Here is a 131680-nt window from a genome sequence, read left to right as displayed (position 1 = left end):
TAATTTACGAAGTAAAACTGAACTCAATTTTCCAAATGGTTTATGGTCTTTAGAATGCAAATGCTGTCTACACAATTAATGAATTAAAATAAATAGAAAATTTTGCCATAAATATATTTACATACATAGATGTTGTCAGTAATAATATAAAATTAATTCGAAATATAAAAACAATAAATAATCAATTCATAGTTTATTCTTATAAAATTTACTTAAAGAGTTGATTAATAAAATATAAACTAAAACAAGAATATTTATTAAAAGGAAATGTACAATACTAAGACTAATTAGAAAATAAAATAGATTTCAAAATTAAAATTCTTAAATATTATTTAAATCTGAATATGACCTCTTAAAGTAAAGCTCGCTCATTAAGCATTAATGTATACAAGCATCAGACTGTAAGCAAAGTTTGTTGAAAGTATGAAGTTTCACCTTAAATGAATTAAAGAATTCCATATTAAATTGTGATATAAATTCAAATTTTTTAACTAATAACTTCATCCTTTTATTTCTAGCTACATATTCACTTTAAGTTTTTTTTTTTCATTTTTAAATTTGACCTTTAAAAATATTTAAAATTTTACAATATTTTCTTTTTAAATCACACTTTTTTATTTTCCTCACAATATTTTGTAAAAAAAAATCAAAAATATTATTTACTAATTGTTGACATTTCTAAACAAAACACATATACTCACTTGTTCATTAAAAAGGTTTATAGAAAAAATCAGTTACAAAAATTTGTTAAATAAAAAATGCATATATACATTCATCCATATGTATTATGAACATTATAATTTTATTTTTTTTTTATGCATATTTTCCCTACTAATATTTTTCTTTTCTATATGCTCTAATTGGTTTTTAAGGGGAAAAATTGAATGATTTTTTTTTGTCTCTTGAACATATGCATTCATTCGTTTATACGTTTAGATGTCAAAAATAATATCAAATGTCAAATGATGTTGCGGTTGTTATTGTTTTTGTAATTCCATGTTGTAATAAGGCAAAATTTTGTAAAAATAACAACAATGACATGTTTGCATTTACCACATATTACATTTAGAAAATTTTCAGAAAATATTGTTTTTACATGTTAAAGTATAAAATTTTTAGAATCTTTTTTCGTAGAATTAATTATAAAACTATTATAGAAATTTGATGAAAAATAAATTAAATTAAATTGAAAATTTGAAATAGTCATATTATGACACTGTCATATTATGACACTGTGATTTTATGACATCTTTTTGGTTTAGGTTCTAACTGTGCATTATTCTGTTCTAGTTCTGTTCTAGTTCTGTTCTAGTTCTGTTCTAGTTCTGTTCTAGTTCTGTTCTAGTTCTGTTCTAGTTCTGTTCTAGTTCTGTTCTAGTTCTGTTCTAGTTCTGTTCTAGTTCTGTTCTAGTTCTGTTCTAGTTCTGTTCTAGTTCTGTTCTAGTTCTGTTCTAGTTCTGTTCTAGTTCTGTTCTAGTTCTGTTCTAGTTCTGTTCTAGTTCTGTTCTAGTTCTGTTCTAGTTCTGTTCTAGTTCTGTTCTAGTTCTGTTCTAGTTCTGTTCTAGTTCTGTTCTAGTTCTGTTCTAGTTCTGTTCTAGTTCTGTTCTAGTTCTGTTCTAGTTTTTCTAGTTTTGTTCTAGTTCTGTTCTAGTTCTGTTCTAGTTCTGTTCTAGTTCTGTTCTAGTTCTGTTCTAGTTCTGTTCTAGTTCTGTTCTAGTTCTGTTCTAGTTCTGTTCTAGTTCTGTTCTAGTTCTGTTCTAGTTCTGTTCTAGTTCTGTTCTAGTTCTGTTCTAGTTCTGTTCTAGTTCTGTTCTAGTTCTGTTCTAGTTCTGTTCTAGTTTTGTTCTAGTTCTGTTCTAGTTCTGTTCTAGTTCTGTTCTAGTTCTGTTCTAGTTCTGTTCTAGTTCTGTTCTAGTTCTGTTCTAGTTCTGTTCTAGTTCTGTTCTAGTTCTGTTCTAGTTCTGTTCTAGTTCTGTTCTAGTTCTGTTCTAGTTCTGTTCTAGTTCTGTTCTAGTTCTGTTCTAGTTCTGTTCTAGTTCTGTTCTAGTTTTCTGTTCTAGTTCTGTTCTAGTTCTGTTCTAGTTCTGTTCTAGTTCTGTTCTAGTTCTGTTCTAGTTCTGTTCTAGTTCTGTTCTAGTTCTGTTCTAGTTCTGTTCTAGTTCCGTTCTAGTTCTGTTCTAGTTCTGTTCTAGTTCTGTTCTAGTTCTGTTCTAGTTCTGTTCTAGTTCTGTTCTAGTTCTGTTCTAGTTCTGTTCTAGTTCTGTTCTAGTTCTGTTCTGGTTCTGTTCTGGTTCTGTTCTAGTTCTGTTCTAGTTCTGTTCTAGTTCTGTTCTAGTTCTGTTCTAGTTCTGTTCTAGTTCTGTTCTACTGTTCTAGTTCTGTTCTAGTTCTGTTCTAGTTCTGTTCTAGTTCTGTTCTAGTTCTGTTCTAGTTTCTGTTCTAGTTCTGTTCTAGTTCTGTTCTAGTTCTGTTCTAGTTCTGTTCTAGTTCTGTTCTAGTTCTGTTCTAGTTCTGTTCTAGTTCTGTTCTAGTTCTGTTCTAGTTCTGTTCTAGTTCTGTTCTAGTTCTGTTCTAGTTCTGTTGTAGTTCGTTCTAGTTCTAGTTCTGTTCTAGTTCTGTTCTAGTTCTGTTCTAGTTCTGTTCTAGTTCTGTTCTAGTTCTGTTCTAGTTCTGTTCTAGTTCTGTTCTAGTTCTGTTCTAGTTCTGTTCTAGTTCTGTTCTAGTTCTGTTCTAGTTCTGTTCTAGTTCTGTTCTAGTTCTGTTCTAGTTCTGTTCTAATTCTGTTCTAGTTCTGTTCTAGTTCTGTTCTAATTCTGTTCTAGTTCTGTTCTAGTTCTGTTCTAATTCTGTTCTAGTTCTGTTCTAGTTCTGTTCTAGTTCTAGTTATGTTCTAGTTCTAGTTATGTTCTAGTTCTGTTCTATTTCTGTTCTATTTTTATTTTACTTCTGTTCTATTTCTGTTTTATATCTGTTCTCGTTCTGTTCTCGTTCTGTTCTAGTTCTATTCTTCATATTTCGCTAGTTGTACTTATTATACTTTAAAATTCCTTAACACTTAAACAATTTTTAATAAATAAATTCTTGAACAAAACTAAATATTAAATTTCCATTTCCTTTAGTTCATATTGTAATTTATATTTGTAACGTATCAATCGTTTCCTTTGTTTCCTTAACACCATTAAGTCATTTGGAAATTTGTGTATATTTTATTGTCCTGATAAATTGCAATTATCATTACAAATTAGTATAATTTGATTGACTTTAAGATAGTTTCTACATACATATATGGTTTACATTTATTGTCTATTGCATTTACAAAAAATACTTCGATTTTAATTAATTGTGCATTTAGTAGCAACAATTACAATATTTTACATATAAAATTAAGGCCTTATTATGGGTGCTAAAGATAATAAGGATTAAAAGGCAAGTGATTTAATAATGTGTTTAATGACATGTAAATGGAGCTTTTGCCGGAAAGCTTATGAATTTTTGATATTAATTGAAAGATTTTCAAACACGTCAATGAGATTCAGGTGTCTTAGTGTGGGCAAATAAAGTGAGATTTACAAAATGTTGGAACGTATGTTTCTTAAAGAATTTGTCCAAATTCGTTGAACTACTTAGGCGTAACCTGCTTTAACATTATCTCAACAAAAAGTTTTAATTCTTATATTTTCTTGGCAGGAAACTCAATTTTTGTTACAAAATTTTACATTAAATGAATACTTACTATCTGAAAATTAACTTTATAACATAAATTTTCATAAAACCACAACACATGAGAGAGATACACATACTCTTATTTAGTTACGTGGCCTCATATTATAATCTGTTATAAAATGTAAATTTAGCCAAAAACCTTAAAATAGAAGTAGAATTCATTTAGAAAAGAAAAGCAGGCTAACCGAAAGTTATCATAAAGTATTGTATAGAAAATACCCAGTACAATTATGTAAATAGTACCACTTTGTTATGCAGACATATTTTTCTAAGGTCCATTATATTTGAAATTTTTGGTGAACCCTATCTTAATGTTATATAATTCACTTAGAAAGTACTTTGTTGTGCATACGCACGCATGTAGATATTTGTGGTTCTAAGAGTGTATGTGTCTATATATATTATTACAGTATTTGTGTTTAGACTATTGCTGCTTTGATTTTGTTGCTCTTAAAAACACATTGAATATACATAAAGCTTTTAAATTAAGCTATATTTACGCTCATTAAATCACCTTTAGCATACTTAAGTATTGGTTTTTCGATACATACATATATACACACATGCATTCGCAGACACTTACTTATACACTCATATAAAACTCTTGCAAAGCTTATAAAATCAAAGTTTTCTTTTTAAACATTATTATCAATAACATGTACGCATATGGAAACACATTTGCTCCACAACGAGGGCGAAAATAAAAGTCGTCTAAAGTCTAGTTGAGTTTAAGAATTTAAAACTTCGCAAGTGCATACACTTTGTAGAAGAATTGCCAAAAATCCAATAGTAAAACTCACAGGTGTATGAGTAATAATTTTTAAAAGTTCTTCAAAACATTTATCATACTACCTGTTGCATTGTATGATGCTTAGTTTAGTTCAGTTCTAGTTCAGTTCTAGTTCAGTTCTAGTTAGTTCTAGTCAGTTCTAGTTCAGTTCTAGTTCAGTTCTAGTTCAGTTTCTAGTTCAGTTCTATTCAGTTCTAGTTCAGTTCTAGTCAGTCTAGATCAGTTCTAGTTAGTTCTAGTTCAGTTCTAGTTCAGTTCTAGTTCAGTTCTAGTTCAGTTCTAGTTCAGTTCTAGTTCAGTTCTAGTTCAGTTCTAGTTCAGTTCTAGTTCAGTTCTAGTTCAGTTCTAGTTCAGTTCTAGTTCAGTTCTAGTTCAGTTCTAGTTCAGTTCTAGTTCAGTTCTAGTTCAGTTCTAGTTCAGTTCTAGTTCAGTTCTAGTTCAGTTCTAGTTCAGTTCTAGTTCAGTTCTAGTTCAGTTCTAGTTCAGTTCTAGTTCAGTTCTAGTTCAGTTCTAGTTCAGTTCTAGTTCAGTTCTAGTTCAGTTCTAGTTCAGTTCTAGTTCAGTTCTAGTTCAGTTCTAGTTCAGTTCTAGTTCAGTTCTAGTTCAGTTCTAGTTCAGTTCTAGTTCAGTTCTAGTTCAGTTCTAGTTCAGTTCTAGTTCAGTTCTAGTTCAGTTCTAGTTCAGTTCTAGTTCAGTTCTAGTTCAGTTCTAGTTCAGTTCTAGTTCAGTTCTAGTTCAGTTCTAGTTCAGTTCTAGTTCAGTTCTAGTTCAGTTCTAGTTCAGTTCTAGTTCAGTTCTAGTTCAGTTCTAGTTCAGTTCTAGTTCAGTTCTAGTTCAGTTCTAGTTCAGTTCTAGTTCAGTTCTAGTTCAGTTCTAGTTCAGTTCTAGTTCAGTTCTAGTTCAGTTCTAGTTCAGTTCTAGTTCAGTTCTAGTTCAGTTCTAGTTCAGTTCTAGTTCAGTTCTAGTTCAGTTCTAGTTCAGTTCTAGTTCAGTTCTAGTTCAGTTCTAGTTCAGTTCTAGTTCAGTTCTAGTTCAGTTCTAGTTCAGTTCTAGTTCAGTTCTAGCTCAGTTCTAGTTCAGTTCTAGTTCAGTTCTAGTTCAGTTCTAGTTCAGTTCTACTTCAGTTCTAGTTCAGTTCTAGTTCAGTTCTAGTTCAGTTCTAGTTCAGTTCTAGTTCAGTTCTAGTTCAGTTCTAGTTCAGTTCTAGTTCAGTTCTAGTTCAGTTCTAGTTCAGTTCTAGTTCAGTTCTAGTTCAGTTCTAGTTCAGTTCTAGTTCAGTTCTAGTTCAGTTCTAGTTCAGTTCTAGTTCAGTTCTAGTTCAGTTCTAGTTCAGTTCTAGTTCAGTTCTAGTTCAGTTCTAGTTCAGTTCTAGTTCAGTTCTAGTTCAGTTCTAGTTCAGTTCTAGTTCAGTTCTAGATCAGTTCTAGTTCAGTTCTAGATCAGTTCTAGTTCAGTTCTAGTTCAGTTCTAGTTCAGTTCTAGTTCAGTTCTAGTTCAGTTCTAGTTCAGTTCTAGTTCAGTTCTAGTTCAGTTCTACTTCAGTTCTAGTTCAGTTCTAGTTCAGTTCTAGTTCAGTTCTAGTTCAGTTCTAGTTCAGTTCTAGTTCAGTTCTAGTTCAGTTCTAGTTCAGTTCTAGTTCAGTTCTAGTTCAGTTCTAGTTCAGTTCTAGTTCAGTTCTAGTTCAGTTCTAGTTCAGTTCTAGTTCAGTTCTAGTTCAGTTCTAGTTCAGTTCTAGTTTCTAGTAGTTCAATTCAAGTTCACTAGATCAGTTCTAGATCTGGTACTAGATTTGTTTCTTTTTTTTCAGTCCTCGTAAGCACTCGTGTATTCTGATATAGACATAAATTCCTGCTTAAATATATTTATGTATACAAAACATGATGTTTGTTTTATGAATATATGTATAAACATGTCCAACATATACACACATACATACATGTGTGTGTGTGTGTGAAATAGTATGTTTGTGTAGGTAAAATTATATTTTAAGTAAAAGTAAATGGACATGGAAAATATTCTATGCTAAATTTTGTTATTGATGTTTAAAAGCCTTTATATGTATTGGTTTTTATAACAACAAAAACAACAAGAAAAGTAGCAACAAAAACTACAACCAAAACTACTTTACTAGTACTTAATAGTTGCATGAGTATGTATAAGTCTAGTGAATAGTGTGCATGTATATGTACCTTCATTTTACATACACATTTATTATGTACATGTCTGTATAAGTGTATTGAAGTTAAATGCATATGAGTCTTTATGACTTTAATTTATTGCTCAAATAATGGTTAGTTGTAGTTGTTTAAACTTTTAGTGCATTTTAGAAAACAAACACACAAACAAACACATCGTCTATGTAATAATTTTTTTTTATTATCAAATGCAAACATTGTTACTTACATCCATATGTACTTATGTGACTGAATGCAAGTGTGCATTTGTGTGTCTTTGACATATTCATTACTTGTTTGTCTTGTTGAAGATGTTTATACAGCTTAGTCCTTTTTAGTTGTTATTGCAGTGTATAAATGTGTGCTTGCTTTTGAATTTCAAACTATTGGAAAAATATACAACAAGAGTACATTTATAAGTCAAGTTGCTAAATTAAGGCAAGAAAGTCGTACAGAGTACAACTACATTGACAAACATGTAACTTGTTTAAAATGTTGTTTACTTGCTGTAATCAATAGTGTGGAGTATATTTTAGGTATACTCAAAAGAAATATAATAAAATTATATACACAAGCAAAAATATAAAATGTTTGGAAACTACGCAAGTACATACATACACAATGTTTCACAAACTGCAAAAAATCCAATAGTAAAACTCACAGGTTGTATGAGTAATATTTTTGAATAGTTTCTCAAAATATTTTTCATACTACTTGTAGCACTATATGATGCTTTGTACTAAGTTAGCAAGGAGGACTACTAGTCGTATGAGTAAAAAATATAATTCCGTTATGCTACACTTAAGACATCAAATCCTATTCTTGATTATGAGGACTGCTAGTCAAGGTCTAGTTCTAGTTCAGTTCTAGTTCAGTTCTAGTTCAGTTCTAGTTCAGTTCTAGTTCAGTTCTAGTTCAGTTCTAGTTCAGTTCTAGTGCAGTTCTAGTTCAGTTCTAGTTCAGTTCTAGTTCAGTTCTAGTTCAGTTCTAGTTCAGTTCTAGTTCAGTTCTAGTTCAGTTCTAGTTCAGTTCTAGTTCAGTTCTAGCTCAGTTCTAGGTCTTAGTTCAGTTCTAGTTCAGTTCTAGTTCAGTTCTAGTTCAGTTCTAGTTCAGGTTCTAGTTCAGTTCTAGTTCAGTTCTAGTTCAGTTCTAGTTCAGTTCTAGTTTCAGTTCTAGTTCAGTTCTAGTCAGTTTCTAGTTCAGTTCTAGTTCAGTTCTAGTTCAGTTCTAGTTCAGTTCTGTTCAGTTCTAGTCATTCTAGTTCAGTTCTAGTCAGTTCTAGTTCAGTTCTAGTCAGTTCTAGTCGTTCTAGTTCAGTTCTAGTCAGTTCTAGTTTCAGTTCTAGTTTCAGTTCTAGTTCAGTTCTAGTTCAGTTTCTAGTTCAGTTCTAGTTCAGTTCTAGTTCAGTTCTAGTTCAGTTCTAGTTCAGTTCTAGTTCAGTTCTAGTTCATTCTGTCTAGTTCTAGTTCCGTTCTAGTTCAGTTCTAGTTCAGTTCTAGTTCAGTTCTAGTCAGTTCTAGTTCAGTTCTAGTTCAGTTCTAGTTCAGTTCTAGTTCAGTTCTAGTTCAGTTCTCGTTCGTTCTAGTTCAGTTCTAGTTCAGTTCTAGTTCAGTCTCGTCAGTTCTAGTTCAGTCTAGTTCAGTTCTAGTTTCAGTTCTAGTTCAGTTCTAGTTCAGTTCTATTTAAGTTTAGTAAGTTCTAGTTTCAGTTTCTAGTTCAGTTCTAGTTCAGTTCTAGTTCATTCTAGTTCATTCTAGTTCAGTTCTAGTTCAGTTCTAGTTTCAGTTCTAGTTCAGTTCAAGTTCAGTTCTAGTTCAGTTCTAGTTCAGTTCTAGTTCAGTTCTAGGTCAGTTCTAGTTCAGTTCTAGTTCAGTTCTACTAGTTCAGTTCTAGTTCAGTTCTAGTTTCAGTTCTAGTTCAGTTCTAGTTCAGTTCTAGTCAGTTCTAGTTCAGTTCTAGTTCAGTTCTAGTTCAGTTCTAGTTCAGTTTTTCAGTTCTAGTTCAGTTCTAGTTCAGTTCTAGTTCAGTTTCGTTCTAGTTCAGTTCTAGTTCAGTTCTAGTTCAGTTCTAGTTCAGTTCTAGTTTCTTTTCAAGGGTTTTCTAGTTTCATTCTAGTTCAGTTTCTAGTTCAGTTCTAGTTCAGTTCTAGTTCAGTTCTAGTTCAGTTCTAGTTCAGTTCTAGTTTAGTTCTAGTTCAGTTCTAGTTTAGTTCTAGTTCAGTTCTAGTTCAGATCTAGGTCAGTTCTAGTTCAGTTCTATTTAGTTTGCTGTTCAGTTCTAGTCCTTTTCTAGTTAGTTTTGAAAAATGACTCTTTAACTATTTTCATTACTGTAAGTTAACATGATAACATATCAACATACTACTTAATATAAACGATTTAAATCAATGAATTTTACAAAGTATGGCTGTTTTACATGCAAGTGTTCTTCTGTATGCTTTGCCAGTTTTCATATATTGTCATATACATATGAACACTCAATCACACTCATTTACATTTGTGTTTAGGTGTGTGCATGTATTTATATGTATTTATTGTAAATCTATATAGAATATTGGTAATTAAATTAAATGAAAGCACTAACACCTTTTGGACTTTAAAGTTGTATGCATATGTTTGTAAACATTTATATGTATAGGTAGATTTCTTTATATGTATGTATATTTATTTATAAAATCTTTTTGCTCCTAAAGGTGTTAAAACTCATACTTTGTTACTTTTAGTTTTTTTTTATGTAAATTTATTTGTAGTATCCTTTCGTGTGCATATGTGTAAACTTTTGCTTTGTGTGTGTGTGTGAGTCTGTTTCTGCCTGCTTGACTTTAACAGCAATTTTACTTCCGTTTATTGGCTTTGAGTGTTGTTTAAACACCGTGTCGTAAACAACAAAACAAACTTTAAATTTAATTAAAGTGCTTGAGTATTGTTGTTGTTAATTATTTTATTTTTATGATATTTTTACTCGTACAAAATTTGTTTAACTGCAAAAGATTTTTTGATATTGGTGTTTGGTTTATTTCGTTAGAAGAGTTTGATTTACAAATATTGTGGTAAATATAAATGAGGTCATGTGTAAGTTTTTTATTCAAAGAGGAATCAATAAATTAATGAGGTTTTTGTGTTTGTTAAAAAATATGTCCTCTTTTGGTTTATATTCAAATATTTTTTTATAATATTTTTAGATATATTTTTACTGCTTATTTAAAAATTATGCATTTTTAATAAATTTAATTTAATTTAAAATTTTCCCCACAATTGCATAAACTATTTCCCAGAGCAAATAAAAAAAAAACTAAAATATTTAATTTTATAAATAATGCATACATAAACATGTATGACAAAAATAACTAAAACTTAATATTAGGAAAAAAATGTTGTTCACATTTTAATATAATAAATTATTCCAAAAAAAAAAATAATAATAAATAAACACAATTTTGCTACAATAAAGTGATTTTTGAAAAGATATGTATATTAACCCAACATAAATTTAGTTTACATAACAAATTGTATGTTATTGTGTTAGCTTAACAAAACTTTTAATCAATAAACAATTTGCATTTAATTAAACTTTTAATTGATTTTACAATTGGCGGTAATAGGAAAACAAAATATTAAAAAAAAAAACTCTACAGCATAAGCAGGAATTGTCAAAAGTTTAAAAGAAAATTTAACAATATTTCTTTCTTTCTCTTTCAGGGTTATAAAGTTTACTATACTACAAATCCTAATCAACCAGAAGCGTCTTGGGATTCTCAAATGGTTGATAACAGTGAACTGACAACAATATCTGACTTAACACCCCATGCCATATACACGGTACGTGTACAGGCATATACCTCCATGGGGGCCGGTCCAATGTCCACGCCAGTACAAGTGAAAACACAACAAGGTATGTAAACCCGTAATTTTATAATATTTTTATATTATTTAAAACCAACAAATAACAATATAAAAGTTTTCTTATATTTATTGCACTTTTAACTCAATGTTTTTCTTCTTAACCATCAAAATATAATCCCGCCTTTGTGGCAGCCAGACACCCAATAGGGAAACTAAAATCCCTTTTTATAAAATCAATAATTTACATCAATAACAATTCATCTTCTTTCTATAACCTTGGTAATACAATTGTTTATCAATAACAAATTTTACAATATAAATCCCTGTGACCTCGTCTTTGCATTACATCGGGTATTACCGGCTTTAATGTCTGCTGATGTTCAGTTCTTCTTTCTTTTAAACTTGACATCTTTAAGACATTTGTGATATAAAAAAAAACCTCGAGCGTACGTACATACTTTGTATGTGTTATTAAGTCAGGCGTTAAATTAAAATGTGTTCAAATCAAATGAAATAAAATGAAAAATAAAACGAAAATTTTAACGGAAAAATTTGCTTAAACACTGAAGAAAAATACAAAACTTTATATAAAGTAAAATTTTTAAAGCATTTGGTACTTTTTGCGGTCCAAATAGCAATAACTGAGTTAATAATTGTTAACTAGAACAGAACTAGAACAGAACTGGAACAGAACTAGAACAGAACTAGAACAGAACTAGAACAGAACTAGAACAGAACTAGAACAGAACTAGAACAGAACTAGAACAGAACTAGAACAGAACTAGAACAGAACTAGAACAGAACTAGAACAGAACTAGAACAGAACTAGAACAGAACTAGAACAGAACTAGAACACAACTAGAACAGAACTAGAACAGATCTAGAACAGAACTAGAACAGAACTAGAACAGAACTAGAACAGAACTAGAACAGAACTAGAACAGAACTAGAACAGAACTAGAACAGAACTAGAACAGAACTAAAACAGAACTAGAACAGAACTAGAACAGAACTAGAACTAGAACAGAACTAGAACAGAACTAGAACAGAACTAGAACAGAACTAGAACAGAACTAGAACAGAACTAGAACAGAACAAGAAGAGAGCTACAACATAACTAGAACAAGAACTAGGACAAGAACTAGAACTAGAACAAGAACTAGAACAAGAACTAGAAGAAGAACTAGAACAAGAACTAGAACAAGAACTAGAACAGAAGTAGTTATTTAGTTAGTGAATTAGTTAGTTAGTTAGTAGTTAGTTAGTTAGTTAGTTAGTAGTTAGTTAGTAGTTAGTTAGTTAGTTAGTTAGTTAGTTAGTTAGTAGTTAGTAGTTAGTTAGTAGTTAGTTAGTTAGTTAGTTAGTAGTTAGTTAGTTAGTTAGTTAGTTAGTTAGTAGTTAGTTAGTTAGTTAGTTAGTTAGTTAGTTAGTTAGTTAGTTAGTTAGTTAGTTAGTTAGTTAGTTAGTTAGTTAGTTAGTTAGTTAGTTAGTTAGTTAGTTAGTTAGTTAGTTAGTTAGTTAGTTAGTTAGTTAGTTAGTTAGTTAGTTAGTTAGTTAGTTAGTTAGTTAGTTAGTAGTTAGTTAGTTAGTTAGTTAGTTAGTTAGTAGTTAGTTAGTTAGTTAGTTAGTTAGTTAGTTAGTTAGTTAGTTAGTTAGTTAGTTAGTTAGTTAGTTAGTTAGTTAGTTAGTTAGTTAGTTAGTTTAGTTAGTTAGTTAGTTAGTTAGTTAGTTAGTTAGTTAGTTAGTTAGTTAGTTAGTTAGTTAGTTAGTTAGTTAGTTAGTTAGTTAGTTAGTTAGTTAGTTAGTTTAGTTAGTTAGTAGTTAGTTAGTTAGTTAGTTAGTTAGTTAGTTAGTTAGTTAGTTAGTTAGTTAGTTAGTTAGTTAGTTAGTTAGTTAGTTAGTTAGTTAGTTAGTTAGTTAGTTAGTTAGTTAGTTAGTTAGTTAGTTAGTTAGTTAGTTAGTAGTTAGTTGTTAGTTAGTTAGTTTAGTAGTTAGTTAGTTAGTTAGTAGTTAGTTAGTTAGTTAGTTAGTTAGTTAGTTAGTTAGTTAGTAGTTAGTTAGTTAGTTAGTTAGTTAGTTAGTTAGTTAGTTAGTTAGTTAGTTAGTTAGTTGTTAGTTAGTTAGTTAGTTAGTTAGTTAGTTAGTAGTTAGTTAGTTAGTTAGTTAGTTAGTTAGTTAGTTAGTTAGTAGTTAGTTAGTTAGTTAGTTAGTTAGTTTAGTATTTAGTTAGTTAGTTAGTTAGTTAGTTAGTTAGTTAGTTAGTTAGTTAGTTAGTTAGTTAGTTAGTTAGTTAGTTAGTTAGTTAGTTAGTTAGTTAGTTAGTTAGTTAGTAGTTAGTTAGTTAGTTAGTTAGTTAGTTAGTTAGTTAGTTAGTTAGTTAGTTAGTTAGTTAGTTAGTTAGTTAGTTAGTTAGTAGTTAGTTAGTTAGTTAGTTAGTTAGTTAGTTAGTTAGTAGTTAGTTAGTTAGTTAGTTAGTTAGTTAGTTAGTTAGTTAGTTAGTTAGTTAGTAGTTAGTTAGTTAGTTAGTTAGTTAGTGTAGTTAGTAGTTAGTTAGTTAGTTAGTTAGTTAGTTAGTTGTTAGTTAGTTAGTTAGTTAGTTAGTTAGTAGTTAGTAGTTAGTCAGTAGTTAGTTAGTTAGTACATGAATTCCAATGACAAGTAATTGTATTTGGTAGTCTTCAATTACAATTACATTACTAGTAATTACTTGTAGTACTTACTTGTATGGAAAACTCCTTTACTTTACATACTTTTGGGTCCCATCCTGCAAAATTTCTTATCCCATACTTTTTAAGCACATTTTGTACATTTTCCCGGATGCCTTCATTCAATCAAATTACTTATTTTAATAGTGTTAATGAGTTTTAAATATAGTACTTTTTCGTCCACATATACATACATTCATACATATTTTCCATTTAAAAAATTAAACAATTACACCAAAAGTCTATATTTATAAGTACATACATACATACATATTTACATAGTTATATTTATTTTAATTAACGCGTTTTATATTTTTGTGTTTGTATTGAGCTCAAATAAACCATGATATTTGTCAATATATACATACTTACATACATACATATGTATAATGTATTTAAATTTTTCACGAAATGTCAACACTGAGGTTTTTCTTTATTAAATATTTTGCCAGTGTAGTTTTTTGTCGGTTAGTGTCCTACAGCGGTAGAACCATTAAAGGCAACTTGAATAAAGATCATCACAGTAAATAAATCCAGAAATTAAATCCCTAAAAAGTGAAAATTTTACCTTTAAATGCCTTTAATAGATTTTTACTATTTTTAAATTAAAAAAAAAGGTCAAATTAAAATTTTAAAAGTAATTTTCATTAATTCATGAACATTTTTTTTATGACAAAATATCTTCCTTATTTTACATTTAGTTCAATCACTTGTTAATCGACACCAATTAAGTGGATTTTTTTTTTGTTCGTGCGCACAATTTCTTTTGTCAACATATTTAAATTGTCCATTTTTGTTGTACAACTTTTTTTTGTTGAAAATCATTAAGGAATAAAACGAAATAAATTATACGGGCAAAGTAAAGAACCATTAAATACAGGATCGCTCTTTTCCCTCTCCCCCTCAATATCTTTTTTTACATTGGATACTGATACATATTTACTGTTATAATGTTAACAACATGTTAAACTGATACAATCACAAATTAAAATAATAAATACGAAAAATCACTCACACATACACAAAAAAGCACGCACTTAAACATGTACAAGTTTTATATCCTTTTTCCGATTTAAATCTACAAAAAAAAAAAACAACAATTTGTTATATTGTATGTATATTGAAATTCTATATAAATATATTTAAGTTGCATTGCCATATTTTGCTGTAGTTTCTCTACTTTTTTTTTAACAGTCATTTTTACAGAAAATTATGACAAACAATAATGACATTGATTGGTGTTGAACGTTGGACGACAATAACGACAAGAAATAACAAAAAATAACAGGAAAAGATAATAAAAGGAATATGTTGTAATTAATATAATTGTTTCGAAATCATGTTTAAAACAGAAGAATAAATGCAGTTGGCTGAGAAGAAATAAATCAATTGTAGTTAAAATTGTTTAAAGAAAGGAAAAGTGAACAACCGGACAAAGAATGCTGTTAACTTGGCAGGATTTAAAGAATTTAAAAGCTTATCATTGTAAATGGAGATGTGATTCCAGAACTTAATTAAAACTGAACTAGAACAGAACAAAAAAAGAACAGAACCGAACTAGAACAGAACTAGAAAAGAACTAGAACAGGACAGAACTAGAACCATAACTAGAACAGAACTTAGAACAGAAATAGAACACAACTTAGAACAAACTAGAACAGAACTAGAACAGAACTAGAACTAGAACAGAACTAGAACAGAACTAGAACAGAACTAGAACCAGAACTTAGAACAGAACTAGAACAGAACTAGCCCCCCCACAGAATAGAACAGAACTTAGAACAGAACCTAGAACAGAACTAGAACAGAACTAGACAGAACTAGAACTAGAACCTAGAACAGAACTAGAACAGACTAGAACGACTAGAACAGAACTAGAACATGAACTCGAACAGAACTATAAGATGAACAGAACTAGAACAGAACTAGACCAGAACAGAACTAGAACAGAACTAGAACAGAAAACAGAACTAGAACAGAACTAGAACAGAACTAGAACAGAACTAGAACAGAACTAGAACAGAACTAGAACAGAACTAGAACAGAACTAGAACAGAACTAGAACAGAACTAGAACAGAACTAGACAGAACTAGAACAGAACTAGAACAGAACTAAGAACAGAACTAGAACAGAACCTAGAACAGAACTAGAACAGAACTAGAACGAACTAGGAACAGAACTAGAACAGAACTAGAAACAGAACTAGAACAGAACTAGCACAGAACTAGAACAGAACTAGAACAGAACTAGAACAGAACTAGAACAGAACTAGAACAGAACTAGAACAGAACTAGAACAGAACTAGAACACGAACTAGAACAGAACTAGAACAGAACTAGAACAGAACTAGAACAGAACTAGAACAGAACTAGAACAGAACTAGGACTAAAAGAACAGAAAACTAGAACCTAGAAACAGGAACTAGAACAGAACTAGAACAGAACTAGACAGACCTAAGAACTAGAACAGAACAGAACTAGAACAGAACTAGACAGAACGAACAGAACTAGAACAGAACTAGAACAGAACTAGAACAGAACTAGAACAGAACTAGAACAGAACTAGAACAGAACTAGAACTTTGACTAAACAAGAACTGAACCTTTAGTTACTCCCTGTTTTGTGTTTAACTTCATTAATCCTTGTTCGGTCTGAACTTTAAATGATTTACAAATTATCTCCTTTAAACTTTACCACTATTTTAATTGTTTTATAAATATCACGTGCCTGACATATAAAATAAAGCAAATTTTTTTGTGTACATTTTTTTTTTACTCACACTAACTTATAATTTGCGTATGTACTATTTGCTATAGTTGTAATTTGTTTAATTACAAAAGTACTCGTACTTACTTTTATACTTTTACTTACGCTTATTATACACGAACACTCGTAATATGTAAAATAATGTCATTTGCAACAAGAGAGAAAAAATGAGGGAGAAAACAAAAACTACAGCAAAAGTTTAAGGATCACGTTTCACATACGCATACGGCGACAAGGAGTGCAAGAAAATAATATGATGTTAATGTTGACTACAGAAGTTGCACAACTGCAATAGTATAGCAATGAAATTCTATAGTTGTAAGGTGTTTTTTTTATTGTGAAAATATTGTCCTTAGCAAATTGTTTTCACGGTGTAGATATATTTAGTACATTATACTTATTGTTGTAAAGGCAAGTTTACTTGCGACAAGTAAATAAATACATACATTCATTAGTGGTTACATGGGTATGTATTTATGTGTGATACTTAAGAGAATAGAGCTTAAAAATAGTAAATTTGTTTATAAAATTAAAGCGTGACTAATTTGCTAGTAAATAGTTTAAAGGGACACATAAATTATATGGTAATTAAATAATGAACGAAAAAACTATTGTTAAGACTACAAAAGTGAGTGCCAAAGATATTAATAAAGAGTAGTAAAGTGTTGTAAATAAGCAAGAGTATAGTATTAAAAGAAGACTGTGTTGAGTAGGAAAATGAGAGACAAACTATTGACTGCATTACTAAGTAAGTTATAGTGGAGCTTCTTGTAATAAAAGTGTCTGTAAATTCCCCAAAAGTGTAAACTGTAAAACTGAATTTGTTATAGTCAATGCCTATAACCAGGTCAACTTTTCAAAATCATACTTTAATTTCTAAAATTTATCATAAAATTGTCCATTTAATATAATATACAATTAATCAGTTTTAAATTTATTTATTTACCTGTGATTGCTATTATTAGGTTTAACTATTGTTTTAAATTTAAATTGTATTGTATTCTGTGTAAACTAATACACACATATGTCCATATATACATACATATTTACATATTAACAACAATAAAGCCATAATAAATTTGACTATAATAGTTTAAATTCAAAACCATAAATCTATATTGGGAAAAAAAACACACACAGACACACAAACGTATGTGGGAGCGTTAAAAATCACAACGGCAAGAGGTTTAAATAAATGGTTGCTAACAGAACACAGAGAGAAAACAACAAATCTATTGTTTTATTAAATTACAAAACAATCAAATATTTATCAAATGGAATAAACATGCAGATGAAGAGTATTGAATGCAATAGCGAGTTAAAATTAAATGTAATGTATACTTAAAGGGATAAAAAGGGTGTTCGCAGAAAAATAATAATTCTGTAGACAATTTGTTAAAAAAAACATTTTGTAAAACATACGTTCACAATATTCCCATTTTCTAATATAAATCCAAATAGTTTTTTTTATTCTACCGGATATTTTTCTTTAGGTTCACCCTAAAAACGCATATGTAACGGATATTTTACTGCTGTTCTATTTGCTTCCCTTATACTTTTTCACATATTTAAATGTTGTTTGTTGTTAAACAATAAAATTGTATGCAAATAAATAATTGTAAAACATTTTAGGTATTTTTAATCGTAACATTATTAAACGATTGATTGGTATTGTCGGTGTAATAGTATAAACATGTTCTATAAATATGACTAAATATATGTAAACATATTCAGAGTATTAGTGTGGGTGTGTCAATTTACACAAATATTTTATTTCATTTAATAAACAATAGCCGCAAATATTATACCTTTGATTTAATTATTTCAATATGTTTCGCCAACAAATAACTGTAATTTTATATGGTTTTAGTTATATGCTGATATTTAATGTTTAAAATCAAACAAATAAAAACTAGATGTTTTATGAATATTGTGCAGTAACCGATATTTGTTTGATGGTAATAAATATTTTCAATTTTTGTTTGTATTTGAAATCACAAAGGGAGAGAATTTGATTCGTCTAATTCCTAGTTCTAGTTCTGTTCTGTTCTAGTTCTGTTCTAGTTCTGTTCTAGTTCTGTTCTGTTCTGTTCTGTTCTAGTTCTGTTCTAGTTCTGTTCTAGTTCTGTTCTAGTTCTGTTCTAGTTCTGTTCTAGTTCTGTTCTAGTTCTGTTCTAGTTCTGTTCTAGTTCTGTTCTAGTTCTGTTCTAGTTCTGTTCTAGTTCTGTTCTAGTTCTGTTCTAGTTCTGTTCTAGTTCTGTTCTAGTTCTGTTCTAGTTCTGTTCTAGTTCTGTTCTAGTTCTGTTCTTGTTCTGTTCTAGTTCTGTTCTAGTTCTGTTCTAGTTCTGTTCTAGTTCTGTTCTAGTTCTGTTCTAGTTCTGTTCTAGTTCTGTTCTAGTTCTGTTCTAGTTCTGTTCTAGTTCTGTTCTAGTTCTGTTCTAGTTCTGTTCTAGTTCTGTTCTAGTTCTGTTCTAGTTCTGTTCTATTTCTGTTCTAGTTCTGTTCTAGTTCTGTTCTAGTTCTGTTCTAGTTCTGTTCTAGTTCTGTTCTAGTTCTGTTCTAGTTCTGTTCTAGTTCTGTTCTAGTTCTGTTCTAGTTCTGTTCTAGTTATGTTCTAGTTATGTTCTTGTTCTGTTCTAGTTCTGTTTTAGTTCTGTTCCAGTTCTGTTTTAGTTCTGTTTTAATTCTGTTAGTTCTGTTCTAGTTCTGTTCTAGTTCTGTTCTAGTTCTGTTCTAGTTCTGTTCTAGTTCTGTTCTAGTTCTGTTCTAGTTCTGTTCTAGTTCTGTTCTAGTTCTGTTCTGTTCTGTTCTAGTTCTGTTCTAGTTCTGTTCTAGTTCTGTTCTAGTTCTGTTCTAGTTCTGTTCTAGTTCTGTTCTAGTTCTGTTCTAGTTCTGTCTAGTTCTGTTCTAGTTCTGTTCTAGTTCTGTTCTAGTTGCTGTTCTAGTTCTGTTCTAGTTCGGTTCTAGTTCTGTTCTAGTTCTGTTCTAGTTCTTTTAGTTCTGTTTAATTCTGTTTTAGTTCTGTTTAGTTCTGTTCTAGTTCTGTTCTAGTTCTGTTCTAGTTCTGTTAGTTCTGTTCTAGTTCTGTTCTAGTTCTGTTCTAGTTTCTGTCTAGTTCTGTTCTAGTTCGTTCTAGTTCTGTTCTAGTTCTGTTCTAGTTCTGTTCTAGTTCTGTTCTAGTTCTGTTCTAGTTCTGTTCTAGTTCTGTTCTAGTTTCTGTTCTAGTTCTGTTCTAGTTCTGTTCTAGTTCTGTTCTAGTTCTGTTCTAGTTCTGTCTAGTTCTGTTCTAGTTCTGTTCTGTTGTCTAGTTCTGTTCTAGTTCTGTTCTAGTTCTGTTCTAGTTCTGTTCAAGTCTGTTCTAGTTCTCTTCTAGTTCTCTTCTAGTTCTGTTCTAGTTCTGTTCTGTCCTAGGTCTGTTCTAGTTCTTTTCGAGTTCTGTTCTAGTTCTGTTCTGTTCTGGTTTAATTTAGTTCAAGTATAGCTCTTTTATTTTTGTATTCAAGTGATAGGTTTTCTCAGTCCATCTGACATCTGCCTATTATTTGTACTCTTTATATTTTAATAACTTTTTTAACGTTGAAATCGTTGAAATTTCCCCCAATTTAAATACATACTTATTTATGTACTTCATAAAATGAATGTGGGCGGAAAGTTCATATTTTGGTGCTACCATTAAAGAACACAATACTTTGGAAAATAAAATTTTAATGCATTTTAACACAAAAACGAATGATAATGAAAATAAAGGAAAATGAAATTTTCTTATTTAAAAAGTTTTTTTTTACAATTGAAAATATACTCCTCAATAACTATTTGTGAGAGCACCGTAAAAAAAGAAAACAAATATGAAAATGGAAATAAAAATTTGGTCAAATATGTGTGTAAAGATTGATGAAGTGCTTCAGCAACAAGGACAGAAGACACACACATTTGAAGTTTTATATTTATATAGAGATAACGCAGGCAAGTCAGGAGACTCTATGGCTTGTTAAGGGGTGGAGGGTAATAAACAAAATTTATAATAGAGCTTTTTATAATTTTGATTTTTTTCTTTTATATTGTTTAAAAGAAGCAATAAATATGAGCAAAAAAGATATCAAGAAAATATTGATAATAATAATAAATATTTATAAATAAAAATTTAATTTAAATGATAACTCAAATAGTTATTGGCCACAACAAAATGTAAAAATACGTCTATAACCTCTGCATATTTTCGTTATTTGTTATGGCCAAGTTAAATAAAATAATAAAAAAAAAGAAAGAACAATTTTTATCTTTTAATATTTCAATTTTATATTGTTATTTGTGTATTTTACAATATTTTATTCCATTTTTTACACTTTTTCAAATATTGATAGTGAAAATTGGAAAAATGTAAAAGTTCTTGTCGGCCGAAATGAAACGGCCCAACAATAACAACGAAAACAAATATTTTATTTAATTTCCGTTTGTGAATTTTTATTAACATTGTCATCATCTCTGTCTCTCCCCTTTCACTCTTTCTCTCTCACACTATTGCTCTCTTTTTAATGCGTGGACATGTACTTTTACATTTTGGCATATAAATCAATATAAACAATTTTACATCATCAACATCCATCTGGTTTTTATCATGAACTCTGAACCGCAAACATCAACAACTCCAACAACAACAATAACTACCCCAACAAAAACAATAAAATAAAAATGGATTGATGGCTGCGTTTTAATGCAGGTGTCCCTTCGCAACCCAGCAATTTCCGGGCCACCGATATCGGCGAGACCGCAGTTACATTGCAATGGTCCAAACCGACACATTCCAGTGAAAATATTGTTCATTATGAATTATACTGGAATGATACATACGCCAAACAGGATCATCACAAGTGAGTACGACAACACCTTTAGCTTCATTATCATCACATTTCGGTGTCATGTTAGTGTAGATGATAATGATGTTCGCAGCTGGTGGCAAGAACAAAATAAATATACAGGAAATTTCATTAAAATAAATAAATTAATGGTTTATTTGAAATTTAATTTTTTTATGTGATTCCATAATGTTTAAGCGGAAATTTAATTTGATAAAAATAATATTTCTATTAAAAATTATAAATGAAAGGTTAACAGAGGATCTAGAAAAGTTATTGCTGCTTTCATATAGTGTGATCTAGTTCGGTTATATTAGAGTTTGAATTCACTTTCAGTTCTAGTTCAGTTCTAGTTCTAGTTCAGTTCTAGTTCAGTTCTAGTTCAGTTCTAGTTCTGTTCTAGTTCAGTTCTAGTTCAGTTCTAGTTCAGTTCTAGTTCAGTTCTAGTTCAGTTCTAGTTCAGTTCTAGTTCAGTTCTAGTTCAGTTCTAGTTCAGTTCTAGTTCAGTTCTAGTTCAGTTCTAGTTCAGTTCTAGTTCAGTTCTAGTTCAGTTCTAGTTCAGTTCTAGTTCAGTTCTAGTTCAGTTCTAGTTCAGTTCTAGTTCTAGTTCAGTTCTAGTTCAGTTCTAGTTCAGTTCTAGTTCAGTTCTAGTTCAGTTCTAGTTCTAGTTCAGTTCTAGTCCAGTTCTAGTTCAGTTCTAGTTCAGTTCTAGTTCAGTTCTAGTTCAGTTCTAGTTCAGTTTTAGTTCAGTTCTAGTTCAGTTCTAGTTCAGTTCTAGTTCAGTTCTAGTTCAGTTCTAGTTCAGTTCTAGTTCAGTTCTAGTTTAGTTCTAGTTTAGTTCTAGTTCAGTTCTAGTTCAGTTCTAGTTCAGTTCTTGTTCAGTTCTAGTTCAGCTCTTGTTCAGTTCTAGTTCTAGTTCAGTTCTAGTTCAGTTCTAGTTCGGTTCTAGTTCAGTTCTAGTTCAGTTCTAGTTCAGTTCTAGTTCAGTTCTAGTTCAGTTCTTGTTCAGTTCTAGTTCAGTTCTTGTTCAGTTCTAGTTCTAGTTCAGTTCTAGTTCAGTTCTAGTTCAGTTCTAGTTCAGTTCTAGTTCAGTTCTAGTTCAGTTCTAGTTCAGTTCTAGTTCAGTTCTAGTTCAGTTCTAGTTCAGTTCTAGTTCAGTTCTAGTTCAGTTCTAGTTCAGTTCTAGTTCAGTTCTAGTTCAGTTCTAGTTCAGTTCTAGTTCAGTTCAAGTTCAAGTTCAGTTCTAGTTCAGTTCTAGTTCAGTTCTAGTTCAGTTCTAGTTCAGTACTAGTTCAGTTCTAGTTCAGTTCTAGTTCAGTTCTAGTTCAGTTCTAGTTCAGGTCTAGTTCAGTTCTAGTAGTTAGTTCTAGTTTAGTTCTAGTTTAGTTCTAGTTTAGTTCTAGTTTAGTTCTAGTTTAGTTCTAGTTCAGTTCTAGTTCAGTTCTAGTTCAGTTCTAGTTCAGTTCTAGTTCAGTTCTAGTTCAGTTCTGTTTTAGTTCCAGTTCATTTCTTAGGCACAGAATTCAGTCCATATTCTAATTCTTGTTTCGATTTTCTTTAACATTCTCAATTTTCTTCCACTTTTTCGCACCCCTAACAGGCGAATTTCCAATACTGAATCCTATACGCTTGATGGTTTGTATCCTGATACTTTATACTACATTTGGCTGGCAGCTCGTTCTCAAAGAGGTGAAGGTGCCACAACACCACCCATACCCGTCCGTACGAAACAATATGGTGAGTAAATATTTCAGTTTTTTTTTATGAATTATAACTATTATTTATATAAAATATTTATCTATATATAAATATATATATTTTAAAAATATACTACTCTACAACTATATCAAAAATATATATTGAAAATAATAAACAATCTTAACATAAGGTGTCAAAAATCCTTATAAAATTAAATATTTTTTTTAATAACAAAGATTTTTTACTTAACCATTAATATAAACAATACAGTATCTAGTAGTTTTTCATAAATAGTTTTAAGTTTTTACTTTCGTTTGATATTATTTTATAATTAATTCAAATTTAAACAATTGAATTTTTAAGTTAATTTTTTTAAAAAGGTGTTGTTTAAATGTAGAAAGTTAATGTTTTATATACATAAATTTAAATATGTAAATTATTTATAAAAACCCCTTAGAGAAATAATGAATATAATATTGAATAATATTTTATTTTTTTATTAAATAATTTGTTCTTTTTATTATTTGTTTAAATAAAACACAAAGAATATTAAGAGATGTCACAGTTTTGTTTAAGCAATAAAACCTAACATGTTATTTAGGATGAGAGAATAACAAAATCTAAAGCCTACTTTTAGGTGTAAGCATTATTTTGTTATAATAGTGAGATCCAAAAGTAGGGCTTTAGGTTTTTCCATTGAAAGGGTTTAAATGTTTAAATAAAACTGTGAAATCCCTATTCGACATAAAATTGTCATGGTTTTGAGTACAATTCGTATATTAATAAAAATGGTGCTAAGATCTTGTTCATTGGAAATTTTTAAGCAGGATTTTAGGGGTTTTTCTGAAATGGACAATTTTTAATGCTTTACCCTTAACTTTAAATGTTTTTGTTATAATTTAAACAACAAACTTTTTACTTTTACCAGAAAATACATATTAATAAATTCCCTTTATACATACATAATATACTATATATACATACCTATACTTAAACATTATATACATCACAATACTAGAAATATCTACTTAATTAACTTAAACATTTAATACATCTTATATACATAATATTTCTTAATACATAGTTTCTTAATTTAAGTTTGGTTTTATGTATTTTTTAATACATCCTATATACATAATATTTCTTAATACATAGTTTCTTAATTTAAGTTTGGTTTTATGTATTTATTTGAAATATTTTTTAATTACAACAATAATTTATTTATAATTTATGTCTATACAACATATACTCTGAATACAATTATAATAACATTATCACATTACACTTTAACATGGTAAAACAACTGCACGAATATTTTAAACACTTTGTTCAAGGATTTGAATGCAAATGAAAGGCTTAACTCAAGATTATTTCTACCTCTATTCAGAATTCTAGGATTCAATAGTTCAGTTCTTGTACAGTTCTAGTTCTGTTTTAGTTCTGTTCTAGTTCTGTTCTAGTTCTGTTCTAGTTCTCTTCTAGTTCTCTTCTAGTTCTGTTCTAGATCTGTTCTAGTTCTGTTCTAGTTCTGTTCTATTTCTGTTCTAGTTCTGTTCTAGTTCTGTTCTAGTTCTGTTCTAGTTCTGTTCTAGTTCTGTTCTAGTTCTGTTCTAGTTCTGTTCTAGTTCTGTTCTAGTTTTCTAGTTCTGTTCTAGTTCTGTTCTAGTTCTGTTCTAGTTCTGTTCTAGTTCTGTTCTAGTTCTGTTCTAGTTCTGTTCTAGTTCTGTTCTAGTTCTGTTCTAGTCCTGTTCTAGTTCTGTTCTAGTTCTGTTCTAGTTCTGTTCTAGTTCTGTACTAGTCTGTTCTAGTTCTGTTCTAGTTCTGTCTGTCTAGTTCTGTTCTAGTTCTGTTCTAGTTCTGTTCTAGTTCTGTTCTAGTTCTGTTCTAGTTCTGTTCTAGTTCTGTTCTAGTTCTGTTCTAGTTCTGTTCTAGTTCTGTTCTAGTTCTGTTCTAGTTCTGTTCTAGTTCTGTCTAGTGCTGTTCTAGTTCTGTTCTAGTTTTGTTCTAGTTCTGTTCTAGTTCTGTTCTAGTTCTGTTCTAGTTCTGTTCTAGTTCTGTTCTGAGTTCTGTTCTATTTCTGTTCTAGTTCTGTTCTAGTTCTGTTCTAGTTCTGTTCTAGTTGTTCTAGTTCTGTTCTAGTTCTGTCTAGTTTCTGTTCTAGTTCTGTTCTAGTTAGATTCTGTTCTAGTTCTGTTCTAGTTCTGTTCTAGTTCTGTTCTAGTTCTGTTCTAGTTCTGTTCTAGTTCTGTTCTAGTTCTGTTCTAGTTCTGTTCTAGTTCTGTTCTAGTTCTGTTCTAGTTCTGTTCTAGTTTCTGTTCTAGTTCTGTTCTAGTTCTGTTCTAGTTCTGTTCTAGTTCTGTTCTAGTTCTGTTTCTAGTTCTGTTCTAGTTCTGTTCTAGTTCTGTTCTAGTTCTGTTCTAGTTCTGTTCTAGTTCTGTTCTAGTTCTGTTCTAGTTCTGTTCTGTTTCTAGTTCTGTTCTAGTTCTGTTCTAGTTCTGTCTAGTTCTGTTCTAGTTCTGTCTAGTTCTGTTTCTAGTTCTGTTCTAGTTCTGTTCTAGTTCTGTTCTAGTTCTGTTCTAGTTCTGTTCTAGTTCGTTCTAGTTCTGTTGCTAGTTCTGTTCTAGTTCTGTTCTAGTTCTGTTCTAGTTCTGTTCTAGTTCTGTTCTAGTTCTGTTCTAGTTCTGTTCTTGTTCTGTTCTAGTTCTGTTCTAGTTCTGTTCTAGTTCTGTTCTAGTTCTGTTCTAGTTCTGTTCTAGTTCTGTTCTAGTTCTGTTCTAGTTCTGTTCTAGTTCTGTTCTAGTTCTGCTCTAGTTCTAGTTCTTTCTAGTTCTGTTCTAGTTCTGTTCTAGTTCTGTTCTAGTTCTGTTCTAGTTCTGTTCTAGTTCTGTTCTATTTCTGTTCTAGTTCTGTTCTAGTTCTGTTCTAGTTCTGTTCTAGTTCTGTTCTAGTTCTGTTCTAGTTCTTTCTAGTTCTGTTCTAGTTCTGTTCTAGTTCTAATTCTGTTCTAGTTCTGTTCTAGTTCTGTTCTAGTCCTGTTCTAGTTCTGTTCTAGTTCTGATCTAGTTCTGTACTAGTTCTGTACTAGTTCTGCTCTAGTTCTGTTCTAGTTCTGTTCTAGTTCTGTTCTAGTTCTGTTCTAGTTCTGTTCTGTCTAGTTCTGTCTAGTTCTGTTCTGTTCTGTTCTAGTTCTGTTCTAGTTCTGTTCTAGTTCTGTTCTGTTCTGTTCTAGTTCTGTTCTAGTTCTGTTTCTAGTTCTGTTCTAGTTCTGTTCTAGTTCTTTTCTAGTTCTGTTCTAGTTCTGTTCTAGTTTCTGTTCTAGTTCTGTTCTAGTTCTGTTCTAGTTCTGTTCTAGTTCTGTTCTAGTTCTGTTCTAGTTCTGTTCTAGTTCTGTTCTAGTTCTGTTCTATTCTGTTCTAGTTCTGTTCTAGTTCTGTTCTAAGTTCTGTTCTAGTTCTGATTCTAGTTCTGTTCTAGTTCGTTCTAGTTCTGTTCTAGTTCTGTTCTAGTTCTGTTTCTAGTTCTGTTCTAGTTCTGTTCTATTCTTCGATTCTTAGTTCTGTTCTAGTTCTGTTCTAGTTCTTTCTAGTTCTGTCTAGTTCTGTTCTAGTTCTGTTCTAGTTCTGTTCTAGTTCTGTTCTAGTTCTGTTCTAGTTCTGTTCTAGTTCTGTTCTAGTTCTGTTCTAGTTCTGTTCTAGTTTCTGTTCTAGTTCTGTTCTAGTTCTGTTCTAGTTCTGTTCTAGTTCTGTCTAGTTCTGTTCTAGTTCTGTTCTAGTTCTGTTCTAGTTCTGTTCTAGTTCTGTTTCTAGTTCTGTTCTAGTTCTGTTCTAGTTCTGTTCTAGTTCTGTTCTAGTTCTGTTCTAGTTCTGTTCTAGTCTGTCTAGTTCTGTTCTAGTTCTGTTCTAGTTCTGTTCTAGTTCTGTTCTAGTTCTGGTCTAGTTCTGTTCTAGTTCTGTTCTAGTTCTGTTCTAGTTCTGTTCTAGTTCTGTTCTAGTTGCTGTTCTAGTTCTGTTCTAGTTCTGTTCTAGTTCTGGTTCTAGTTCTGTTCTAGTTCTTGTTCTAGTTCTGTTCTAGTTCTGTTCTAGTTCTGTTCTAGTTCTGTTCTAGTTCTGTTCTAGTTCTGTTCTAGTTCTGTTCTAGTTCTGTTCTAGTTCTGTTCTAGTTCTGTTCTAGTTCTGTTCTAGTTCTGTTCTAGTTCTGTTCTAGTTCTGTTCTAGTTCTGTCTAGTTCTGTTCTAGTTCTGTTCTAGTTCTGTTCTAGTTCTGTTCTAGTTTGTTCTAGTTCTGTTCTAGTTCTGTTCTAGTTCTGTTCTAGTTCTGTTCTAGTTCTGTTCTAGTTTTGTTCTAGTTCTGTTCTAGTTCTGTTGGATAGTTCTGTTCTAGTTCTGTTCTAGTTCTGTTCTAGTTCTGTTCTAGTTCTGTTCTAGTTCTGTTCTAGTTCTGTTCTAGTTCTGTTCTAGTTCTGTTCTAGTTCTGTTCTAGTTCTGTTCTAGTTCTGTTCTAGTTCTGTTCTAGTTCTGTCTAGTTCTGTTCTAGTTCTGTTCTTGTTCTGTTCTAGTTCTGTTCTAGTTCTGTTCTAGTTCTGTTCTAGTTCTGTTCTAGTTCTGTTTTAGTTCTGTTCTAGTTCTGTTCTAGTCTGTTCTAGTTCTGTTCTAGTTCTGTTCTAATTCGGTTCTAGTTCTGTTCTAGTTCTGTTCTAGTTCTGTTCTAGTTCTGTTCTAGTTCTGTTCTAGTTCTGTTCTAGTTTGTTCTAGTTCTGTTCTAATTCTGTTCTAGTTCTGTTCTAGTTCTGTTCTAGTTCAGTTCTGGTTAAGTTTTAGTTTCAGTTCTAGTTCAGTTCTAGTTCAGTTCTAGTTCAGTTCTAGTTCAGTTCTAGTTCAGTTCTAGTTCAGTTCTAGTTCAGTTCTAGTTCAGTTCTAGTTCTAGTTCAGTCTAGGTCAGTTCTAGTTCAGTTCTAGTTCAGTTCTAGTTCAGTTCTAGTTCAGTTCTAGTTTAGTTCTAGTTCAGTTCTAGTTCAGTTCTAGTTCAGTCTAGTTCAGTTCCAGTTCAGTTCTAGTTCAGTTCTAGTCAGTCTGTTCAGTTCTAGTTCTAGTTCAGTTCTAGTTCAGTTCTAGTTCAGTTCTAGTTCAGTTCTAGTTCAGTTCTAGTTCAGTTCTAGTTCAGGTTCTAGTTCAGTTCTAGTTTAGTTCTAGTTCAGTTCTAGTTCAGTTCTAGTTCAGTTCCGTTCAGTTCTAGTTCATTCTAGTCCAGTTCTAGTTCAGTGCTACGTCAGTTCTAGTTCAGTTCTTGTTCAGTTTCTAGTTCAGTGTAGTTCAGTTCTAGTCAGTTCTAGTTCAGTTCTAGTTCAGTTCTAGTTCAGTTCTAGTTCAGTTCTAGTTCAGTTCTAGTTCAGTTCTAGTTCAGTTCTAGTTCAGTTTAGTTCAGTTTTAGTTCAGTTCTAGTTCAGTTCTAGTTCAGTTCTAGTTCAGTTCTAGTTCAGTTCTAGTTCAGTTCTAGTTCAGTTCTAGTACAGTTCTAGTTCTGTTCTAGTTCTGTTCTAGTTCTGTTCTAGTTCTGTTCTAGTTCTGTTCTAGTTCTGTTCTAGTTCTGTTCTAGTTCTGTTCTAGTTATGTTCTAGTTCTGTTCTAGTTCGTTCTAGTTCTGTTCTAGTTCTGTTCTAGTTCTATTCTAGTTCTGTTCTAGTTCTTTTCTTGTCTAGTTATGTTCTAGTTCAGATTCCGTTAAATTTTTTTTTTAATTATTGAGAATAATTTGTTCTCAAAGTAATTTATCTACATGAAACAAATACATTCTTAACACTATCACTTTACAATAACAAAATAAACACAAACTAAATTTTCCAATTTACTATTATTTTGTTTAAATATTACTAAACTAGTTAAAAAATTGTCCATAAAGCAAAAAAAATTAATTGAATGAGACAAATCGTGATTGGTAAGTTTAGTTACAGTTTAAACTTGGTCATCAGCAGTATTGCTAAACAAGGCAGATTGGTCTTTATAAAAATCCTACTCTTTTAAACTTCGTATAATAGTTCTAGTATGAGCTTAACCTATAAGCTATAATATTTTTTTCCAGAAATTCTAATTGATTATCAAAACAGAATAGGTAAAAAAATTTGTTTGCCTTTCGAATAATTTGCCCCAACCAAAATAAAAGATAAAAAAATATTAGCATGCCACTTAATTAGGAGGGCGTTTGTGTGTGCGCTACCCACGAGTGTGATGAATTTTGCTATTTTCCACTTATAAATAAATATTAAAGCACCAATTAAATTTCCTACAAAAACAAACAAATAAAACGTACGTTTAAATAAATTATGGCACTTGCACAATAAATAATTAAATAAAATGCAAACTAATAAAAGTTAATAAATGGCACCTTGTTGTTCTTTTTTTATTAGCACAAATTATTTTAAAAGCACACAAGTCCAAAAAGTAAATAATAATAATATTAAAGCACCTAAAACTAATATTTTTTTAATAGCAAAAACAACAAAAGCAAACACGTTTTTGTTGTAATATTAAACAGCACTTAAATTATTAAAAACGCACCGTATAATTTAGCACCTGTAATAATAAAAATTATAACAGCAACAACAATATTAATTGGGTATAAAAAAGAAAAATTTAAGTGGATCAATTAACAGTGGAGATTATAAAAAGCGGGACAAACTAGTCCAGTTCTACTTCAGTTCTAGTTCAGTTCTAGTTCTACTTCAGTTCTAGTTCAGTTCTAGTTCTAGTTCAGCTCTAGTTCAGTTCTAGTTCTAGTTCAGTTCTAGTTCAGTTCTAGTTCAGTTCAAGTTCAGTTCTAGTTCAGTTCTAGTTCAGTTCTAGTTCAGTTCTAGTTCAGTTCTAGTTCAGTTCTAGTTCAGTTCTAGTTCAGTTCTAGTTCAGTTCTAGTTCAGTTCTAGTTCAGTTCTAGTTCAGTTCTAGTTCAGTTCTAGTTCAGTTCTAGTTCAGTTCTAGTTCAGTTCTAGTTCAGTTCTAGTTCAGTTCTAGTTCAGTTCTAGTTCAGTTCTAGTTCAGTTCTAGTTCAGTTCTAGTTCAGTTCTAGTTCAGTTCTAGTTCAGTTCTAGTTCAGTTCTAGTTCAGTTGTAGTTCAGTTCTAGTTCAGTTCTAGTTCAGTTCTAGTTCAGTTCTAGTTCAGTTCTAGTTCAGTTCTAGTTCAGTTCTAGTTCAGTTCTAGTTCAGTTCTAGTTCAGTTCTAGTTCAGTTCTAGTTCAGTTCTAGTTCAGTTCTAGTTCAGTTCTAGTTCAGTTCTAGTTCAGTTTAGTTCAGTTCTAATTCAGTTCTATTTCAGTTCCAGTTCAGTTCTAGTTCAGTTCTAGTTCAGTTCTAGTTCAGTTCTAGTTCAATTCTAGTTCGGTTCTAGTTCGGTTCTAGTTCATTTCAGTTCTAGTTCCGTTCCAGTTCTGTTCTAAGTCTGTTCTAGTTCAGTTCTAGTTCAGTTCTAGTTCAGTTCTAGTTCAGTTCTAGTTCAGTTCTAGTTCAGTTCTAGTTCAGTTCTAGTTCAGTTCTAGTTCAGTTCTAGTTCAGTTCTAGTTCAGTTCTAGTTCAGTTCTAGTTCGGTTCTAGTTCATTTCAGTTCTAGTTCTGTTCTGTTCTAGTTCTGTTCTAGTTCAGTTCTAGTTTAGTTCTAGTTCAGTTCTGGTTAAGTTCTAGTTCAGTTCTAGTTCAGTTCTAAGTTCAGTTCTAGTTCAGTTCTAGTTCAGTTCTAGTTCAGTTCTAATTCAGTTCTAGTTCAGTCAGTTCAGTTCTAGTTCAGTTCTAGTTCAGTTCTAGTTCAGTTCTAGTTCAGTTCTAGTTCTAGTTCAGTTCTAGTTCAGTTCTAGTTCAGTTCTAGTTCAGTTCTAGTTCAGTTCTAGTTCAGTTCTAGTTCAGTTCTAGTTCAGTTCTAGTTCAGTTCTAGTTCAGTTCTAGTTCAGTTCTAGTTCAGTTCTAGTTCAGTTCTAGTTCAGTTCTAGTTCAGTTCTAGTTCAGTTCTAGTTCAGTTCTAGTTCAGTTGTAGTCAGTTCTAGTTCAGTTGTAGTTCAGTTCTAGTTCAGTTCTAGTTCAGTTCTAGTTCAGTTCTAGTTCAGTTCTAGTTCAGTTCTAGTTCAGTTCTAGTTCAGTTCTAGTTCAGTTCTAGTTCAGTTCTAGTTCAGTTCTAGTTCAGTTCTAGTTCAGTTCTAGTTCAGTTCTAGTTCAGTTTAGTTCAGTTCTAATTCAGTTCTATTTCAGTTCCAGTTCAGTTCTAGTTCAGTTCTAGTTCAGTTCTAGTTCAGTTCTAGTTCAATTCTAGTTCGGTTCTAGTTCGGTTCTAGTTCATTTCAGTTCTAGTTCCGTTCCAGTTCTGTTCTAAGTCTGTTCTAGTTCAGTTCTAGTTCAGTTCTAGTTCAGTTCTAGTTCAGTTCTAGTTCAGTTCTAGTTCAGTTCTAGTTCAGTTCTAGTTCAGTTCTAGTTCAGTTCTAGTTCGGTTCTAGTTCATTTCAGTTCTAGTTCTGTTCTGTTCTAGTTCTGTTCTAGTTCAGTTCTAGTTTAGTTCTAGTTCAGTTCTGGTTAAGTTCTAGTTCAGTTCTAGTTCAGTTCTAGTTCAGTTTCTAGTTCAGTTCTAGTTCAGTTCTAGTTCAGTTCTAATTCAGTTCTAGTTCAGTTCCAGTTCAGTTCTAGTTCAGTTCTAGTTCAGTTCTAGTTCAGTTCTAGTTCAGTTCTAGTTCTAGTTCAGTTCTGTTCTAGTTCTGTTCTAGTTCTGTTCTAGTTCTGTTCTAGTTCTGTTCTAGTTCTGTTCTAGTTCTGTTCTAGTTCTGTAGTTCTGTTCTAGTTCTGTCTAGTTCTAGTTCTGTTCTAGTTCTGTTCTAGTTTCTTTCTAGTCTGTTCTAGTTCTGTTCTAGTTCTGTTCTAGTTCTGTTCTAGTTTACGTCTGTTCTAGTTCTGTTCTAGTTCTGTTCTAGTTCTGTTCTAGTTCTGTTCTAGTCTGTCAGTTCTGTCCTAGTTTCAGTTCTAGTTCAGTTCTAGTTCATTTCTAGTTCAGTTCTAGTTCAGTTCTAGTTCAGTTCTAGTTCAGTTCTAGTTCAGTTCTAGTTCAGTTCTGTTCTAGTTCTGTTCTAGTTCTGTTCTAGTTCTGTCTAGTTCTGTTCTAGTTCTGTTCTAGTTCTGTTCTAGTTATGTTCTAGTTATGTTCTAGTTCCTGTTCTAGTTCTGTTCTATTTCTGTTCTATTTCTATTCTAGTTCTGTTCTAGTTCTGTTCTAGTTCTGTTCTAGTTCTGTTCTAGTTCTGTTCTAGTTCTGTTTCTAGTTCTGTTCTAGTTCTGTTCTGGTTCAGTGCTAGTTCAGCACTAGTTCAGTTCTAGTTTAGTTCTAGTTCAGTTCTAGTTTAGTTATAGTCCTGTTCTAGTTCTGTTCTGTTCTAGTTTTAATCTCCACTGTTAGTTTATTAAATAAATACAACAAAAACCCAAATTAATTGTTTAAACAAAATGTTTTTACTTATTATAATTTTCTGTTCTGTTTAATTTTACGTTTTATTTATTTTTAAACAAATACCATTTAAATAATTTAATGGTTTTTAAGCATGTTTACAATAAATTTATTATTATTTTTCCCCTTTGTTATGGCAACTTAAAGCACGAATGTAAAATAATTTGCAATAATAAAAATTCCCCAAATTGTAGACAAATATAAAAAGCATGAAAAAAATATAATAAAATCAAAAGGGATTCAAGGACATATTAAAGCATAACAAAAGAGAGTCAACAAATGCCTTAAAATAGGCTATGAATTATTTAAATTAAACATTTTTATATAATAATAAGTATGCTAAACTTTGCAATTTAAGTTAAAGCCGGTACAGTAGACTATTGTTTTGAATATATTTAAAAATTTGTTATTTTGTCTAAAAGTGTTTTCAGTTCTATATCAATTTTTATATATAATTATAAATTAATTAGTTTGTTTTAATCCTTGAATCCCTTTTGCCATTTCATAATTAAAAATGTTATTTAAATGTAGTTTGCTTATTATTTTAAACTCTTTATTTCTGTTATAATAATAATGCCAATATAATATTATTTTTTTCAATTGAAAAATTGCCTGCGAACAATTCTTTAATACAAAATTATTTTTTAATTAACATTAACGTTATTTTTATTTTGCTTGATATATTGCACATATTATTATTTGGTTTTAATTTTTTTGTATTTATTATTATTTTAATATTACAAATTGTATTTTTCCATTTTTGCATAATATTTTTATGATTGTCGTTACAATTTGATTGTTTGTTTGTCACCTCGTTTGGTTTAATTTTTTTTTAAATTTCTTTTCTTCTGTTCTTTTTATATTGCAAATGTTTATTAATTTTATTTTTTTATATGTCATGTGTAAAATTGTTTGCATAATAATTTCAGTTTATATGTTGTTATTAATTCATTATTATTACAATTATGTTGAAGAGCGAGATTTTAATTTATTTATGTGCCATGTTATTTGGTTTTAATCAAAATTTATTTGTAAGAATGTTTTTTCATTTGAATTTTTTAACATTATATATTATAAAGAATGTTTAGAGTTAAAGATAGAATGGATTTAACTGTTTTTTTTTAACAAAATTGATGAAATTTTAAGCAGGAAAATTTTAGCACTAGAATCTGAACTAGAACTGAACTAGAACTGAACTAGAACGGAACTAGAACTGAACTAGAACTGAACTAGAAGAACTAGAACTGAACTAGAACTGAACTAGAACTGAACTAGAACTGAACTAGAACTGAACTAGAACTTAACTAGAACTGAACTAACGAACTAGAACTGAACTAGAACTGAACTAGAACTGAACTAGAACTGAACTAGACTGAACTAGAACTGAACTAGAACTGAACTAGAACTGAACTAGAACTGAACTAGAACCTGAACTAGAACTGAACTAGAACTGAACTAGAACTGAACTAGAACTGAACTAGAACTGAACTAGAACTGAACTAGAACTGACTAGAACTGAACTAGAACTGAACTAGAACTGAACTAGAACTGAACTAGAACTGAACTAGAAACTGAAACTAGAACTGAACTGAACTGAACTAGAACTGAACTAGAACTGAACTAGAACTGAACTAGAACTGAACTAGAACTGAACTAGAACTGAACTAGAACTGAACAGAACTGAACTAGAACTGAACTAGAACTGAACTAGAACGAACTAGAACTGAACTAGAACTGAACTAGAACTGAACTAGAACTGAACTAGAACTGAACTAGAACTGAACTAGAACTGAACTAGAACTGAACTAGAACTGAACTAAACTGAACTAGAACTGAACTAGAACTGAACTAGAAACTGAACTAGAACTGAACTAAACTGAACTGAACTAGAACTGAACTAGAACTGAACTAGAACTGAACTAGAACTGAACTAGAACTGAACTAGAATGAACTAGAACTGAACTAGAACTGAACTAGAACTGAACTAGAACTGAACTAGAACTGAACTAGAAACTGAACTAGAACTGAACTAGAACTGAACTAGAACTGAACTAGAACTGAACTAGAAACTGAACTAGAACTGAACTAGACTGAACTAGAACTGACTAGAACTGAACTAGAACTGAACTAGAACTGAACTAGAACTTGAACTAGAACTGAACTAGAACTGAACTAGAACTGAAACTAGAACTGAACTAGAACTGAACTAGAACTGAACTAGAACTGAACTAATGAACTAGAACTGACTAAACTGAACTAGAACTGAACTAGAACTGAACTAGAACTGAAACTAACGAACTAGAACTGAACTAGAACTGAACTAGAACTGAACTAGAACTGAAACTAGAACTGAACTAGAACGGAACTAGAACTGAACTAGAACTGAAACTAGAACTGAACTAGAACTGAACTAGAACTGAACTAGAACTGAACTAACTGAACTGAACTAGACTGAACTAGAACTGAACTAGAACTGAACTAGAACTGAACTAGAACTGAACTAGAACTGAACTAGAACTGAACTAGAACTGAACTAGAACTGAACTAGAACTGAACTAGAACTGAACTAAACTAGAACTGAACTAAACTAGAACTGAACTAGAACTGAACTAGAACTGAACTAGAACTGAACTAGAACTGAACTAGAACTGAACTAGAACTGAACTAGAACTGAACTAGAACTAAACTGAACTAGAACTGAACTAGAACTGAACTAGAACTGAACTAGAACTGAACTAGAACTGAACTAGAACTGAACTAGAACTGAACTAGAACTGAACTAGAACTGAACTAGAACTGACTAGAACTGAACTAGAACTGAACTAGAACTGAACTAAACTGAACTAGAACTGAACTAGAACTGAACTAGAACTGAACTAGAACTGAACTAGAACTGAACTAGAACTGAACTAGAACTGAACTAGAACTGAACTAGAACTGAACTAGAACTGAACTAGAACTGAACTAGAACTGACTAGAACTGAACTAGAACTGAACTAGAACTGAACTAGAACTGAACTAGAACTGAACTAGAACTGAACTAAACTGACTAGAACTGAACTAGAACTGAACTAGAACTGAACTGAACTGAACTAGAACTGAACTGAACTGAACTAGAACTGAACTAGAACTGAACTAGAACTGAACTAGAACTGAACTAGAACTGAACTAGAACTGAACTAGAACTGAACTAGAACTGAACTAGAACTGAACTAAAACTGAACTAGAACTGAACTAGAATTGAACTAGAACTGAATTGGAACTGAACTAGAACTGAACTAGAATTGAACTAGAACTGAATTGGAACTGAACTAGAACTGAACTAGTACTGAACTAGAACTGAACTAGAACTGAACTAGAACTGAACTAGAACTGAACTAGAACTGAACTAGAACTGAACTAGAACTGAACTAGAACTGACTAGAACTGAACTAGAACTGAACTAGAACTGAAGTAGAACTGAACTAGAACTGAACTAGAACTGAACTAGAACTGAATTGGAACTGAACTAGAACTGAACTAGAACTGAACTAGAACTGAACTAGAACAGAACTAGAACAGAACTAGAACAGAACTAGAACAGAACTAGAACAGAACTAGAACAGAACTAGAACAGAACTAGAACTGAACTAGAACAGAACTAGAACAGAACTAGAACTAGAACAGAACTAGAACAGAACTAGAACAGAACTAAACAGAACTAGAACAGAACTAGAACAGAACTAGAACAGAACTAGAACAGAACTAGAACCAGAACTGAACTAGTTTTCCCTAAAGTTAAATTTTATCAATTTTGTTAATAAAGACAATTAATTTATTAAATTTTAAACTAGATTGCTAGATTATTGTTACTAAATTAAGTTACTAATTTAAGTATTTAGCTAATAAATGTTTGTTATTAAAAGCACCTTTTATTTAAGTTTTTCTATAAAAGTTTTAAATTTTTAAAACTAAATTTTTTAAAACATTTTTAAGTTATTTTTAAATGTTTATTTTTTTTTTTAAACCTTTAATGATTACGGATTTTTATTATTTAATTTTTAATTCTAACAAAAACTAATTTCTCCAAATGGTTTATGCAAAAACAATGTATTTAAAAAAGCACCAGTTTAAATGTCGCCATTTATTTTATAAATAGATTCCAACAAAATGAATGTATATGATTTAAAAAAAATTTATGTTGAAAACTTTATTTAAAAATTTTCTTAATAATTTTATGTAAAAAATCTTATTTAGCACCAAGTTTTTTTCTTTTCTTTTAAATTATTTTATAAAGCATGATTTTTAGGTTGGAAAAAAACTGCACAATTTTCTATTTAAAAAAACATTTTTTTTTTTGTTAATTTTTTAAGTTTAAATAAATAGTTAATAGTAATTAGAATATGAAAAGAACATAGAATATTAAAGCTAAAGGGAAACCCCTGTCCCTTTTGCTAAATTTAAAATTTTAAACAAAATGTTTATAAATATTTATAAAGAAACAAAAAATATGCACTCTAAATTTTATAGAAATTCTTTTTTAAAATTATTAGTAAAAATTGGTTTTAAATTTATATTTTGCATAAACCATTGGTTTTTTTCTGGAAAATTTTTTTTTTTTTTTTATTATTTTTAAAAATAATTTTTTTTATAATTTTTTAAATAATTTGTTAACTAATTTTTGTTATTAATATTTTATTGATTAATTTTTTTAATTTATTTTTTATTTCATTTCATATGATGATTTTGGATATAATTTTGAAAAATTTTGTTTTTGTGTTCCAACTCTAACAAAATTTTGATGTGATGCTGTTTAATTTAACTTAAATTACTAATTAAAAATAATCGAAAAAAAACAAAAATTTATTATCATCTACAAAACAACAAAATCAATCAATCAATCAATCACCCCAATCAAAAAAAAAAAATACGGCTTATATGGTCAACACCAACCAACCAACCACCCACCACCACTAAAACAAATTGACAATTTCATTTCTTACACTTTGTCATCCAAAAAAAATAAACAAAAAAAATTTACCATTAAAATAAAAATTTCTTACAAAATAAAAAAAAAACAAACTCATGGCATTTTGCCGACAAAAATCAAACTCCAACCAACGTTCCAATTTTAAATATATGTATATATAGTACCAGGTGCCCCACCACGCAATATCACAGCTGGTGCCAATAGTCCCACAACAATAGCGGTAAGCTGGTTACCACCACCTTCTGAACGTTCGAATGGTCGCATTATCTACTATAAAGTATTCTTTGTTGAAGTGGGTCGTTCTGATAGTGAGGCCACTATAACGACTCTTAATAAAACCGAAATTATATTGGATGAATTGAAACGTTGGACCGAATATAAGATATGGGTATTAGCTGGCACTTCGGTGGGTGATGGACCACGTTCCCATCCCCTTATAGTGCGTACGCATGAAGATGGTATGTATGTTTTTTAAGCAACAAAAAAAAATATTTTACGTTTTTTATTTAAAAATTTTTAATTTCTTTAATTTTTTTGTGTTAAACTAATTTTTTGTTTTTTTTTCTGTTTGCGTTATTAACAATTATTTAATTAACTACTATAATTAAAACTAATTTTTTTTGAATTTTGATTATTGTTCCGCTCCAAAAAAAGCCAACATGTAAGCAGAATTTAACAAAAAGAAAAAAAAAAACTAATTTTTGTATAAAACATTTTTTTACAAACATAATTTTTTTTCTTCCTACTATTTTTTTGCCAACAGCAGGATTGAATAATAATTATATTAAACAAAACTCTGACTATGAAATTTTTGAAGTCAGCTTTTGTATTTTTGACAAAAAATTATATAAATAAATTTTTTATATTATATTTTTTAACAATTTTTATATTTATTATAATTTTTTAAGTAAATTTATTTGGTTTTTTATTTTTTTTTTTATAAAAAATCTGAAAAAACAAGACATATAAAGATAAAAAGCATTAATAAAGAGTAATAAAATGCTTTAATCTAGATCTGGTATCGACAGAGAGAGAGAGAGCGCTTTCGATTCTTGTTTAGTTCTAGTTCAGTTTTAGTTCAGTTCTAGTTCTGTTCTAGTTCAGTTCTAGTTCAGTTCTAGTTCAGTTCTAGTTCTAGTTCTGTTCTAGTCCTGTTCTAGTTCTGTTCTAGTTCTGTTCTAGTTCTGTTCTAGTTCTGTTCTAGTTCTGTTCTAGTCTGTTCTAGTTCTGTTCTAGTTCTGTTCTAGTTCTGTTCTAGTTCTGTTCTAGTTCTGTTCTAGTTCTGTTCTAGTTCTGTTCTAGTTCTGTTCTAGTTCTGTTCTAGTTCTGTTCTAGTTCTGTTCTAGTTCTGTTCTAGTTCTGTTCTAGTTCTGTTCTAGTTCTGTTCTAGTTCTGTTCTAGTTCTGTTCTAGTTCTGTTCTAGTTCTGTTCTAGTTCTGTTCTAGTTCTGTTCTAGTTCTGTTCTAGTTCTGTTCTAGTTCTGTTCTAGTTCTGTTCTAGTTCAGTTCTAGTTCTGTCTAGTTCTAGTTCTAGTTCAGTTCTAGTTCAGTTCTAGTTCAGTTCTAGTTCTGTTCTAGTTCTGTTCTGTTCTAGTTCTAGTTCTAGTTCTAGTTCTAGTTCTAGTTCTAGTTCTAGTTCTGTTCTAGTTCTGTTCTAGTTCTGTTCTGTTCTGTTCTAGTTCTGTTCTAGTTCTGTTCTAGTTCTGTTCTAGTTCTGTTCTAGTTCTGTTCTAGTTCTGTTCTAGTTCTGTTCTAGTTCTGTTCTAGTTCTGTTCTAGTTCTGTTCTAGTTCTGTTCTAGTTCTGTTCTAGTTCTGTTCTAGTTCTGTTCTAGTTCTGTTCTAGTTCTGTTCTAGTTCTGTTCTAGTTCTGTTCTAGTTCTGTTCTAGTTCTGTTCTAGTTCTGTTCTAGTTCTGTTCTAGTTCTGTTCTAGTTCTGTTCTAGTTCTGTTCTAGTTCTGTTCTGTTCTAGTTCTGTTCTAGTTCTGTTCTAGTTCTGTTCTAGTTCTGTTCTAGTTCTGTTCTAGTTCTGTTCTAGTTCTGTTCTAGTTCTGTTCTAGTTCTGTTCTAGTTCTGTTCTAGTTCTGTTCTAGTTCTGTTCTAGTTCTGTTCTAGTTCTGTTCTAGTTCTGTTCTAGTTCTGTTCTAGTTCTGTTCTAGTTCTGTTCTAGTTCTGTTCTAGTTCTGTTCTAGTTCTGTTCTAGTTCAGTTCTAGTTCAGTTCTAGTTCAGTTCTAGTAAAGTTCTAGTTCAGTTCTAGTTCTGTTCTAGTTCTGTTCTGTTCTGTTCTAGTTCTGTTCTAGTTCTGTTCTAGTTCTGTTCTAGTTCTGTTCTAGTTTTGTTCTAGTTCTGTTCTGTTCTAGTTCTGTTCTACTTCTGTTCTAGTTCTGTTCTAGTTCTGTTCTAGTTCTGTTCTAGTTCTGTTCTAGTTCTGTTCTAGTTCTGTTCTAGTTCTGTTCTAGTTCCGTTCTAGTTCTGTTCTAGTGCTGTTCTAGTTCTGTTCTGTTGTAGTTCTAGTTCTGTTCTAGTTCAGTAGTTTCTAGAAATTTCAAGTTTAAAAGTTATTTTCAGATTTTTTAACTTTTATCAAATGTTAAGTTATTGTTTTAATTATTTCATATATTTTTAAATATTTTTTTATTATGATTTTCAAGAAACTTTTGAAAAAGTTGGCACTCGCACTCTGTATGAATTCTAATAATTTTAAAATTATAATTTCAAATCACCTGCAGTTGTTAACATAATTTTTTGAAGCACTCAAGTGATATTTTTTATTTATTAATTTATACTTTTCACCAAATTGAACTTATTTAGCAATCAAAAAAAAATCGTTAAAATAAAATTGGCACCTGATATTTGCATATTTTTTGGTCAACTATATAGTAATAAATAACCCTTTTAGGGCTTTTAAATTAATTTTTGCACTTTAATTTCTTTTACTGTTATAATTTCAAAAGCACAATTTTTCTCAACAAACCATTTGTATGCTTTAATATTTTTCTATTCAAAAAACTTTTTGTTCCATAAATTTGCACCAAATTTAAACACAAAATTTTTTTGTGCAACTTTTGTATAGCACCAAATTTTTTTTTATTTTTTAATATTTTTCTTAAAACTTTTTTAAATAAGTTAAGTTAAATGTATATTTTTTCTATAATATTTTTTTATATAAAAATATAATTGTTGAAATATTTATTAAAATGCACATTTATTAGATGTATGATGTAAAGATACATTTTACACATTTTAAGTATTTAAAGAAAGTTTTTTTACACACTACTTTTTGAATTTTTTTTTTTTTTTTGTTCAAAACTGAAACAAAATATTATTATTTTTTCTGAGCATGTTTTTCTTATATGAATATAAAACAAAAAGCATGATTTGTTTGAGATTATAAGAAAAATTTTAAGATTTTTATTTACATATAAATATTTAAAACTAAGTATTTTAAGTTTTTTTTTTTTATTTAAAATGCCAAGGATTTTATAGAATTATAAGTTGTAGAAGAAAAGCGTTAGGCATTTCACAGTTTCTGTAAAAAGCAGCAACTCAAAATTTAAAATCGGTTATAAAAAACAAAAAATAACACAATTTAAAAATAAAATTTAATAATGTTCAAACAAAACTAAATTTAAAACTAAAATCATTAAGGCGCCTTACATTTTCCAAATTAATGTGTTGGAAAAGATGAGGAGGTCTGCACGGATTTAAACAATTTTGCTATTTTTTTAAATAATCATGAGATGGTGAAAAGTTATAAAAAAATAATTTATTTATAGCTTCATATACGAGACCCAAAAATGTAAGAACGAGGGCATTAAAAAGTTCTTTTCAAAAAATTTCTAGAACTGAACGAGAACTGAACTAGAACTGAACTAGAACAGAACTAGAACTGAACTAGAAACTGAACTAGAACTGAACTAGAACTGAACTAGAACTGAACTAGAACTGAACTAGGTCTGAACTAGAACTGAACTAGAACTGAACTAGAACTGAACTAGAACTGAACTAGAACTGAACTAGAACTGAACTAGAACTGAACTAGAACTGAACTAGAACTGAACTAGAACTGAACTAGAACTGAACTAGAACTGAACTGGAACTGAACTAGAACTGAACTAGAACTGAACTAGAACTGAACTAGAACTGAACTAGAACTGAACTAGAACTGAACTAGAACTGAACTAGAACTGAACTAGAACTGAACTAGAACTGAACTAGAACTGAACTAGAACTGAGACTAGACTGAAACTAGAACTGAACTAGAAACTGAACTAGAACTGAACTAGAACTGAACTAGAACTGAACTAGAACTGAACTAGAAACTGAACTAGAACTGAACTAGAACTGAACTAGAACTGAACTAGAACTGAACTAGAACTGAACTAGAACTGAACTAGAACTGAACTAGAACTGAACTAGAACTGAACTAGAACTGAACTAGAACTGAACTAGAACTGAACTAGAACTGAACTAGAACTGAACTAGAACTGAACTAGAACTGAACTAGAACTGAACTAGAACTGAACTAGAACTGAACTAGAACTGAACTAGAACTGAACTAGAACTGAACTAGAACTGAACTAGAACTGAACTAGAACTGAACTAGAACTGAACTAGAACTGAACTAGAACTGAACTAGAACTGAACTAGAACTGAACTAGAACTGAACTAGAACTGAACTAGAACTGAACTAGAACTGAACTAGAACTGAACTAGAACTGAACTAGAACTGAACTAGAACTGAACTAGAACTGAACTAGAACTGAACTAGAACTGAACTAGAACTGAACTAGAACTGAACTAGAACTGAACTAGAACTGAACTAGAATGAACTACTGAACTAGAACTGAACTAGAACTGAACTAGAACTGAACTAGAACTGAACTAGAACTGAACTAGAACTGAACTAGAACTGAACTAGAACTGAACTAGAACTGAACTAGAACTGAACTAGAACTGAACTAGAACTGAACTAGAACTGAACTAGAACTGAACTAGAACTGAACTAGAACTGAACTAGAACTGAACTAGAACTGAACTGAGAACTGAACTAGAACTGAACTAGAACTGAACTAGAACTGAACTAGAACTGAACTAGAACTGAACTAGAACTGAACTAGAAACTGAACTAGAACTGAACTAGAACTGAACTAGAACTGAACTAGAACTGAACTAGAACTGAACTAGAACTGAACTAGAACTGAACTAGAACTGAACTAGAACTGAACTAGAACTGAACTAGAACTGAACTAGAACTGAACTAGAACTGAACTAGAACTGAACTAGAACTGAACTAGAACTGAACTAGAACTGAACTAGAACTGAACTAGAACTGAACTAGAACTGAACTAGAACTGAACTAGAACTGAACTAGAACTGAACTAGAACTGAACTAGAACTGAACTAGACTGAACTAGAACTGAACTAGAACTGAACTAGAACTGAACTAGAACTGAACTAGAACTGAACTAGAACTGAACTAGAACTGAACTAGAACTGAACTAGAACTGAACTAGAACTGAACTAGAACTGAACTAGAACTGAACTAGAACTGAACTAGAACTGAACTAGAACTGAACTAGAACTGAACTAGAACTGAACTAAACTGAACTAGAACTGAACTAGAACTGAACTAGAACTGAACTAGAACTGAACTAGAACTGAACTAGAACTGAACTAGAACTGAACTAGAACTGAACTAGAACTGAACTAGAACTGAACTAGAACTGAACTAGAACTGAACTAGAACTGAACTAGAACTGAACTAGAACTGAACTAGAACTGAACTAGAACTGAACTAGAACTGAACTAGAACTGAACTAGAGCTGAACTAGAACTGAACTGAACTAGAACTGAACTGAACTAGAACTGAACTAGAACTGAACTAGAACTGAACTAGAACTGAACTAGAACTGAACTAGAACTGAACTAGAACTGAACTAGAACTGAACTAGAACTGAACTAGAACTGAACTAGAACTGAACTAGAACTGAACTAGAACTGAACTAGAACTGAACTAGAACTGAACTAGAACTGAACTAGAACTGAACTAGAACTGAACTAGAACTGAACTAGAACTGAACTAGAACTGAACTAGAACTGAACTAGAACTGAACTAGAACTGAACTAGAACTGAACTAGAACTGAACTAGAACTGAACTAGAACTGAACTAGAACTGAACTAGAACTGAACTAGAACTGAACTAGAACTGAACTAGAACTGAACTAGAACTGAACTAGAACTGAACTAGAACTGAACTAGAACTGAACTAGAACTGAACTAGAACTGAACTAGAACTGAACTAGAACTGAACTAGAACTGAACTAAAGAACTGAACTAGAACTGAACTAGAACTGAACTAGAACTGAACTAGAACTGAACTAGAACTGAACTAGAACTGAACTAGAACTGAACTAGAACTGAACTAGAACTGAACTAGAACTGAACTAGAACTGAACTGAACTAGAACTGAACTAGAACTGAACTAGAACTGAACTAGAACTGAACTAGAACTGAACTAGAACTAGAACTGAACTAGAACTGAACTAGAACTGAACTAGAACTGAACTAGAACTTAACTAGAACTGAACTAAAACTGAACTAGAGTTGAACCATGAATAATCCTACGTAGACTTTAGCATCCAAAATTTCCGCACTTTTGCTACAACTCTCGTTATCTGTCAAACATAAATAATATATATTTTTTTATTATTTAATTTGTGTATTTTACAAAATTAACTGTAATATTTGTTTATTTTCTCATTTATAAACATAAATCCATTTGAGCACTGATATGTATGTGTGCATGTGTTTTAAAGTACTCATCCATATGTTTTATGTTATTTAAATGGATTTGTTGCAATCATAAACAGGGTGGTCTACTATAATGAAAACTAAAAAAAAAAATCAAACAAAATTGTCATATCAAATTTTCAATGATATATGTATATTTTTTTTTTTTTTTTTTTGCTGAAATAGTTATGAAATATTTTCCTTAATTTCATAAAAAAATATACTTTTTATGTGTTACCCTTTATTGGAAAACATGTTAAAAAAAATAAAATGTTTATAATAAATGTAAATCCTTTGAGATTTAAATTAATAAATGTAAATACATATAAATAAAATAATAAAATAATTGTATTTATTATTTACTTACTGTGTACCGCACACATACATACATACACAGAAATATTTAAACAAATAAAACAATTATAATAAAAAAAATTACCCACATGTGTACGGTGTAGGGATTTAAATAAGTAAATATTAGCAGAAAACTTATTTAAATTTTTAAAATTTTAAATAAATAAAAAAGTTATTTAATATTTTTAAGGGAAGGTGAAAGATTATTTGTTAAAACATGAAAACATGTAACGATTCCTGAAAAATCTCCTTTTTAAGGTCAAATGAATTTTTGTCAATATTTTTCAATTCTAAGAATTCCCATTTGGTGTTTTTAAAGTCCCCGCTTTAAGAATTTGTGTAGATAAGGATATTTTAATTCCCATTTTGGGCATTTAAAATCCCCCCTTTGGGAATTTGTTTAAGAATACAAATTTTAATGCAGAACCTCGTAGAATTTATTTTTTTAATGAATTTTGTCAATAGTTTTCAATTCTAAGAATTCCCATTTTGGGTATTTAAAATCCCCACTTTAGGAATTCCTGTAATTAAGAAAATGTTTAATCAAAACATTGTTATTTTTATTCCTTTAAAAGATTTTAACAAAATTTTCCATTATTAAGAATTCCCATTTTGGGTATTTAAAATCCCCACTTTAGGAATTATTGTAATTAAGAAAATTTTTAATCAAAACATTGTTATTTTTATTCCTTTAAAAGTTTTGAACAAAATTTTCCAATTTCAGGAATTCCCATTTTGGGTATTTAAAATCCCCACTTTAGGTATTCATGTAATTAAACAAATTTTTAATCCAAACATTGTTATTTTCATTCCTTTAAAAGTTTTTAAAAAAATTTTCCAATTTTAGGAATTTCCATTTTGGGTATTAAAAATCCCCACTTTAGGAATTCCTGTAATTAAGAAAATTTTTAATCAAAACAATGTTATTTTTAATCCTTTAAAAGATTTTAACAAAATTTTTCAATTTTAAGAATTCCTATTTTGGGTATTTAAAATCCCCACTTTAGGAATTCCTGTAATTAAGAAAATTTTTAATCAAAACATTGTTATTTTTATTCCTTTAAAAGATTTTAACAAAATTTTTCAATTTTAAGAATTCCTATTTTGGGTATTTAAAATCCCCACTTTAGGAATTCCTGTAATTAAGAAAATTTTTAATCAAAACATTGTTATTTTTATTCCTTTAAAAGTTTTTAACAAAATTTTCCAATTTCAGGAATTCCCATTTTGGGTATTTAAAATCCCCACTTTAGGAATTCCTGTAATTAAAAAAATGTTTAATCAAAACATTGTTATTTTAAATCCTTCAAAAGATTTTAACAAAATTTTCTAATTTTAAGAATTCCCATTTTAGGTATTTAAAATCGCCACTTTAGGAATTCATGTAATTAAGAAAATGTTTAATCAAAACATTGTTATTTTTAATCCTTTAAAAGATTTTAACAAAATTTTCCAGTTTTAAGTATTCCCCTTTTTGGGCATTTAAAAATCCCCACTTTAGGAATTCCTGTAATTAAGGAAATTTTTAATCAAAACATTGTTATTTTTATTCCTTTAAAAGTTTTTAAAAAAATTTTCCAATTTTAGGAATTCCTATTTTGGGTATTTAAAATCCCCACTTTAGGAATTCCTGTAATTAAGAAAATTTTTAATCAAAACATTGTTATTTTTATTCCCTTAAAAGATTTTAGCAAAATTTTCCAATTTTAAGGATTCCCATTTTGAGTATTAAAAATCCCCACTTTAGGAATTCCTGTAATTAAGAAAATTTTTAATCAAAACAATGTTATTTTTAATCCTTTAAAAGATTTTAACAAAATTTTAAAATTTCAGGAATTCCCATTTTAGGTATTTAAAATCCCCACTTTAGGAATTCATGTAATTAGGAAAATTTTTATTCAAAACATTGTTATTTTTAATCCTTTAAAAGTTTTTAACAAAATTTTCCAATTTCAGGAATTCCCATTTTGGGTATTTAAAATCCCCACTTTAGGAATTCCTGTAATTAAGAAAATTTTTAATCAAAACATTGTTATTTTTATTTCTTTGAAAGATTCTAGCAAAATTTTTCAATTTTAAGAACTCCTATTTTGGGTATTTAAAATCCCCACTTTAGGAATTCATGTAATTAAGAAAATTTTTAATCAAAACATTGTTATTTTTATTCCCTTAAAAGATTTTAGCAAAATTTTCCAATTTTAAGAATTCCCATTTTGGGTATTAAAAATCCCACTTTGGGAATTCCTGTAATTAAGAAAATTTTTAATCAAAACATTGTTATTTTTATTCTTTTAAAAGATTTTAACCAAATTTTTCAAATTTAAGAATTCCCATTTTGGGTATTAAAAATCCTCACTTTAGGAATTCATGTAATTAAACAAATTTTTAATCCAAACATTGTTATTTTCATTCCTTTAAAAGATTTTAACAAAATTTTCCAATTTTAAGGATTCCCATTTTGAGTATTAAAAATCCCCAGGAGTTCATGTAATTAAGAAATGTTTTAATCAAAACAATGTTATTTTTATTCCTTTAAAAGTTTTTAACAAAATTTTCCAATTTCAGGAATTCCCATTTTGGGTATTTAAAATCCCCACTTTAGGAATTCATGTAATTAAGAAAATTTTTGATCAAAACATTGTTATTTTTAATCCTTTAAAAGATTTCAACAAAATTTTCCAGTTTTAAGAATTCCCCTTTTTGGGCATTTAAAAATCCCCATTATAGGAATTTAGAATGAAATTTTTTCAAAATTGTGCCCTCATTTTATAGCAAATATTAAACTTTGTTTAATCATTAAAATTAATTGAAAAACATTTACTCGTTTTTTTTTTTAAACAACAAAATTAATTCATATAAATTCTAATGGCATTTTAACTATTTTTTGTTTAATTTTATTAAAAAAACTTTTAACAATTATTTGATGCTTGAGTAAATTTTTATTTTTCACAAAAAAAACTGAAAGCAAATATTTTAATAAACATATTTTATAATAAAAAAAACAAATATGGTTTTTTGATTTTTGCTAATGAAACCTCAATAATTTTTTTTTACAACAACAAAATTAAACATATTTTTTAAAAATTTTTGTAACAAAAAAAGCTGCTAATTTTTTTCTAAAAAAAAACATAATTATTATAATTTAATAACAAATTTAATATAAAATAAACAATTAAGTATTATGTTACATTAACTTCTTAGTTTTTTTTTACAAATTTAAAAAAAATATATATATAAATTTTTTTAATTTATAAAAAAATTCCTAAATAATTTCAACAATTTCCTTTTAAAACTTTTCTTTAAATAGTTTATGTATTGTAATATGTATTTATTATTTTGTATTTATTATGTAAGCACCTTAAACTTTAAGCACAATTAAATCCTTAAGCTCTTATTTTACTTATAAGCCACTCACTCACTCTCTCACCCCTATACATAAGCACTAAGGCACTGTATATATGTATTTGTGTTCAAAGTCTTAAGCACCTTAAAGTATGCTAGTTTTTAAGTTCAACACATTAACACTTCTCTAACTCACTTTCTTACTCATTCTCACTTAGTTATATGTATGTATGTATGTACTCACTCGCACTTAATATAGTCGCCTTTAAACACAATAATAATATTGCATACTTATAGGTTCACACATATAAAATTTGCCACAGAAAGCTGTGTGTAGTAATATGTTTTACAACATAATTTTTGTTTAAACAAATGTTTAAAGCTTGTAAGTGTTAAGTTATAGAAAATATTGAAGATTTTCAACCTTTGATACATTGCTGTAAGTAAAATTTTTTTAAATGCTAAATCCTAAAAAAAAATTTTATTAAAAGCTTTAGGGATTTAAATGGCTGAACATAAGGAAGAATAAAAGCCCTGAAATGTTTGTGAATAATAAACTTTTAAAAGCTTTTAGAAAACATTTTAAATATCTGTAGTATATTTTTAATACTCTGCAAAGCTTTTAGAAAGTTTCAATATACATTTTAAAATATTAAAATAAGCTTTATCTAAAACTGCATGAAACATTTAGGATTTATAAAAAAGCTTTAACGAACTTTACAAGAAGCTTTACTAAAAGGTTTAGGAAACTTTACAATAAGCTTTATAAAATAAGCTTTATCTAAACCTGTATAAAACTTTATAAAATATCTTAAGGAATTTTGATGATAACTTTAGTAAGCTTTAAAAAAGGTGTTACACTAACATTTAGGATTTCTAAAAAAAGCTTTAACGAACATTACAAGAAGCTTTACTAAAAGCATTAGGAAGCTTTACACAAATATTTAGTAGGCTTTACAAGCATCTTTATAAAGCTATTCAAACATAATTTAAAGCCTTAGAAAAACGTTTAAGAAACTTTGCTAAAAGCTTTATGAAGCTTTAAAAAGTTTTTAGAAGTTTTTCGGAAACGTTCAGGCAGATTAAAAAAAACTTTAAGAGGCGTTACAAGAACCTATACGAAGCTTTAGAAAAGTTTTATAAAGCTTTAGAAAAGTTTTAGAAAGCTTTAAAAAAGCTTTAGAAATCTTTACAAAAAGCATTAGGAAATTTTCAGGAATATTAAAAAATCTTCAATAAGCGTTACAAAAAAGCTTTAGAAGCATTAGCAAACTTTACAAAAAGCTTTAAGTAGCTTTACAAAAATCATTAGAAAGCTTGAAAAAAGTTTTGTGAAGCTTAACGAAAAGCTTACGAAACTTTAAAAAAAATTGAAGAAACTTCACAAATAGCTTTAAGTAGCTTTATGAAAATCATTAGAAAGCTTGAAAAGAGTTTAAGAATCTTTACAAAAACCTTAAGGAAGCTTTACAAAAAGCTTTACGAAGTTTTACAAAAAGTTTTATAAAGCTTTATAAAAAACTTCAGGAAGCTTTACAGCAAGCCTTAAGAAGTTTTACAAAAAGCTTTGGAAATCTTTATCACAAACTTTAGAAAACTTTACAGAAAACTTTAGAAAGCTTAAAAAAAGCTTTTATGTTTTAGGCACATTATTCAACAATTTAAATTTTTTACAAGTTTAGAAAAAAACCTTTACCATAAGCTTTTGAAAGTTCTACAAAGTATCTGAAGAGGCTTTTCAAGAATATAAAGCTTTACAAAATACTTTATAAATCTTTGGAAGTCTTATTTAATTTAAAGTTTTTTAAGAGCTTTTCATTAATAGTTTTAAAAAGTTTTACTTGATTTGTGTAAAATATTACAAAAGCTTTATATATGATTTTAAATCTCGAATAAAAGTTTTAATAAGTTCTAATAAAAGCTTTATAAAACTCAAAAAACTTTATTAACTTGCACAAAAGTTTTACAACTTGTCCTTTAAAATCTTATTGTTTACTTTAAAACTCTCTATCTAAAGTTACATTAAAAGTTTTCGAAAACTTTAATACTTACTTAAGAAAGCCTTGGCATTCTTGTCAATTGTTTTTTTAAGCTGTCCCTAATAGTTTTAAATAGATTACACACTGAAAGCTTTAATAACTTCTATTAAAAAGCTTATATTTTCACACATTTCCTCTAGCACTTACTTGTCTTAATATCAAGTCTATTTAATTTGCTTTAAGATAAAAACTTAATAAAGATAATCAACATTTAAAGCTTAAGTAAATGTGCAAGTATAAATTTAAGACACACACTAGTATATAAATTAATGCGTGTGTAAGTGCAGTATAGAATTAAAACCTGTGTGTTGGCAAGTTTATAAAGCAAAATGTATGTACGTATGTGTGTGTCTAGAGCTTTATAACTTTTTTACTATAATTTTATTGCTATTAAAAGCAATATGTCATTTTGTACTCAAAATTTAATAAAGAAAAGATCTTGTTTATTAACATGATAAGATGATTTTATTATAATGAAGAGGATGATGAGGATGATGACGATATTATACAAATACTTGGCTCTTGTTAATAGAAGCTTTTTTTTAGAGATGTCTAAGAGTTATTTTAACAGAAGAAAGGAAAGGATGTTGAAAAAACAACTACGCAAATAAAAATTATCATTTGAAAAAAACATGAGTTAAGAAGGCAGTTGAAAAAGTTGTTTTAGACAACTTTTCGAAAAAGCTTTTTTTATATATTCTAGTAAAATTTAACTACTAACCTACACACGCAAACAAATACGTCATAGCAAATATAAACATAAAACAAAACTTTAGCTAAAACGAGCAAAAAAAAAAATGATTTAAAAAACTGCATGATGCACTTTAAAGTGAGTGTCAACAGTATAGTATGAATAGACAGACATGTACTTTTCAAACAGTATATGATTTGAATGACATTTTAAGATTTATATATGATGTACTTTTGTTTGAATATACAAATAAAATGTTGATGCACTCTTTTTTTTAATTTTTGTTGCTATATTTAGATACACTTCATCACAATAATTGTGTTGAATATATGGCACTTAAAATGTATGAATGAATGAGTGACAGACTGCAACTGCCTTTACAACATATATAACAACAGTGAGTTATATAATTAAAGCCTACTTTTAGGGGCAAAGCTTTTAAAATAATTTTTCTTTTATCTGATATAAAAACAGTGCTATTATTTCGATCTTATCTGTTGCTATAAATGTATACTTGTGTCTAAAAAAAACTAGCTGTTCATCTGACAGTCTGTCTTTTCCGTATATTTGCTCTTTTTTCTATTTTAAGTGTATAACATGTATTGAAGTACATACTTGTTAATTTTATCTAAAGATGTATCTTTTTTTCAGCTTATTGCTACAAAAAAAGGCAAATTATTAAAAGTGTTTATACAGGCAAATATAACTAATATATTAAGCTTAGCTAAAAATGAAAAAGCTTTAAGAAATCTTGTGAAAATTTTCAAGCAAATCAATATTAGAATGTTTTATTTGCAATAGAAATCAATATATAAAAAAGCTTTAAACCCATTATTTACTACTAGAAACATAAAAAGAAACTATTACCTTTGTTGACGACAAAAAGCTCAAATGATAATAATAAATATCATATAAACTTATTATAAGAAGTTTGTAATGAAAGCTTTAAGTAATAGGAAAAGCTTGTGGTAAAAACTCCTTATAATAAAAACTCAAAAAACCGCTTGAATTTAAAGCTTATAATGAAAGCTTATAATGAAAGCTTTTAGTAATAAGAGCTTTTTATAATAAAAGCTACTAATAAAATCTTCCGTAAAGCTTATAATAAAGAAAACTTTATTCGTAACTTATAATTAAAACAAGAGCTTTTATTAAAAGCTTTTAATATTAAGTTATGTTTAACTTAGAAAACATGTAGAGCTTTTGTTTGAATATGAACAACGTCAACATGTTAAACATAAAGCTCTAATAATAAACTTTATAAAAACTTATTATAAAAAGTTTTAAGTAAAAGCTTTTGGTAATAAGAAAAGCTCTTAGTAAAAACTCCCAATAAGGAAAGCTTTAAAAAACGCTTGAATTAAAAGCTACAAACAATAAAAGTTTTATTAAAAGCTTTTAATAATAAAAACAACTAAAAGCTTATAATACTGAAACCTTGATTTGTAGCTTATATATAAAAAAGTTTTTTTTAAGCTTTTATTAAGAGCTTTAAATACAAAAAGCTATTATTAAAAGCTTTTAATATTAAGAGCTATTATTAAAAGCTTTAAAGGCTTTTAATACTAAGAGCTTTTATTACAATCTTTTAACACTTAGAGCTTTTAATACTACGAGCTTTGATTAAAAGCTACTAAAACTAGGCTTTTAATAAAAGCTTCTAACATTTAAAATAAATTTCTGTAGCTTTTCTTTACAATATTAATTAAAATCTTATAACAATAAAAGTTTTTATTACAACTTGTCATACAGAAAGCTTTTATTAGAGCTTATTGTAAAATAAACTTTTGTAGCTTTATTAAAAGCTTTAATTGAAATTTGCTAATAATAAAAGCTTTTATTAAAACTTGTCATACAAAGCGTTTTTATGAGAACTTATCATAAAATAAACTTCTAAAGCTTTATTAAAAGCTTTTGTTAAGAATTTTAATTAAAATCATATAATAATAAAAGCTTTTGTTAAAGCTTTTTATTTAAAAAGTTTTTATTAAAACTTTTTATACAAAAAGCTTTTATTAAAACTAATCATACTAAGAGCTTTTTTTAAAACTTCTCATAATAAAAGCTTTTATTTAAAGCTTCTCATAAATCATATAATAATAAAAGCTTTTGTTAAAGCTTTTTATTTAAAAAGTTTTTATTAAAACTTTTTATACAAAAAGCGTTTATTAAAACTAATCATACTAAGAGCTTTTTTTAAAACTTCTCATAATAAAAGCTTTTATTTAAAGCTTCTCATACTAAAAGCTTTTATTTACAGCTTCTCATACTAAAAGCTTTTATTTAAAGCGTCTCTTACTAAGAGCTTTTATTAAAACTTCTCATACTAAAAGCTTTTATATAAAGCTTCTCATACTAAAAGCTTTTATATAAAGCTTCTCATACTAAAAGCTTTTATATAAAGCTTCTCATACTAAAAGTTTTTATATAAAGTTTCTGATACTAAAAGCTTTTATTAAAAGCTTCTAAATACAATTAAAAACTGCTGTGAAACCAACGAAATTTTATTCATTTCACATATTGGCTTTTGTATGCTAAAAAATAAAAAGCTTTTATATTTTAAAATATAAAAATCCTTAACTATAACAAACTTCTTTGATTTATTTTAAAGTTTTTAAAAAAATCCCTAAAAATTTAAACTTTATCAAACCCCTTCATATAAATATAAATACCCAGAAAATTTGCTTAAGCTTTTACAAATGAAAAATACCTTGTTACTTTTCTTTAACTTTAGATTAATTTCATACTTTTGTTTTGAACAATGTTTTGTCTTAAGTATGTTTTTCATAGTCTGGCCTTCGCCTAAAATTATGCTGCTGTTCTTTTATTTTACTTTCCTTCCTTTCTTTTTTTTTCCTCATAAAACTCAACAAAACAAAAGCTTAACGTGAAACTTTAGCTTAAGTTCTTGATAAAACACAAAACACACAATGTTAAGTGCACTTTACTCTTTTTAAATTGTTATTTACTGTTTATAAATATATATGTATGTATGTATATGTAAATACATATGCATTATATACTTTGTTTATATGCACCTACACTCACCTTTATGTACATTATATACTTGAAAATAAACAATGAAAATAAAGAATTAAATTCTAAAATGCAAGTGTGTGACTCTGTGAAAAATATAAAGTGTGAGTGTGTTGGCATAAGTATGTGTGTAGAAAAACGCCACTTCTTATAATTGTAACATTTATTATAATGAAAAGTTGAAAAATTTTATACTTGTAGTTGCGTTTTTTTTTTAAGGAAGAGAAAAATTAATTTCGAAATTATTTTTGTTTAAGAAGCCGTAGAAGAAGAGAAGCATGCAGGGTTTCAAGTTGTTGATGATAGAGAAAAAAATAAAATCTACTTGAGGTATTATTGGTTGCTTAGAACAAGCTTTTTGTTTATAAATATAAGTATATAATGAGTACTTAGAAAGCTTGATAAATAATAAAAGAAGAAAATTAATTTATCAAGGGTAGAGGCACTAGTTAGTAAAAGAAATTGTTAATTCTTAAAGAAATGTGTTGGAAAATTAAACTTTTTACAAGATTTTTAGTTTACCTAAGCTGTTAAAAACTATAAGGAACAATAGAAAGCTTTTAACATTTGTATTAAGGTCTTCAAATGACATAGACATTTTAAAAGCTTATGTAAATATTTGTAAAATAAACATATTTTGTATTTCAAGCTTTTAAAAGACATTTAATAGGATTTTCAAAGATATTTATATACAAAAACTTTTAAAAGCTTTTCAAATAAAAAGTGACGAATTCAGCTTTCTTAAGTATTGTATAATAAAATTGTTAATAAAAAAGTTATAATAATAAAATTTTGTATTTTTTTTTTTGTATATCTAAATATAGGTATATATTTCTTAAAAGCTTTCATTAAAAGCATCGAATTACTAAAGCTTGTGTTATAAAGCATTCATTTAAAGCTTGTATTACTAAAAGCTTTTATTTAAGGCTTAATAGTAAAAACCAATATAAAAAACTTATAACTATAAAAGCTTTTAATAAGAGTTGAATTTGTAAAATTTTCTACTAAAAGCTTTTATTAAACGCGTGTAAAATAAGAGCTTTCATTAAAAGCATATAATATCGTGTGTTGTGCTTTTAATGCTTTAATGATTTTACTAAAAGCTCCTAATACAAAAAGATGTTTATTAAAAGCTGTTAATAAAAGAGCTTTGATAATTAAAAACTCTTTATAAAAAAGCTTTTTTGTTAAAATCTTTTTTTAAAAGCTTTTATTATTGAAATATTTTTGTAAAAAAGCTTTTATTATTAAAAACTTTTTAAAAAATATAATAAAAAAGCTTTGAAAATTGAAAAATTTAAAAAGTTTTTATTATTAGTCTTTTTTTAAGCTTTAAAAAAAGACTTTAAAAACATTTTTGTAAGAAAGCTTTTATTATTAAAATATTTTTGTAAGAAGCTTTTATTATTAAAATCTTTTTTGTGGAAAAGCTTTTATTATTAATATCTTTTTTGTAAAAAAGCTTTTATTATTAAAATCTTTTTTGTAAAAAAGCTTTTATTATTAAAATCTTTTTTGTAAAAAAGCTTTTTGTAAAGCATCTAAGGTATAATATTCGATTCAAATCTTTTATTAAAAGTTTATAATACTTAAAACTTTTATTAAAAGATTTTAATAATAAAAAGAGATTTTTATAAAAAAGCTTTTATTTTTAAATTTTTTTTATAAAAATAACATTTTATTATTATTATATTTTTTTTATGTGATTAAAATCGTTTTAAAAAAGCTTTTGCTATTAATATAAAAGAAGCTTTTTTAAAGAGCTTCTGATAGTAAAATCTTTTATTTAAAGCTTTTATTTAAAGTTTCTAAAAAACTTCTAAAAATTAAATAGTTTTATAAAAAGCTTTTAATAACAAAAGCTTTTTTAAAAAGCTTTTAATAACAAATGCTTTTATAAAAAGCTTTTAATAAAATGTTAATTTAATCACAATGTATATAAAATTTTAAACGTTTTTAAACTTTAAAATGACTTCTAATTTTAACTTTACATTCGTTTTATTTAAGCTTATTTTTAAAAGCTTAAATAAATTTTAGTTTTTTTAAAGTAATTTTACAAATAAATACAAATAACCCCGTTTTACATAAAAAAACTAATTAAATGATTAAAAGCTTTTAGTGTCAACATATTTGTTATAAAATGTATAACAGTTTTTCTACTAATTAATTAAATATTAATTAGTTTGTCATTAATCAAACAAAAAACTACTACATTTAATTAAAAAAAATGCAAAAACAAAAACAAATGTCAAAAGCTAAATGACATAATTATACATTTTTAGTTTGAAATTTTACACCAAAAAAGTTTACAATATAAACATTATAATTATGAAATCATATAAATTCCGGGGGAAAAACTGACCAGAATTATTTTTGGTAAAAAAAGTATTATTCATCAAATTGAATTTGAAGCTTTTTTGTTTTGTTGCTGTCAAAAAATCTTTATTTTAACATGGTTTTTATGAAAGCATAAAAAAGCATATAAAAAATTCAATATACAATGTATTATATGTATATATATATGAGATTTAATGATGTGCTTTCACAAAATTTTCATGATAATCAGTTTGAACAAAACTGTATGTCAATTGTATATGTCAACCATACAATAGACAATGTGAGAAATAATGACACATGTAGAAAACATACACAAAGCACAGGACCGAAAGCAGCAGGGACGTGGTTTAAAGGTGAAATATGGATAAAGTTTTAAGGATTTGTATAGAAAAGAAAAGCTTTAGTTGGTATTACAACATATAGTTCTTAAGCTACGTAATCATGATAACTAAAAGCTTTTGGAATTGAAAGCTTTTACTTAAGTTTACTATTAAACAGAAAGCTTTTATTTTAAATAAATAAGCTTTAAAGCTTTTATTTTAAATAAATAAGCTTTAAAGCTTTTATTTTAAATAAATAAGCTTTAAAGATTTTATTTTAAATAAATAAGCTTTAAAGCTTTTATTTTAAATAAATAAGCTTTAAAGCTATTACTTTAAATAAGCTTTAAAGCTTTTATTTTAAATAAGCTTTAAAGCTTTTATATTAAATAAGCTTTTATTTTAAATAAGCTTTAAAGCTTTTATTTTAAATAAGCTTTAAAGCTTTTATTTTAAATATATAAGCTTTAAAGCTTTTATTTTAAATAAATAAGCTTTAAAGCTTTTATTTTAAATAAGCTTTAAAGCTTTTATTTTAAATATGCTTTAAAGCTTTTATATTAAATAAGCTTAAAGCTTTTATTTTAAATAAGCTTTAAAGCTTTTATTTTAAATAAGCTTTAAAGCTTTTATTTTAAATAAGCTTTAAAGTTTTATTTTAAATAAGCTTTAAAGCTATTATTTTAAATAAATAAGCTTTTATTTTAAATAACTAAGCTTTAAAGCTTTCTTTACAAAATTATTGAAAGCTTTAAGAGTATAACTTATTATGTTATGTAATTTAATTAAAATTTATTAAAAGCTTTAAAAGTGTCTAACCTAATATAACGAAAGCTTTTATTTTTTTATTTAGACTAACTTAAAAGCTTTATTTTTAATAAAAGCTTTAATAAAATGTCATAACTTTTAACTGTTTCCACATTTTAAAAATAATACTAAAGCTTAATTTTAAACTTTCTTTTGATGCTTTGTAAGCTTTCTTTTTGCTCCTTTTTAAGTAGCGCTCTTTGCTCTTTATATACATTTAAACTTCAAACAAATGTCAATGTTTGCATTATATACAAAATTGTATAAAAAAGAATACATTGAAATTGTATGCTTGTATCTATGAAAATTCAATGACATTCTATAGATAATGAATTGTATGCAGGCATGCATTAGAAGGGAACCAATTTGGAAGAGAAATCCTGAAAGCTTTCAAGCTGTTTTCATTAAAAATATTCCACTTTCTTAACTTCTAACATTGAAGAAATGACAATTAATGATGATACTTTAGAATATTCAAATCGTTTTTCTCTTTATTAAACTGGAACCATTCTAATATAAGTTGTCTATATCTGGTGTGAATTCGTGACATTTTGTTTTACATAATAAAACGGTCATATTTCATAAATGTATTTTTCTGTTTGAATTTTATATACATATATAAAAATGTTATAACCAACAGGTTTTCGTTCTTTATTTTCCACCTTTCAACTCTCAGGGTTATTTTTGTGACAAAATGGAAAGAAAAATAAATTCTGGTGAAAATAAAATACACTGAAAAAAGTGAAAAGAAATGATATTTTTTTAGCTTTTGAGCGACATCTGGGGATATGGATTTTTTAGTAAAAAGCTTTTTAGTGAAACTTTGAATTTTTAAAGAAATTTTTTATTCTTAGTTTAATTTTTGATATTCAGTGAAACTTTGGATTTTTAGTGAAAAATTAAATTTTTAGTGAAATTTTGAATTTTTGATGAAAAATTGAATTTTTGGTGAAAAATTCGATTTTTAGAAAAATTTCTGATTTTTAGTGGAAAATAAAATTTTGAATTTTTGGTGAAAAATTAAATTTTTGGTAAAAAATTGAATTTTTAGTAAAAAATTGAATTTTTGGTGAAAAATTAGATTTTTAGTAAAATTTCGGATTTTTAGTAAAAAATTGAATTTTTAGTGGAAAATAAAATTTTTAATTAAATTATGAATTTTTGGTAAAATTTTTAATTTTTGGTGAAATTTTGAATTTTTGGTGAAAAATTGTATTTTTAGTGAATTTTTAAATTTTAATAAAAATTTGGATTATTACGGAAAATACGGATTTATAGACAAAAATCTTATGAAAATATTACCGATCAGAGTCTAATGAAAAGATCACCGATCAAAGTTGTTAGTTGCTTGCCCAAAACAACAATATATTGATCCCTGATCTTCTCTAATATGATCTAGGCCTCTGCTTTAAAATCCCTGCTCCAAATGATCACAGATTTATTTCAATTTAAGATTCTTCTTTTCTTCTCTAAAAAGATTTTCGTAGTTCTTTAATGATTCGTGGCTAGATGTTGTTCTTCTTTTTGTTTTAAAGGTTTTTGTCTAGACTAATTGTTAGTTATGATATGATCCTATTTCTCTCAGTGTCATGTGATATTAACATTTCCATTTGACAGAATAATTCAGCACGGATTTCTTTTTATTATAATTTACTCTTGTTTTATAAACATACATACATACACATCTTTCGCCTGCTCATCAAAATTATTAAAGAAATCAACGAAAAAATTGTGTGTCGTGTGTGTGAGAGACTTTCTGCTCATTAATTTTTTTCTGTAGCAAAGAGTTATTATTATATAAAGCTATAGAAAAAGTTACTGTTAAAACGAAAAAATGTATTACAGAAGACAAGTTATAGCAAAAAAAAAACTTTTTTCATAACTTATATGTAATGTATAATATAATTGTATAAGTCAGTACTATTCATTATTGTCTTGCATACATTTAGGCAGACAGAATATGTATTTTATTATTACAACAACAGCAGCAAAAAGAAATAATTAAATATGTATAAAGTTGATTATTTGTTGTTGTTAATTATTTACATACTATATATGTATGTACATAGGTGTATATACTTTTATAGTGTAAAGATGTGTGTGTGTATGTGTTAAAATATAATTAAGATGTATATGTTAAGTTAATGTCAAAAAGATGATGAGTAAATGTATGAGAAACAAAAAGTACTAAAAGGATAAGGCTTTTTGGTCATTATTATATGCATAATTAAAAATTCTTTTATTGAAAATATTTTATCATTGTTTTATTATTATTTTGCAAATAAAAGAAGGTTATGGTTTTGTTTTGTTTGTAAATTAATTACAAAAATATAAAGTTTAAACTGAGGGTGAGAGAGATATAATAAAATGGAAATAAAGACAGGAAATACAAATTAAAAAAATGCAATTATTTTTATTAATAAAAGAGTGAGACAAATAAGTTTTAAAAAATAAATTTTTAGAATTGCATATTATAAGCAAAATTCTAAAAATGTAGCCTACTTGTAGGATGTAAGTTTCCCATAAATTACTGCATATTTATTTTAGTAAGTAATATTATAAAAATTATTGCATACTTTCAGGATAATTAAAAAATGGAATATAAAGACTAGACTATAGACTAGACTATAGACTAGACTATAGACTAGACTATAGACTAGACTATAGACTAGACTATAGACTAGACTATAGACTAGACTATAGACTAGACTATAGACTAGACTATAGACTAGACTATAGACTAGACTATAGACTAGACTATAGACTAGACTATAGACTAGACTATACTAGACTATAGACTAGACTATAGACTAGACTATAGACTAGACTATAGACTAGACTATAGACTAGACTATACTAGACTATAGACTAGACTATAGACTAGACTATAGACTAGACTATAGACTAGACTATAGACTAGACTATAGACTAGACTATAGACTAGACTATAGACTAGACTATAGACTAGACTATAGACTAGACTATAGACTAGACTATAGACTAGACTATAGACTAGACTATAGACTAGACTATAGACTAGACTATAGACTAGACTATAGACTAGACTATAGACTAGACTATAGACTAGACTATAGACTAGACTATAGACTAGACTATAGACTAGACTATAGACTAGACTATAGACTAGACTATAGACTAGACTATAGACTAGACTATAGACTAGACTATAGACTAGACTATAGGCTAGACTATAGGCTAGACTATAGACTAGACTGTAGGCTAGACCATAGACTAGACCATAGACTAGACTATAGACTAGACTATAGACTAGACTATAGACTAGACTATAGACTAGACCATAGACTAGACTATAGACTAGACTATAGACTAGACTATAGACTAGACTATAGACTAGACTATAGACTAGACTATAGACTAGACTATAGACTAGACTATAGACTAGACTATAGACTAGACTATAGACTAGACTATAGACTAGACTATAGACTAGACTATAGACTAGACTATAGACTAGACTATAGACTAGACTATAGACTAGACTATAGACTAGACTATAGACTAGACTATAGACTAGACTATAGACTAGACTATAGACTAGACAATAGACTAGACTATAGCCTAGAGTATAGACTAGACTATAGACTAGACTATAGACTGGACTATAGACTAGACTATAGACTAGACTATAGACTAGACTAGACTATAGACTAGACTATAGACTAGACTATAGACTAGACTATATACTAGACTATGGACTAGACTATAGACTAGACTATAGACTAGACTATAGACTAGACTATAGACTAGACTATAGACTAGACTATAGACTAGACTATAGACTAGACTATAGACTAGACTATAGACTAGACTATAGACTAGACTATAGACTAGACTATAGACTAGACTATAGACTAGACTAGACTAGACTATAGACTAGACTATAGACTATACTATAGACTAGACTAAGTTTATCTAAACATAATTTCATATATTAGTTTATAAGCATACTTATTAAAAGTATTGCCTACTTTTAGACTTAAGCTATTTATAATATCCTAAGTTTATGAAAACCTAAGTTAAACTAAGTTTATCTCTTACCCCCTTAAAAACCTTAAGTCTCTAACATAGTTTTCCACAAAAATTTGGTGCTTCATTTAATATTTTCCTTAACATTTGATTAAGAAACCAAAACAGTTGCCAATTTAATTTAAAATTTTTTCTAAAATCCTATTTTTTTGTTTAAAACACCCCTCCAAAACTCTTTTTACAAACCCAGCGAGTGTGCCAACTTGTTCCTTATAATTTGTTTTCTTTTCTTAAACATTAAACTATATTTATAACAAATTTTAATCTCTAAATATTTGTTCTTTTTTATATCTTTTTTGGTCACACTCGCACTCTTTTAACAAACAAAAAAAAATTAAACAAAAAATTGCACACGTTTTTTTGAATTTTGTGTGTGTATGTTTTTGTAAATGTACTTGTAACTGGATGTTTTTTTTAACAAATGAACTCTTTTTAACTAAAACTATAAAATAAACAACAAAATATATAAATTTTTGAACGCAATCCCCAACCCCCCCAAAAAAAACAATATTTAATAACATGGATGAATAATGGTTTTTGAAACAAAAAATTTTACATAATTTTTTGCAAATATAAAAATTTTTTTAAACAAAATAAAAAATATTATAAATGTAGTGAAAAACAGTGAGTATTTTTTGCTAAAAGAATATGAAAATTAGATGTGTTTTTTGAAAAAAGATATATATTTTTAATATATAGCATGATTTTTTAGTTGTTTTTGTTTTTGATTTTAGAAATTTCGTTACAAAAAGTTTTTTTGTGTAAATTAAGAAAAAATCAGCAAAATTTTTAAACACACTACTTCATCATTTACTAAGGACCAGTAAAGTGACAATTGTTAAAAATCACTTCTATTATAACTATTTTTCAGTAGATCTACAAATAATCTCAAATTTCATTCTTTAAAGGATCAATCAATAGTCAATGTATGCCTCTCTAAAAGGTGATCTTCAAGATCTTTGTTGTGTACCAAAAGATCCGCGATCGGTTCATATTTAACTTTTCAGAAGTTCTACTATTCGTCTTCAGTTTCCTTCCCTAAATTACAAATGATTGATCTCAAGTTTAGTATAACATTTTCTTTTTAAAATGATCCACGATCGGTTTTATGTTACCTTCAACAAAAGATCTGTGAATCATGTGTAATATTATCTTTCAAAAGATTTGCGGTTGATCTCAATAACATACACAACTTCTTGCAAATATCTGCAATCGATCTGAAATTTTCTTCAGTAGATATTCGATCGTTCTCAAGTTTGCTTTTTTATCTCAAGTTTCCTTCTCCAAATGATATACAATTCGTTTCAATTTTTCTTTTCCAAAATAACTGCGATCGGTCTGAGGTTTTCATGATCTTTTCGTCCAAAGTTCGTTTCTAAGAGATCGAGCACCGATCGATCTGTAGATTTCTTCTCCAACAGATCTTCATTTACTATCAAGTTTTTTTTCTCTAAAATATCTACAATTTGTTTCATGGGTTCTTCTCCAAATGTTCTACGATCGATCTCATGATTTATTCCCCAAACGATCTAAAATCGGTCTTAAGTTTTCTTCGTCAAAAGTTATTTTATTGGTTTAAAATTTTCTTTTCAATAAAACTTAAAACTACTGCAAGTTTCCTCTTCCAAAAGAATCACGATCTGTTTCACAAAAATTTCTATAACATATACAATGAGTTTCGAGTTTTCTTTTCCAAGAGATCTACGATCGAGGTTCTTCTCTAAAAGATCTACGATCGATCTCAAATTTTCTTCTCCAAAAGATCTATACTTGGTTTCAAATTTCTTACTCCAAAAGATTTGTAAACGATCATAAGTTTACTTCTTGGGAGGATCTATACTTAATCTCAAGTTTTCTTTATTGATCACGAGCTTATTTGTCCAAAGGATCAACGATCAGTTTCAAGTATCCTTTTACAAACGAACAAAATAGATCTGCGATCAGTCTCAATTTTTCTTCTCCAAAAGATCTACTCTCGGTTTCAAATTTCTTTCTCCCAAAAGATCTGTAATCGATCATAAGTTTTCTTCTCCGGAGGATCTATACTTAATCTCAAATTTTCTTCATCTGAAGATATATGATTCTTCTTAAGATTTTACGATTGACGCCGAGCTTATTTGTTCAAAGGATCAGCGTTCAGTTTCAAGTCTTTTTTAACAAACAAACAAAATATTAGTCTCAAATTTTCTTCTTCAATAGATCTGCAATCCGCCTCAAGTTTTCTTCTCCAGAAGATGTATGATCGGTTTCAAGTGTCCTTATTAAAAGGATTTATAATTTGTCTCAAATTTTGTTTTTCGGCTTCAAGTTGCAAAAGATCTTCGATCAGTCTCACATTCAGTTCTTCAAAAGATCTGCGATCGCTTTCTACATTCCATCTCCAAATGATCTACAATGTGTCACAAGTTTCAAGTTTCCATAAAAATCTAAAAGATCCTCGATTTGCCCCAAGTTTACTTCTCCAAAAGATCAACGATCGATCTTAAGTTTTCTTAACTGAAACGTTAAACATTCATCTTCAAAACTCTTTACCAAAAGATCAAAAATTTACTTCCACAATAGATCTGAGATTCCTTTTGTTAAAAAAATTTTGCTGATTTTTAGATTTAAAATAAGTATTTAATTTCTTTTCTTTTATTAATCCTAGTATAACTTTTTTTTATATATATTTTGCATAAATATTTGTCTTAATTTTAAAGAAATATTTATATTATAACAAAGATATTTAAAACTAAGATATATTTTAATATTTTTTAGAAAATTCTTTATATAATTAAGAATTTTTAACTAAACATTTTTTAAAAAATTTTTCTCTTTTTTCCATTCTATAAAAAAACAACAATCCAAGAAAAATCATAACTTTTGATAAATATTTTTTGAAAATTTACTTTGACAAACAAATGATTTTTGCATAAAAAATACCATAATTTTTTAAAAATGATTTTTGAATGCTTTTTTTAATAGACCTTAAACAAACCAGATATTTTTGAATTTTTCTCCCTCCAACAATAAAAAAAAAAAAAAACCAAAATATTTTTTTTAAACTTTTGCCCCCAATTTTTTTATGAAAATTTGCATCAAATCTTATTTTTGTGTGATGTGATAATGTTTTGTTTTGTAATTAAAACTTTTTAAGTTTTATAAACTAGATTTTATAAGTTATTTAAAATCCTATATAAAAAATCTATATCATAAAAAATAATTAAGTATTTCTATGTATGTAGTTTCCCTTTGTCTTAGCTTATTGATATATATTTTGAAATATACTTATTAAGGATTTATTTTTATAAAATTTAGGTATTTTTAAATTAAGTATTTTATGGACTTAAGGCTTTTTTATATTTAATTGTCTTTTCGTTTAGTTATTGTGTAGAAAACTAATAGTTTTTATTTCCCACTTTCATCGTTTAGTGCCTGGAGATCCTCAAGAAGTTAAGGCTACTCCATTAAATTCGACTTCAATTCATGTTACCTGGAAACCTCCGCTAGAAAAAGATCGTAATGGTATTATACGTGGCTATCACATACATGTTCAGGAAGTAAGAGATGAGGTAAGTTTGACATGATCTCCATTACAAGACAAGATTCCTTCTCTATATATCTTGATTCACATATACAACCTGTCTATAGTTGAGACAATCGTCTGGACCCTCGACTAAACTATAGTATGGACTATAGACTAGTCTATAGTATGGACTATCGACTAGTCTTTACTCTGGACTATAGACTAGTGTATAGTATGGACTATCGACTAGTCTATAGTCTGTACTATCGACTAGTCTATAGTCTGGACTATCGAAAGGTCTATAGTCTGGACTATCGAAAGGTCTATAGTCCAGACTATCGACTAGTCTATAGTCTGGACTATCGACTAGTCTATAGTCTGGACTATCGACTAGTCTATAGTCTGGACTATCGACTAGTCTATAGTCTGGACTATCGACTAGTCTATAGTCTGGACTATCGACTAGTCTATAGTCTGGACTATCAACTAGTCTATAGACTGGACTATCGACTAGTCTATAGTCTGGACTATCGATTAGTCTATAGACTGGACTATCGACTAGTCTATAGTCTGGACTATCGACTAGTCTATAGTCTGGACTATCGACTAGTCTATAGTCTGGACTATCGACTAGTCTATAGTCTGGACTATCGACTAGTCTATAGTCTGGACTATCGACTAGTCTATAGTCTGGACTATCGACTAGTCTATAGTCTGCACTATCGACTAGTATATAGTCTGGACTATAGACTAGCCTATAGTCTGCATTATCGACTAGTTTATTGTCGACTTCTGTATAGTCTGGACTATCGATTTGTCTACAGTCTATGCTATCGACCAGTCTATTGTCTAGACAATCGGCTAGAATAGATTCAGGATAATCATTTTGTCTATAATTTGGACTTTCGACCAATTTAATGTCGACCCATCTGGTTTATATATAATCTTGACCATCGATCATTTAACACTACCTCTTTGCTTCCAGGGTAAGGGTTTCTTAAATGAACCTCTGAAATACGATGTGGTAGATGCTCTCGAATACAATGTTTCCGGTCTACAACCCGATACTAAATACTCCATACAAGTCGCCGCTCTTACACGCAAAGGTGATGGTGATCGTAGTCCTGCTGTTATAGTAAAAACTCCTGGTGGTGTACCCGTAAGACCTACAGTCAGTTTGAAAATAATGGAACGTGATCCTACGGTATCAATTGAGCTAGAATGGGAAAGACCGGCACAAACGTATGGAGAACTAAGAGGCTATCGTCTAAGATGGGGTATAAAAGATCAGCCACTCAAGGAAATGTTAATGGGTCCACATGAAACGAAAAAACCCTTTAAGGATCTCGAACGTGGAGTGGAATATGAATTCAGAGTTGCGGGTAGTAATCACATAGGTATTGGTCAGGAAACTGTGAAGAATTTCCAAACACCCGAAGGTGTACCCGGAGGACCACCATCCAATATCACCGTACGCTTCCAGACACCCGATGTAGTGTGTGTTACTTGGGAGCCACCCATACGGGAACATCGTAATGGTATTATCACACGCTATGATGTACAATTCCATAAGAAAATCGATCATGGTTTGGGCTCGGAACGCAATATGACTTTACGCAAGGCTGTGTTTACTAATCTGGAAGAGAACACTGAATACATATTCCGCGTGCGTGCTTATACTAAACAAGGAGCTGGACCTTTTAGTGAAAAGATTTTGGTTGAAACCGAAAGAGATATGGGTCGCGCTCCTATGTCAGTACAAGCCGTAGCTACTTCCGAACAGACGGCGGAAATATGGTGGGAACCAGTGCCTTCAAGGGGTAAATTATTGGGTTATAAGATTTTCTATACCATGACCGCAGTGGAGGATTTAGATGAATGGCAAACAAAGACTGTAGGCTTAACAGAATCAGCCGATTTGGTGAATTTAGAAAAGTTTGCCCAATATGCCGTAGCTATAGCGGCTAGATTTAAAAATGGTTTGGGTCGCTTAAGTGAGAAAGTTACGGTGAAAATCAAGCCCGAAGATGTGCCCTTAAATTTGAGAGCCCATGATGTTACTACACATTCCATGACTTTATCCTGGTCTCCCCCCATAAGATTGAATCCCATTAACTACAAAATTTCCTATGATGCCATGAAGGTGTTTGTCGACTCACAGGGTTTCTCACAAACACAGATTGTACAGAGAAGAGAAATTATTCTGAAGGCTTATGTTAAGACGCACACCATCAATGAACTGAGTCCCTTTACCACCTATAATGTCAATGTAAGTGCTTTACCTTCGGATTATTCCTATAGACCACCCACTAAGATAACGGTTACGACACAAATGGCTGCTCCACAACCTATGGTTAAGCCAGATTTCTATGGTGTTGTAAATGGTGAAGAGATTTTAGTTATTTTACCACAAGCTTCGGAAGAATATGGTCCTATATCACATTATTATTTGGTGGTAGTGCCGGAGGATAAATCCAATTTACACAAGAATCCAGATCAGTTCTTAACGGAGGATCTATTGCCAGGACGCAATAAACCTGAACGGCCTAATGCTCCTTATATAGCCGCCAAATTTCCTCAGAGATCTATACCCTTTACCTTCCATTTGGGTTCGGGAGATGATTATCATAATTTCACCAATCGCAAATTGGAACGTGACAAGCGTTATCGTATTTTTGTTAGAGCTGTTGTCGATACACCTCAGAAGCACTTGTATACCTCATCACCCTTTTCGGAATTTTTATCATTGGACATGCGTGAAGCTCCTCCAGGCGAAAGGCCTCACAGACCTGATCCTAACTGGCCATCAGAACCTGAAGTTTCGGTTAACCGCAATAAGGATGAACCCGGCATGTTATGGGTGGTCTTACCGGCCTTGGCAGCTTTAATACTTGTCACCACTTTTATTATTATCTACATAATCAAGCGTAAGAGACAACCTTGCAAGACACCAGATCAGGCAGCTGTTACTAGACCTTTAATGGCAGCCGATTTAGGTGCTGGACCCACACCTAGCGATCCGGTAGATATGAGACGTTTGAACTTCCAAACCCCCGGCATGATTTCACACCCACCTATACCCATCTCGGAGTTTTCGAATCATGTAGAACGCCTCAAAGCGAATGACAATCAGAAATTCTCTCAGGAATACGAAAGCATTGAACCCGGACAACAATTCACCTGGGATAATTCCAATTATGAATATAACAAACCCAAGAATCGTTATGCCAATGTAACTGCCTATGATCATTCACGTGTTATACTGCCGCTTATGGATGGGGTAGTGGGTTCGGATTATATTAATGCCAATTACTGTGATGGCTATCGCAAGCATAATGCTTATGTAGCTACTCAGGGACCCTTGCAGGAAACTATAGCTGATTTTTGGAGAATGTGTTGGGAACTGAAGACCACAACTATTGTTATGATGACACGTTTAGAGGAGAGAACACGTATTAAATGTGATCAATATTGGCCTACTCGTGGCACCGAAACATATGGACAAATGTTTGTAACCATCACGGAAACCCAGGAACTATCTACTTATAGTATACGAACCTTCCAAGTCGTTAGACAAGGTTTTAATGAACGACGTGAAATTAAGCAATTGCAATTTACTGCCTGGCCCGATCATGGTGTACCCGATCATCCAGCCCCCTTCTTGCAGTTCTTGCGCAGATGTAGAGCTCTTACTCCTCCCGATTCTGGTCCCGTAGTGGTACACTGCTCAGCTGGTGTGGGACGTACCGGTTGCTATATTGTTATAGATTCGATGTTGGAACGAATGAAACATGAAAAGATTGTTGATATTTATGGTCATGTCACTTGTCTTCGAGCTCAACGCAACTATATGGTCCAAACCGAAGATCAATATATCTTTATACACGATGCCATATTGGAAGCCATTATTTGCGGTCATACTGAGGTACCCGCTCGTAATCTTCATACCCATTTGCAGAAACTATTGACCACTGAACCTGGAGAAAATATCACCGGAATGGAAATAGAATTTAAGAAATTATCCAATGTTAAGGTGGACTCTTCCAAATTCGTTACGGCTAATTTACCCTGCAACAAGCATAAAAATCGCTTGGTCCACATTTTACCCTATGAATCGACTCGTGTCTATTTGACTCCCATACACGGCATCGAAGGCAGTGATTATATTAATGCCAGTTTTATTGAAGGTTATCGTTATCGTTCGGCTTATATAGCGGCTCAAGGTCCTTTACAAGATACCGCTGAAGATTTCTGGCGTATGTTGTGGGAACACAACTCAACGATTGTGGTGATGTTGACAAAGCTCAAGGAAATGGGAAGGGTAAGTAGTGGAGAATATTAAATATTTTTCGGTTTGTTAAAACATTTTAAACATAAATTTTTTAATAATTAAATTTTTCATATTTTATCCTTATTTTAGGAAAAATGCTATCAATATTGGCCCCATGAACGTTCTGTACGTTATCAATATTATGTTGTTGATCCCATTGCTGAATACAATATGCCACAATATAAATTACGTGAATTCAAGGTAAGTTAACCAACCAAGTACAATGTCCATTATAAGCATGCATATGCTCATAGTAGGGTGGTGGTTTTTGAAGTGTTTGGAATTTTGGAAATATAAAAGTTGAACCCTGAAATTTTGTGCCGACAAAGTCAACAAATCTATAATTTGGACTATTGTCTAGACTACAGTCTAGACTATCGAGTCTATCGTGTAATATATACTATAGACTATTGACAAGTCTATACTCTCGTATAGTCTATAGTCAAGTCTATAGTTTGGACTAGAGTCTTGTCTATAGTCTGGACTAAAGTCTAATCTATAGTATGGACTATGGTCTGGACTATAGTCTAGGCTATAGACTTGACTATAGTCTAATCTTTAGTCTGGTCATTCGTTTAGGCTTTAAACTAGTCAATAGTGTGGACTATATCGGATCTGTATTCTTATCTATCGTCTGAACTACAATATAGTCTAGACATCGCTAATATCTTTTCAAAAGTATCTATACTATAGATATTTGACAAGTCAATACTCTCTTCTATAGTCTGGACTATAGTCTACTCTATAGTCTGGACTATGAACTAGTCTATAGTCTGGACTATAGTCTAGTCTTTAGTAGGGACTATAGTCTAGTATATAGTCTGGACTATAATCAAGTCTATAGTCTGGACTACAATCTAGTCTATAGTCTAGACTATAATCTAGTCTATAGTCTGGATTATAGTATTGCCTATAGTCTGAACTATAATCAAGTCTACACTATGGACTATAGTATAGTCTACTGTCTAGATTATAGTCTATAGTCTGGAGTATAGTCGAGTCTATAGTCTGAAGTATAGTCAAGTATATAGTCTGTAGTATAGTCCAGTCTATAGTATGGACTATAGTCTAATCTATAGTCTAATCTGTAGTCTGAACTATAGTCTAGCCTATAGTCTGAAATATAGTCAAGTCTATAGTCCAGTCTATAGGCTGGACTATAGCCTGGACTAAAGTCTAATCTATAGTCTGGACAATAATCAAGCATATAGTTTGGACTATAGTCTAGTCTATAGTCTGGACTATAGTCTAGTCTATAGTCTGGACTATAGTCTAGTCTATAGTCTGGACTATAGTCTAGTCTATAGTCTGGACTATAGTCTAGTCTATAGTCTGGACTATAGTCTAGTCTATAGTCTGGACTATAGTCTAGTCTATAGTCTGGACTATAGTCAAGTCTATAGTCTAGACTATAGTCAAGTCTATAGTGTGGACTATAATATAGTATTGGCTATAGACTTGACTATAGTAAAGTCTTTAGTCTGGTCTTTAGTTTAAGCTATAGCATAGTCTATAGTGTGGGCTATAATCTAGTCCATGGCCTGGAATATAGATTAATTTGTAATCTTAAACTTAGACATCTTAGACATCCCTAATATCTTGTTTAAAGACTAAAGTCTGTTAACCATTCAAACACCAAACGAACCATAAGCCCACTTTATGTTTGAGGTACCAAATGTCTACAGCAACCGATAACGAACACAGCAACAACAATAACAACAACAACATTGACAAGGACAATATAATAAATAATATTAATCGTATATGTTAAACAAATTATTTTATATTATTTTCTCTGTGTATTTTTATCCATTTAGGTAACCGATGCACGTGATGGCTCTTCACGTACCGTACGACAATTTCAATTTATCGATTGGCCCGAACAGGGTGTACCCAAATCGGGTGAAGGCTTCATTGATTTCATTGGACAAGTGCATAAGACAAAAGAACAATTTGGTCAAGATGGTCCCATTACAGTGCACTGTAGTGCTGGTGTGGGTCGTACGGGTGTATTCATAACGCTGAGTATTGTTTTGGAACGCATGCAATATGAGGGTGTTTTGGATGTATTCCAAACAGTAAGAATTTTACGTGCTCAACGGCCAGCTATGGTGCAAACAGAGGTAATTATTGTTTTGGGTCATTGAAAACTTTTGAAATTTTTTTTGTATTAAAATGTCTTTTTTTTGTATCTTTTTAGGATCAATATCATTTTTGTTATCGTGCTGCTTTGGAATATTTGGGTTCATTTGATAATTATACCAATTAGTTTAATTTTATAACAACTGTATAACAGTTTGTTCATTAAATGATACATGATTTATAACAAAAGGAAGATATTTTTGGTTTTACGCGAAAAAATGCAGTAATATATTAATTATAGTTTAACAAAGTTGAAGAAATAAAACGCATAAAAATTTGCATTTTGTTTCGTATTAGCAAAGAATATAACAGTTATTAAGCAAGTAGTATAACAGTTATAAAAGTGTTATAAGTATATAAGAAATATTTAAGTGTAAAGCAGTTTAAAAATTTGTGGAAGTTTGAAGTTTATTTGTTTGTATAACAGTTATGAAAACTGTTATAAAATTATGTAGCTGTAATAAGGACGTTTCTGGTATTATATAACAATTTAAAAACTGATTTAAAATGACTTATATCACTGTTATATTTGCTTTAGAATTTATAAATAATTTGTTTCTGAAGAAATGCTAAGTGTTGCTGTTATAACAGTTTTATAAACTGTTATAATTAGTTAAAATGCTTTATAGATTTTAATATTTGAAAGTTTTTTAAAAAAATATTAAAAAATTTTAAAATTTAACGATTTTAAGAGAGATAAACTTTGTATAACAGTTGAGACATTAAAAATTGCAAACTTTTCAAAAATTATGAAAATTTAAAACTTTTATAAATAATGAAAGTTAAATAAATATAAATTATGTTATAAAAGTGTTCATTATGTATGACTCAGTTGTATAACAGTTGAGAAAACTGTTATAATTTTTAAAAATTCTCATGGAAATCTATTAAAAACTTTTGAAACTGAAAAATTAAACTTTTAATGTATGTTTTGCTGGTATAACAGTTTTTCAAACTGTTATAATTAATGAAAATGCTTCGTGAAGTTTAATACTTTTAAAAAATATTTAAAAAGTAGATTATATTTTTAATATCGAACGATTTAAAGCAATAATTGAAAAGTATAACAGTTAAAAAGTAAAATATATAAACATTACAAACATTTTGGCATATAAATGTGTTATACATATTTATTATTAATTATTTTAGTAGTTATTTTTAAAGCCAAATGTTGTTAGAGCAGTGCAGGTGTATAACAGTTAAATAAACTGTTCTAATTTCTAAAAATTCCCTTAAAAATATGTCTAAAACTATAAAACTGAAAAGTGAACACTTTTAAAGCGTTTGTTTGGTTATATAACAGTTTTACTAACTGTTATAATTATCAATAATGCTTAATTGGAGTTTAATGCATTTGAAAATCTTTTAAAAATTTTTGAAAATAGTTTTTAAAATCGACCAATTTAAACAAAAATAAAAAAGTATAACAGTTAAAAAGAAGAAATATAAACATTTTTAAAGCTTTAGTATATAAATGTGTTATACATATATATTGATTAGTAGTTATTTCTAAAGACAAGTATTGGTTGTATAGCTTTGGCTTATAACTGTTAAGAAAACTGTTATAATTTCTTTAAATATTCTTAGTAAAGTGTTATAAGCAATAAATTTGAAAAAGTGCTTATAATTTTATATGGCTAAAACTTTTTAAGTATAATTAGGGTTTATAATAGTTATTAAAACTGTTATAAATATCTTAAATAAACTGCTGACACTGTTTAAAGCATTAAAGTGGAAAAAAAGAAGAAATTTTTTACAAAAATTTAAATTTTTAATATAACTGTTATAATTATCATAAAGAAATGAGCATTTATTTAAGTGTTTTAAAATATAACACTTATAACTATATAAACGTACTTCAAACAAGTTATATAGTAAATTTAAAAAAAAAATCTTAAAATATTTACAAAACTGTTATACAACAAAGTTTTACTAACAAATATTTGAAAATTTTATAATATTTCTGCTTTAATTTCATTAAACAAATAATAAAACTTATAGCTTTTATATTTTATTATTAGAACACTTTTATAACTGTTATAATAGCTTGTGTAACTGTTATAACATTAAGAAAATAATAACAATTTAAAAAGAAAAAAATCAAAAACAAACATTTCAAGCATTTTCTTGCTTCTTTATTATCATTAATTTTTAAGAACTCCCTCCCATTCCACTTCATCTCTAACTTTATAATTTCCCTTAGATTTAATTGAAAAACAAGAAAACAAATAAAAAACTGTTATAATTAAAACTAAAATTTAAATTTATTTTAAATTTTAGCCGTCTTTTAAGTTATTGTGAACTAAAAAAGACTGTTTATGCATTAATTATAATTAAAGTGAACAAAAACCTTAAAAAAAATATATTAAATATTAATAAAACTAATAAAACTTTATATATAAACATTTATTTTATTTTCAAACTTAAAAAAATCCCTTTGAAAAACAAACAAAATTTTAGTTTTAAGTAACAAAAATATATTAATTTTTAAATTAAATCAATATTCAATATACAAACTGATAAAGTTCGCGTAGTATTCGCTAAAATATTCCATTTTTTTTAAACAATTGCTAAGTCAAGTACTTATATTTATAAAAAAAATATATATATATAATTTTATTTACAAAAGAATCTCTTTTAAGGCAGCTATTTAAATTTGTTCTTTTTAAATAAAATTTATTTTTGTTAAATTCCTTTTTATTACTTTCTTTTATATTTATTTTTATTTTTAACTTTTAACGTCCATTTTATTTCATTACAACAAATGTTTTTGCAAATTTTTGTTTCAATTTTCTATTGACAACTTAATTGCGTCCATTTTAACCAAATTTGATTTATAAAATCTTTTATTTAAATTAGTTTTCTTTGTAATTTTCTTTGTAAATTAAACTTTAGTTATAATAAAAACTTAAACTTAAGTTAAACCGAGTTTAAGTCTTAAAAAACTCAATATTATATTCAAACATCAAGTGATTCCATACATATAACTAAAAATCTAGTCTGTATTAACATAATCAATCCAAAACTTAACAAATATAAATTCCATTTTACCCCTTTTCCCACCCCTAAAGTATTTTAAATTACTTTCTTGGTATCGAGTAAGTAACTGCTACATTAAACATTCCTTGTAAATATGTTTATATAACTTAAACTTTGTTTAACTTAAGTTTTATTAAGCGGCCTTATTTTGTTTAAATTAAGTTTATTTTTGTTTAATTACAGACATTTTTTAAAATTATATTTGTCATTAAACTGCCTTATAATTTGTGTTTAATTTAAGTTAATGTTTAATTTTATGTTTGTATTTAATACTTACTTTGTATATTTTTGTAAATTGCTTTCTAACGATTAAAGTTTTAAACGAATTAAATAAATTTCTGTTTTTCTTTTAATATTTTTATTTTTATAACTTTCATAGTACACGGCTTGATTCCAAGCTGAGTTCTATTTCAGTTCTAGTTAATTCTAGTTCTATTCTAGTTCTATTAAAGTTCTTGTTCAGTTCTAGTTAAGATCAAGTTCAGTTCTAGTTCAGTTCTAGCTCAGTTCTAGTTCAGTTCTAGTTCAGTTCTAGTTCAGTTCTAGTTCAGTTCTAGTTCAGTTCTAGTTCAGTTCTAGTTCAGTTCTACTTCAGTTCTACTTCAGTTCTAGTTCAGTTCTAGTTCAGTTCTAGTTCAGTTCTAGTTCAGTTCTAGTTCAGTTCTAGTTCAGTTCTAGTTCAGTTCTAGTCGCAGTTCTAGTTCAGTCTATTCTAGTCTAGTTCTGCTGTTCTAGTTCTGTTCTAGTTTCTAGTTCTGTTCTAGTTCTGTTCTAGTCTAGTTCTGTTCTAGTTCTGTTCTAGTTCTGTTCTAGTTCTGTTCTAGTTCTGTTCTAGTTCTGTTCTAGTTCTGTTCTAGTTCTGTTCTAGTTCTGTTCTAGTTCTGTTCTAGTTCTGTTCTAGTTCTGTTCTAGTTCTGTTCTAGTTCTGTTCTAGTTCTGTTCTAGTTCTATTCTAGTTCTGTTCTAGTTCAGTTCTAGTTCAGTTCTAGTTCTGTTCTAGTTCTGTTCTAGTTCTGTTCTAGTTCTGTTCTAGTTCTGTTCTAGTTCTGTTCTAGTTCTGTTCTAGTTCTGTTCTAGTTCTGTTCTAGTTCTGTTTTAGTTCTGTTCTAGTTCTGTTCTGTTCTAGTTCTGTTCTAGTTCTGTTCTAGTTCTGTTCTAGTTCTGTTCTAGTTCTGTTCTAGTTCTGTTCTAGTTCTGTTCTAGTTCTGTTCTAGTTCTGTTCTAGTTCTGTTCTAGTTCTGTTCTAGTTCTGTTCTAGTTCTGTTCTAGTTCTGTTCTAGTTCTGTTCTAGTTCTGTTCTAGTTCTGTTCTAGTTCTGTTCTAGTTCTGTTCTAGTTCTGTTCTAGTTCTGTTCTAGTTCTGTTCTAGTTGTTCTGTTCTAGTTCTGTTCTAGTTTCTGTTCTAGTTCTGTTCTAGTTCTGTTCTAGTTCTGTTCTAGTTCTGTTCTAGTTCTGTTCTAGTTCTGTTCTAGTTCTGTTCTAGTTCTGTTCTAGTTCTGTTCTAGTTCTGTTCTAGTTCTGTTCTAGTTCTGTTCTAGTTCTGTTCTAGTTCTGTTCTAGTTCTGTTCTAGTTCTGTTCTAGTTCTGTTCTAGTTCTGTTCTAGTTCTGTTCTAGTTCTGTTCTAGTTCTGTTTCTAGTTCTGTTCTAGTTCTGTTCTAGTTCTGTTCTAGTTCTTCTAGTTCTGTTCTAGTTCTGTTCTAGTTCTGTTCTAGTTCTGTTCTAGTTCTGTTCTAGTTCTGTTCTAGTTCTGTTCTAGTTCTGTTCTAGTTCTGTTCTAGTTCTGTTCTAGTTCTGTTCTAGTTCTGTTCTAGTTCTGTTCTAGTTCTGTTCTAGTTCTGTTCTAGTTCTGTTCTAGTTCTGTTCTAGTTCTGTTCTAGTTCTGTTCTAGTTCTGTTCTAGTTCTGTTCTAGTTCTGTTCTAGTTCTGTTCTAGTTCTGTTCTAGTTCTGTTCTAGTTCTGTTCTAGTTCTGTTCTAGTTCTGTTCTAGTTCTGTTCTAGTTCTGTTCTAGTTCTGTTCTAGTTCTGTTCTAGTTCTGTTCTAGTTCTGTTCTAGTTCTGTTCTAGTACTGATCTAGTTCTGTTCTAGTTCTGTTCTAGTACTGTTCTAGTTCTGTTCTAGTTCTGTTCTAGTTCTGTTCTAGTTCTTTTCTAGTTCTTTTCTAGTTCTTTTCTAGTTCTGTTCTAGTTCTGTTCTAGTTCTGTTCTAGTTCTAGTTCTGTTCTAGTTCTGTTCTAGTTCTGTTCTAGTTCTGTTCTAGTTCTGTTCTAGTTCTGTTCTAGTTCTGTTCTAGTTCTGTTCGTTGTTCTAGTTCTGTTCTAGTTCTGTTCTAGTTCTGTTCTAGTTCTGTTCTAGTTCTGTTCTAGTTCTGTTCTAGTTCTGTTCTAGTTCTGTTCTAGTTCTGTTCTAGTTCTGTTCTAGTTCTGTTCTAGTTCTGTTCTAGTTCTGTTCTAGTTCTGTTCTAGTACTGTTCTAGTTCTGTTCTAGTTCTGTTCTAGTTCTGTTCTAGTTCTGTTCTAGTTCTGTTCTAGTTCTGTTCTAGTTCTGTTCTAGTTCTGTTCTAGTTCTGTTCTAGTTCTGTTCTAGTTCTGTTCTAGTTCTGTTCTAGTTCTGTTCTAGTTCTGTTCTAGTTCTGTTCTAGTTCTGTTCTAGTTCTGTTCTAGTTCTGTTCTAGTTCTGTTCTAGTTCTGTTCTAGTTCTGTTCTAGTTCTGTTCTAGTTCTGTTCTAGTTCTGTTCTAGTTCTGTTCTAGTTCTGTTCTAGTTCTGTTCTAGTTCTGTTCTAGTTCTGTTCTAGTTCTGTTCTAGTTCTGTTCTAGTTCAGTTCTAGTTCAGTTCTAGTTCAGTTCTAGTTCAGTTCTAGTTCAGTTCTAGTTCAGTTCTAGTTCAGTTCTAGTTCAGTTCTAGTTAAGTTCTAGTTCAGTTCTAGTTCAGTTCTAGTTCCGTTCCAGTTCAGTTCTAGTTCAGTTCTAGTTCAGTTCTAGTTCAGTTCTAGTTCAGTTCTAGTTCAGTTCTAGTTCAGTTCTAGTTCTGTTCTAATTCTGTTCTAGTTCTGTTCTAGTTCTGTTCTAGTTCAGTTCTAGTTCAGTTCTAGTTCTGTTCTAGTTCTGTTCTAGTTCTGTTCTAGTTCTGTTCTAGTTCTGTTCTAGTTCTGTTCTGTTCTAGTTCTGTTCTAGTTCTGTTCTAGTTCTGTTCTAGTTCTGTTCTAGTTCTGTTCTAGTTCTGTTCTAGTTCGGTTCTAGTTCTGTTGTAGTTCTGTTCTAGTTCTGTTCTAGTTCTGTTCTAGTTCTGTTCTAGTTCTGTTCTAGTTCTGGTCTAGTTCTGTTCTAGTTCTATTCTGTTCTAGTTCTGTTCTAGTTCTGTTCTAGTTCTGTTCTAGTTCTGTTCTAGTTCTGTTCTAGTTCTGTTCTAGTTCTGTTCTAGTTCTGTTCTAGTTCTGTTCTAGTTCTGTTCTAGTTCTGTTCTAGTTCTGTTCTAGTTCTGTTCTAGTTCTGATCTAGTTCTGTTCTAGTTCTGTTCTAGTTCTGTTCTAGTTCTGTTCTAGTTCTGTTTTAGTTCTGTTCTAGTTCTGTTCTAGTTCTGTTCTAGTTCTGTTCTAGTTCTGTTCTAGTTCTGTTCTAGTTCTGTTCTAGTTCTGTTCTAGTGTTGTTCTAGTTCTGTTCTAGTTCTATTCTAGTTCTGTTCTAGTTCTGTTCTAGTTCTGTTCTAGTTCTGTTCTAGTTCTATTCTAGTTCTGTTCTAGTTCTGTTCTAGTTTTGTTCTAGTTCTATTCTAGTTCTGATCTAGTTCTGTTCTAGTTCTGTTCTAATTCTGTTCTAGTTTTGTTCTAGTTCTAGTGCAATTAGTCCTAATTTTACCTCGATAAGATGAGGTTGTCATGTCCTGTTCAGTTCTAGTTCATTTCTAATTCAGTTCTAGTTCTAGTTCAGTTATAGTTCAGTTCTAGTTCTGTTCTTGTTCTGATCTAGTTTTGTTCTAGTTCTGATCTAGTTCTAGTACAGTTTGTCCTAATTTTACCTCGATAAGATGAGGTTTTCATGTCCTGTTTTTTGATCATCAATGCTGTTACTCTGTTGTGGGTGCCTGAGATTTTTCGTAGAAAATGACTCCCTATTAAAACCTATTTAGGAAGAGATCTATATTCCACTTTAAAATTATGAATATTAAACCATATGTATATGTTTGTCTTAGCATTTTTTTATTTTTTTATTACAAAAATTTCATAATTTAGTAATTTTTTCTAAAATTTATATATTTTTTAAGAAAATGTAATAGAATAACACAAGAACTCAACTTAAAATTTATGTTTAAATTGTAATGCTGTGAGATTTCTTGTCAAAAATCATAGAAATCAGATTTAAAAAAATTAAGCTTTCAGATGATATATAAATGTAATGGTTGAAAAAGACTATATAACTCAAATTATGTTTTTTAAGAAAATTTTAAAATTTTATTCCAAAGTTTTTTTTTTTTTTAATACAGTGCGACAATTTAAGCTTAAATTTGAGAAAAAATAAAAAGTATATAAAATGTATATAAACCCAAAGGGTTCAAGAAATCGTTAAAAATAACAGAAAAAAAATATTAGAAAAATATAAAAACCAATAAAAAAAAAACTTAGAAATAAAAAATAATAAAACACTTAAAAAATATTATAAATGTATCATACAAAAAAAAAAAATGTTGTTGGCAAATGAATAGTCTGTAGTATAGAGAAAAAAAAATATATATTATATATAATAAACAATCAATGAAAGATAAATAGATTTTGAATGCTGGAATTAAGGAAAATTTAACAAAAAGAGCAAAAAAAAGTAGGATTTTTTATACAAGAAATCAAGAAAACAAATATAAAACAGTTCCATAAAAATATAAGAATGATAGAGAAAAAAAAAATAAAACAAAAAAAAATATAAAAAAATAAATATTAAAAAGAAAATAGTTTTAAAACAAAAAAAAAATATATAGAATCTATACAATAACTTATGCATTAATATAAAAAAATAAAAAAAATATATATTAAAACTAAATATCATATACATAATATAATTATTAAAAAATAAAAAAAAAACTGTAGCTTTTTAAATGTTAAAACCAGAAATAAAATAAATATAAAAAAACAATTATTTAAATCATAAGTTTAATTATAAATAGTACATTCATTTAGTCTTATATAAAATTATGAAAAAAAAATATAATAAAAATATATTTAAATAAAATATTTATATGAAATATATCTTACATTATTATAAATAATAAATACATATTAATTAATCTTAAGTATTTCTTAATTATAATTATAATTTTTAGCTTATAATATTTACTTTAATTTTAATTTTTTATATAATTTCATATTTTAAGTAAATGAAAAACTTTTTCGGTCTTTGTAAATTTAACAAAATTAGCAGAAATAAATTAAATATTTAATATAATATTAATTAAATAAATTATTTTTATTTTATTTTATAATTATAATAATTAAATGCTAAGTAATCTATAGTGGAAGAAAGTATTAAAAACCATTAATATTAAAAAGAAATGTTTATGTTAAAAGAAAGACAAAAGAAAAATTATTATGGAAAAGTGAAAAAAACAATATAAAATAAATATAAATAAAAATATTAAAATGAATGGGGTTTTATTGGATTAAAAAGGACCAAGGTGAGAAGAAGACAATGGTAATGAAATAATGATTATTTACAGGAACTTTTTACTTTAGTTCGCAGTAACAGTTCTACTTTACATCAAGTTCAGTTTCTCATAAGTTTAAGTTCTGTTCAAGTTCAGTTCTAGTTCAGATATAGTTCAGTTCTAGATCAGTTTTAGTTAAGCTCTAGTTCTGTTCTAGTTCAATCTCTAGTTCTGTTCTAGTTCTGTTCTAGTTCTGTTCTAGTTCTGTTCTAGTTCTGTTCTAGTTCTGTTCTTGTTCTGTTCTTGTTATGTTCTAGTTCTGTTCTAGTTCTGTTCTAGTTCTGTTCTAGTTCTGTTCTAGTTCTGTTCTAGTTCTGTTCTAGTTCTGTTCTAGTTCTGTTCTAGTTCTGTTCTAGTTCTGTTCTAGTTCTGTTCTAGTTCTGTTCTAGTTCTGTTCTAGTTCTGTTCTAGTTCTGTTCTAGTTCTGTTCTAGTTCTGTCCTAGTTGTGTTCTGTTCTAGTTCTAGTTCTATACTAGTTCTAGTTCTGTTCTAGTTCTGTTCTAGTTCTGTTCTAGTTTTGTTCTAGTTCTGTTCTAGTTCTGTTCTAGTTCTGTTCTAGTTCTGTTCTAGTTCTGTTCTAGTTCTGTTCTAGTTCTGTTCTAGTTCTGTTCTAGTTCTGTTCTAGTCCTGTTCTAGTTCTGTTCTAGTTCTGTTCTAGTTCTGTTCAGTTCTGTTCTAGTTCTGTTCTAGTTCTATACTAGTTCTAGTTCTGTTCTAGTTCTGTTCTAGTTCTGTTCTAGTTCTGTTCTAGTTCTGTCCTAGTTCTGTTCTGTTCTAGTTCTAGTTCTATACTAGTTCTAGTTCTGTTCTAGTTCTGTTCTAGTTCTGTTCTAGTTCTGTTCTAGTTCTGTTCTAGTTCTGTTCTAGTTCTGTTCTAGTTCTGTTCTAGTTCTGTTCTAGTTCTGTTCTAGTTCTGTTCTAGTTCTGTTCTAGTTCTGTCTAGTTCTGTTCTAGTTCTGTTCTAGTTCTGTTCTAGTTCTGTTCTAGTTCTGTTCTAGTTCTGTTCTAGTTCTGTTCTAGTCCTGTTCTAGTTCTGTTCTAGTTCTGTTCTAGTTCTGTCCTAGTTCTGTTCTGTTCTAGTTCTAGTTCTATACTAGTTCTAGTTCTGTTCTAGTTCTGTTCTAGTTCTGTTCGAGTTCTGTTCTAGTTCTGTTCTAGTTCTGTTCTAGTTCTGTTCTAGTTCTGTTCTAGTTCTGTTCTAGTTCTGTTCTAGTTCTGTTCTAGTTCTGTTCTAGTTCTGTTCTAGTCCTGTTCTAGTTCTGTTCTAGTTCTGTTCTAGTTTTGTTCTAGTTCTGTTCTAGTTCTGTTCTAGTTCTGTTCTAGTTCTATACGAGTTCTAGTTCTGTTCTAGTTCTGTTCTAGTTCTGTTCTAGTTCTGTTCTAGTTCTGTTCTAGTTCTGTTCTAGTTCTGTTCTAGTTCTGTTCTAGTTCTGTTCTAGTTCTGTTCTAGTTCTGTTCTAGTTCTGTTTCTAGTTCTGTTCTAGTACTGTTCTAGTTCTGTTCTAGTTCTGTTCTAGTTCTGTTCTAGTTCTGTTCGAGTTCTGTTCTAGTTCTGTACTAGTTCTGTTCTAGTTCTGTTTTAGTTCTGCTCTAGTTCTGATCTAGTTCTGTTCTAGTTCTGTTCTAGTTCTGTTCTAGTTCTGTTCTAGTTCTGTTCTAGTTCTGTTCTAGTTCTGTTCTAGTTCTGCTCTAGTTCTGTTCTAGTTCTGTTCTAGTTCTGTTCTAGTTCTGCTCTAGTTCTGTTCTAGTTCTGTTCTTGTTCTGTTCTAGTTCTGTTCTAGTTCTGTTCTAGTTCTGTTCTAGTTCTGTTCTAGTTCTGTTCTAGTTCTGCTCTAGTTCTGTTCTAGTTCTGTTCTAGTTCTGTTGTAGTTCAGTTCAGTTTCAGTTATGCTCTAGTTCTTTTCTAGTTATGTTCTAGTTCTGATCTAGTTCAGTTCTAGTTCTGTTCTACACCATTTCAAGTTTAATTTGAGAAAATCCAAAGTTATATTGTGAAACACCAAAATGAATTTTAGAAATCCAATTTAATATTGAGACATACCAAATTAAATTTAGGAATCAAAATTGATATGAAGAAAAAACAAATTGAAATTTGAATTTTCAACTTAATATTGAGAAAAAACCAATTGATATTGAGAAGTCGAAATTAATATTGAGATAATACGAATTGAAATTGGCAAAATACAAAATGATATTAAAAAAACCTAATTTTGTATTGAAATTTATAATATTTTAAATCCATATCCTATTTAAACATTTTATAAGAAAAATATTTTCATACAAATTTTAAATTTCTCCTTTTCATTTATTAATTTCTCAATTTCAATTTGTAATTTCTTAATATAATGTTGGGATTCCGAATTTCAATTTGTTTTTTCTCGATATGAATTTGCATTTCTTAATTTAATTTTATTATTTCTCAATATTAGTTTGGATTTCTCAATTTCAAATGGGGTTTTCTCAATATTAATTTAAATTTCTCAACTTTAATTTGAATTTTCTAAATTTTAAATTGAAATTCTCAATATGAGTTTGTATTTTCTCAATTTAAACTTGAAATGGTGTAGTTCTGCTCTAGTTCTATTCTAGTTCTGTTCTAGTTCTGTTCTAGTTCTGTTCTAGTTCTGTTCTAGTTCTGCTCTAGTTCTGTTCTAGTTCTGTTCTAGTTCTGTTCTAGTTCTGTTCTAGTTCTAGTTCTGTTCTAGTTCTGTTCTAGTTCTGTTCTAGTTCTGTTCTAGTTCTGCTCTAGTTCTGTTCTAGTTCTGTTGTAGTTCAGTTCCAGTTATGCTCTAGTTCTTTTCTAGTTATGTTCTAGTTCTGATCTAGTTCAGTTCTAGTTCTGTTCTAGTTCTGTTCTAGTTCTGTTCTAGTTCTGTTCTAGTTCTGTTCTAGTTCTGTTGTAGTTCAGTTCAGTTCCAGTTATGCTCTAGTTCTTTTCTAGTTATGTTCTAGTTCTGATCTAGTTCAGTTCTAGTTCTGTTCTAGTTCTGTTCTAGTTCTATTCTAGTTCTGTTCTAGTTCTGTTCTAGTTCTGTTCTAGTTCTGTTCTAGTTCTGTTCTAGTTCTGTTCTAGTTCTGTTCTAGTTCTGTTGTAGTTCAGTTCAGTTCCAGTTCTGTTCTAGTTCTGTTCTAGTTCTGTTCTAGTTCTGTTCTATTTCTGTTCTAGTTCTGTTCTAGTTCTAGTTCTGTTCTAGTTCTAGTTCTGTTCTAGTTCTGTTCTAGTTCTGTTCTAGTTCTGTTCTAGTTCTGTTCTAGTTCTGTTCTAGTTCTGTTCTAGTTCTGTTCTAGTTCTGTTCTAGTTCTGTTCTAGTTCTGTTCTAGTTCTGTTCTAGTTCTGTTCTAGTTCTGTTCGAGTTCTTTTCTAGTTATGTTCTAGTTCTGATCTAGTTCAGTTCTAGTTCTGTTCTAGTTCTGTTCTAGTTCTATTCTAGTTCTGTTCTAGTTCTGTTCTAGTTCTGTTCTAGTTCTGTTCTAGTTCTGTTCTAGTTCTGCTCTAGTTCTGTTCTAGTTCTGTTCTAGTTCTGTTGTAGTTCAGTTCAGTTTCAGTTATGCTCTAGTTCTTTTCTAGTTATGTTCTAGTTCTGATCTAGTTCAGTTCTAGTTCTGTTCTACACCATTTCAAGTTTAATTTGAGAAAATCCAAAGTTATATTGTGAAACACCAAAATGAATTTTAGAAATCCAATTTAATATTGAGACATACCAAATTAAATTTAGGAATCAAAATTGATATGAAGAAAAAACAAATTGAAATTTGAATTTTCAACTTAATATTGAGAAAAAACCAATTGATATTGAGAAGTCGAAATTAATATTGAGATAATACGAATTGAAATTGGCAAAATACAAAATGATATTAAAAAAACCTAATTTTGTATTGAAATTTATAATATTTTAAATCCATATCCTATTTAAACATTTTATAAGAAAAATATTTTCATACAAATTTTAAATTTCTCCTTTTCATTTATTAATTTCTCAATTTCAATTTGTAATTTCTTAATATAATGTTGGGATTCCGAATTTCAATTTGTTTTTTCTCGATATGAATTTGCATTTCTTAATTTAATTTTATTATTTCTCAATATTAGTTTGGATTTCTCAATTTCAAATGGGGTTTTCTCAATATTAATTTAAATTTCTCAACTTTAATTTGAATTTTCTAAATTTTAAATTGAAATTCTCAATATGAGTTTGTATTTTCTCAATTTAAACTTGAAATGGTGTAGTTCTGCTCTAGTTCTATTCTAGTTCTGTTCTAGTTCTGTTCTAGTTCTGTTCTAGTTCTGTTCTAGTTCTGTTCTAGTTCTGTTCTAGTTCTGCTCTAGTTCTGTTCTAGTTCTGTTCTAGTTCTGTTCTAGTTCTGTTCTAGTTCTGTTCTAGTTCTGTTCTAGTTCTGTTCTAGTTCTGCTCTAGTTCTGTTCTAGTTCTGTTGTAGTTCAGTTCCAGTTATGCTCTAGTTCTTTTTTAGTTATGTTCTAGTTCTGATCTAGTTCAGTTCTAGTTCTGTTCTAGTTCTGTTCTAGTTCTGTTCTAGTTCTGTTCTAGTTCTGTTCTAGTTCTGTTCTAGTTCTGTTGTAGTTCAGTTCCAGTTATGCTCTAGTTCTTTTCTAGTTATGTTCTAGTTCTGATCTAGTTCAGTTCTAGTTCTGTTCTAGTTCTGTTCTAGTTCTATTCTAGTTCTGTTCTAGTTCTGTTCTAGTTCTGTTCTAGTTCTGTTCTAGTTCTGTTCTAGTTCTGTTCTAGTTCTGTTGTAGTTCAGTTCAGTTCCAGTTCTGTTCTAGTTCTGTTCTAGTTCTGTTCTAGTTCTGTTCTAGTTCTGTTCTAGTTCTGTTCTAGTTCTGTTCTAGTTCTGTTCTAGTTCTGTTCTAGTTCTGTTCTAGTTCTGTTCTAGTTCTGTTCTAGTTCTGTTCTAGTTCTGTTCTAGTTCTGTTCTAGTTCTGTTCTAGTTCTGTTCTAGTTCTGTTCTAGTTCTGTTCTAGTTCTGTTCGAGTTCTGTTCTAGTTCTGTTCTAGTTCTGTTCTAGTTCTGTTCTAGTTCTGTTCTAGTTCTGTTCTAGTTCTGTTCTAGTTCTGTTCTAGTTCTGTTCTAGTTCTGTTCTAGTTCTGTTCTAGTTCTGTTCTAGTTCTGTTCTAGTTCTGTTCTAGTTCTGTTCTAGTTCTGTTCTAGTTCTGTTCTAGTTCTGCTCTAGTTCTGCTCTAGTTCTAGTTCTGTTCTAGTTCTGTTCTAGTTCTGTTCTAGTTCTGTTCTAGTTCTGCTCTAGTTCTGTTCTAGTTCTAGTTCTGTTCTAGTTCTGTTCTAGTTCTGTTCTAGTTCTGCTCTAGTTCTGTTCTAGTTCTGTTCTTGTTCTGTTCTAGTTCTGTTCTAGTTCTGTTCTAGTTCTGTTCTAGTTCTGTTCTAGTTCTGTTCTAGTTCTGTTCTAGTTCTGTTGTAGTTCAGTTCAGTTCCAGTTATGCTCTAGTTCTTTTCTAGTTATGTTCTAGTTCTGATCTAGTTCAGTTCTAGTTCTGTTCTAGTTCTGTTCTAGTTCTGTTCTAGTTCTATTCTAGTTCTGTTCTAGTTCACTGCTAGTTCAGTTCTAGTTCATTTCAAGTTTAGTGCTTATTCAGTCCAGTTTGAGGACTATCTGTTTAAGTGAATTTTCATTGAAAAGCTCCTTCTCAAGACTTACAATTTTCGCTACAATAGAGGACCTTTTACTGCAGGAAGTGCGATTTATTGTAGAACCATTATCGACCGATATGTGTGCTGCACTCTGTTATAAGAATGAAACGTTTGTAGATTTGAAACCGATATCTGGCAGCTAATATTTATAATTTTAAAAGTTTTCTAATAGTCAACTACTTTTAGCAACAACTGCGGAAATTCTAAGTTATATTACATCTAAAATATAAAATTCTTCAAATACACGCTAATACCCCTTAATATTTCAATGCACATCAACAATTTGTCTATTTGGCAGAAATACTTTAATCCTCCTTGGTATGCCATAAGCTGTTAAATAAATTTCAAAGAATGTGACAGAGAAAAACATCTTGTAAGAAAATGCTATAAAAACCCCCATAAGAAACCGCAAAAACTGTTAGTAGGTCTTAAGGAGGACTTAAGTTAAGTGCTGAAAGTGAAGACAATAAATAAAAAACATGAGGAAAAAATAGCTGAAAATTAAACTAGTTTTGAAACAGCTTTTAAAAATGCATATTTTTAAAAGATCTCCAATAATGGGACCAGAGCCCTATACCAACTATTTAAATGGGTAAAAAAAAAAGAGGAAATTGGTTTATTAAACATATATTTAAATAATTTTTATTTTTTGAAGCTCTGCACACTCTTTAACCTCCCCTATGGCCCAGCCGAATCTGGGCTGGAATTATCCCATGGAATATCAACATTTAGTGCATCAACATTGGCGCTCCTTTCCGGTACCCGAAATTTATTATCAGGCTTTTTTATTTATTGCCTTTATAGCCATGTTATTTTGCTCACTTTTTGGCAATGGTTTAGTTTTATGGTTATTTTCAACGTAAGTTTGAGAATTTCAATGTAATATTTAATTGAATTAGTTCAATTTTTGGGATTTTCTTTTAGATCGAGGAATTTAAAGACCCCCTCGAATATGCTGATTATAAATTTGGCTGTTTTCGATTTGACCATGGCTACAAATATGCCTCACTATTTGATCAATGCGTCGTTGGGTTATTTTCATGGTGGCGATTTGGCCTGTGATATTTATGCGGTCTTTGGCAGTATTTCGGGTATTGGGGCGGCGATAACTAATGCATTTATAGCCTATGATAGATATAGGTAAGGGGAATTGGTTACCATGGAATATTAATTTTTTACTTTTTTTTCTTTTCTGTATCTAGAACTATTTCCAATCCCATTGATGGCCGCTTAAATTATCCTCAAATCACTGTTTTGATTATACTGACTTGGTTGTGGACCATACCATTTTCGGCCTTACCTTTCTTTCATATTTGGGGACATTTTATACCAGGTAAATATATTTAGTTTTAGTTTTTTCTTGTGTTCTATTTAAAAGTGTCTTCTGTAGACAGTTTTCTTTTTGCAAGAGTGTCTTCACTGGACAGTTTTCATTGGAAAAGTGTCTTCCCTAAACAGTATTCTTTGGGAAGGTTCCTTCACTTGTCTCCTCAAAACCGTTTCCATAAGAAAAGTTTTTTCTCAATGCAGTTTTTTATGGGAGTGTCTTCTCAAGACAGTTTTCTTCAGAAAAGAGTCTCCTCAAAACAGTTTTTTACAGGAGTGCCTTTTTAGGACAGTTTTTTTAAGAAAAGTGTATTCTGAAGATAGATTTTTTCGGAAGCACGGGCTCTCATGGCAAGTTTTTATAGGAGTGTCTTGTCAGGACAGTTTTCTTCAGAAAAATATATTCTCAAGTCAGTTTTTTATAGAAGTGTCCTCTCAGGACAGTATTCTTCTGAAAAATGTCTTTTCACAGCAGTTTTGTCTTCTCAGAACAGTTTTCTTTGAGAAAAGTGTCTCCTCACTTTTCTCAGTTTTTTTTAGAAAAGTGCCTCCTTAAAACAGATTTCTTCAGAAAAGTTTCTTCTGAAGGCAGTTTTTTTTTATAGAAATGTCTTCCTAAGACAATTTTCTTCAGAAAAGTGTCTTTACAAAACTGTTGTATCTCCTCAAAGTATATTTCTTCTGAAAAATGTCTTCTTAGAGCAGTTTTTTTATAGAAGTACACTTCCAGAACACTTTGCTTCGGAGAAGTGTCTTCTCAAGACAGTTTTCTTCACAAAAGTATCTTCTCAAGAGAGTTTCTAGGAAAAACCACTTCTTGAACAATTTCCTCTAGGCGATCGCCTCCTGTAGACAGTTTTCTTTGCACAATTATGTTCCAAAGGCATTTTTATTTCGAGAAGTGTTTAATCGAAGTTTATTATCCTCTTTAAAAAGTATTCCTAAGATCGTAAAAGTTTTCCTTTCATTTTAGAGGGCTTTCTCACCAGCTGTTCCTTTGACTATCTCTCCGAAGACGATGAGACCCGCTATTTTGTACGCTGCATGTTCGTTTGGGCCTATTGCATACCCATGGTTATTATCTGTGTCTATTATACGAAATTATTTTTTCATGTTCGCGATCATGAGAAAATGTTAGCCGATCAGGCCAAGAAAATGAATCTCAAATCGTTGTCGGCAAATCAAAATACGGCTGCAATGAGTGTAGAACTGCGTATAGCTAAAGCCGCCATGACTATATATTTATTGTATGTTTTCTCGTGGACTCCCTATGCTACTGTTTCGCTATTGGGTACTTATGGTTATCGCCATTTAATAACGCCGTTTGCCTCTATGATACCTTGTTGTTGTGCGAAATTGGTTTCGTGCATAGACCCATGGGTTTATGCTGCCAGTCATCCGAAATATAGAGCAGAATTGGAGAAACGTTTACCTTGGTTGGGTATAACAGAAAGAAATTCTGCGCCTTCGTCGAGTGGCGGTGGTGATAATTTAGATTGTGAAACGAGTACAGTATCGGCTATGAATTAAACAAATAGGTGTAATAGAGTTCTCATTAGAAAATTGCCTTCTGAAGGCAGTTTTCTAATAGAGGATTTTCCTCAGAAAAGTGTCTTCGTTGAACAGATTCCGACTCTTCAAGATCGTTTTCATTAGTGTGTCTAAAGAAAAATTGTCTTCTGATGAAAAGTTTCTTCTGAAGGCCGTTTTTCACTAGAAAAGTGTCTTCTAAAGACGATATTCTTCAGAAAACTGTCTAAGACGTTTCAATACACTTGTCTTTGGTGTGTCTTCTGAAGACAGTTTTCTTTAGAAAAATATATCTAGAATTAGAATAAAATGTGTTATTTATAATAGTGATAAAAAAGATTTCCTAGGTAATCTAGATTTAAATACACATTTTTAATAGTTTATTGAAAAAAAAACAAAGCAATGAATTGTATGCAATTCCAAAAACTAAAAAAAAAAAATTAAAAATAAAGCAATAAGCCAAAGAAAGGCTTCAAAAATATAAAAAAACAACAAAATTGTAAATAAATAAATGTTGCAAGTATAAAAATGTGTTTATCAATTTTGCTAGACACTGTGCAAAACTTGAAAAATGAACTGATTAGGACTCAACCAGAACTGAACTAGAACTGAACTAGAACTGAACTAGAACTGAACTAGAACTGAACTAGAACTGAACTAGAACTGAACTAGAACTGAACTAGAACTGAACTAGAACTGAACTAGACTGAACTATGAACTAGATGAACTAGAACTGAACTAGAACTGAACTAGAACTGAACTAGAACAGAACTAGAACTGAACTAGAACTGAACTAGAACTAGAACTGAACTAGAACTGAACTAGAACTGAACTAGAACTGAACTAGAACTGAACTAGAACTGAACTAGAACTGAACTAGAACCTGACTAGAACTGAACTAGAACTGAACTTAGAACTGAACTAGAACTGAACTAGAACTGAACTAGAACTGAACTAGAACTAGAACTGACAGAACTGAACTAGAACTAGAACTAGAACTAGAAACTGAACTGAATGACTAGAACTGAGACTAGAACTGAACTAGAACTGAACTAGAACTGAACTAGAACTGAACTAGAACTGAACTAGACTGAACTAGAACTGAACTAGAAATGAAACTAGAACTGAACTAGAACTGAACTAGAACTGAACTAGACTGAACTAGAACTGAACTAGAACTGAACTAGAACTGAACTAGAACTGAACTAGAACTGAACTAGAACTGAACTAGAACTGAACTAGAACTGAACTAGCAACTGAACTAGAACTGAACTAGAACTGAACTAGAACTGAACTAGAACTGAACTAGAACTGAACTAGAACTGAACTAGAACTGAACTAGAACTGAACTAGAACTGAACTAGAACTGAACTAGAACTGAACTAGAACTGAACTAGAACTGAACTAGAACTGAACTAGAACTGAACTAGAACTGAACTAGAACTGAACTAGAACTGAACTAGAACTGAACTAGAACTGAACTAGAACTGAACTAGAACTGAACTAGAACTGAACTAGAACTGAACTAGAACTGAACTAGAACTGAACTAGAACTGAACTAGAACTGAACTAGAACTGAACTAGAACTGAACTAGAACTGAACTAGAACTGAACTAGAACTGAACTAGAACTGAACTAGAACTGAACTAGAACTGAACTAGAACTGAACTAGAACTGAACTAGAACTGAACTAGAACTGAACTAGAACTGAACTAGAACTGAACTAGAACTGAACTAGAACTGAACTAGAACTGAACTAGAACTGACTAGAACTGAACTAGAACTGAACTAGAACTGAACTAGAACTGAACTAGAACTGAACTAGAACTGAACTAGAACTGAACTAGAACTGAACTAGAACTAAACTAGAACTAACTAGAACTAAACTAGAACTAAACTAACTGAACTAGAACTGAACTAGAACTGAACTAGAACTGAACTAGAACTGAACTAGAACTGAACTAGAACTGAACTAGAACTGACTAACTAGAACTAGAAACTAGAACAGAACTAGAACAGAACTAGAACATGAACTAGAACTGAACTAGAACTGAACTAGAACTGAACTAGAACTGAACTAGAACTGAACTAGAACTGAACTAGAACTGAACTAGAACTGAACTAGAACTGAACTAGAACTGAACTAGAACTGAACTAGAACTAGAACTGAACTAGAACTGAACTAGAACTGAACTAGAACTGAACTAGAACTGAACTAGAACTGAACTAGAACTGAACTAGAACTGAACTAGAACTGAACTAGAACTGAACTGGAACTGAACTAGAACTGAACTAGAACTGAACTAGAACTGAACACTGAACGGTGTTTTTACTCTACAGGTTTTTGTCTTGACTAACTTGACTAAGGTGTTGCCATATGTGTAATTATTTATGTTTACTTATATGTATGTCAAAGTGTCTTTGAAAAAAAGCATCTGAAACTTGGCCGCACTGTCACGTCTTAACTATATGCGATAACAGTGATGCCATATTTACTATACTGTGTACTGTGTAGACTTATAATGAGTAAAAGATGTAGTAGATGTACACACCTTTGGAGCTATAAAACGGATAATTAGTAAATTCTAACACCTTAGTAAATAATTGCATTATGACTACAGGGTGCATCAGATTATTTTAGGATTTAAAACCAAATTAGTGGAATTTTAATTAAAATACAATTTTATGGAAAATTTTTTATTAAAAACTTCTATTTACAGAAGATTTTATGGATGTTTTTTTTTTATAAAAAAAATATGGAAAATTATCTATAAAAACAAAATTTTATCAAATATATCCTATAAAAAGAAAATGTTATCAAAAATTTTATGGAAAATTTTTTATGAAAAGAAAATTTTATCGAAAATTTCTTCGAAAATTTTTAATAAAAAGAAAATTTCTTCGAAAATTTTTAATAAAAAGAAAATATCTTCGAAAATTTTTATAAAAAGTAAATTTCTTCGTAAATTTTCTATAAAAAATTTTATCAAGAATTTTCTATAAAAAAATTTCTTCGAAAATTTTCTGTAAAAAAATCATCGAAAATATTTTATTAAAAGAAAATTTCATTGAAAATTTTCTAAAAAAGTACATTTTATCGAAATTTTTCTACAAAAAAGAGCTTTTTATCGAAATTTTTTTTATAACAAGAAACTTTTACTGAAATTTTTCAAAAAATTTAAATTTTATATAAATGGAATATTTATCAAATATTTTCTGTAATTATAAAACGTATGGAAAGTTTTTAATTAAATTTATAATTTTAGATAAATTGTTTACATGTTTTCACGTTATTGTTGCATTCGGTACTAGGGTTCTATAGTTGAAACGAAAAGTCGACTTTTCGACTTTTTTCATTTAGTTAAAAGTCGACTTTTCGACTTTTTGCATTTTATGAAAATTCGATTTTTTGACTTTTTTAATTTAATTAAAAGTCTACTTTTAGTCTTTTCGACTATAAGTATTTTATAAATAGTCGACTTTTCGACTTTTTCCGACTTTTTTCGACTTTTTGACTTTTTTCGACTTTTCGACTTTTTCCGACTTTTTGACTATTTTTGACTTTCGAAATTTTTTCGACTATTTTTTGACTATTTTAGAGTTTTTGACTTTTTTAAAATTTCCGACTATTTTTGACTTTTTTCTACAATTTTCGACTTTTTCCGACTTTTTTCGACTTTTTCCGACTTTTTTCGACTTTTTACGACTTTTCGACTTTCTTCTACTTTTTTCGACTTTATTCGACTTTTCAACTTTTTTCGACTTATCGACTTTTTTCGACTTTCCGACTTTTATTAACAATGTCGACTTTTCGACTTTTTTCACAGACGATAGTCGAGTTAACGACTTTTTTGAAACAAAATAGTCGACTTCGACTTTTTTCGACAAAAAGTCGATTGTTGGATTATTCGAAAGTCGATTTATAGAAGCCTAATCGGTACTCGTTTACTTTACGGCAGCATTGTTAATACAAAAAAGTTTTATCTGGCAACCTCATTTATGCAATGTTTAGAAAAATAAAAACAAAACACAGCTGTGAATTCTGACAACTACACGTGAAGGTTTCATTTGCTTTCCCATTCGCTCTATTGCAATTTGCAAAAACACAAAACAAATTGGATAACACGGTGAAAATTTGTGGCATAATTTTAAATTACTAAAAATTATCAATTAAAATTAAAGAAAAATGTTCAAATTATTCAGTCAACAAATGCGTTCAGTAACGCAGAACTTGATACGCCGTCAAATGCAGACAACACCTGCAGTTTTAAGCACCAAACAGACACCGGATCAATTAATCGATGTTACCAAGGCCTTGGAAGGTTGGGACGATAAATTGAAAGAGGCAGGTGTTGGTGATATAGAATTTAATTTGAAATGTTTGGTGGCTCATGTGTTGAAAAGAAAATTTGTAAGTTTGATAAGTTAGATAATTGGAAAAATATATAAATTTCTTAATATTTAATATTAAACAGAATACTTTGCCCAACTACAATAATGTGCAATTCAATGGCGAGCAATTGAAAGAATTTGAGAGATTATGTGAAGCCCGTTGTGCCCGTATGCCTTTGCAGCATATTCTAGGTGAATGGGATTTTATGGATATTACTTTGAAGACAGCACCCACTGTGTTTATACCCCGTCCTGAAACTGAGGAGTTTGTGGCCAAAGTTATAGATGTTTACCGCAAGGTTCAAGAGCCCATTGATATGCTAGAGGTAGGCTGTGGTTCTGGCGCCATGTCTTTGGCCATTCTCCATGCTTTACCCAATATAAAGAGTACTGGAGTGGAACGCAGCAAAGCTGCCACCGCCTTAGCTTGGGAAAATGCTAAATATTTAAATTTACATGAACGTTTTAAGATTTTCAATCATACTACAGCGGAAAATGATTATTTGCCCAAGGAATTGGAGGGTCGCAAATTTGATCTTATCATTTCCAATCCTCCTTATGTCAAGACCGAAGAGTTTGCTTTACTGCAGCCAGAAGTTAAATTGTAAGGGAATTTAAAGGAACTTTGTATTAAAAATGTAAATTGTTTATTATTTTTATAGATATGAAAACCTTAATGCCTTGGATGGTGGTCCAGATGGTCTACGCATTGCCCGTTTGGTCTTTGACTGTGCTTGTGTACACTTGAAACCTGGTGGCAAACTATGGTTGGAATTGGGCAGTGAACATCCTCCTTTAGTTAAGACCATTATGAATCTACAATATGAAGGTCGTTTGCGCTTTATTTCCAGCTTTATGGATCAATATAAACGTGAACGTTTTGTCGAAATTGAAAAAGTTTAAAAGGTCGCCATCATATTGATGCTTAAATTTATGGCTATTTTTAGATTAATGTGTGATACTTAAGTGATCTTAAAATGTTGTAATGTTTAGTAGAAATGTTAGTTGACTTGTTTTAATTTTAAAGTATTTTATTCTTTAGCATTTAAGACGCTTTAAAAGAGAACGAGAGATTAGAAAAAATAAACTGGATACTGACCAGACGATTTTCAAAGAAAAATCGTTAAGAATATTTAAACAAAAATGCTTGGAAGTGTTTTCTTGTAGTTTTTAAGTTTTTCTGAGCGGCATCACCAATATATTTCTAACTAACTAACTAACTAACTAACTAACTAACTAACTAACTAACTAACTACTAACTAACTAACTAACTAACTAACTAACTAACTAACTAACTAACTAACTAACTAACTAACTAACTAACTAACTAACTAACTAACTAACTAACTAACTAACTAACTAACTAACTAACTAACTAACTAACTAACTAACTAACTACTAACTAACTACTAACTACTAACTAACTAACTACTAACTAACTAACTAACTAACTAAACTAACTAACTAACTAACTAACTAACTAACTAACTAACTAACTAACTAACTAACTACTACTAACTAACTAACTAACTAACTAACTAACTAACTAACTAACTACTAACTAACTAACTAACTAACTAACTAACTAACTAACTACTACTAACTAACTAACTAACTAACTACTAACTAACTAACTAACTAACTAACTAACTAACTAACTAACTAACTAACTACTAACTAACTAACTAACTAAACTAACTAACTAACTAACTAACTAACTACTAACTAACTAACTAACTAACTAACTACTAACTAACTAACTAACTAACTAACTAACTAACTAACTAACTAACTAACTAACTAACTACTAACTAACTAACTAACTAACTAACTAACTAACTAACTAACGAACTAACTAACTAACTAACTAACTAACTAACTAACTAACTAACTAACTAACTAACTAACTAACTAACTAACTAACTAACTAACTAACTAACTAACTAACTAACTAACTAACTAACTAACTAACTAACTAACTAACTAACTAACTAACTAACTAACTAACTAACTAACTAACTAACTAACTAACTAACTAACTAACTAACTAACTAACTAACTAACTAACTAACTACTAACTAACTAACTAACTAACTACTAACTAACTAACTAACTAACTAACTAACTAACTAACTAACTAACTAACTAACTAACTAACTAACTAACTAACTAACTAACTAACTAACTAACTAACTAACTACTAACTAACTAACTAACTAACTAACTAACTAACTAACTAACTACTAACTAACTAACTAACTACTACTAACTAACTAACTAACTAACTAACTAACTAACTAACTAACTACCTAACTAACTAACTACCTAACTAACTAACTAACTAACTAACTAACTACCTAACTAACTAACTAACTAACTAACTAACTAACTAACTAATAATGGGGATATATTTACTTTTGTTTGTTTTGATATATCTTTACTTCGTTATTTATATTGCGAACCTGGCATATTTCGGTTGGATACCTTCCCCTACTTTTATACTTTATCTCTATTAACTTCTATCGCTGATCTTGCTTTGCATTTGGATGGATCTTTTCCCATTTCTATCATGTATATTTATACACTTCTTTCCAGGATATTTCTCTACTTCCAACGTGGGTGTTTTCCTACTTCTATAACAGATCTTTACCGTGGATGTTCTCACTTTCATGATGGATCGGTTTCCATTACTCATGTTAACAAGTATTCACCTCTTTATTCAGTACAAAATTTGAAATATTTGTCTCCCTTTATTATTATACTTTTACAATTCCTTTCGTTCTGCAAAAAATCTTAAATTACTTAAATGTTTCTTGTCATTTTTAATACGCTTAATTAAGTTTGACTATAATTCGTAATTGTAATTGTTGCAAATAAATAGCAACACATATACATACACACACATAAATTAGTTACTACATCCGTTTTATTACATTAACTTTTAGTTATAACAGCAAAATGAAATCGTTAGTCTACCTACAAACCTTTTCCTATTTCCCCTATTTTTCATTGCTATAGCCGTTATTACTTTATTAACAGATTAATTGCGACATGGCGGTATTACTTGTATATATTGTTTTGGCTTCATTTTGCCAGTTGTTCTCCTACATACATACATTATTGCTATTATATTGTTTTACCCAATAAACCTCCCAAAAGATTTAATCTTATTTTCAACAATTGTAAATGTGACCTCGAAACATTGTTGTTGTTGTTGTTGTTTATTCCATTCTGCTATTTCGTCTTTCAGTTTGTTTATACAGTTAACAAAATCATTATACCCTACACCACTTTAGTGGGGAGGGTATATTGGATTTGTGCTGATGTTTGTAACGCACAATAATATTGGTCCTATACCCACCTTAAAGTATACCAATCGGCTTAGAATCATTTTCTGAGTCGATTTAGCTATGTCCGTCCGTCTGTCCGTCCGTCCGTCCGTCTGTCCGTCCATGTAAACCTTGTAATCAAACTACAGGTCGCAATTTTGAAGATAATTCAATGAAATTTGGCACATGATCTTCTATTGGCCCAGGGACGAAGCCTATTGAAAATGGTTAATATCGGTCCATTATTTCACCTAGCCCCCATACAACTGAGCCCCCAAATAGGGCTTGTAAACCTTGTAATCAAACTACAGGTCGCAATTTTGAAGATAATTCAATGTAATTTGGCACATGATCTTCTATGGTACCGGAGACAAAGCCTATTGAAAATGGTTAACATCGGTCCATTTTCTCATCTAGCCCCCATATAACAGAACCCCCGAATAGGGCTTGTAAACCTTTTAATCAAACTACAGATTGCAATTTTGAAGATAATTCAATGAAATTTGGCACATGATCTTCTATTGTCCCAGAGACGAAGCCTATTGAAAATGGTTAACATCGGTCCATTTTCTCATCTAGCCCCCATACAACTGAACCCTCGAATAGGGCTTGTAAACCTTTTAATCAAACTACAGGTCGCATTTTTGAAGATAATTCAATGAAATTTGGCAGATGATCTTCTATGGTACCGGAGACGAAGCTTATTGAAAATGGTTAACATCGGTCCATTATTTCACCTAGACCTCATACAACTGAAAACGACGAATAGGGATTTTAAGTTTATAATTATGTTTAATATACTCGTATCTCGACAAAAAGCTGCAAAACCAAGTTCTATACTAGCCTTGATGACTCGCATGAATTTTATAATTATAGGGTCTCATTTGACCATAGCCCCTATACAAATCCCCCTTCAAAATTTGACTTAAATGTCCACAATTTTATTCAACAATAAATGGCTTAAGTATAATTTAAGGCAAGGTGCAATTCAACTTAAATGCTTTATTATGAAAACTAAATCACATTTTATTTTTGTAACAGGTGTAGGGTATTATATGGTCGGCCTCGCCCGACTATAATTTCTTACTTGTTTAAATGTTATTTACTACCCAACACACATATGTACATAAATCAGAACCAGTTAACTGAGACGCCTTCTACGAAAAGCAATGTTCATATTATGAATGCACAATGGGCGGGGTAAACAAAGCAATGAATTTTAACAAAGCTTTACATATGTATGTACTACATACATGTGTAAATATTAAGCCTACTATACATACATTCGTACATATGTATGTGTGTAAAGACAAATGAATGTACATATGTTAATATTACAGCTATAGACAGTTATGTTTGAAAGTTTATGAGTGTTACCTTTGTTGAGATTGTTGTACTTTTATTGAGGTTTCATTATTTACTTCTATTGAAGATCTTTCTGAACTTGCATAGTGATGCACCCTTCTTATCTACTAAGCATTTTTTGTAGATTTTTGCCTACTACAGCTTTTCTTGTAGATCTTTCTTCACTTCTATTGTACATCTTTGCCTACTTTTATCGTTGATCTTTCTTTATATCTAACTTGAAACTTTCCCTACTTTTATCTTGGATCTTTTGCTACTTCCATTGCTTATATCGGTGTTCATTCTTTACATCTGATGTGGATTTTTTTTTTTACATTCAACGTGAAAATTTATCTACTTCTATCATCGGTCTTTCTTTTCTTTTATATTTAAACTTTATTTGCATCTTTTTATCGTCGTTCTTTCTCTATTTCCATCGAAGATCTTTCCCTAGGTTCCCTTTCCGTCAGGTATTTTCTATATATTATATATATTATATATTTATATTTTTCTATATATCGATCTGATCATTATTTATTTATATAGTAGCAGCTGCTGTGAATCTTTCTTTATTAATATCGTAAATCGTTTCCTACTTTTGTGGCTGATCTTCCCCTACTTTTATTGTGAACTTTTAACTTCTCTCATGGATCTTTCCTTACTGTTAGCATAGATATTTCGGTACTTCTATGGTTGATCTTTCTTCGTTATCATCCTATACTTTTATTGTGTATCTTTCTCTACTACTATCATAGATCTTTTTATACCCTACACCACTTTAGTGGGGAGGGTATATTGGGTTTGTGGTGATGTTTGTAACGCACAATAATATTGGTCCTATACCCACCTTAAAGTATACCAATCGGCTCAGAATCATTTTCTGAGTCGATTTAGCTATGTCCGTCCGTCTGTCCGTCCATGTAAACCTTGTAATCAAACTACATGTCGCAATTTTGAAGATAATTCAATGAAATTTGGTACATGATCTTCTATTGTCCCAGGGACGAAGCCTATTGAAAATGGTTAAGATCGGTCCATTATTTCACCTAGCCCCCATACAACTGAACCCCCCAATAGGGCTTGTAATCCTTGTAATCAAACTACAGGTCGCAATTTTGAAGATAATTCAATGAAATTTGGTACATGATCTTCTATTGTCCTAGGGACGAAGCCTATTGAAAATGGTTAACATCGGTCCATTATTTCAAATAGGGCTTTTAAAATTTGTAATCAAAATACAGGTCGCAATTTTGGAGATAATTCAATGAAATTTGGCACATGATCTTTTATGGTACCGTAGATGAAGTCTGTTGAAAATGGTTTACATCGGTCCATTATTTCACCTAGCCCCCATACAACTGAACACGCCGAATAGGGCTTTTAAGTTCATAATTATGTTTAATATACTCATATCTCGACAAAAAGCTGCAATAACCAAGTTGTATGCAAGACTTGATGACCCCCACGAATTCCATAATAATAGGTTCTCATATGACCCTAGCCCCTATGAAAAGCCCCCATCAAAATTTCACTTAAATGTCTACAATTTTATTCATAAACGGCTTAAGTATGTATATCTCAGGCAAGGTACAATTCAACTTAAATGCTTTATTATGTCAACTAAATCACATTATATTTTTGTTAAAGGTGTAGGGTATTATATGGTCGGCCTCGCCCGACTATAATTTCTTACTTGTTCTACTTTTATAGAGGATCTTTATGTATTTCTATCGTTGATCTTTCACCTTTCTTTCTCCAATTTATCGTGGATCTTTTTCAGCTTTTCAATGAATCTTAGTTACTTTAATGAGAATATTTTCCTATTTCTCTCGAGGATTTTGCGCTGAAACTCAAGTTTTGATAAACTCAGCAAAATGTCAACACCGTTGTACAAGTGTAAGAATACTATACACATATCTAATGAGGAGGATAAAGTGAGTCAATGAATGATACGACCATAAACAATCACACTTATTTTAACAGTTATTTACACATGTATGTATGTATGTATGTATGTATGTATGTAGGTATGTATGATGTATGTATGTATGTATGTATGATGTATGTATGTATGTATGTATGTATGTATGTTATGTATGTCTGTATGTATGTATGTATGTATGTATGTATGTATGTATGTATGTATGTATGTCTGTATGTATGTATGTATGTATGTATGTATGTATGTATGTATGTATGTCTGTACTGTATGTATGTATGTATGTCTGTCTGTTGTAGCTGTTGTATGTTATTTAGTCTGTATTTATGTCGTTGTCTGTATGTATGTCGTGGTATGTATGTAGTTGTCTATGTATGTATGTATTATGTCATTAGTCTGCTGTCTGGATGTCTGTATGTATGTATGTATGTCTGTAGTGTATGTCTGTCTGTCTGTTAATGTCAGTCTCCCATACACATACATCTTACTTGCGCTTAAGGCTACACCCCTTCGTCTTCTTATCATACACCTTTCTCTCTCTCTCTCTCTCCTCTCTCTCTCTCAAATATTCCTGTTAAACACCTAAAGAGTAATTTCAATTACAACTACAAGTAGTATTACACCTACAACGGCCCCTTTTACATACCCTTGTAAATAAACTTCAGTGTGTTGTAATAAAGAATCCTTTTTCTAAAGTAGAACTTGCTTAAAGATCAAGTTGTAGGAAAAGCTGTGTGTGTGTGTAATTCAGCATATGTATGTGTTTTAGTTGGTGAGATGAGTGTGAAACTGGGTTTGGAGAGAGTTTTTGTTATTTGCCTCATAAACACTTGCGTTTGATTACAAAAATCTTGAACCCACACAAATATATAAAGTTACACAGATACTCCCACTTACATACGCACACTCACTCACGTACCTACTTCAATTGAAACTAATAATAAATGTTAAACAATTAGATGGGATTTTATTGTAAATTGAAATGCATGGCATAATAATTCTAATACGTTAAGCTTGAAAGGATTTTAAACTTTTGTTTTTTATAGGTTACGAGTTATTTTTATCTAATGCAATTGTAATAAACTTCTTGAAATATAGCAGTAGCAGCAGCGGCAGCAGTGTTGCCATAACCACATTCAAAAGTGCAATGTACGTTTGTATGGCGTCTATGCGAAATAATGTACCGATTTCAATCATTTTCAATACGATTCGTCTTTGGATCAAAAGAAGAGCGTGTAGCAAATTTAATCAAATTATCTTGGAAATTGCGATCTGTAGTGTGAGGACAAGGTTTATATGGATATATGGACGCACGGATGGACAGAAAGGCATACATAACTGAATCGACTAATATAAGGAAACCTAAACAACTCATTTTATAGGAAAAACTTTATAAAAGATATTAACTATAAAAAACGTCTTAAACGTCGTTTTGTTAAAGAAATCTATTAAGAAGACTCTTTTCTATACAAAATCTATATATATAAAAATGAAAGTGTGTTTGTATGTATGTATGTTTGTGCTTTATAGACTGCTAAACGGCTGGACCGATCTTCCTGAAATTTTCACAGTTTCTTTCTGTATGTCTGGAAGGAACTATAGGCTACTTTTTATGTTGAAATTTCATGTGGGCGACGTGCCACGCCCATATTAAGAAAATATTAAATTAGTGTAACTGAGATAATATAATAGTTAGAGTCTTCAAATTTTGTCGGAGCAACTTTTGTATCAATATAATTATTTAAGACAAAAAGTGGGCGGATTAGCATTAGGGGGCGTGGCACCTCCCATATAAATTAAATAAAAAAATTCGTTTATCTTGGAAACTATTATAGTTAGAATATTAAAAATTTGCACGAGTAACTTTAACATCCATGTAAACATTTTGGAAAAAAATTGGCGGATACAAAAATTGGTTTATCTGGTAAACTAATAGAACCAAATATTCATCTGAACATTTTGGAGAAAAAAGAGTGTACTTTCGTCATGGGGTGCTTGGAGCCCCCCTATAAATTAAATATGAAAATTATTATATCTGAGAAACTATTAGAGCTAGAATCTTCAAATTTTAATTGATGAACTTTGACATTCATGTGAACATTCAGAGAATAACGGGCGAACTTTCAATGGGGGGCTTAGCGTCTCACATATGAAGTAAATACAAAATTTCGCTTATCTGGGAAACTAATAGAACAATATTCTTCAAATATTGCAAGAAGAACTTTATTATATACATGAACATTTTGAAGAAAAAAAGGGCGGACTTTCATCTGGGGGCTGTGAGTTCCCATATGAATTAAATAGGAAAATTCGTATATCTGAGAAACTATTAGAGCTAGAATCTTCTAATTCTACATGAAGATCTTTGACATTAATGTGAACATTTAGAGAATAACGGGCGGACGTTCAATGGGGTCTTGGCACCCCCTATATAAATTAAATACAAAATTTCGTATATGTGGGAAAATATTAAATTTTTTTTTTGTTAATTTGTCATCGATTACATTAAAATCTTAATTAACGGTCGGAAAAAATGTATCTGTGGAAAACATTACAGTTAGAATCTTCAAAATTATTAAGAAGATTTTTTATTTATATTGCTTTTAGGGTAGCAAAGCACACTGGGTATAGCTAGTTGTCTATAAAAGTTAATAAAACAGTTTGAAGAGTGTTTATTTTATAGAAAATGTTGTTAAATTCTTATGTTAAATTAATAATTTTAAATAGAAATTTACCTTTTTGCAACAGTAACTGATTTTTCGCCTTTCTGTAATCATTTCCTTATTAACATCAATAACTAATTTGCACTTAATAACTTTGACTTCAAACACTTTTTATTTATATTTAAAAACAGGACATAGAAAGAGTTTTCTAATTTCTTTTCTTAATTTCTTTTAAAACCCTAAATTTTCTATTTTTAAAAAAACTTATTCAATCCTTTTAAAATTTATTCAAAAAATGCAACAAAACACTTGCACACACTCATACTTTAAAACACTTTTTATTTATTTTATTAAAAAAACAGGCCATAGTTGGAGCTTTTACTTATATTCATGCTCTCTTTTTCTAACTTCACTCATACCTCCCCCCCTCCCAATAATAATTATAATAACAAAAAACTTTTTCATAAAAAAACCGAACAAGAGAAAATTGGCGAGAACAATAGATACACATTTTTTCTTCACGACTGCGCTGAAGGCAGCATATTTTTTCTTAACAACTTCTTTTTTTTAAACAAATATCCCAATATATTAAACAAATTTAATATTTTCTCAAACAACTTTTTATACTTTACAAATCTACACACTTTTTATATAAATCTGAATACTTTTTCAATTTTTTAATAATTTTTTGATTAAGACACTATCGGAAGACGAACCGTATTGTTAAGACATTACACTAAGAACTGTTTAACAAAACGAGAAACTAAACGGAAGGATAGTAATGCAAAAAAACTGAAAGAGACAGATTGTATGCGCAAATAGCTTAATTTACATTTGCTTATAATGAGAGTAAGCAGTTGCATAGAGAGTAAATGGAAATAAGTTGAAAAGTTAAAATTTGCAAAATATTTGTGGGTGTGAGATAAATAAAAAAAGCAACAGGTTTAAATGCATCTATTACTAACTGTTGAGAAAGAGTAAACTTAGTTATTTCTATAATTGCAATAATCCATGCAGTGCGCATATCCAAAATTATGCTGTGACTAATTGAGAGAGGATAAAGTAGGAAATGTAGTAGTTTTAGTAAAAAGAAGTTGTATCAGGAGTGGAAAAATTAAATTTTGAAATAGTAGTAACTTATAATGTTTTCCACTAGACCACAGATCACACCATACACTCCAATATAGATTACAGCCTAGACTATAGACTAGACTATGAATTAGACTATAGACTAGACTATAGACTAGACTATAGACTAGACTATAGACTAGACTATAAACTAGACTATAGACTAGATTATAGACTAGACTATAGACTAGACTATAGACTAGACTATAGACTAGACTATAGACTAGACTATAGACTAGACTTTAGACTAGACTATAGACTAGACTATAGACTAGACTATAGACTAGACTATAGACTAGACTATAGACTATACTTCAGACTAGACTATAGACTAGACTATAGACTGGACTATAGACTAGACTATAGACTAGACTATAGACTAGACTATAGACTAGACTATAGACTGCACTATAGACTAGACTATAGACTAGACTAGACTAGACTAGACTAAACTAGACTATAGACTAGACTATAGACTAGACTATAGACTAGACTATAGACTAGACTATAGACTAGACTATAGACTAGACTATAGACTAGACTATAGACTAGACTTTAGACTAGACTATAGACTAGACTATAGACTAGACTATAGACTATACTTCAGACTAGACTATAGACTAGACTATAGACTGGACTATAGACTAGACTATAGACTAGACTATAGACTAGACTATAGACTAGACTATAGACTGGACTATAGACTAGACTATAGACTAGACTATAGACTAGACTATAGACTAGACTATAGACTGCACTATAGACTAGACTATAGACTAGACTATAGACTAGGCTATATACTAGACTATAGACTAGACTATAGACTAGACTATAGACTAGACTATAGACTAGACTATAGACTAGACTATAGACTAGACTATAAACTAGACTATAGACTAGACTATAGACTAGACTATAGACTAGACTATAGACTAGACTATAGACTAAACTATAGACTAGACTATAGACTAGACTATAGACTAGACTATAGACTAGACTATAAGACTAGACTATAGACTAGACTATAGGACTAGACTATAGACTAGACTATAGACTAGACTATAGACTATAGACTAGACTATAGACTAGACTATAGACTAGACTATAGGACTAGACTATAGACTAGACTATAGACTAGACTATAGACTAGACTATAGACTAGACTATAGACTAGACTATAGACTAGACTATAGACTAGACTATAGACTAGACTATAGACTAGACTATAGACTAGACTATAGACTAGACTATAGACTAGACTATAGACTAGACTATAGACTAGGACTATAGACTAGACTATAGACTAGACTATAGACTAGACTATAGACTGGACTACAGGCTAGACTATAGACTAGACTATAGACTAGACTACTAGACTAGGACTATAGACTAGACTACAGGCTGGACTATAGGACTAGACTATAGACTAGACTATAGACTAGACTATAGACTAGAATATAGACTAGACTATAGACTAGACTATAGACTAGACTATAGACTAGACTATAGACTAGACTATAGACTAGACGATGGACTAGACTATAGACTAGACTATAGACTAGACTACAGGCTAGACTATAGACTAGACTATAGACTAGACTATAGACTAGACTAGACTATAGACTAGACTATAGACTAGACTACTAGACTATAGACTAGACTAGACTAGACTAGACTATAGACTAGACTATAGACTAGACTAGCTATAGACTAGACTATAGACTAGACTATAGACTAGACTATAGACTAGACTATAGACTAGACTATAGACTAGACTATAGACTAGACTATAGACTAGACTATAGACTAGACTATAGACTAGACTATAGACTAGACTATAGACTAGACTATAGACTAGACTATACTAGACTATAGACTAGACTATAGACTAGACATAGACTAGACTATAGACTAGACTATAGACTAGACTATAGACTAGACTATAGACTAGACGATAGACTAGACTATAGACTAGACTATAGACTAGACTATAGACTAGACTATAGACTAGACTATAGACTAGACTATAGACTAGACTATAGACTAGACTATAGACTAGACTATAGATAGACTAGACTAGACTATAGACTAGACTCTAGACTAGACTATAGACTAGACTATAGACTAGACTATAGACTAGACTATAGACTAGACCATAGACTAGACTATAGACTAGACTATAGACTAGACTATAGACTAGACTATAGACTAGACTATAGACTAGACTATAGACTAGACTATAGACTATAGACTAACTAACTAACTAACTAACTAACTAACTAACTAACTAACTAACTACTAACTAACTAACTAACTAACTAACTACTAACTAACTAACTAACTAACTAACTAAACTAACTAACACTAACTAACTAACTAACTAACTAACTAACTAACTAACTAACTAACTAACTAACTAACTAACTAACTAACTAACTAACTAACTAACTAACTAACTAACTAACTAACTAACTAACTAACTAACTAACTAACTAACTAACTAACTAACTAACTAACTAACTACTAACTAACTAACTAACTAACTAACTAACTAACTAACTAACTAACTAACTAACTAACTAACTAACTAACTAACTAACTAACTAACTAACTAACTAACTAACTAACTAACTAACTACTAACTAACTAACTAACTAACTAACTAACTAACTAACTAACTAACTAACTAACTAACTAACTAACTAACTAACTAACTAACTAACTAACTAACTAACTAACTAACTAACTAACTAACTAACTAACTAACTAACTAACTAACTAACTAACTAACTAACTAACTAACTAACGAACTACTAACTAACTAACTAACTAACTAACTAACTAACTAACTAACTAACTAACTAACTAACTAACTAACTAACTAACTAACTAACTAACTAACTAACTAACTAACTAACTAACTAACTAACTAACTAACTAACTAACTAACTAACTAACTAACTAACTAACTAACTAACTAACTAACTAACTAACTAACTAACTAACTAACTAACTAACTAACTAACTAACTAACTAACTAACTAACTAACTAAACTAACTAACTAACTAACTAACTAACTAACTAACTAACTACTAACTAACTAACTAACTAACTAACTAACTACTAACTAACTAACTAACTAACTAACTAACTAACTAACTAACTAACTAACTAACTAACTAACTAACTAACTAACTAACTACTAACTAACTAACTAACTAACTAACTAACTAACTAACTAACTAACTAACTAACTAACTAACTAACTAACTAACTAACTAACTAACTAACTAACTAACTAACTAACTAACTAACTACTAACTAACTAACTAACTAACTAACTAACTAACTAACTAACTAACTAACTAACTAACTAACTAACTAACTAACTAACTAACTAACTAACTAACTAACTAACTAACTACTAACTAACTAACTAACTAACTAACTACTAACTAACTAACTACTAACTAACTAACTAACTAACTAACTAACTACTAACTAACTAACTAACTAACTAACTGACTAACTAACTAACTAACTAACTAACTAACTAACTAACTAACTAACTAACTAACTAACTAACTAACTAATTAACTAACTAACTAACTAACTAACTAACTAACTAACTAACTAACTAGCTAACTAAGTTTTTAGAAAAAGTACTGTATAAATAAAACAAGTTTTTTTACCTTCAAATTTCACATTATTTTCACAATTATCCGCCCTGGTATATGTACATACTTACAAAAAGCACAATTCACATAAACTTCATTTCATTACGTTTATTCTTTTTTATGAAGATACATGCAGCCGTCAAAAGACTTTTTACTGTCAAATTTCTTTAAGTGAAACTTGACATTATTACTACACAACCCTAAACACAAGGCTATGTATAAAAACATGCAAAAATGTATGAGCTAGCAGCTCGCATACACTTGTAGGAATGTTCTTGGCATTTCTTATTGTTGTTCTTGTTTTATCATACTTAAGTAAGACAAACTGGTTTCTTTTCACTAAAACTACTGCATTTCCTATTTTTTCTCTCTCTCGTAATTAACAACATCATAATTTTAGACATGCGCACTGCACCGTTTATTGCAATTAGTTAGAAATAACTAAGTTTACTCTTTCTCAACAGTTAATAATAGTTGCATTTAAACCTGTTGCTTTTGTTATTTATCTCACTCCCACGAATATTTTGCAAATTTTAACTATTCAATTTATTTCCATTTCCTCCCTATGCAACTGCTTACTCTAGTTATAGGCAAATGTAAAATAAGCTATTTGCGCATACCATCTGTCTCTGTCTGTGTTTTTGCATTACTCCACTAAACTCTTCCTTTGTGTTTCAGGTTTTGTTAATCAGTTTTTAGTGTGATGTCTTAACAATACGTTCGTCTTCCGGTAGTGTTGTAATAAAAAAATTATTAAAAAAATAGAAAAAGTATTAAAATTTACATAAAAAGTTATTTGAAATGTAAAGTGTAAAAAGTTGTTTAAGAAAATATTAAATTTGTTTAATAAATCGCGATATTTGTTTAAAAAAAAGAAGTTGTTAAGAAAAAATGTGCTGCCGGCAGCGCAGTCGTGAAGAAAAAATGTGTATCCATTGTTCTCGCCAATTCTCTTGTTCGTTTTTTTTTTATGAAAAAGAGTTTTGTTATTTCAATTACTCTTTGGAGGGGGGAGTAATGAGTGAAATTAGAAAAAGAGAGCATGAATATAAGTTAAAGCTCCAACTATGGCCTGTTTTTTTTATAAAATAAATATAAAGTGTTTAAAAGTATGAGTGTGTGCAAGTGTTTTGATGCTTTTTTTTTAATAAAGTTTAAAAGGATTGAGAAAGTTTTTTCTAAATATAGTAAATTTAGGTATTTTAAAAGAAATTAAGAAAAGTAAATGAAAGAGTTAATAATAAGTAAAAATAAATAAAAATAATTAAGCTTTAGAAAGCTCTTTCTATGGCCTGCTTTCAAAAATAAAATAACAAGTGTTTAAAGTTAAAGTTATTAAGTGCAAATTAGTTATTGATGTTAAATAGGAAATGATCACAGAAAGGCGAAGAAATCAGTTACTGTTGCAAAAAGGTAAATTTAATTTTAAAATTATTAATTTCACGTATGAATTCAACTGTATAAGACTATCCGGTAGTCTTGACTATAGACCAGACTATAGACTAGACTACATACTATATTATTAAGACTATAGACTACACTTTAGACTAGACTATGTACTAGGCTGTAGACTACATACTAGACCACAGACTATAGACTAGACTATAGACTGGACTATGGGCTAGACTATAGACTAGACTATAGACTAGACTAGACTAGACTAGACTATAAACTAGACTATAGACTAGACTATAGACTAGACTATAGACTAGACTATAGACTAGACTATAGACTAGACTATAGACTAGACTATAGACTAGACTATAGACTAGACTATAGACTAGACTATAGACTAGACTATAGACTAGACTATAGACTAGACTATAGACTAGACTATAGACTAGACTATAGACTACACTATAGACTAGACTATAGACTAGACTATAGACTAGACTATAGACTAGACTATAGACTAGACTATAGACTAGACTATAGACTAGACTATAGACTAGACTATAGACTAGACTATAGACTAGACTATAGACTAGACTATAGACTAGACTAGACTATAGACTAGACTATAGACTAGACTATAGACTAGACTATAGACTAGACTATAGACTAGACTATAGACTAGACTATAGACTAGACTATAGACTAGACTATAGACTAGACTATAGACTAGACTATAGACTAGACTATAGACTAGACTATAGACTAGACTATAGACTAGACTATAGACTACACTATAGACTAGACTATAGACTAGACTATAGACTAGACTATAGACTAGACTATAGACTAGACTATAGACTAGACTATAGACTAGACTAGACTATAGACTAGACTATAGACTAGACTATAGACTAGACTATAGACTAGACTATAGACTAGACTATAGACTAGACTATAGACTAGACTATAGACTAGACTATAGACTAGACTATAGACTAGACTATAGACTAGACTATAGACTAGACTATAGACTAGACTATAGACTAGACTATAGACTAGACTATAGACTAGACTATAGACTAGACTATAGACTAGACTATAGACTAGACTATAGACTAAGACTATAGACTAGACTATAGACTAGACTATAGACTAGACTATAGACTAGACTATACTAGACTATAGACTAAAGACTATAGACTAGACTATAGACTAGACTATAGACTAGACTATAGACTAGGACTATAGACTAGACTATAGACTAGACTATAGACTAGACTATAGACTAGACTATAGACTAGACTATAGACTAGACTATAGACTAGACTATAGACTAGACTATAGACTAGACTATAGACTAGACTATAGACTAGACTATAGACTAGACTATAGACTAGACTATAGACTAGACTATAGACTAGACTATAGACTAGACTATAGACTAGACTATAGACTAGACTATAGACTAGACTATAGACTAGACTATAGACTAGACTATAGACTAGACTATGACTAGACTATAGACTAGACTATAGACTAGACTATAGACTAGACTATAGACTAGACTATAGACTAGACTATAGACTAGACTATAGACTAGACTATAGACTAGACTATAGACTAGACTATAGACTAGACTATAGACTAGACTATAGACTAGACTATAGACTAGACTATAGACTAGACTATAGACTAGACTATAGACTAGACTATAGACTAGACTATAGACTAGACTATAGAATATAGAAGTAGTGTATTTTTTAGACATAATTCTTTTGAAGAGTTTATTGTTGTTTGAACTTCACTAAGCACTTTTTTCTAAAGAAGTTGTGGCAACACTGTCTTTAAATGTGTGCTGCTATAAAGTGAATGCACTAAAGAGAGAGCTAGTTATACTAATTTAATTCAATTGTATGTACAGTGAAGTGTAAAAGTTTCCCACGAATTTAAAAGTAATCATGACTAAAAGTATTTCTATTGATATCAAGTCATAAAGTTATCACCGATCATATGTTTCTTTAATAATGGATTTCTCTGGTTTCCAATATTCCTGGCTGATCCTTCTTTATATTATTTGCGCCTATTTCTTTCATTTGTAGGTCTTTTAGAACTTTAATTTAGGATTTTTTTTTGCTACAATCATTCATGTTATTTTCAACGATCATTCTCTCTTTAAATAATTATTCAGTAGTTTAAAAAAAATAATTTAGTACTTTTAATCAAAAAAATAACTATTTCATAATGTAAATTTTTTATGGCACTAGGAGCTTATTTTCCAAACGTGGGATAATTACTTATAATTTCCATTTGTATGAATACTTTTGTCCTAGACTGTAAACATATGTGTTTAGTATTAATGTTCTTTGAAGGTGTATTAATCAATCTACTAAAGTAAATATTTGTCCTGAACAAATGTGTACTCAAAAGTAAGTGTGCACGTATGTTTGCATCTTTTAGTAAATATATTTAAAGAGTTCTAATTAAAACATTAGTTGATGTATGAATGAAACGAATATTAATATGAGAAAACTAAAATGATTTTTAATAGTTTAAAATTGCATTTACATAAGTTTCTATAATATTTCCTTCTTAATGTCAATGTTGTTTACCAAAGATTTGTTAAAAAAGAAAATATTTATTTAAAGTTTGTAAGTTTTTGCTTAAATACATTATGACCTTGTCATTACTTTTAAGAAACCAAAACTTTTATTACACGACCTTCTGATGAACTTAAAGGCTTCTCTCGTTTAAAATGTCTTTTTTTATTTAAAAAAAAAAAAAATTTTACTTAAACACTTTTTTTAATAAGTAATATATAAATAATCCCTTACCACCATAATAATTACATGTTTCCTACTCATATTTACAAGAAAAGTGTGTCCTTGTCAGGTAAATAGAAAAACATAAAATTAAGACAAAAAAAAAAAAAAACCTTCCATAAAATAATTTGCTCATAAATTTCTTGTAATGGAACTTTTTTTGTCGTTGTTGTTTTTTTTTCTACGTCATTTTTGTTTACATATCAGACTGGCTTGAGTTTTTAATGTTTTCTTCTAAACTTTTCACATGCGTTTCTTTTTTTTCATCTTCTGCTGTTCGAAACACTTTGAACGCAACATTAAGTAAAATGAAGTAATTTTGTAGAAGGACAGTAAGAGTTATAAGTATAAACTTTTTATACCCTACATTACTATAGTTGGGACACCCAAAATATTGCTTCTATACCAGCCTTAAATTATACCAATCGGCTCAGAATTACTGTCTGTCTGTCTGCCTGTCTGTCCGTCTGTCCGTCTGTCTGTCTGTCTGTCTGTCTGTCTGTCAGTCTGTCTGTCTGTCTGTCTGTCTCTCCGTCTGTCCGTCTGTATGTCTGCCTGTCCGTCTGTATGTCTGTCTGTCCGTCTGTGTGTCCATACACATACACTTTTTTCGACCCAGCGACGAAACCCAGGATTGAAAATGGTTAAAATTGATCCATTATTTCGCCGAGCCCCCATACAACCGTACACCCCGCCAATATGGCTTTTGAGCTCATCGGAAAATCACTTAAAGGTCAAAATTCACTTATAAACAAGATATAATGTAAACGTAAATCCCTCTAACAAAATGTATAAGGATAGGCCCATATTTACCCTTCCCCCCCCGCATAAATTCTCTTTTGGAAAAGAGATTGTTAAAATATTTTGGAGTTAAAGCCAAAAAACTTAAATGTTTTATTATTAAAACAAATAATCCACATTTTTAACATACGCACTGGTGTAGGGTATCATACGGTCGGCCATGCCCGACTGTACATTCTTACTACTTGTTTATTTTTACTTTAATGTGAAAGTTCTTTAACTATAAATTAAAAATTATACTAGATAATAAGAAGAAAAAAATGAAATGTATTGGTTAAGGCGAATTGTTAAGGACTTTATATAGGATTTAAGGGGGGAGAAGATGTGTTTAGTTAGTGGTTAATAAGGGCCACTTGCTAAATCAGCTGGTATGTAGGGTAACTGCCACTAAAATAAACTTAATCATTAAATCATTGTCTAAGCTTAGGCGCTCACGCTCACGCAGACACACACTCGCCCTCATACATAAATATAAACAGTAATAGAAACGGAAGAGAAATAAAATACCCTGCAGTAATTATACCAGTAAAACATTCAACTTGTGTATACAATAAAACACCATCTTTAGTTAAATATTAACTCACACTTTTCAACTATTTTGTTTAGTAGTGAAAAAGCTACAGCATAGTGTTCATTATGTGGTGTATCCTAAGAATACAAACAACTTTTTAGCCTTAATTTCTGTTACTTTTAAATCTACCGGTTTTATAGCAGAGCAGAAAAAACCAAAACAACTTCCAATAGACAGTTAATAATACTAACGAGGAACAAGAGAATTACTAGAGTTGTTTGTGGTTATCTATTGTGGGAGTGTGTGTATCTGTGTGTGTGTATTAAAAATGTGAGAGACCATGAAGAACAGTTAAATGTATGACTGTGTATATATTTTTATAAATGACCAGGATAACTGTTAGATAATAAAAAGTAAATGAAAATATTAAATAAAACCAAATCAATAAAAATGTTTTAGTCGTTTTTTTTTTTTTTTGCAAAACAAAATACAAATCTTTTTTTATTATAATGATAAACTTTTTATATTAAGATCTTAAAGTAAACAGAGGTTTAGGAGGACCAAGCAAGATATCACACATGTCATTAGAACAACCAGTCAATAGCATAGTCAATAGAGTAGAACAGAGAGTAGTCAATAAACTATTGACTGATTAGTCATTAGAATAATCATTAGACTAGTAATAGGTTATTCAATAGGCTAATAAATATATTAATCAACAGACTAGTCATTAGACCAGTCATTAGAATAGTCAATAGTCTAGTCCTTAGACTAGTCAATAGAGCAAACAAGAGAGTAGCTAATAAACTATTGACTGATTAGTCATTAGACTAGTCATTAGACTAGTCAATAGACTAGCCAATAGACTAGTTAAAAGACTGTTCAATAGACTAGTCAATAGACTAGTTAATAGATTAGTCAATAGACTAGTCGATAGACTAGTCAATAGACTAGTGAATAGATTAGTCAATAGACTAGTCAATAGACTAGTCAATAGACTAGTCAATAGACTTGTCAATAGACTATTCAATAGACTAGTCAATAGACTAGTCAATAGACTAGTCAATAGACTAGTCAATAGACTAGTCAATAGACTGGTAACTAGACTAGTCAATAGACCAGTCATTAGACTAGTCACAGACTAGTCATTAGACTAGTCACAGACTAGTCATTATACTATCATTAGACTAGTCAATATACTAGTCACAGACTAGTCATTATACTAGTCATTAGACTAGTCAATATACTAGTTATTAGATTAGTCATTAGACTAGTTAAAAGACTGGTCAATAGACTAGTCAATAGATTAGTCAATAGACTAGTAACTAGACTAGTCAATACACCAGTCATTAGACTAGTCAATAGACTAGTCATTTGACTAGTCAATATACTAGTCATTTGGACAAAAGACAAGACAATAAATAGACCAGTCTATATAGTCAATAGATTTACCGATAGACTAGTAAATGCACTCGACTAAGGACAAATCAATAGACAAGACAATATACTAATTAGAGGACTTGCCGATACACTAGTCAATAGAACAGGCAAACGGCTCAGGTCAAGAGTATAGTCTAGACTTGCCAAGAGGGTAGTCAAGAGTCTACAGGTTAGTCTGGTCTATAGACAAATCGCAAGACATGTCAGTAGTAAGATATACTAGTCAATAGTCAAAAGAACAACTCCAAAGACTAGACTGATCAAAAGTAGTACTCAATAGACGTGTACCTACGACCAAAAAGTCATCTATATCTAAACCAGATATCAGCTAAAAGAGACAAATATACAAGAGAGCCAATAGACTATAAGACATGCTAATAGTCAGAGAGACTATCTAATAGTCAAAAGAACAAATCAAAAGACTAGACTGAGCAGATATCGGCTAAAAGAGACACATCAACAAAAGAGCTTTCTGTCGATATTTTGTCAAAAGCGATCGTTTAAATTTCTTGTTTGGACAAAGAGTTCATTAGCCAATATTTGCCGATGCCTGATGTAGTGATGAGATCGCTTTCTCTTTTACAAAAATTTAGACATTACTTAGAGTAAAGTTTCTACAGTAGTCGTGTCTCTATTTAAGCAATCTTGGTTTTATAGGGAGTACATTTCTACTGCTTTAATGAGAGTAAGGTTTGTAGAGCTATCGAGAGCTACAGTGATCTATTAAGAGTAAGTTTCTACCTAAAATTTGAGATTAATGATTCTACAGTAATCGTATCTATATTTTAGATTCATTTTTACACTATAAAATCTGCAGCAATTTCGACTCTATTAAGAGTAAATTTCTACTGCAAAAGAAAAGTAATGTTTTTAGAAAAATTGTTTCTAAGTTATTGCAAATTAAAACAGTTTCTTATTTAAATTCTTATCCTTTAAGAGAAAACAATAATAACAAGAAAAATTATCATATTCCTATTAAATATAAGCCTTAAAATTAAAATAATATACCATTTACAATTTAAATAGCTTTTCATAACTAACTAAATTAAACAAAAGCAAAATAACATACACGTTTAACTTAATTTTCAACCAATCTCATGTGTAATCGTAATAATGTGAAAATTTTATTTTCATTTTAATAAGTAATTTCATAACAATTTAAAATAAAATGTAAATTTTCAAACCTCACCAGCCTCCCCCCAAAATACCCCTGACACCAAGCGTTTAGTGCCTACTTGATGCTGAAATGAACATCATTTCATTTCAATGTCTTACGTTTGTTAATGTCTGTTTAAAAGCCTGCTTTTTCTCTTTTATATGTATATTTTTTAATACATAATTTAATAAGTATGAAGAAATGTCTTTACTGCCTAAGCATATGCAACATTTTATTAAAGTCTATTAAGGCCTAAAAGTATGCTAAAATATACTTAATGTTTAGGTGAGTGTAGTTGTATGAATGTGTATTTCTCAATTTAATGTTTACAACATTTCAATGTCGTTGCAGCATGTACAATTGTTTATTTGTATGTAAATTTTACATAGTTAAACAACTACATACATGCTTACAGTTACAAAATGTTACAACTACAAAAACAAATTTAAAGTCAACTTAATAACATGTTAAATACAATTCACTCAAGCTTAACATTTGCCCATTGCTATTGCTCTCTTAATTTTATTTCGTTTTCTCTCTCTCTCTCTATACCTAAGTGTATTTTTCAACTCATATACTTGTTGTTGTTTATTTTTATTAGTGGTTCATTTTGTTGCTCTCTGTCTAGCTGTAAAATATTTGCTTAAGAAGGCAAAGTGCAAGGGAAAGGAAATAGAAAAAAATCACTCATTATCCTTGGCCTATACATTCATTTTCAACAGTAAATTTCCTTCTTAACATTTTCATAAAGTGTTTAAGTTTTTCCTTCTTGTTGTTGTTAATGTTATTGCTGTTCTCTTTTCCTCTTTTTTTGCTGCTTGTTAATTTTCTTGTTGCTATTGTTGACTCGTGAACATTTCATTCATTCATTCATTGTAAAACACTCATATGCATTTACCTTTGGAAAAAGCATGTACTTTAACTTATGTTAAACATCAGCAACAAACACTAGTAGCTAGAGGAAGTCCTTTTGAGTACTTTTAATAAGATTGTGTAGGTAGCAAAATGTACCAACAACAAGTACTTTTGAGAAAATTTTAATGTACTGACTAAAGTTTTGTTTATAGTCTGTCTGCACTATAGTTTAGTCTATAGTCTGGACTGTAGTTTAGTCTACAGCCTGGTCTCTAATGTGGACTATAGTCTAGCCTGCAGCCTACAGTCAAGTTTCTAGTATGGATTATAGCCCAGTCTATTATCTGGACTATAGTCTGTAAATATAGTCTAGTCCAGCGGTTCCCACCGATTTTTACTTCGCGGACCCCTTGAAGAACTTATTTAATTTCGCGGACCCCCATATATACTTTGATATCTTATTGTTCTAAATAATTGTCCATCCGAAAATTGACCTAGTTCATTAATTCCTAGGTCTAATAAATGTAGAGATGTCATATCTATAAAATATTCCCGTACATTGAGAATATATAATATTTCAGATAGGTTTTCAATTGCATGTTTTGAAGATAGAATGACTTCTTTGTTGATATGTTAACATGATGTTTAATTTTATGATCGTGAGATCTTTCATGTTCATTTTTCTTCAAGGTAGCGAACAGGTTTCTTTATCAAATATTGTCAGATGTGCTTAAGGAGTCACGTTTCAAAAATTTGTTGCGATTGCAAAGGGTGAACTGAGTAAGTGAGCTAAGTTTTAGGGAAAATAATATAAGAAAGTTGGACTTCTTCTATGTTTTTGCGGAATGCGTTATCCGCATAATATATGATTTGAACTCTTTGTTAAAGTACTGTGAATTTGGAACTTAAATTTGAATTTTAAAATACCAACGAATTATTTTACTTAATTTTTTTTGGCTACATATTTACACGAAACGCTATGGATTTTCTGATGTTAATTTAATAATATGTATTGGTCGACAAAATCAAGTTAAAATCTGTGTATCACGTCGGATTGGAATATTTATAAAAAGATGCATAAAGAGTCACCTCTGATTTGGAAATATATAATTTTAGTCCTTTCAAACAAGAACACTTTTGCTTACAATTTGATAAACTTAAATCTGTAATAAGCTTGTCTTTGAATTGAACTTCATACTCCGGAATACCAGTATCCCTAATTTAATTGTAAGGCAGAGTATTATTTGTCTGAAATAAAAACCATTATTTCAGTACATATACAGGAAATAAAAATTACAAATCACGCAATACTTTACTTTATAAAAGTTATACAATAAATTTGTAGGGCCTAGCTTCTTCCTGATAAACAACCGAAAAAATAAAATTCAAAAGTCACCAAAAAATTTGGGATTATTGCACAAAAATTGGAGATATTTGTACATACATATAAAAGCAGAATATTGTTTATTCATGGTGTTTTTCGTCGTCTTTGCGGACCCCCTAGGATTTTACTACGGACCACTAGGGGTCCGCGGACCCCCATTTGGGAACCGTTGGTCTAGTCTATAGTCTAGTCTATAGTCTAGTCTATAGTCTAGTCTATAGTCTAGTCTATAGTCTAGTCTATAGTCTAGTCTATAGTCTAGTCTATAGTCTAGTCTATAGTCTAGTCTATAGTCTAGTCTATAGTCTAGTCTATAGTCTAGTCTATAGTCTAGTCTATAGTCTAGTCTATAGTCTAGTCTATAGTCTAGTCTATAGTCTAGTCTATAGTCTAGTCTATAGTCTAGTCTATAGTCTAGTCTCTAGTCTAGTCTATAGTCTAGTCTATAGTCTAGTCTATAGTCTAGTCTATAGTCTAGTCTATAGTCTAGTCTATAGTCTAGTCTATAGTCTAGTCTATAGTCTAGTCTATAGTCTAGTCTATAGTCTAGTCTATAGTCTAGTCTATAGTCTAGTCTATAGTCTAGTCTATAGTCTAGTCTATAGTCTCTATAGTCTAGTCTATAGTCTAGTCTATAGTCTAGTCTATAGTCTAGTCTATGTCTAGTCTATAGTCTAGTCTATAGTCTAGTCTATAGTCTAGTCTATAGTCTAGTCTATAGTCTAGTCTATAGTCTAGTCTATAGTCTAGTCTATAGTCTAGTCTATAGTCTAGTCTATAGTCTAGTCTATAGTCTAGTCTATAGTCTAGTCTATAGTCTAGTCTATAGTCTAGTCTATAGTCTAGTCTATAGTCTAGTCTATAGTCTAGTCTATAGTCTAGTCTATAGTCTAGTCTATAGTCTAGTCTATAGTCTAGTCTATAGTCTAGTCTATAGTCTAGTCTATAGTCTAGTCTATAGTCTAGTCTATAGTCTAGTCTATAGTCTAGTCTATAGTCTAGTCTATAGTCTAGTCTATAGTCTAGTTATAGTCTAGTCTATAGTCTAGTCTATAGTCTAGTCTATAGTCTAGTCTATAGTCCTAGTCTATAGTCTAGTCTATAGTCTAGTCTATAGTCTAGTCTACTAGTCTAGTCTATAGTCTAGTCTATAGTCTAGTTCTATAGTCTAGTCTATAGTCTAGTCTATAGTCTAGTCTATAGTCTAGTCTATAGTCTAGTCTATAGTCTAGTCTATAGTCTAGTCTATAGTCTAGTCTATAGTCTATTCTATAGTCTAGTCTATAGTCTAGTCTATAGTCTAGTCTATAGTCTAGTCTATAGTCAGTCTATAGTCTAGTCTATAGTCTAGTCTATAGTCTAGTCTATAGTCTAGTCTATAGTTATAGTCTAGTCTATAGTCTAGTCTAGTCTAGTCTAGTCTAGTCTAGTCTAGTCTAGTCTAGTCTAGTCTAGTCTATAGTCTAGTCTAGTCTAGTCTAGTCTAGTCTAGTCTAGTCTGGTCTGGTCTAGTCTAGTCTAGTCTAGTCTAGTCTAGTCTAGTCTAGTCTAGTCTAGTCTATAGTCTAGTCTAGTCTATAGTCTAGTCTATAGTCTAGTCTATAGTCTAGTCTATAGTCTAGTCTATAGTCTAGTCTATAGTCTAGTCTATAGTCTAGTCTATAGTCTAGTCTATAGTCTAGTCTATAGTCTAGTCTATAGTCTAGTCTATAGTCTAGTCTATAGTCTAGTCTATATGGCCTAGTCTATAGTCTGGCCTCTTTTAGGCTGTAGTCTAGGATAGCCTAGTCTGGATATAATCCATAGTCTGAATAAATTATCGATTTATTTATTTGTGTACACTTTTAAGTACTTTTTATTCATATTCAATACTTTGTACAATTTTAGTCAAATCACACCTTTTGTAAAATTTTTCACACCAATCTAATTAATTATGGAATATATATGTGTGTGTGTGTGTGTAGAAAAAAGTACCGAACATGTTTCGTTATATTTTTTATTTCGAGATTCATGCCTGAGCTTTAAGTATTTTAGCCGTTGGCTGGATGTAGTTGAGTGCCAAGGCAAAATGTATAAACACTCATAAACTTTATATGTTTCCAAGAGTATGTTTATGTTCATATGTAAGGATTTAAATGCGGATGATATATGTAAAGGTGATGGCCAAACGGAAACGGACGTTCTAGGGGATTTTTAACAATACGAGAAATTTGACTTGGAAAATTTGATTGCCTAATTTTATTTTTAAAAGTTAAAGTTTTTTGATAAACTGGAAATTTTGGCCAAGCCCTTTGTTTGGGGTTGTTTTGAATATTTGTTTGTGGGTTTCGGTAAGTAAAACCCTGCAGTGTTAAAGGTGAAATTTTAATACTTTGTACTAAGTTAAAAAACTTAATATGACATTTGGGCTTAAGATGAATCAAGTTGTTTGCTTATTAGGATTATTCATCAATCACCCTTAAACCAATTCCAAATCCTACAGGGTGTTTTAAGCATATAACTAATAAACATTAATACAAATATGTACATTTCTGTGTGTGTATGTTTATACGTACATTAAGCTGTATTGTGGGAAATTAGTACTCAAAATGTGGATATTAAAACCAACTACTACAAGTAGTTTTTGTTGTTGTTGTTTTCCACACACATACCTTCTTTTCATACTTTCCTTGTTAGAAACGCTGTTGTTGCTGTTTTTATTGTTCAAAGTCGCAGTTGTTGTTATCGCTGTTCTTCTAGCTGTGTTGATGTTTATTTACGAGGATGTTGTTGGTGATGATGGGTGATGGGCGCTTATGATGAGTACTTCTAATGCCGCTAACGACTGTTGCTATTTAACAAACGCAAAATATGCATATGAATTCTTTAAGGGATGCTTTGATTAAATTTTTAAATCAAACATTTTATATTTGAATTGAAGTGAAACAATATTGAAGGGAGAGAGCGGAAGAGGAAAAAGGATTAATTTTCAAAGGTCATGTGTAGTCGTACGTCTGTATGTATATTTACTGCATTTTGAGGATGTGGAATAGGAAATATTGTAAATTGACTTTAAGTTTATGAACAGATAATGAAATATAGAGCAGAATAGTTACTATTTAAAGATAATAAATGAACTTTGCTATTTCAACATTTGTGATAAGTCTACAGTGATTCATTCTTTGTTTATTTAGGAAAATGCTATAGCGTTAGGAGTTCATATATAAACATATTATGTGAATGCTTTCCTGAAATTTTCTACCAAAAAATCTCCCATAAATTCAAACGGGAATTGGTCAATGTCTAAATGGCAGTATAAGGGAGCGATCTTTTTTGTAAGATCCATCAACGCCCCTAAAAGACTTGCAGGGATAATACTGACCGCAATCATCGTACGGTTTCGACCTATTTAAAACAGTAACAGTAGTCAACAGAGACCAATTCTACTAATCCTTATATTTGGAACAAAGTCGCACATTCAGACTCCATAAATGATTCAATGGGCTATGTAAGTAATAAATGTGTTGAGTTATGTAATCTCCTATGGTGTGACCCTGATGGGAGCAAGACGTACGTATTCCGAGCAAGACGTACGTATTCCGAGCAAGACGTACATATTCCGAGCAAGACGTACATATTCCGAGCAAGACGTACATATTCCGAGCAAGACGTACGTATTCCGAGCAAGACGTACGTATTCCGAGCAAGACGTACGTATTCCGAGTGGTTAGTTAGTTAGTTAGTTAGTTAGTTAGTTAGTTAGTTAGTTAGTTAGTAGTTAGTTAGTTAGTTAGTTAGTTAGTTAGTAGTTAGTTAGTTAGTTAGTTAGTTAGTTAGTTAGTTAGTTAGTAGTTAGTTAGTTAGTAGTTAGTTAGTTAGTTAGTTAGTTAGTTAGTTAGTTAGTTAGTTAGTTAGTTAGTTAGTTAGTTAGTTAGTTAGTTAGTTAGTTAGTTAGTTAGTTAGTTAGTTAGTTAGTTAGTTAGTTAGTTAGTTAGTTAGTTAGTTAGTTAGTTAGTTAGTTAGTTAGTTAGTTAGTTAGTTAGTTAGTTAGTAGTTAGTTAGTTAGTTAGTTAGTTAGTTAGTTAGTTAGTAGTTAGTTAGTTAGTTAGTTAGTTAGTTAGTTAGTTTAGTTAGTTAGTTAGTTAGTTAGTTAGTTAGTTAGTAGTTAGTTAGTTAGTAGTTAGTTAGTAGTTAGTTAGTTAGTAGTTAGTTAGTTAGTTAGTTAGTTAGTTAGGTTAGTTAGTTAGTTAGTTAGTAGTTAGTTAGTTAGTTAGTTATTAGTTAGTTAGTTAGTTAGTTAGTTAGTTAGTTAGTTAGTTAGTTAGTTAGTTAGTTAGTTAGTTAGTTAGTTAGTAGTAGTTAGTTAGTTAGTTAGTTAGTTAGTAGTAGTTAGTTAGTAGTTAGTTAGTTAGTTAGTTAGTTAGTTAGTTAGTTCGTAGTTAGTTAGTTAGTTAGTAGTTAGTTAGTTAGTTAGTTAGTAGTTAGTTAGTTAGTTAGTTAGTTAGTTAGTTAGTTAGTTAGTTAGTTAGTTAGTTAGTTAGTTAGTTAGTTAGTTAGTTAGTTAGTTAGTTAGTTAGTTAGTTAGTTAGTAGTTAGTTAGTTAGTTAGTTAGTTAGTTAGTTAGTTAGTTAGTTAGTTAGTTAGTTAGTAGTTAGTAGTTAGTTAGTTAGTTAGTTAGTAGTTAGTTAGTTAGTTAGTTAGTTAGTTAGTTAGTTAGTTAGTTAGTTAGTTAGTTAGTTAGTTAGTAGTTAGTTAGTTAGTTAGTTAGTTAGTTAGTTAGTTAGTTAGTTAGTTAGTTAGTTAGTTAGTTAGTTAGTTAGTTAGTTAGTTAGTTAGTTAGTTAGTTAGTTAGTTAGTTAGTTAGTAGTTAGTAGTTAGTTATTTAGTTAGTTAGTTAGTTAGTTAGTTAGTTAGTTAGTTAGTTAGTTAGTTAGTTAGTTAGTTAGTTAGTATTAGTTAGTTAGGTAGTTAGTTAGTTAGTTAGTTAGTTAGTTAGTTAGTTAGTTAGTTAGTTAGTTAGTAGTTAGTTAGTTGTTAGTTAGTTAGTTAGTAGTTAGTTAGTTAGTTAGTTAGTTAGTTAGTAGTTAGTAGTTAGTTAGTTAGTAGTTAGTAGTTAGTTAGTTAGTTAGTTAGTAGTTAGTTAGTTAGTTAGTTAGTTAGTTAGTTCGTTAGTTAGTTAGTAGTTAGTTAGTTAGTTAGTTCGTTGTTATTTAGTTAGTTAGTTAGTTAGTAGTTAGTTAGTTAGTTAGTTAGTTAGTAGTTAGTTCGTTAGTTAGTAGTTTTAGTTAGTTAGTTAGTTAGTAGTTAGTTAGGTTGGTTAGTTAGTTAGTTAGTTAGTTAGTTAGTTAGTTAGTTTACTTACGATGATTAAAAAACTATTATTTTCCTCCTTTGCCTTTGGAATTGGTGTACTTTTTATTGAATATCTATAACCAACTAAACTAAATTAAGGTAAAACCCTCAGATTTATTAGCAACCTGTGATACACTAATAGTAGGATTCTAACGTTACAAACTGTTCTCTTTATAAATGAGTATATTTCGAGTTTTTCTATCAGTGCTATTACTAGTTGAGTAGAAATTAAGAATACGAAAAAAAAACTTAAACATGTCAACAGTTTTTAAGATTTCTAACATTAACACACTTGTCAAAATTTGTTTTAAATGAAAAAAGCTTTTTCTATCTTTTCCCACAATTCCACTTATTACTTTGCAGAAATTGTAGATAACTACAAGATAAAGAGCTTTTATATGAAAATTCAAAAAATCAGCTGCTGGTAACCGACATGCAGACACACACACACACACATACACACAAATTAAGAAGAAGAACTTTTTTTAAGTTAAACAAATCTCGATTGTGCGTTCTGCACACACAGGATACAGGAATTTCAAATTAAAGCGCTGCACAACAAAACAAAAAAAGGGAAAACTCTAACAACTTTTTCAACACCAACACAAGATACAACACGGTGTTTATGAGTGTATGTGAGTGAGTAAGTGTGTTTGTGTGTGTATACCGAAAGAAAAGTAAGTAACAACAACGACAAGAACAAAAGGGAAATTTTGAAATGAAAAACATACACAGACTCTCCTACACAACAATTGAATACAACTATATGGCAAGGCAAGCAGGCAAAGCAAGCATCCATGGTCCATGGTCGTATGAAAATCATCATAGAGCGCATAACGTCGCAAGGGTACAACGAGTTCGGACGCATTTATTTGAAACGCTAGCGGTTTGTTTTCAAAGATGATAACGTGGTAGTGATTAAAACAACAAAAATATTACAAAAAAAAAAAAAATAGAAGAAAATATACACAGAAAAAGTTGTTGAATCTTGTATTTCAAACGAAAAGTGAAAAAAAATCTCTGAAAAAATAAGAAAGAAAATTGTAATACACACATAAATATAAATGAATGGAAAATAAATTGTATTTGAAGAAAGAAAAAATGGAATTAGAGGAAAATAGTGAAATTTACTTAAAAATTTAAAAATTGATAATATTTTGAAAAAATAAATTTGAATAAAAAGAAGTTTAAGCCAATTAAAGCTGCTAAAAAAGAAAATTTAAATATTTATGGAGTAAGAAAGATAAAATTGTGTTTGTTATAGCCACAAGAAAAATTAGTATACAATAAGTTTGTTTAACAAACTTTTTACAAAAATTTAAAAAAAAGTTAAAAAACGCAAAAAAAATTTAAGCAAAATTCCCTCAAAAAAAGTGTTTGTGTTTGAAGCAAGAGAGTGTCATTTATTTTTGCTAAGAGCTTGTGCCTGTGTTTGTAACAACAGTTATTAAAAAACCAACAACAACAACATCTACAACAATCAAAAAAAAAAGCAAAGCATCTTTTAAGGCGCAAATTATGTATGTGTAACCAAAAATATATGAAAAAAAAGGAATTTTTTTATATAAAATTTTCTCAATATTTTACTTTTACCACCTTATATGTATATTCAATAAATAACGTAGGTGTCAATATATTTGTTTTTGTGTTCTTTCAAATATTTGTATGTATAAATAGTTGTTTTTATTATTTATTAATCTCAGTCAGACAGACGGATGGTTGGATGGACGGACGGACGGATGAGTGAAAGAATGAATGACTGACTATTCCTTGTTGAAATAAATACATACATAAAATATTTTGTTGTTGCTAGTAAAATATTTTATCTATTGCTTTTAGATAAAATTGTGTTGTTGTTGTTAAATTTTCTCATTTTTTTTCTTCTAAGCAAAAGTTTTCTATTAAATATGTCTTGGGAGTTTTTGTAATTTCATTTTCTTTCATTAAGGTTTTATTGTAATGGAAAAAGTAAGATTTGTAGAAGAAGAAGAAACAAATATCATATCAACAGAAATCCTTCAATTTGATGTTGTTTTTGCTTTGGTATTGCTGTGGTTAATTTAAGCAGCAGCAGGAGATGGGAAAATAAAAATGTGTATAAATATTTGAAATTTTGTATACCTATAGATAGGCAACAGTTTTTTCTTGCTAAGTACAAAGTGGCAACAACTATAATAACATGTTGTTGAGGTGACACTCTTTTTTAAAGAATAATTAAAATGAATAAAAATGAAATAAATAAAAAAAATTATTAAAAGAAAATGAAAATTTTGAAATTTTTCACTTAAAATAGGCAACACTTTTTAAAATGTATAACATAACAACAACGTGTTTTTTAGTTGACAATTTAGAACAAATTTTTGTGTAGAAAAGTGAAAATTAAAAAAGAAATTTTTTGAAAATATTTTCCCCTAAAATAGGCAACAGTTCTTCGTAATAAAATAATTACAACAGCATATCTTCCAGGTAAAAATTTATATATTTTTTTTAAAGAAATGCGAAAATGAAATATAAAATAAACTTTGTGAAAATTTTCTTTAAAATAGCCAACAGTTTTTTATGTCAACGTTTTCCAGGTGAAATTTTATACGAATTTTTTTTAAAGAAAAGTGAAAATCAAATAAAATATAAACTTTTTGTAAATGTACCCTAAAATAGGCAACAGTCTTTTATGTCAGTGACACCTAAAAATAGGCAAAATTTTAAAATTTTTTTAATGAAACCTTATTGTTGTTTAAAAAAGTGAAAATTAAACTTTTTAAAATTTTCCCCTTAAAGTAGGCAACAGTTTTTGTTAAGTAAAAAAATAACAACAATTACAACAACAACATGTTTTTGAGGTGAAAATTTATACGAATTTAAAAAAAATTAGAAACTCAATAAAATATTAACTTTTTCAAAATGTTCCCTAAAATAGGCAACAGTTTTGTATGTCAATGTCAACCTGAAAATAGGCAATTTTTTTTTATAAAACTTATTAAAAATGTAACCTTATTTTTTTCTCAAGAGAAAGTGAAAAACAAAATTTTTTCCCTAAAATAGCAATATATTTTTTTTATGTCAATGTCACCAAAAAGTAGATAATTTATTTAAAATTGTGTAAAAAGTGAAAAATATAATATTTGAAAATGTGAAAAATTAAAAAAATAAGGTGTTATTAATTTCACCTAAAGTTTTTTCTCCTTTTTTAGCAACAAATACATATGTAAGTGAAATAAACATAGAATCTTGCAAAACTTAGTAAAATAAAATAAAATAAAATACGCAAAATGAAAGTGTAATAAAAAATTATTAAAACAATTAATTTTTTTTCGAACTTCACCTAAAGTAGGCAACTGTTTTTTCGTATTAAAATAACAACAACTATTGTGCAATAAACATAAAACCTTGCAAAACATATGAATAATAGAGAAACTAGTATTTTTTTAAATTTACCTAAAAATATGCAACATTTTTTAATTACTGCAGTAACAACAAAATAACATTTGGATTTATATTAACTTATTGTTTATATTGAAAATACAACAAAGATAATTTTTATATAGAGAAAAAAATATTTTCTAAGAGTGTATCCTAAAAATAGGCAACAATTTTTTAAACTAGTTCAAAAAGTTAATCATTATTAGACATAAAATTATGCAAAACGTATGAAGAGTATAGAAAAACTTATTTTTTCAAAATTCGCCTAAGAGTAGGCAACTTATTTTTTTAAAGTGTCCCCTATAAATATGCAAACTTTTTTTAAATTGTTCATAATATATGGCATTATCATTATATTTATGAAAAGTGTAAGAGAAAAAATTTATATAAAAATTTCATTTTTGAAAATTTTTCATAAAACCTTTTTTTAAATTCTCCTAGAAATAGGCAAACATTTCTTTCAAGTTGTATAGATAAGATGAAGTCAATTTTTAATCCATATATTACAAAGGCACAATCAAAAAGCTAGTACAAAGAAGTCAATAAATCTTTTTTCTTACATTTTTTTGTAAGTGACTACTCTCTAGTTTACCTGAAGACACTAAAGTGGTAACTGTGAAAATCTGTGAACATTAATATTACCCAACAAAATCAATTTATTGTATTAAGTGTGTTTGTTTGTTTGTAAAAAAAGAATTGAAAATATGGCTTTCCGTCCTAAAAGTATGCTACTTTAAAATTAAATTTCAACTAAATGTAGGCTACAGTAATTTCAATTACAAAAAATTTTTAATAATCGGTCCAAAAACTTTATAAGAAAAATTCTCTTACAAAAACAAAATTAGTCTTCTCTAATGTTTACAACTTAAATATTTAAATGTGTTTTATATAAAAGAAAATAATGCAAAATAATTTTATTAATTCAAATAAATTATGCAATGCAATTACTATAAAATTCTTATATTTCATAATTTCTTTGCATTAATGATAATTTTAATTCCTTTATTCTATTTAATAACTTATAAAGCCATACATACGTATTGAGATATCATCATTAAATTTATGAAATTCTATTAACATATTAAATATTTCTCAAAAAGCAAAGCAATGTCGAAGTAAACGCATTATCATAAGCCTTTAAGTAGGCAACAGATTTGTAAAGCTTCTGTTTTTTGTGGCAAGCAAAGGAATTTAAATTCTTTTGAAATGTAAAATATTTAATGTCATATTTAATAAATAATATTGATTTGTTTGGAAAGAAATATGTAATTAAGGAGACTGAATTGATGTTTTTAATATAAGCTCATTCTGTTCCAGTTCTGTTCTAGTTCTGTTCTAGTTCTGTTCTAGTTCTGTTCTAGTTCTGTTCTAGTTTCTGTTCTAGTTCTGTTCTAGTTCTGTTCTAGTTCTGTTCTAGTTCTGTTCTAGTTCTGTTCTAGTTCTGTTCTAGTTCTGTTCTAGTTCTGTTCTAGTTCTGTTCTAGTTCTGTTCTAGTTCTGTTCTAGTTCTGTTCTAGTTCTGTTCTAGTTCTGTTCTAGTTCTGTTCTAGTCCTGTTCTAGTTCTGTTCTAGTTCTGTTCTAGTTCTGTTCTAGTTCTGTTCTAGTTCTGTTCTAGTTCTGTTCCAGTTCTGTTCCAGTTCTGTTCAGCTAGTTCTGTTCTAGTTCTGTTCTAGTGCTGTTCTAGTTCTGGTTCTAGTTCTGTTCTAGTTCTGGTGCTAGTTCTGTTCTGTTCTGTTCTAGTTCTGTTCTAGTTGTTCTGTTCTAGTTCTGTAGTTCTGTTCTAGTTCTTGTCTAGTTCTGTTCTAGTTCTTTCTAGTTCTGTTCTATTCTGTTCTAGGTCTGTCTAGTTTCGAGTTCTGTTCTAGTTCGTTCTAGTTCTGTTCTAGTTCTGTTCCGAGTTCTGGTTCTAGTTCTGTTTCTAAGTTCTGTTCTAGTTCTGTTCTAGTTCTTTCTATTTCTGTTCTAGGTTCTTTGTTCGAGTTCTGTTCTAGTTCTGTTCTAGTTCTGTTCGAGTTCTGTTCTAGTTCTGTTCTAGTTCTGTTCTGTTCTAGTTCTGTTCTAGTTCTGTTCTAGTTCTGTTCTAGTTCTGTTCTAGTTCTGTTCTAGTTCTGTTCTAGTTCTGTTCTAGTTCTGTTCTAGTTCTGTTCTAGTTCTGTTCTAGTTCTGTTCTAGTTCTGTTCTAGTTCTGTTCTAGTTCTGTTCTAGTTCTGTTAGTTCTGCTCTAGTTCTGTTCTAGTTCTGTTCTAGTTCTGTTCTAGTTCTGTTCTAGTTCTGTTCTAGTTCTGTTCTAGTTCTGTTCTAGTTCTGTTCTAGTTCTGTTCTAGTTCTGTTCCAGTTCTGTTCTAGTTCTGTTCTAGTTCTGTTCTAGTTCTGTTCTAGTTCTGTTCTAGTTCTGTTCTGTTCTAGTTCTGTTCTGTTCTAGTTCTGTTCTAGTTCTGTTCTAGTTCTGTTCTAGTTCTGTTCTAGTTCTGTTCTAGTTCTGTTCTAGTTCTGTTCTAGTTCTGTTCTAGTTCTGTTCTGTTCTAGTTCTGTTCTAGTTCTGTTCTAGTTCTGTTCTAGTTCTGTTCTAGTTCTGTTCTAGTTCTGTTCTAGTTCTGTTCTAGTTCTGTTCTGTTCTAGTTCTGTTCTAGTTCTGTTCTAGTTCTGTTCTAGTTCTGTTCTAGTTCTGTTCTAGTTCTGTTCTAGTTCTGTTCTAGTTCTGTTCTAGTTCTGTTCTAGTTCTGTTCTAGTTCTGTTCTAGTTCAGTTTAGTTCAGTTCTAGTTCAGTTCTAGTTCAGTTCTAGTTCAGTTCTAGTTCAGTTCTAGTTCAGTTCTAGTTCAGTTCTAGTTCAGTTCTAGTTCAGTTCTAGTTCAGTTCTAGTTCAGTTCTAGTTCAGTTCTAGTTCAGTTCTAGTTCAGTTCTAGTTCAGTTCTAGTTCAGTTCTAGTTCAGTTCTAGTTCAGTTCTAGTTCAGTTCTAGTTCAGTTCTAGTTCAGTTCTAGTTCAGTTCTAGTTCAGTTCTAGTTCAGTTCTAGTTCAGTTCTAGTTCAGTTCTAGTTCAGTTCTAGTTCTGTTCTAGTTCTGTTCTAGTTCTGTTCTAGTTCTGTTCTAGTTCTGTTCTAGTTCTGTTCTAGTTCTGTTCTAGTTCTGTTCTAGTTCTGTTCTAGTTCTGTTCTAGTTCTGTTCTAGTTCTGTTCTAGTTCTGTTCTAGTTCAGTTCTAGTTCAGTTCTAGTTCAGTTCTAGTTCAGTTCTAGTTCAGTTCTAGTTCAGTTCTAGTTCAGTTCTAGTTCAGTTCTAGTTCAGTTCTAGTTCAGTTCTAGTTCAGTTCTAGTTCAGTTCTAGTTCAGTTCTAGTTCAGTTCTAGTTCAGTTCTAGTTCAGTTCTAGTTCAGTTCTAGTTCAGTTCTAGTTCAGTTCTAGTTCAGTTCTAGTTCAGTTCTAGTTCCGTTGTAGTTCAGTTCTAGTTCAGTTCTAGTTCAGTTCTAGTTCAGTTCTAGTTCAGTTCTAGTTCAGTTTTAGTTCAGTTCTAGTTCAGTTCTGTGCTTCTTCGCTTAATAATTTAGCAAAATTTAATTAGAATTATGCTTTAGTTCTAGTTCAGTTCTAGTTCAGTTCTAGTTCAGTTCTAGTTCAGTTCTAGTTCAGTTCTAGTTCAGTCCTAGTTCAGTTCTAGTTCAGTTCTAGTTCAGTTCTAGTTCAGTTCTAGTTCTAGTTCAGTTCTAGTTCAGTTCTAGTTCAGTTCTAGTTCAGTTCTAGTTCAGTTCTAGTTCAGTTCTAGTTCAGTTCTAGTTCAGTTCTAGTTCAGTTCTAGTTTAGTACTAGTTCAGTTCTAGTTCAGTGAATTATGCTTTATCAAATACATAACTAAATTAACCACAAAACTTATTTAAATATTGCCTACTTTAAGGCTGTACAAATTTTTTTCATCATTATATCCACTTAATTTATAAGTAGTTTATTTAGTATTCATTGTTTTACAAGCTTTTAAATTGTTTAAAATGTTATACCACATCTTTCATTAATGCAGTTTTTTTTTCATCTTATGTATACAAACTGTTGCCTACTTTTGTGGTTAACAAAATGCACAAGTACACATGTCTCTAAGCTTTTAACACATGTTTTTCTTTTGTGAACAAGCAAAATGGTTAAAAGAAAAGATTTTTTTTTAATCATACGCTTAATTATGGTATAAAATGTAAATGCAGAAAACAATTTAAGGTCTTTTTGAAGGGGTTTATGAATTTTATGTATAAAGCACGTTTTGTTATTAAAGGACACAGACGTTTTCAAGACAAGTTTTTAAAGGGAATTGGAGACTTAAATGTTATAGCATGCTTTTGATACATAAATTATATAATTAGTGCTATATTTAATTGCCTATGTTAGGGCTGTGGCAAAGATTCAGCTGTTGAACTTTGACATTCTGTAGCGTCTATTGTTTGAAACTTCAAACAATTATTGTTTTTGTTATAAACAAAATATATAGGTCAATATTTATTCACTTTTTTTTAACAAACTAATGAAACTAAAACAGAAAATATATGGAATACTCTTGAATATTTGTTTTTATTGCACTTGTAACAACACTTGATAGAAAAAAATAAAGTTCTCCTAATGAAAACTTAAGACAACTTTGATATGTAAATATTTATAATTTTTGAAATTAATTGCCTATCTTGAGGCGTTTCCATTATACTATATAGGGGAGTGAAGAAGTTTTTTTTACTGTAAGGTTGTTTATTTTTATTTTTTTCAAGTTTAACTTTTAAGAAAACAATAAAAGAGAAACATTTAATATGTTTACTTTTTTATTTTCTTGCTGTTGTAATGCTTAAAGGCTTTTAAGTTGTGCTGTTGTACTTATTATTTGTTGCCTATTTGCAGGGCTTATTTTATTTTTGCGAAAAAAAAGTTTAACTTCCAACTAGAGACTTTGTGTTAAACAAATAAATAAATTGTTTATTTAAAATTATAACATGTGCCAGCTGCTGCAAGGTTTTAAAAAAAACTCTATATATTTTTTCGTTTAAGACTTTGCAATCAATTTTCTGTTTCTGTTCTTTAACTATTATTTAATGGTCATTTAGTTGTAATTAAAATTATTAAATATTCATTAAATTAATTGCTACCATTACGTTTGTTACATTTACTTTTTTTACACTCTCCATCAGCAGCAAGAAAAATAAATAAAATACTTGCTAGTGGTAAAAAATAATGTAAAATTCTTAAGAATTTAATATAAAAAAATTAAATGTTTATTTTCACTCTGTATGAGTGTATATAAAGCAGAGGTTGGCATTTATATCCCTCAGGGATCAAAAGTAGTCTGATATTTGCATTCAAAGAATAAACTAAAATAACTTTATAATTATTGATAGAACTGAAATATATTCGATTTTTCTTTTTTGGAAAACATATTCTCTTTATGCCGACTACTGATGTAGAGACGTTTATTTTTATTAAGCACTGTATGTGTGCGTGTGGTTTTGAAAGTATGCACGAGTGCATAAAAACTCTGAAGAGTGGGAGATGGTGAAAAAAATGTGTAAAAAATAATAATAATTAAAAATAGTTTTTACTTAAGAAACTTGGCATAAACATACAAATGTATGTATATTTCAGATATTCTATATACATTTTGCACTCCCATAGTTCTAGCCATAGCAGGATATGAGATCTTCATCAGAAAATAACGCCTTAAGCGAAAAAATAGCGGCAAAATGTGATAACTAATATTTTCAAGATATCAGAAATTGATTATAATCCAATGCAAATCATCTACATACATGTGTAAATAATTTTCGAAATTAACTTGATTTCAGTTCTGTTCTAGTTCTGTACTAGTTCTGTTCTAGTTCTGTTCTAGTTCTGTTCTAGTTCTGTTCTAGTTCTGTTCTAGTTCTGTTCTAGTTCTGTTCTAGTTCTATTCTAGTTCTGTTCTAGTTCTGTTCTAGTGCTGTCCTAGTTCTGTTCTAGTTCGGTTCTAGTTTCTGTTCTAGTTCTGTTCTAGTTCTGTTCTAGTTCTGTTCTAGTTCTGTTCTAGTTCTGTTCTAGTTCTGTTCTAGTTCTGTTCTAGTTCTGTTCTAGTTCTGTTCTAGTTCTGTTCTAGTTCTGTTCTAGTTCTGTTCTAG

General features: G+C 29.8%; 3 protein-coding genes across 3 annotated transcripts; all 3 read left to right on the top strand.

Moving 5' to 3' along the window:
- Positions 1 to 10385: 10385 nt before the first annotated feature.
- LOC119610470 (tyrosine-protein phosphatase Lar) lies at positions 10386 to 74243 on the top strand (the record flags this gene model as incomplete). Its single annotated transcript, XM_037965697.1, has 9 exons — positions 10386 to 10578; positions 20718 to 20868; positions 22454 to 22590; positions 37140 to 37436; positions 64175 to 64314; positions 65254 to 68589; positions 68689 to 68799; positions 70416 to 70721; positions 70799 to 74243. Coding segments are annotated over 9 exons (4740 nt in total), but the record flags the coding sequence as incomplete, so codon positions are not given.
- An 11314-nt stretch (positions 74244 to 85557) lies between these two features.
- On the top strand, positions 85558 to 88501 carry LOC119610471 (opsin Rh5). The gene is made up of 5 exons (XM_037965698.1): positions 85558 to 85721; positions 85785 to 85988; positions 86054 to 86269; positions 86332 to 86462; positions 87429 to 88501. The coding sequence occupies exons 1-5, from the start codon at positions 85660 to 85662 to the stop codon at positions 87983 to 87985; spliced, it is 1170 nt and encodes a 389-aa protein (XP_037821626.1). The 5' UTR covers positions 85558 to 85659; the 3' UTR covers positions 87986 to 88501.
- Positions 88502 to 92014: 3513 nt separating this feature from the next.
- LOC119610472 (MTRF1L release factor glutamine methyltransferase) lies at positions 92015 to 93521 on the top strand. Its single transcript, XM_037965699.1, has 3 exons — positions 92015 to 92396; positions 92461 to 92981; positions 93040 to 93521. Exons 1-3 carry the CDS (start codon positions 92172 to 92174, stop codon positions 93278 to 93280), a joined length of 987 nt encoding a protein of 328 aa, XP_037821627.1. The 5' UTR covers positions 92015 to 92171; the 3' UTR covers positions 93281 to 93521.
- Positions 93522 to 131680: the final 38159 nt, after the last annotated feature.

The sequence above is a fragment of the Lucilia sericata genome, unplaced genomic scaffold (genome assembly GCF_015586225.1).
Source record: "Lucilia sericata isolate MDLA Ls3-8-SP2 unplaced genomic scaffold, ASM1558622v1 Contig001206F_arrow, whole genome shotgun sequence".
NCBI lineage: Eukaryota > Metazoa > Arthropoda > Insecta > Diptera > Calliphoridae > Lucilia > Lucilia sericata.
The sequence above is the reverse complement of the archived record's forward strand: the minus strand, read 5'-3'. Positions and strand labels throughout refer to the sequence as shown.

Coding starts and splice junctions, on each gene's coding strand:
- LOC119610471 (XM_037965698.1), top strand. CDS start 85,660: ATGCATATTTTTAAAAGATCTCCAATAATGGGACCAGAGCCCTATACC. Junction 85,989..86,053: donor GTTTTATGGTTATTTTCAAC/GTAAGTTTGAGA, acceptor ATTTTCTTTTAG/ATCGAGGAATTTAAAGACCC. Junction 86,270..86,331: donor ATAGCCTATGATAGATATAG/GTAAGGGGAATT, acceptor TTCTGTATCTAG/AACTATTTCCAATCCCATTG.
- LOC119610472 (XM_037965699.1), top strand. CDS start 92,172: ATGTTCAAATTATTCAGTCAACAAATGCGTTCAGTAACGCAGAACTTG. Junction 92,397..92,460: donor ATGTGTTGAAAAGAAAATTT/GTAAGTTTGATA, acceptor AATATTAAACAG/AATACTTTGCCCAACTACAA. Junction 92,982..93,039: donor CTGCAGCCAGAAGTTAAATT/GTAAGGGAATTT, acceptor TTATTTTTATAG/ATATGAAAACCTTAATGCCT.